The sequence below is a fragment of the Etheostoma spectabile genome, chromosome 12 (genome assembly GCF_008692095.1).
Source record: "Etheostoma spectabile isolate EspeVRDwgs_2016 chromosome 12, UIUC_Espe_1.0, whole genome shotgun sequence".
Classification (NCBI taxonomy): domain Eukaryota; kingdom Metazoa; phylum Chordata; class Actinopteri; order Perciformes; family Percidae; genus Etheostoma; species Etheostoma spectabile.
In genome coordinates this window covers 8,929,936-9,050,342 of record NC_045744.1, presented here as the reverse complement: position 1 = coordinate 9,050,342, position 120,407 = coordinate 8,929,936, and the positions used below count along the sequence as shown (strand labels likewise).

The following is a 120,407-nucleotide window of genomic DNA, read 5'->3' as shown; positions in this document are numbered from 1 at the left end:
ACAAATAGTTTAGTGTTTGATCTTGTGTACTATAAACAGACTACAACATGCATTATATTGTGCAACCTTGTGTTGTAGAATAACAATAAATGAACTTTGAACCTTTGAAATGGCAGACAATAGCATTGCTTGTGACTGATGATACGTTTTGATTACGATTTTAAAGGCATCGGTGGAAAAATTGCTATCACGCCAATGTATGAAGTTTGCATTTAAAAATTAAGCCTAGACTATTTTTGTCTACTTTTTAGCGGCAATTATTACATTGACATTTTTTTATAAAAACGCACAATATCTCAGAAAAGGTTGTACGAGATAGAAATTTCTAGTGCAGTTGCAAGAACACAAAGAACCACCTTGAGTGTATCCACTACAGGATGTCATGGCGTATGTGTAGACATGCCAACAGTTTTTTTAAGGTTTAACACCTAGATTCTTTGTCAGTGTGGGAAATTGTCAATATGCTTCAAAGATTTCAATTATTGGATTCTGGAGTCAGCACAGTGACGAGTGGGTCTCTTTTGATGTAATCCTTTTGTGTTTCTCAGAAGGTTTCTAAGCATCAGAGCATTCTGTTCTATCTTGCCAGTTGACAATGTGGCACAAAGCAGTGCAATCAGTAAGCCATGCTGTGTTCATGTGCTGTACAGTGTAAAATAGTACTTGAACAGAGTACTTGAAAGTATTTTAAAAACTCATGTCGTTACAACCTTTGACTGCTAAGCTGGAACTGTTGGAGGGCACAGTACAGTGTGGATGAATTGATAGAACAACATGTCCCAGCTGTCAACATTTCCAAAATGCCCATGGAGCATTGCTAGGAGACAAGAATAAACTAAACAGTGGCACATGTAATGAGCTTTAAACTGCTTGTAAAAGCCCTGGGATTAAAAACGTCCCAATTACATCAGGAGGGTGAATTTCCTTTGTTAAAGAATAATAAAATGTTTTGGTTTTTTACTCCAGATCAATATAAGCGTTAGTTTGGTAAAAAAGCAAAATAAAATGCAACGCATCACTGTTGCTTTCTAATGTGAAAAGTGGGCTTCTTCAACAGCTAATGTATTGTATTGCATAAGTAAACTGTAACAAAAAGTTACTAAAAACAAAGCATTACACTTTGATAGTGATACATACAACTTCCAAATGTTGTTTGTTGGTCTGTCTGATTCTGCCAGGTAAGTACTTTACATTTTGTTGCTCCCTGGTTTAATGTTTCACTGTGGCTAATCGGCAAATGTGAAAAGATGTGTTAGCAGATAGCAGAGAAGTTTGAAGTTGCTGTGTAACTCAGATCCTTTACAGCTCTGTCAATTATCCACTTGTGATGTCAGTTAATTTTAATCTCTGCATGCACCTTTCTTATTTTTGCCGTTTTGAGCGTCTGTTAAGAGCTCGGTACCTGTCACCTGCACTGTCCCATGTAGAGTGACACTTTAGGACATGGCAGGAAAAAAACCTACAGGTGTACTAGTTCTTCACATTGCATGGCTCTTGTGGGGTACTACCCTTTGCTTGGTGAGAATTTTTTTTTTTCAAGATGCTGTATGATAACTATATATTTGATTTCCATACTTTTGCAATCAATAACATTTACATTTTAATTATCTTTTGTTTAGCCCACAACAAGTGTATTAGGTACGTTTTTTTTTTTTCAAGCAAAACACAGACTACACTCACAATTTTCACTTTTGTGCAGTTTTCATTTGAATACTGTTCCACATTTATTTTTGACTCCATTTACACAGACTATGATGTGGACGGTGGACGGGACCTTGACATTTTTGACATCAATGAAGGTATGTGGTCATTTTTCATTCTTTTGTCCCCGGATTATTATTCAGTAACCATTGTAAACCAATTTTCCTTGTGCTCGATCTCTATAGAGGCAGGGTTAAATCTAGTAGAGGGGGACATTGTGCTAGATGAGGTATGTCAATTTTACTGCTTTTAATTTTCACTTGCACAATTGAATTTTGCGAAGTAAAACATAATCTTGACTCATGTCGTTCCTGTCTTTGTGATTGCTTTTATTGATTGCCACAGAGACAAACTCGAAATTCCATAATAGGAGAGGAGTACAGGTGGCCAAAAACGATCCCATACTACATGGAAGACGACTTAGGTAAGAGTGCCTGGTAGAGACTGGTTTTAGAAAAGGTTTCTGAGTTATGTTTTTTCAAGGAATAGGGATGGATTTATAGGCTACAATATATTCAACTAAATTAATATTATGGTAAGCCATGATAAAAAAGTGCAAGTATACTGGTATGAACTACCCAACGCTATATGTAGTTATAACCTCCACCTTGACCAACTGTAATATTTAAGTACTGCTAACATATTCATAACACCCGTAATCGGGTAGAATTTAACAGCATTGGCAGCCCAGATGACACTGTTTAATGCCGTTAGCCATGTAACGTAAGCTGCTATAGTTATAGTTATAGTTGATCCATATAGAATATAGCAGCACTTTCTACAGTAAAAAATTGCAGATTAACACTAGAAGTGCCGGGATTCCATTCTAGAATTGCCGTGAGCGGTCACTTATGTGTTAGGATATATTTAGAAAAACAAAATAACACCAAAATGTAGAATTTAATGAGTTAAATTATACACTTGAGTAGCCTCATAGGCGACACTCATATCTGAAAAATATGGTATGGAAATTCATTCAAGATACCTCATAACACCAGATACCAAGTATCTTATTTGAACATGTATAACCTAACCGAACCTGGCACTGCCTCTGTTTTGGTGTCTACTGTGGTGCCCCGCTGCCCTTTTTTTCTCTATAAACTCCACTCTCAGCTCCTCTGCCAGTTGTTGCATTAACTTCCCACAAACAACACATATCGGTCAAAATGACCGTCATGGCTGTTCTAGTGTTAAGGCTTTTAACCCTTGTATGGTATTTGGGTCAAATGGACCCATTTCAAATTTTTACAAGAAGAAAAAAGTTAATTTTTTCTACCTGAAAATCGATGGCCTTACCTTATTTTGTGCGATGAACATGTATTCCTGACTCAATTCAGAAAATTATTCTGGATATGACAACTTAGGTTTTTTCTAAGATAAGAATGATCACATAGTGGATTTTTAACATGAATAATGTTCTAGTAGATACTGATTGCATTCTCTAAACATATATGTTACCTCAGTTGTTTGAAAGAAAATATTTGTTAATAGATTATGAAGTAACATCTTATTTCAGAATTGTTTTTAAAACCCCATATAAGTCACGGGTCAGTTTGACCCCAAGGATACGAGAGGGTCCCGAAATAGAAGACAATACAAGGGTTAAACCAAATACCACATAGACAGAAAATGTGAGGTGATTAAGAATGGGGGGGGGGGGGGGGGGGGGGGGGGGAATTTAACAACACTGGCAGCCAAGATGACATTTGACTGCTGTTAGTATGTAATTAGCTACATGCAACAGCAGTGACTTAAAGAAATACTCCAGTCCTGCCTACCTGGAGCAGATAACCAATCATAGAAGGCCGGCTCAGAGCGTAACACTTAGGCCCTGTTTACACGTACATGGTTATTTTAAAACGGAGACATTTCCCTTCATTTGTGCCCTTCATTTACACGCAAACGGAGAATTTGCCTTTGAAAACAAGTCTTTCAACAAACTCCAGCCAGAGTGGAGATTTTGGAACTATTTGTTTGCACGTTTGCATGTAAACTGAGACAAACACAGGTTTAGGCAGCCGAGGAAGTGAGGAAGAGAAGAGAGAGGAAGACATCATGTCCTACTGGACATCGGGATGTAAATGTGATCAATGTCTCCCTGTTTATGTGCTTTAGCAATAATGTGTGTCAACATGGTCATGCTTATAAAGCCTCTTTGAATTTAAAAATTTGAAGTGATTTGTTGCTATTGTTGCTATTTTAGGGATTCTGATTGGCTAACGTGTAAACCTAGCCTTAGCCAGAATAGAAAAAAACAGTTCTGAAAATCTGAACATTTTAGCTCTGGGGGATTTCTTTATAAGACATATACCTAATTATTTAAAGTTTTTACACGTTAAACATGTAAATCCAACATTATAACATTTTAGATTTGACAGAAAATACGGGAAAGCACACTTAATAGAGGCCTTGAATTTGCACTGCATTGCAATCAATCTTAAAAGGGGCTTTGAAGTCAAATTTGATCATCTTTAACAGAATTGATTTATCATCTGCTCTGCAGAGATCAACGCAAAAGGTGTAATTCTGAAGGCCTTCGAACAGTACCGGCTCAAGACCTGCATCGACTTCAAGCCTTGGAGCGGAGAAGCGAACTACATTTCCATCTTCAAAGGGGACGGGTAAGGCAAAAATAACTTTTGTTCTTTGTGGCCTGTTTATATGGCAAGACAAGTTGTACATTCTTAAAGATCAGTGCATTACCTATGGTGTATTCTATAGTTGTACAACAAAAATCCTCAATGGGACGTTCATAAAAGCCTTGTTTTTTATTTCTTCCAAAAGCTGTTTCTCCTCCGTGGGAAACCGGCGAGTTGGGAAGCAGAGATTGTCAATAGGGAGCAACTGTGACCGTATTGCCACCATTGAACACGAGTTCCTTCATGCTCTGGGTTTCTGGCATGAACAGTCCAGAGCAGACCGCGATGATTATGTTAATATCATGTGGGACCGCATCTCAGAGGGTATGAATCTGTAACTGCTACACTGCCAATTTAATTATAATTAATATAAATTCTTCCCATCACCCCACATATCTATTATTCCTTCGTGACATGCCTAATTCATAGCTCATATTTTTTTGTGTGTAATTATACATCTTTAAGATGGAGAGGGAGTGTAAACTAGGTTTCATGTATGCTTTTTTTTACACAGTGTACATTCCAATCAAAAAAAAAAAATTACTACATTTCATGCAATGTTTGCTATGAGGTTTGTAATGTAGGACTTTATGCAGCAGTGGATTTATTGTTTGTTTGATAAACATTTGTTGTATTCCTGGCTGCATAATCTCAACAAGATAAGCAAAAAGATATTATCAGCACGTCAAGGCATCACAGTAAGATCTTGCTTTGACCTACGCTCTTCAAATTGTAATTTAATGTCTGTGGTTAAAGTACAGTTTACTCAAATCTTTTAACACGTGTTAGCTATTGATAAGCCACTTTGATTAATGATCCTACCAAACATCTCTGAAATCCAACCCCAAATCTTTTGGAATGGAATAAGACATTGTGAAATTAAAAAAGGTGTCAGTCTGCCCTGACTGACACCTTTATTTGGGTCTGATCTACAGGTAAAGAACACAACTTTAACACTTACAACGACAACACCTCCAGCTCTTTGGGTGTGCCCTACGACTATGGCTCCATGATGCACTACAGTAAAAATGCCTTCCGCAACGGCACTGAGCCCACCATTGTCACCAAGATCCCTGCTTTCAGTGATGTCATTGGCCAGCGTATGGAGTTCAGTGACAGTGATCTACTCAAGCTGCACCGCCTCTATAACTGCAGTAAGAGTCAACAAACAACACCCAAGTTGGGTTTTACTATGTGTAAAAGAAGTGTTGTGTCAGGTACAGCAGTTCAAAGTCCTACACTTGTTTAAGTGTGTTTATGAAACGTCTTCTAGCCCAGGGATCCACGTTCCTGGACTCATGTGACTTTGAACGTGAGAACATCTGTGGTATGATCCAGGGACAAGGGGATGAGGCAGACTGGGTCAGGGTTACCAAAGCTGATGGAGGGCCCAACACGGACTACTCCAACATGGGCAAATGCACTGGTGAGAAATCTCTTGCGGGAACATATTGTACATGACACATGGTGCAGATGTATAGCTCTGTGTTGCAAGACAAGTTCAAATTGTTTTCACATTTTCAAAAGGCAGTCTTAAAATGACGCTCACATGCGCATACATTGGAAAAAGTGTTTGGTCACTGTCTCCATACTGTCTCCATACTGGCCCTGGGGGAAAAAAAAACTTTCAAATACAATTCCAATGTAGATGGACACAAATTGTCCTTGTTCTGTCTTGAACGTTCTCCAAAGTTAAACCAAAGCTAATATGAGGCTTTAGCAGTCTGAGTTAGAAAAAGAAAGATACAGTCTTTAAAGTATGAAATTCCACCTTTTGTGTTATTATCCCTCCCCCACAACTCAGCAAGAAAACACAAAGAGGACATTTCAAACTAAAAGACCCTAATTTTGGAAGATATATCCACTTGATTTGGTTAACTTAAACAGATGAAGCCTCGTTGAACTTTACCACTGAACTGTAAAATACAAGGACTGGTTTTAGGCATGTGAGAGTTGTTTTCAAGATTGACTTAAAAAAATGTACACCTATCTTTTAATTGTTGCTATATGACAGATTGGCTGTTGTAACGGTCCCTCTTATCCACTGTGCAAAGTGAATTAAAGTAATGCTAAGGTATTGACATTATTGATTAAGTGAAATTCGGCTCTTTAGGCTCGGGATATTTCATGCACTTCAGCACTGGCACAGCCAACACAGGGGATATGGCTCTGCTGGAGAGCAGGCTCCTATACCCCAAAAGAGGATACCAGTGTCTGCAGTTCTTCTACTACAACAGCGCCGGCCCCAGCGACTCACTGAAGATCCATGTCAGGGAATATGACAATGCTAACCCTGATGGAAAACTGCGCTATATTAAGACCATAGATGGTGACTATTACTAAATTCTGCTTCTGCTTAACATGTTATGATTTTGCTTGTGCAATCTGGTCATCACGATCTTGCAATTCAATAAATTCCATTTCTTACCTCAACAGGCTCCCCTCAGGACCTGTGGCAACTGCATTACGTGAGTCTAGACGTCAAAACAAAATTCCGTGTTGTCTTTCAAGGGACCAAGGAGGGTTCTGGGGACTTGACAGGGGGACTGTCACTGGATGACATCAACCTTTCTGAGACTACATGCCCAGAGTTTATATGGCGTGTAAAAAACTTCAGTCACATTATGGAAAACACCCCATCAAACACATCTATTTTCAGTCCCCCATTCACCTCTAAGGAGGGTTACGCCTTCCAAATGGAGCTGTACCCCAGCGGTAAGGCAGGCTCCCCTGGTGAGTTGTCGGCTTATGCTCATCTAGTGGCCCGTGAAGGAGACACAGGACAGAAATGGCCATGCCCCTGGAAACAGATCACCATGATGCTGATGGACCAGCACCCACACATCCAAAAGCGCATGTCCAACCAGCGCAGTGTCACCACGGACCCCAACATGAAGGCAACAGGTGCAGTTACATTCACTGATAATAAGATTCAAATCGACTATTCTTTATGTAACAAACAAACCATTGAAATACTATATTCATAACAATGTCCTTTTAACCAGACTCTGACAGATTTTTCTGGGACGACCCTCGCGAGGTAGGCGTTGAGGTCACAGACACAGATGGGTCCAAGTATTTCAGAGGGCCAGGCTCCGGCACTGCAGTGTATCTCAGCCACCTCAGAGCCAAGAGCAGGGATTTTATAAAGGGAGGGGATGCCATCTTTCTCCTCACCATGGAGGGTAAGAGAACCAGAATACAGTATAAACTCAACACATTTTAACATAAAAAACACATGGTGTGTGCAAAGATATTTAAGATAAAAGGGAAGAAATGTATCGCCATTTATGTTATATTTTTTGTAAATCCTTTCACACATTACACCAATTAAGCTATTTATTCATTCGTGTGGTACACACTCATCCCTGGCACTCATGCAAAACAGCACATTTATGGGATGTTGTATACCAATGATGCAAGATTACATCTAACATCTCCAAGGTTAACATCTCCACTTGTCAGAAAAACACTACAACCATGAAAATCCAGTCTGTTCCTTCACTTGGATCCAATTAACCACTTTCTCCCTATTCAGATGTGTCTCATCTGACAGTGACCCAGCCTCTGCCTTCCACAACCCAGCAGCCTGTCACCACTGCTGTCACCACTGCTGTCACCACTGTACCCATTAATGTCTGCCTCAATGTGCAATGTCTGAATAATGGAGTCTGCGTGGTGGATGAGGGGAAGGCTGCTTGCAGGTGAGCGCCTTTTGACTGCACTCACTTAACTTTGAATAAACAATCAGAGAGCCTTAAAGCTGTCAGACTCTTTACAATCTAAATTGAGCAATCTACATTTTCCCTATCTTCTAGTGTTACCTTATCATTTAAATTATTTGTAAAGGAACAGTTCAACATTTTCGAAAATACTGTATGCTTATTCACTATCTTGCGGAGTTAGTTGAGAAGATTGATGCCACTCTCTTAACGTCCTTTCAGTATGAAGGAACAGCCAGCAGCACATTAGCTTAGCAAAGAAACAGGGGCCAAACAGCTAGCCCAGCTCTGTGCAAAGGGGGAAAAACCACATACCAGCACCTTCTAAAGCCAGTCTGATACAGTATTGCTTGCTTGCAGGGATTTCTTGTCCGTGCACAAGTTTTTGCTACCTTTGGACTAGGGCTGTGCAAATATGATATTTTTGACCAAATACCTAAATGTCAATATTGGTAAGGTTGACAATTGATGCTTTCACAAAATATATTCCACAATGAGATTTTAGTTAAATAACCATAAATAATGCTGATTAAATGACTAAGTGGTTACATACAAATAAGTCTGTTGAGTTCAGAAAATTACATTACCTTACTGTAATGCAGCCTTTAAAACCAGGGGGGAAAAAAACAACACTTACCATATTCCAATGTCCAAAATCTAAGAAGTTATACAGTCTCATATCACAATGTCGATCAAGATGGTTCGATCAGGTCTTCAGGTCTGATTTTTCTCTCGTCCTCTTTGGTTTTTAGGTGTGTGGTGGGTGATGACTGGTGGTACTACGGGGACAGCTGTCAACACAAAGGCTCCATCATGGATAAAACCACCCTTGCACTGGCTTCTTCTCTGTCTGTACTGGGAGTAATGCTGCTGGTTACAGTAGTCAGCGTCATCTGTCTGAAGAAGAAATATAAGAAACGTGCTAATAACAACAGTGTTGTCATGGCAAACATTAGTGCCATTCAGAAAGCGTAGTGGGAGACCCTGACGTTTCCAATGACAACTTGGTGAACAGAAGGAAACTGCAAAATAAAACAGACTTTAAGTAAAATAAATTGATCTTTTTCTGTTCAGTGTTTTTCGATAAATATCTTGTGGATCAGGCTTTGGATTTATAGATGCAAGGCTTTAAACTAGCTTAGTACACTATCCAAAAAAGGTATGAATAAAAGCTTTAGGCCTGCCTACACATTATTCCAGGCCCAGTTTATTATGCAACTTTATTTTATACAATGTATGTAGTAGGGGGTCCCTGCTCCATCTCTCTTTCAGTTAAGGGGTCCATGTCTTAAAAACGTTGCAGACCTCTGTTCCAGATCAAACCCACTGAGTCTATCATATCATTATGAGATTGCCCTCTTCTGGTCATTCAATGTTAAAACACTAGAGCAAAAAGAATGCTATTGTAAATAAATTCTGAATTCTTTCACATAAAAAAACCCAATAGAGCATGACTTATATTCACAAATTTAAAATTTATTATACCAAAGACAGGAACATCTGTGTTGTCTCTTTTCCACGTGGATATATTTGTTTGTATTACTGAATTTGACACAGTCATGCCGGTGATAACAGTTACTGTAGGAGGGAAGTGGGACTAATATTACGTGTGGGTGTCCATGTATGTGCATTTGTGTGTATGTATGTGCGTGCATGCGAGTATGCATGCAAAGATCTGCCTATAAGTGTTCATTAGATACAGTGATGACTACAGGACATCACACTCAAACAAAGTGGAGCAACCCATGGCAACTTTATGTAGTAATATTGCATGGAATGTTCGGTTTTCTGACCTGCAATTGCAGATATGTGTGTGTGTGTGTGTGTGTGTGTGTGGTGTGTGTGTGTGGTGTGTGTGTGTGTGTGTGTGTTTGTGTGTGTGTGTGTGTGTGTGTGTGTGTGTGTGTGTGTGTGTGTGTGTGTGTGTGTGTGTGTGTGTTTGTGCATGCGTGTGCATGTGCGTGTGCGTGTGCGTGTGTGTATGTATGTGTCAGATTTGTGGGACACCTCCATAACAGCAAACTCTTGGTGAACCTCACGTCCTCCCCACCACTAAAACCTTCACCGACATACAGGTACGTAGTTCCTTTAAAAGCATCAGTATACAACATTTCTTTTATTTACAATCATTGGAGAAAAAAAAATCACCATTTCTCTCAGAGAAGATTAGTAAAAGTGACTGAGTCACCATAAAGAGTATGCAACTCCTAGGAGTTAGTATTTAAAATTTCTACAAAAAATTTCTATGCCATTTTACAGGCCAAGAGCCATGATTTACTGAAGAAACACAGTATTTAAGTGCCCTATCTACAACAGTTAAGTGTGGTAGTACTGGTGTACCATTCAACATAGTTCACTGATAATAAAAACATTATACTTCTCTGTTTTAAAAAGTTCTGTCAGCAACTTCACTGCTTTCACATTAAAAGATATGGTAAGTTCTTACAAAACAAACAAACAAACCATGGAATCGTTATCCATATTACCAAGTGTTGTGGCAAGCTAATGCTATTGCAAAAAGACTAGTGTTAATTACATACTCAGCTGGTTGTCTAATGTAAAAACAATGTTCCATAGTCTGTGAGAAGGGCACAACCATGGACACCAGTAGCTGTGTCCACAGCCTATTCAAAGGGTTGAGTATCGTTAAAGGGCTCATTTGCTTGTTTCATCTCATGAGTTGCTGGGTTAAAATGGGTGGATCACATTACAGTGCATGATTCTTCAATGATGAGGCTGTGTTGAGCTAGGAAGGCTGTTTAGAAAAAGTATGATCCAACTTTTTCATGTGCATTTTACAGCCACATGTTTGTGTCCATACACGGAAAGTCAAACTGGTTAGGTCGATGGTACAGTAGGCTTCTGTGCATGCTGCAGCTGGGAGTGAGATGAGGCTGTAGTTGGTGGTGTTGTTGTTTAGAGAGGGGTATCATAATAGTCTGTGGGCTGATCGGTCCCTGGTGGTTTCTGCTGTTTCTGCTGATGCTGCTTCATGATTTCCTTCACCTCCTCCTCCAGCTCAGGCGGGATGATGAACTGGTCATCTGGGTCGGGCTGGGCTGGAGCTGTGAAGTACCCTCCGGACTTCTTGGAGGGAGCGTCAGCAGCCACCTCAATAAGATTGTGGCTCTTTTCCTGGCGTGCCACCGACCCATTAATCCTCCTCTTGCCTGCCGACTTCCCTCCATCCCCACCTCCAGCTCCGTGCCAAGGCTCATCTCTATCGAGCCCATTCTCAGCCTCACCGAGGCTCATGTCGGCCCCTTCCTCCAGGGGCTCTGGGGTGCATGGCGGTGGAGGAGGTGGCGGAAGAGTCAGCAGGGTTTGTTCCTGGCTGGAAGATGAGGGTAACAATGTATGGGGTGACGAGGAGGAGGAGCACTCTGCTTTGAGGCAGTGGACATCCGCCTCTACTTCTACACGGCTCCCATTAGAGAAAACACCAGCAATGGGTTCCTCATCCTCGCTGTCCAGCCCGTTGTCAGACAGGGCGCTGGAGAAGGTGGCACTAGACAGCTGCCTCTGGAAGGAGCCTGCTAAGCAGGCGGGATGAAGGGCACAGCAGCTGCGGGCAGAGGGCAGCTCTGAACCTGGGAACAGGTACTGGCAGGTCTGGGTGGTAGTGTGGGTCTGCTGGTTCTGTAGGGATAGCGGGTGGGCCTGATGGTGCAGGTGGAAGTGTGGATGGTGGGGCTGCTCGTGCAGCAGCACCAAGGAGCTCTGTGGTGGCTCATCAGATGAGGCTGTGGAGCCCACCTCGCTGCTCATCTCACTAGTACTAATCTCACTGCTGATTTCACTGCAGGAGGAAGGCGGCACAGGGAGGGAGCCATCTGAGGGCCGCTCCTTGATAGCAGAGGACGATGGGGGATAAGGGCCCAAGCTGGGACTAGGAGGTGGGTGGGGAGGCTCAGAACAGCAGCAGGAGCAGCAGTCTTCACTCACACTGAGCTGGACCACAACAGCGCAGAGGCTATCTGTGCAGCCGTAGCCCTGAGCCAGCGTGCACAGCTTCTTAGCAGCAGCCAGGGCATCAGGGACATTCCTAACAGCCTCCACAGCCTCGGTGGGAGACACGGCATCCCACAGGCCTCGGCTACCCAGAATGAAGAACTCATCCTGGGGGGTGAGAGTGACTGTCTGCACGTATGGACAAGGAATGACAGATGGGTATAGAAAGGAGTAGCCCATAATTCGTGTAGAATCTGTCACGCCATTCACCTTGTTGTCCTGTGGAATAGAGCACAAACATCAATACAGTGTTCACGCAGTGCACATCTAAAGTTACATTTACATTATCGTACTCCACATTGATTACAATGCATGCTTTTAGGGATGCTGGGATGCTTTCAGGGATATCTACCTCAGTGATGATAGCCCTGTGCTGCCTGATCCTGCGGTATTCCTCCTCAAGCCCCACATTTTGAAGCAGTGATAGTGCCAATGGCTTTCCATCGCGGCACAGGATGGCCTGGCACTTGCCCACATTAGCAGCTGTGAGGGTGAAGCAGCCACCGGGGTCGGTGGGGTCGTGGCGAATGTGACACAGAGCCGCTGAACCACCCAGTTTCTGCCCAGCAGTTCCCAGTTTTCTATGGTGGCAAAGAAAGAGGGGACAGAGTAAATATGTTAAATGTCTAGTCTCAATCAATCCTTTCTGCAGATTATAGTTTGTGCTAGCAACTAAAACGTATTATGAACGATTTGTAACAGAAGAGGACGGCTTATAGAAAGGCTTGTTGTCATGCACCTTTGCATGACGAGGAAGGTGTTGGTCATGTAATCTTCTTCGCTCTTGGTCTTGTGTAGTTCTTCCGCCAACACGTCATTCATCGTGCACTGCAACAAGTAGGGCACCTCCACATTCCTGTCCCCATCAAACACACCATACAGGGCCTCGAGACTCCCGCAGAAACGGTTTACTGAGAGAGCTGCAACACACAGTCTAGACAAGAAAACAGAAGAAGGCCAAAACGTCATTGAGGCGTGTGCTCAGTGAGGAAACAATGAGGGCTTCAAAACTCTTCTGTTCTCCAAATATACTCCAATTTACTCCACTCTCTTATAACCATGGAAACAATACCTTCTATGATTCCTTTGACTGTACAGCAGACTCTCAGACGTGCCCACTTATCACTTATATAGAAATATGGAAATAATATGTACAATCGCTTGAATATCTTTTTTTAGCGTTGAACTGGCAATTTAGCCCATATGAAGATGTTTTGACGTGTTAGTTTACATAAATCATATTTTCAATAAGCACTACTTCAATATTTCCTTGGCTCGAGTCATCTGGCTTTAACAATGTGCATTCTCATGAGGATTGGATTAGTGATGCTTCACTGGACAAATGTGATGCTGGTTGTTTTTTCTCATTGACTGAATGGAACTCACTTATTCTTGACGCCCGAGGCCTCTGTGTAACCATGACTCCACACAGCAGGCCCGCCTGACGCCTCATTCGATGAAAAGGTTGGAGGCGGATCAATACGGAAGCAGCGGATATTGCTGAAAAACATGAAATAGATGACATTTACTGTAAAGATACACAGTATTCTACTCAGCATTTCTATATCGTGGTTTTTATCATAAACAGGTTAGATTAGGTCAGATAAAAGTATTTATGGAGGAAACTGGACCATTAAAATAGCAAGTACTATTATACAAAGCAGTATCACAACACTTACATTAATACAGACTGGCAGAGAAATTTTAAGCATGAAAAAAGTAATAAAATACTCCCAGTGCAAACTATGTAGACACATTGTCAGAACTACTGTACATGCAGAATTGCACTGTAACTAAACTCAAAAAGACCTACAGAAAAAAACAATGACATACTTGAGCTGCTCAAGGGTCTTGTGGTCCAGGTTGAGACGAGGGTTTCCCGTCAGGTCCAGCTCCTGAAGCTTGGGAGGTAGATTCTCTGGTAGCGTGATCTCACTCAGCTCATTACAGCTCAAATCCACACACTGATAACAGAGGACAAGATACTCACGCACATGCAAATGCAGTTTGGGACTTGTACATACACTGCACATAAAGATCCGCAGAGATGTTATTACATAATACTACTGTCTTACTTTCATCTCCATCAGCTGCATGACCTCAGGGAAGACCTCGATGGCGTTGGAGTGGGCGATGAGTGTGTGCATTCGCCGGCAATTCATGATGGTTGTGGGCACAGTCTTCAGCATGTTTCCGCTCAGGTCCACCTCCTCCAGCTCCTCCAACTTGGCCATTTTACTGAAGAATGAGGGGACATTACTGGGTGAGTTGAGTACATAAAACGATGATTTGCATCCCAAATGTGCAGATTTGCACTTGCATTTGAATTGATTCTTTAAATCCTTGTAGATTTAACCTATTGGGGGTTTAGGACTGTTGGTCGAAAAATAGTTGAAGACCTGGACTCGTGAAAATTGTGTGGAACAATTTTATACTATTTTATAGTCTATTTTATGGTCTAAATCTGAGAGTTTTAACAGGGGGTCCACAGAGGGGCCACCAAATTATTGGTGATTTATTGAAAATGTTTTTCAAAAATAAAAATGTCCTAAGATGAATCCAACATATTATTAGAAAATATCAATCTGCCTATTTGTGATAAGCTTACCGGCCAATAGGTAAGATAGCCATCCACAGATACAGTTCATCCTAAGGATTCACTATACATGATTGAAAATCACAAACATTTTAAAACATGATTTATGAAATCATGACAACAATTAATATTTGAATAGCTTAGTATTCTATGATTATAGACTTTAGGCCGCCCTACACATTATTCTAGGCCCAGTTTAATATAAATCTTAATTTTATAAAATATATGTAGTAGGGGGTCCCTGCTATGTCTCTCTTTCAGTTAAGGGGTCCTTGGCTTAAAAAACATTGAAGACCCATGGTCAAAATGGATAAGAACTATATAAGTGTCGGCTGTAAATTCCTAATTTATTAGTATCTGTATTACATTTTAACTGTATAGTATATCAGTATCGGTTTCCAAAAGCCAGTATTGGTTGAGTTAAATACGCAAAAGATAAATCAATAACGAAAATAACCAAGAGGATCCGGGCGGGAGGATTCCTTTCTGGATGTCGTGCAAATGGAGCTCTCTACGGCTCGCGTGAATGGAGTGCCGGCAAGGACTTTAGACACTTGGCTCAGCATTAGTGGATTCTTGCTATAGAATACAGCCTTCACTACTGTTTTGATTGGTCCCCTGTCTTGTGTCTGTCTGTGTGTGTGTCTGTTTATGTATGTGTTTATGTATGTTTGTTTCTGTGTGTATTTTTTGTAAGCTGGGGAGGTCACTCTTTCTGTACTTTGTAATTGTTCTTAATATCTAAATAAAACAAAAATTGATCACAAAACCCCCCCTTGACATTAACTGTTAGTTCCAGCTCTATTGTAAAAAACACAGGCGAGGCTTAAGGGAAGAGCAAATGACAAAGTGAATGTAAGTTCTTTACCTGGCCGGGAAGGTCTGGAGATGGTTGTAGGCCATGTGCAGAACACGAAGATGTGTATGGCCCGTTAGCAGGGGTACACACTTATCCGTCAGCCGGTTATTGGTCAGGTAGAGTTCCTGCAGGATGCTGTTGCTCTCCTCTGATAAGCTGGATGGCGGCAGGTGCTCCAGTTTGTTGGCAGACGCATTTAAGCTTCGTAAGCTGACAGTAGAAATTAAAGTACAGACTCATTTTTGTGCTCCTTCAGACAAGGACATAAAACATAGCGCTGAGTCACTTTAATAACACACTTTTACATGGATACTTACTTCTATAACCCCCCCATTAAAACTTCCCTCCTCTACCATCTGTGTCCTGGTTGGATGTTTTTCATTTGCCTGTCATCCTTGCCCTTGGATTTCTTGTCCTTGATTAGAATCCTTTGCATAATTTCTAACCTTCATCTTTACATACCTGCATTTTTTTTCCTACACTTGATCTTCTCTGGTGCATTAGCTGATAAAAAAACAAATCACTTCCAGCTTATTATTAATGCTACCTGTCAGATTTGAGGAACAGGTTGCAGGGCAGCTCCACCAGTTGGTTGTGCTGTACGTCCAAAACCTCCAGCAGAGGGCGCTCCACTCTTTCAGGCAGCTTCTGCAACTGGTTATGTCCTGCACTCAGCTTCCTCAGACTGTTGCTGCATAACAACCTGCGACATAAAGAATATACAGATTGGGTCAGTACTACAACATTGAGCATACACATTTAGACTCTTATGAACCTACAGTGGGTATATATATGTATAGATATATGTATAGATAGATAGATAGATAGATTGATAGATAGATAGATAGATAGATAGATAGATGGTAACGGGGTTGCTGAGCAGGTGACAAAATGTTTTTTGGCTTGTGAGCGATTAGACTGTAACTGAATGAGGCTGATACCGTCATAGAAATGAGGATAGTGCACTAGGAGAATGAAGGTGAGGATGAGGATGTGAAAAAGGAAAATAGCAGCGCCTCTAGTGGAGCCCGCAGCTGAAATTCATCATCTTGACACTTATTGGGTCAAAAATAAATCTGCAGACAATAAAAGGACCAGAGGAAGAGAGAGAAGCAGAGGGATGAAGGTTGGCAGAGGCAATAGGAGGAAGAGAGAAGTTGAGGAAGCAAGCTGCATCTGACCTTCTAAAAGGCTATATAAAGAGGAAGAGAATGGACCGGGGCTGCAGAGGTTACAGGCTATCTGTGTGATTAATGAGGCTCTATGGGGGATAGATGACTGGCCGGCAAAGGGCAGGGAGAGTAACGCAGCACTGTACTCCATTTACAGACTACGACGGACACATTTGCTGAGAGAGAGACTCACCGCGCCGGGAGCTCAGTGATGAGGTTGTGGCTCATGTCCAAAACTTCCAGTTTCTTAGCTTCACACAGCCAATCTGGCAACGACTCCATATGGTTCCTACAGGAGGAGAGGGGGTGATTATGATGATAAATTCATGTAAAGCGAGACACCTTACATGGAATATAATGTACCGGGATACTGCATGTACTTCCCAACAGTGCTGCTCTAGAAAAAAACTTCAGTTCTGGTTAAACATTGGCTATTATATATAATATATATGTATTCTAAAATATGGAGAGATAATATTTTTGTAAGTATTTGAAGTCTCAGCTGTTTTGTGTTCGGTTGTGTTTCAGGCAAAAAAATGCAATAATAATTACTCTAAAAAAATCAATAATAAATACTGAATAATGTATCAATAATTTCAGATAAATTCCGCAATTCAAATTATAGTAGAGTTCTCTTTCTATGCCTTCCTTACTGACCATAAGGAGCCCACAGTATCTTTCAGTATCAGGGCAGACACAGATAAAAAGTGACAGCCATCTAATATCTTCTCACTTACACGGAACAATTACTGCTCTTCAATATTATTCACAATTAGAGCTGCATTCCTTTTGTGTGTGTTTGTTTGTGTGTACATCTGGGATTATTCTCACCTCGAGATGTCCATGTAAGTAAGATTGGAGGGCACAGGACTAACATCCAGGTGCCGTAGCTCTGTAGGGAGAAATCCAAACACATTAACCTCCAGCAAGGACAGACTATTACAAAAGCAGGTAGATTGAGCATTTGGGGGGGGGGTGATGACAAATTAGAAAAGGATGATGGAAAGAGACAATGAGACTTCAACACTAATAAGAAAAATGAATGCATGTAGAGAGAGGAGCATGGGGTGAAATACGGTCATAAAGGAGGAGAAAGCAGTGACATCTGTGAGGTGAGATTTGAGCTACTTTGATTTCAGTTAAGATGTGGTGGAGATGTGAGAGGAAAGGGGATCTGTCTTTTCTAACCACACATGAAGTCCTGCATGCCAAACCCACCGTTGTTGGAGGCGTAGATGCCTTTGAGCAAGCAACCCTTGGACTTGAGGCTGACGATGTGGTTCCTCTCGCAGTGAAGCACTTCCAGCCTGGGGAAGACCGATGCGTTCAGCTCCGTCAGCCTGTTATCCCTCACATCCAGCTGGGTCACGTGCCTCAGCAGGTCAGGCTCATCTGGCACCATGCTGGAGATCTTATTCAACCTGACAGAGAGAGCAGGCAGGAGGTAAAGGTTCAGCTCCAGTGGAATCGGGTTGAACTGCACAGGCTGTGGCCTTTCTTACAAGGCAGGGAACATGCCTCAGGTGTTGGCTGATATATTGTGCAGCAACTCTTTGACTTCTGTGTAGTACCCAGTTATTCTGTGTACAACACTGATGAAAATGTTTTTGTATTGTGTGTGTATGTGTGTGTGTGTGTGTGTGTGTTTATTTGTTGCACATCTGTTCTGTCACCTAGTGTTGATAGCTAACAGTGTTCAAGCATTCAATTATTATAAATAACTGATGGCAAAACTGATAGACATGAAAGACATAAAAATATTATTCCGATCCATAAATAATTACACATCATTTTGTTTTTCTATGTTCAGGCTAAAGCAGCAGCCAATCACACAATTGCCCTGTTTATCATGATTGACAGGCATGGGCTTTGTGATGAGAGGAAGTATTATGAGTTAAAATTTGAGTTAAAAAAAATGCTTACATTATCTTGACTGGAAATAAATCAACAGAAACAAACAGCAGCAGCACTCATCATCCTCATCAGAGATACCGAGTGATCTTTGCCCAAACAGGAATGCTGGAAAACGTATTTACTGACCTTGTCTAAGCAAAGTCAGATGAAGTGAAGTATTAACTGGAAAATAGTGCAAGTCACTCAAGCTCTGTGCTTTTGCAGACAATGGGAAGACACCTGATTGAGCCATTGAAGGCAAATGATTTCCTGATTCCGTGCGGTCTACTCATGCTTTGGCTTGTTTTTGTTTCCATCATTAGTGCACAACATGTATCATTGAGTACATTGCTCTGGAAAACGCATGACTGAGGACTTAAGTGATGCTTGTTCTTGAGAAAGTTGTCAAAGTTTATTCATAAAACCCTTTACATAATCTCCAAATAATGATTTCTTTAAAAAAATATATATTTGTAATAATCTGCCCAATTTGCCGTACCTTAAATCGATGTGTTTGACACGGAGCAGTCGGAAATTCTGCAAGGTGAGTGTTTCTAAGTTGTTTCCAGCCATGCACAGCTTCTCCATGGAGGCTAACTGCTCCAGCACCTGTGGCACATGGTTGAACTGGTTGAAGGAAAGGCCTAAGTAACTTAGCCTCTGGAGGGAACCCAGCTCATTGGGCAACTCATCGAGACTGTTGCCATCCAACAGGAATGTCTGCAAACTGAGAGGAACACAACGTTAGAATATTGATCTCAGTCATGAAAGAGGTGAAAGGCAGAACAGGAATTTAACAAAGAATTTTATTTAAAAATGATGAAGTTTAGGAACAATGACGCCACAATTTCAGTATTCAAAATCAATACACTTAATTTCCAGCAGATGGCAGTACTGGTCACTTCAGGAATTTACAGGCATACCCGAGCATTCCTGCAGATTAATTTCTAATCTAGCCCTGCTTCAATGAATGAGGTTTGAGTTTAAAGCACATGTACTATCCATGAGTCAGCACTAACCCCGCTACTAAATGAATACCATAGTCTATAGTATTCCCTTGTCATGGTGGGGTAAATTCGCCCTAATAATGTAGTAATTATCAAGTTTAAGAGCCTGAGTTAATTCATTTGAAATATTTTTTAAGTTTTCTGTCACTCCTTTAAATAGTGAGTTAAAGGGCTTTTCCACAGGCAAGGGGGCTGATAATGAAGCACAAGCAACAACTTCAAATGTTCAGCGCAAAAAAAACTGGTTTTCAGCAAGCGAAATCTGATTGGTTCCTTGCTCTTGAAAATGTCACCTTTGAACATACAAATTTGTGATTTTTGTTTTTAGGGACAGAGTGACAATGTCACAAAGCAAACCTATATAATGCCTTAGCCACCAGAACCAATTGACATAATCTATTTCAGAAATGTAAATCAGTGGTCCATCAATTAAAAGTCAATGTTTTACTGGCAATAGAGAAATGTGAGATAAATTGTCAAAGAAAAGTGAGGGTGTGCACCATAATGCAAAGGGACATGGTCAAAACTGGATTCTCCACAACAGATTGGCTTAATAACAAGTTTTAAAAACTTTTCAAATGGCAGAGACTATATAAGTAATGTTTAAAGAGCTGAGTAATTAGAAAGAACTAGAATGAATTGACTTGCATAGACTAGCCATTAATCAGTCCATGGGACAGGCTAGGGCTGGTCCAAAATGTCATGGATAAGCACCACAGATGATCTGTGAAAGTTGTGTTATTGTTTGCTCACATGTTGAAGCTAGCAAAGCACACCATGGTGGTTGGTATGTTGTGTACTTGTTGCTAGGTAACTCCCATATTTGGTTATGTGGTTGGTTTGTGAAAAGGTTTACTGATTTTCCACCCAGCCCTGTGGTGGCATCAGTGAAAGCAAGCACTGGCCACCACTCAGCCGTCGGGATGATCACCAATATCACAAGCCAATAGTAGGGAGAAGAAAGGTGAACACAAATAACAGAATCAATAAAACAATAATCTACAAAGGAATAACGACTATGTGTATTTAGATTAGGGCAGCAATATGCCTGAACTTTAGAGTCAGTTATATTTAGCTTCGGAGTTGAGAAAATATTTCAATCTTGTAGCACAAATACCGTTAACATCAGGTCTGTATTCCGAATAGCCTTCTTCTGCTACTCACTTGTTCATGGCACCCACAGAGCTGGGGACACAGGTCAGGTAGTTACAGCTGAGGTTGACCTCCGTCAGCATGGGGATGTCACAGATGGCCAGGGGGAACTGACCAAGGTGGTTGTTAGACAGGTTGAGGCTCCGCAGACGCGAAAATCTGAAAAACAGCGGATAAAAGTATTAACAACAAATTAGAGAAGAGAAGAGTATGAACAAGTGATTAGAGATGTACAGTAGTTGAATCTTGTCAACATGAATATTGCAAGAGAGTAGAAAACATTCATAAATACTGTATATTTATGAATATATTCATGGGAAATGTAGCAAAGTGTAGCTTACACAGAGTTTGTGTAAGTGAAAAACACACGGACAGATTCAACCCAGCCTTAACATTCACATTTGAATGTCGAGAAAAGAATTGAAGCATTGGCGTCTGTGTTGTTTATTCAAACACCGGTGAACAGTGGCATTTGGCGTGGTGTCCTATGGCAGAGCGGTGACCTTCAGAGGGGTTGGCTCTACGGGGGGGAGGAGCCGAGGGAACGGGGCAAAGCAGGGAAAATGACTCTGTCCTTATTTATCCATCTACACACATACAGACACACACATGGGACCTGTTATCACCTATCATGTGAGAGCAGCTATGGCAGTGCGCCACACTAGCATTGTCGGCAGGAGCAGCTGCTTAAACTGGCAATACTTGATTTACCCCCTTTGTGACAACCACAACACAACACACACCACACACACACACACCACACACACCACACACCACACACACAACACACACACACACACCCACACACACACACACACACACACACACACACACACACACACACACCCACACACACACGCCTTGAATCATGGGGATGGAGAAAAAGGCAGCAAATACATTACATCAGGGCTATTGATTATGGTGGCCAAGTAATTCCAGCTGAGGGTGACTCCTGCAGGATATTGCTAGGGGTGTGTGTGAAAATGTCATTCCACCATAAAATCAAGACCTGCAATGTGCTGAGTAATGCTCATACTGTGTCATACTCTGTTATTTTGTCCTATCATGCTACTCTATTTTCTCCTTACTACTTCCCTAGTGTACTTAAAGCTGACGTCATTATTCCTTATATTGTAACTGGATAAACTGATTTCTGTTTCAGTCACAACCCACAAAGCATTATCCCACAAATATGCAGTTCCCCTTAGCACTGGGATCGCGTTTAGCCTCTTTTAACTAACTTTATTTGGTTTTCCACCCCTCATATTCCACTTTTATTAACCTTATCTCTGGCTGCTTTTTTCCATTTAGCAAGACAGTTTGGATTAATCAACTGTACACTACCTGCCCAGCAATAAATGTCAGAAAGACAAAGTTAGCATCAACCAGGTAAACATAATAAGGTAAGATAAGCCTTCCCCAGAGGGTAAATGTGGTTGTGGCAGCAGTACAAGAACAGCAATAGTACATATAAACAGAGAAAGTATAATACATAAATAATAAGATGTACAGCATATAAAAAGAAAAATTAAATCAAAATAAGAATAAAAAAACATAAATAAAAAAAAAAGTAAAACAAGAGCCTACGGAGACCGAGAGCTTTATTATACTAGTTATACTTGTCAAGAAGACAGAAACATAAAAGGCTAATGATGGTGTAAATTAGCAACTGTCCTGCCATTCACCATAACAACTTTATACAGTGATGATGCGTCAATGCTGTGACCAAAGAAATCAGCTAAAGCCGCACCAAACAATTTTTTGTCATCTATCATCAACCTCATTTCTAGCTGTTGTAACAAAAAAAAGCCAGATATATTTCCCAGGATTTGGTAAAGAGCAATCAAGAGGTAAAGGGAGAGTGGAAATGGTAGGTGAGCAGAAACCCACCCTTAATGAATGTTAACGTTTCTCTGTCTCTAATGAAAGTGTAAATAATCAACATTTTCATCATATCAACTTCATAGGGTGTTTTTAGCTTTTTCTGCTACCCAAAAAGTGGCTACAAAAAAAGATCAATTAATGCAACCTTAATCCTTTCACTTGGCCTTAAATACCCCCTTTCATCTCAAATCATCATCTTTCTGCCGCTTTTCTGTCCAACATTACTCCCTCTCCCATTCCTTCTCCCTTCTTTTCCATGACTTTTATGTCCTTCATAACTTTCTAAACTATCGTACATATGTAAATAAACAGGCCATAGGTTCAATCATATGCATGGAGCGTCAGATAATTCCCCTCAATGAGTGATGACCTCTTTATCACAGAGGGATGCATGCTGGGAAGGTAGTCCCATGCCAGAAGAGAAAACTAGTATCCCAGACAACTGATTATGCATATCTGATTGGCAAATCACCCACCAGTTAGTATTTGGCCAGAGAGAAAAGAAAGAGAAGGGGAAAGGCATGTGGCAGGTTCACACATTCCATCCCTCTTGGAAAAATTCAAAGGCACTATGACCCCATGTTAAATGTCAGAGAAAGACAGTGTTTATACTGACACAAAAACTGACTCTCACACAACTGCCCACACCAAAATACATACACCCACATTCATGGAGGCTGCACACATAGTAATATTGTTGCTGACTCCAGCTCTTTTGACTTCAGGCTCTCAGGGGCAAAGCGAGCACTTAGTAGCTCTGCTACATGTTTCTGTTAAAGCAGCCCTATTTTCAGCTAACTATTCATCTCTTTCTCATACTGACCTCTTTTCTGTCATGCTGGGTCAAATGCGGATGAGCCTACTTAAGTTTGGCAAAGATAAATGGATGTTATCTCGCTTGACCAGCAGGGGAGCTGTGCATCACTCACCCAGATTTAAAAACGAGATATTTCCTTTGTATCGTCGTCTTTTTAACACCAGTCTTTATTCCGAGAGTTAAAAAAAGAAGAAGGAGATGATTCAGAAATACTCAAACTCATTTGAAATTCTTTCTCAGGAAGACACACAAGCATGCCCAATTATACATGCACAGCCACACACGGACAAATACACATTCCTATCAGTGCAGTCATCTTATAAAAAAAAAAGGAATGCCATACTGTATCAAGACTTTGTATGCACTGACCCAAAACTGTAGCCTGCAGCCACTTTTTTGTTGCTGAAAACAAGCAAGCAACTCTCTCTTCCTCTCACACATACAGGCAATGCATTCTGCAAACATTGTTAACACATACACAAGCTTCAGATTCACACAATTCTTATCTCATATGATAAAAATGTTCTGGCAATAATCTTCACAAAGAAAGCTGTGACATGTACCACTGTGTACATGCATGCTCATGCTCACACACACACACACACACACACACACACACACACACACACACACACACACACACACACACACACACACACACACACACACACACCACACACACACACACACACACACACACACACACACACACACACACACACACACACACACACACACGTCTTGGCTGTGGGCTTTAATCTGGGACCATGATAAGCATGCAGCAGATGGTGCCCACGGAGAGAGAGAGTGAGGGAGGCCAGGCACATTAAAAGCTTCCCTGCAGACTCATCTACCCTTCTGGGCTCTGGGCTCGTTTGGCCTAGCCTGGTAAAGCACAGCCCTGGCTAGCCTCTTTGGCCCCCGCATGCCAGTGGCCCCAGTCCTAGACTGTTCAGGTCGATGGCTTGCAAATTGCAGGCGAAAGCTAAAGCTGTCCAAACCAGCCAGTCATGACCTGCTGTGTCCAGTGAAACCTCTCTGCCCTCCTTGTACAACAGCCCAGCCAGCTCCTGTTGTGGACAAATTGTGCTGAGCGTTGCTAAACCAGTCTCAGCTTGCCCAAACCAGCCCATTCAAACCACCCTGAACTGTCTCCTTGACCTGTTAAAGGTTCACCCTCTCCTTCCTTATCTTCCACTTCTTCCTGCCTCTTCCCCTCCTATTAGTTTAGCCTCAGGTGTGTTTACTCTACATTTATGATGGCATTGTACCTCTGCAGTGGCTGTATACGCTGGTCTGCAGGCAGGAAATTGTGTTTGAGGTTGAGGTGGGTGAGGTCGTGGCTGTAGAAGAGATTGGGAGGAAGTTGCTCGAGGCTGCAGCAGGACAGATCTACCGAGTTGATCCTCTGGGACACCATCTAGAGGAGTGGGTTAGAAAGTGAGAAGAGTGGAAAGGTAACAGAGAGAAAGAGAAACGGGGAGTTAAACAGGATTATCACTACGACAAGACTTAAAGACTATATAGAAGACTTAACTGGTTACTCTGTGTGTGTGTGTGTGTGTGTGTGTGTGTGTGTGTGTGTGTGTGTGTGTGTGTGTGAGTGTGTGTGTATGAGCGTGTGTAGCCTTCTGCTAAGTGGTCAAATGTCATTCAGTGGCCAATCTTCTTAGGATTAGGGAGTCAGGAGAATTCAAGGGAAAGTCCAAAAGGTTAGTGACCTGCATTACATCATCGTGTAATCTAGTTAACTGCAGGTGCACAGAGCAGTTAACCTATGATCGTTTGTTAGTCATATTTACAGAAAACCCAAGCTGCCATCTAAAATGAAATGACTAAACGTCCACCATGTCTTGAAGGAGAAAATCTACACCCTGTGCACTCAAGCTTTCCAGAGCGGAGTTAGCTAGAGGCTCAGCAGTTGTCACCGGGGCACGTGCTGCTTCTATCAAGGCTTCTATTCTGAGTGGCCCTCTGGGTGCTAGTGACATGCATGTCCCTGTTAATATTTAGAAAAGAGGTTTTATGGCTGTGGCCTATTTGAGTATAAATGAGAGAAAATAGAGAGAGCCAAGATTGGTATTTGTGCGTGTGCGTGCACCCAGTGACACTTACTTATACTAAAGATCGGACAGCAGTGAACGTGCAGTTTTGAATCACACTCACAGCTCATATGGGCCGGCGGGATTGTGGTGGGTGCAGTGCCATATTTTCATACTTCTTGCTACAGACTACTCGCAGTCACGCATGTTCTGATACACAATGCAGCTGACCCGTAAGTTGCGCCTGGGAGCATATGCCTATGTTCTCCTTTCTTTTCTCCAACTCTCATGCACGTGCAAACACAGTACCTTGGCAGCGTGTCGGTGCCAGCGCAGGTGCTCCGTGAAGCTGTCAAAGCTGACGTAGTAGGTTTGACTCTGAGGCCCTGCTGAGCTGAAGGCCAAACAGTGATTGTGCTTCTTCACCTCCTCCACCTGCAGCACAACACACACACACACACACACACACGTGATATTACAGTCTAAATTACTGACATCTCTGAACCCCCTGTGAATATACATGATAAACCCCATGCCTAAAAAGTTAAGTGTCACACAATAAAAAGGATGCATAGAGGAAAATCTGATACGTGGAGGTCTCAATACATTAGTTCTTATTTGAAACAGCTTCTGGTGAAGGAATGACTGAATGAATGAATAATAAATATTGTTTTTATTATTATGTCATGCATACAATAAAATATGCCCAGCCCACACGGACTAACAAAACATCATTACCAAGGACCAGATGCCAAAGTAACCACATACCCTAAACAAATAAACCTTCTAGACTTTTTTTGCCAAGCTTTAGAAACAAAAGTCGCTAACTTTTAAATACAAAATTTAAACAAGCACTCCAATTGGTCATCATCCGTGCACCAGAACATTTCAGGATTTTGGACAGACACTTGATGTAAGATCGGTGTTCTTAACTCATCATAATATGGACAGTACAAAAGAAAATGTGATTCGTTCTCAACTTCTCCTAGTTCACATAGTCTGTACAATCTTTTATCTTCTTGGATGTTTTTAAATCTACCTACTTGAAGGAAATAAGATGCTTAATGGCTGCAGGGTTGACAAATTCAGCCAACCAGAAGGAGACATGACAATATATAGGGCACGCATGATCACATAACATCTGTGCGTGACCTGAGCAAGAATAAATGTGTGTGAAATTGCTTTTTAACCACGCAGTCACACATACTCAAACACATGGACACTGTAAATGAATGGCGGACTAGTTATGGGGCTTGAATAGAATACTGGCACGCATACAACAAATAGCATACACAGGCACATGCAGAGGCAAGTGTATGGATGAATGGGTGACTGGAGGACATGTGCTGTGTGTGAAATGTTTAAAAACTGGATGTGGCAACGTATGGAGTTTCCTTTGTGGGTAGGCAGGTGGGTAGAAAGGGCTTTTCAGGAGAGTCCTTGAAGCTTATTTAGTAGCCTTGGAGATAAACAGATCCATAAAGCAATAAACAGATAAAGGTCATTTTTGGCGAGGCACTTTAAAAAAGTAGAGCAAAATAAGGCTACCTGAATGGTATAGTGAGCCATTACACTGAACCTTATAGCATTCAGACTCCTTATTAATGGGCAAAAAATCCTTGCAGAATACTGAAAATATTTTGACTTTGTAATAAAGCTGGATTACACCATTTCTGTTGACCTTAAACTAAAATCAACAAAGCAGGAAGCATTACTGGGTTTCACAAAAGGACAGACAGTTGTTGAAGGTTTTATCAAGAACAAACTTCACTGCGCAGGGAGACAATTGCTTAAGAGATTAATTAGAGTGATTTTTATCAAGTCAATCTCTAGTGATATGACAGTATGAGTGTGTGATCCTAAGCATACATTTACATAACATCACCGTAAAAGAAAAGAAAAAAAATGGTTATGTGATGCCAGTTGTGCGCTGTTGTGGTGACTTAGACATACTTTTCCTCCAATTAGCGGCAGGATGTGCATCTTCCCCGTCTGGCTCTCCTTGACAGATGAGACGATGAGGCAGGTGCCGCACAAGATGACCTGCCGTCTGGTCCAGCGGTTGACTGGTAGCTGCAGCTTCCCTTTCCGAACGTTGTATGTCCCTGACAGCTGGATCCGCTCTGAGCTCTCGATGCTTTGGGGCTTCCCTGGAACAAAGGAAAAAGGGAGATTTTGTGTAGTTAGCACTGTAGACTTGACCTTAATACAGGTCTGTCAAATGATCAGGTAGAGTTTACGGAAAGAAATTAGCATACTACCAGTGAATAAAATCAATTTCAAAGTATAGTAATTTTACACAATGCCACTTAAAAATATTTAAAGCCAAGATTAAGAACCCTTTGAGCTAAATGCTAACATCAGCATAATAACATTCTAACAATAACAACGCTAACATGCTGGTGTTTAGCAGGTGTAATGTGTATTGTGTTCACCAGTTTAGTTTGACGTGTCAGCATGCTAACATTTGCTAACAAGTACAAAACACAAAGTACAGGAATGTCATTCGTATTAAGGGTATTTGGTGATACACATAAAAATGTTTCGCTGTGTACAATTTCACGACAATCCATCCAATAGTTGTTGAGATATGTCAGTCTGGACAGCTGATAAAAACGAATCTGTATAAACTAGCTAGCCACTTATTAATGCAACACAATGAGAAATATACCCACAATGGCTAGCAGGAGAGCCCCACCACAATGCCATTACAATGCTGGTTAACATGATCTCTAAATACATTCAGCACAACTCCCTGGGATGTCCTACTTTGCACATGGAATTCAATAGTCTTGGATTTGCATTCAGTGCTGCTCTACATTAATAGAGTCTCAAATTCAATACCAGGTGCACCTCTTCTAAATTATTCTCTCACAATTTCTCAGCTGCCTTTATTCAGTGCTTTTCCTCCATGCCCTGTTCTCTTGCTTCACTGCCAGCCTGCCAAACCTGACAGTCAGGCTGCTTATCAGGCGTTATGTCAGCCAGGCAGTCTTATCGTTCTGTCTAAACATCCTCCTGCTTTCTGTCTACTTCCACCTCCGCAAAAAACCTGCCGGGTTGACATGTGCTGTCCTCTTCCACCCCTCCCTTCCCTGACGTTTGTCTTCTATCTTTCCGGCGTTCGGTTTCTACTTTCTATGTATGGATTAGATTTTTTTGCCCGCAGCATGTTTAACGTCACTGTTTTCCCATTTGGCCAAGAGATCCATGCAAAGGTTTACAAAGTGTTCCTTTCCAAGCAACAGATGGCATTAGAAAATGTCTCACATCCCGTGGACTACTGTAGACTAGCTGCATCCATCCTGTACTGTTGCCCTACTGTAGACTAGCTGCATCCATCCTGTACTGTTACCCTACTGTAGACTAGCTGCATCCATCCTGTACTGTTACCCTACTGTAGACTAGCTGCATCCATCCTGTACTTGCCTACTGTAGACTAGCTGCATCCATCCTGTACTCTCGGCCTACTGTAGACTAGCTGCATCCATCCTGTACTGTCGGCCTACTGTAGACTAGCTGCATCCATCCTGTACTCTCGGCCTACTGTAGACTAGCTGCATCCATCCTGTACTCTCGGCCTACTGTAGACTAGCTGCATCCATCCTGTACTGTCGGCCTACTGTAGACTAGCTGCATCCATCCTGTACTGTCGGCCTACTGTAGACTAGCTGCATCCATCCTGTACTCTCGGCCTACTGTAGACTAGCTGCATCCATCCTGTACTGTCGGCCTACTGTAGACTAGCTGCATCCATCCTGTACTCTCGCCTACTGTAGACTAGCTGCATCCATCCTGTACTCTCGGCTACTGTAGACTAGCTGCATCCATCCTGTACTGTCGGCTATGTAGACTCTGCATCCATCCTGTACGGCTACTGAGCTTGCATCCATCCTGTACTCTCGGCCTACTGTAGACTAGCTGCATCCAACCTGTACTGTCTCTTTTTAAACATATTTCACCTCACTCTAAACACAGACTGAAGCACACAGACTTAAGGATAGGGGTTGTGGAGGTGAGTTCAAGAGAGGAAAAAAGAGTCAGTGGGGTAAAACAGCACACGCTCTCATGGCTTTAAATAATTCAGGTCTTTCACATACTGACTGTAAGGCTAGCGCAGTACAGTTCTGTAATGCACGCTGCTTTCATGCAACACACTCAGCAGAGTTTATTAACAGTCTGACCAGAGTTCTGCTTATTTCAGCTGATGTGGCTAAACATGAGGTCATGCCAAAACATAAATATCTTATTTTAATGAATTTCACTAAGAAATACACCACTGAATTCAATAAAATCAGCCGCCGAGCCCTGACTGTTACCTCTGTACCACGAGCTAATCTTGTGTTCACAGCAGAATCAATAGCCTAGTTTACAAAAGTTTAGTTTGCTTAGACTAAATGCTGAGTGTGTAATTCACACACTATTGTTAAATGTTGATCAGGAGACATGTGTTTGACTACGAGGGGGAGATGTCTTTGTATGCTTAAACAGTAAAGACTCTACAAAACTAGAGGGCATGCAGCATAGCACAAGGCTTTATACAACTACTATGTTCAAAGATGCAGTTGTCTTACTATTTATTATTACTTTTCGGAGAAAAAGTGTGAGGATGCAACACTGTTTGGCAGCTGATTACAAAGTCACACATGTTAGATACGCATTTCAGACTTTCCCAACAGCATGCATTACATAATACTGCAATCTAGCAGTCATTTTCATTTTTAAAATGGAATGGGCCGGAAAAAATATGAAGCAAAAGTAAAAATCAATTTGTGTTTAAACTGCTTTAACACAAGTGGGTGGTTCTAGGGGAAAAGATATGTGTCTTACTTCTTTAGGTGAAGGACTATTTATAAACCTGCCTTAAGGCAATGCCAACTCAAATATGCTCTATAATAGCAAATGCACACTGTGCACAAAGCTGTGTAGCTATGTATCTATAATATAATATCTTGAATATGATAATTAAAGTAGCATAACCCGTTTTTCATAATTTCCCTCTGTTGTCTGGCAGTCTGCCTTGACTTCACAGCAGTTATCAAAAGATACCGATCATAATCTACAGATAAATATGTTTTAATGAGCTATGAGGATATAAGACATCTGCAATATTCCAAATTTGTATAATATACTTAACCTTGCTTAACTGGGACAGAGAAATAGCAGTTAACACACTTCATTTTCATTTGTACCAAATCCCGAAAGAAAGTTACTTAATGATAATTCTAGCATCTCCCAATTATAACTTCCAAAAATAGTGAGTTTTAGGGGAAAATATCAAAACTGATGTTCAACACCTAAAGAGCCATAGACAATATGCTCAGTTTTTTTTTTAAAGGTATCTGGCTTTAGTTTGAGATGGTGGAAATTATACAAAGACATCATCTGTTGAATAGTCAAAGTTTCTGCTAGTGTATTAGGATTAAAAATGAGAAGCAATTTCTTTACTGGATGTTTTTTTTTTCTTATCAAGCACTCATGGATCGGTTCACAGATGAGTGTGAAGCGGCTGGGATGAAGATCAGCACCTCTAAATCTGAGGCCATGGTTCTCAGCAGGAAACCGATGGAGTGCTTTCTTCAGGTATGGAGTGAGTCCTTACCCCAAGTGAAGGAGTTTAAATACCTTGGGGTCTTGTTAGCGAGTGAGGGGACAATGGAGCAGGAGATTGGCGGGAGAATTGGAGAAGCGGGTGCGGTATTACATTTAATTTATCGCACCGTTGTGGCGAAAAGAGAGCTGAGCCAGAAGGCAAAGCTCTCCATTTACCAGTCAGTTTTCATTCCTACCCTCACCTATGGTCATGAAGGCTGGATCATGACTGAAAGAGAGAGATCCTGGGTACAAGCTGCCAAAATGGGTTTCCTCAGGAGGGTGGCTGGCGTCTCCCTTAGAGATAGGGTGAGAAGCTCAGTCATCAGAGAGGAGCTCGGAGTAGAGCTGCTGCTCCTTTGCGTTGAAAGGAGCCAGTTGAGGTGGTTCGGGCATCTCATAAGGATGCCTCCTGGGCGCCTCCCTAGGGAGGTGTTCCAGGCACCTGCAGCTGGGAGGAGGCCTCGGGTAAGACCCAAAACTAGGTGGAGAGATTATATCTCCAACCTGGCCTGGGAACGCCTCAGGATCCCCCAGTCGGAGCTGGTTGATGTAGCTCGGGAAAGGGAAGTTTGGGGTCCCTTGCTGCAGCTGCTGCCCCCGGGACCCGATACCGGACAAGCGGATGAAGATGGATGGATTATCTACACTGCATCCAAATCTTCACACCAGGGCTGCACAATATGACCTAAAATCAAAACCATGATTGATGGCACATTTCACCTCGATAACGATAAAGGAACGATAATTAAATTTTTGTGATTCGATTTTTTTTTTTTTTGCCCTCGTAGTTCATTCGCAAGGTTTGTAATGTAAATAGGCTTAAATATTAAAGGTAAGATGTTTTTTAAATTTTAAAGTGCTTATTTTTGGGATTTTAAAATAATTGAAGGAAACACACAAAGTGGGAACTATTATGGCTATTTTTTGACAATGTATAAAATTGAAATGTAAGCACACATTACTTGAAATGATGTCTTAACAGCTTCAGAATTTTGATGTCGACACACTTTTGATTAATCATCCAGCCACACTTCAAACTGTTACGTCTCTGTCCCGGTGCCCCATTCCCTCAACTGTTGATCTCCATACCCATTTAATACCACCTCGGAAACAAGTAGAGCGTGGAGCGAACAAAACTGCAGGTTTTTTTCTCATCAAAGGGTCATCATTACCGTCCACTCCACATGAAATGCAATAAGTGCTAATGAATGTATATGTATAATCGGGACTATGTGTACACTTATGAGTGGTACAGGTTGAGAGCAAAATGCTAAAAGTTTAAGTGGACGAAAAGGCCTAAAGAAAACCACACGATCACAGCATTTAAACACATCTTATACAGTTTAACCAAATCTGAATCATATAAACACATTCACTTCAGGTAAAATGTCCATTACATTTTGCGGGGCCACTTCCTGGTAGAAACGGTCACTAGTGCACCTGGCTGGACACACAAATAGTCTTACAAGGCAACGGACAGATATAACAGCTGTCCACTTTCGTATTCACTTTAAAAATAAGTAGTGTAGATAAGTAAGTTAAACTGGGGACTGAACTTTAAGAGGAAACATGGGGAAGGAAAGATAAAGAAAATGAGATAAGGAAGCAAACTGAAGCTATCACAAGAGGGAAGTATTTACCAGCATGTACTTAAAAAACATCACATACAACTTTATATTATATATTAATACTTTGATTTCATCAAGGCTATTTATTTTTCCTTTGAAAATAATGCTTATACTTAATGTTTTCTTTGTTTAAGTACATTATCTGAAACATAATGTATCTGCTGCAAATTTATATAAAATGAGAAAAAAAATGAATGCAGCATGATGGGTGGGCCTACACCCGAATCGTAATTTCCAGATTACCACCAAAATCTAATCAAGTATTCCCGGACTAACAGCTATTACTTCAAATTTCAAATTCATGTTACATCTTACTAACAGAAAGGAAAACCAACTGGTGACTGAACAGACGGGTTGCCCCCCTCCAACTTTGCTGGCTGGCGGAGGTAACCAGCAGGCACATATTTTCAAGTTTGAGCTTGGGAAGGGTGTGTGTGTGTGTGTGTGTGTGTGTGTGTGTGTGTGTGTTGTGTGTGGTGTGTGTGTGTGTGTGTGTGTGTGTGTGTGTTTGCGTTTGTCAAATTATTCACAAGCTTTTAGCCTCAATATGTCACATGGGCATATTACTACTATTTTAGGCCTTTTGTTGGAACGTGCTCTCCCACACATGCATATGCAAAAACACACACTACTCCTCCTACTCTTCCCCTTGCTAACACACACACACACACACACACCACACACACACACACACACACACACACACACACACACACACACACACACACACACACACACACACACACACACACACACACACACACACACACACACACACACACACACACACCAGTGACAGCGATTAACCATCTCCATGTGTGCATCCATCTAATTGCCCCCACTGAATTTTGATAGACCAAAAAAGCAAGAGATTTTGCAAAGGGAGAACAATGCAGACATCTTGAGTGGGCTGCTTTGGTGATAAGAGAAGTATAAAAGATTCTCCTGTACGGATGTTACCGTTACAACCATCTCGCAAGGATGTGGGATGACTGGATGGAGGCAAATGTATCAGTCTGGCAAAGGGAATGCAAGGTAGAGGAAGCAGGGAGGTGGGTGGGACACCCACGTGAGCATCCTGTTTACAGGGTAGGGCCAGAGAAAGGCAGGATCTCTTGGTGACCCTCCATTAGGGGAAAGAATTATAAGAGACAGTTGACCTTATTCTAAATGCAAGAACCATGGGCCACCTACACTAGAAGTATTCTGAGCAGCGATGATGTCAAGGCGCTGACACACCAACCCAATTATTGGCCGTCACACAGGTTTGGCGAGGTTAGTGACTCGAGTCTGTTCGGTGTGTTCGGTGTCGTCGTCAGTCAGAGGAGCCGACGGACGTCATTTGGGCCAATTGAGATGTTGACTCGGAAGGTGGTAGTCAAACTGAATTACCAATCTGATTGGCGGAATGCTAACCCAGAAATGATGAGGGTGATGAGGGTGACAAACGCTTCTCAAAATCTGACAAAAATCTTTTAAGATGACTATTGTTGATTTGAAATGAATTTAAGACAGATTCAGTCTTAAATCACAGTGGTCATCCCATAATCTATGGGGGATACATGAATTCAAAAACAATAGTCAGACCCAAGGTGGGTGTGTTCATGTTCAAAGTCATAATCTATTCCTAGACCTACTGTTTGTAGAAGCAGGAGTACTACAGAGAGTGTGTGTGTGTTAGTTACTGGAGATGGCCTCCTTCCTTTTCCCCAAGTTCAGAAACACACCCACACACACACCACACACACACACACACCACACACACACACACACAACACACACACACACACACACACACACACACACACACACACGCGTCACCACCACACACCACACAACAACACAAACACAAACAAGTCACAACACAGCCACACACACATCCTCTGTATAGAGCACACTTACTTTAGTTTCAAGCTACTATGCTTATTTCCGTGCAGTCTCCTACATGCTTTTGATCTATATTAAAAACACAACAGTAAGGCAACTAAACCACATCAAACAATAGTATTAGACACAGATGGCCGGTGAAGTGTACAAGTGTCCAGATTTCAGTTTATATTTGAAAGACTAGCTTGTTCCTGTGTCGACTTGTATTACTGATTCCATAGATAGTGGTACTAAAACAGCTACAGCTCTTTAACACAGCATATCTGACTGAAGACAAATTCAGTAGATGTGGATGTGGAACCTTTGATCATACTGCCAAATAACCTCAAAGTCTTAGCCTGCAAAGACAACTTATTTGAATTTGTGCTACCACAAGCTCTGCTTCCTACTAATAAACTATGATCATTTGCATTGCAAATTATATAATTATACATCCCAAAACAATGCTGCTATGACAATGTACAGTCTCTTACATGGTAGCACATTCCTGTAGGAATGGGGAACTGGCACTATACATTTTCAGTTTAATTCAGGACTTTAAGCCTGTAAAGCACACATTACAGATCCAGAAAAGCAAATGTTTAATAGCTGCTACTAGCAGTATGCGACTTTGAAAAGATATCTCTGAATATTGATACAGCATGTATTTCTAGTATACATTGTGTAATCTTCGCAAACCACATTCACAACCACGTCGACACGTAAAAGTAGCAGGCTAGAAAACTGCCTCCCAGATGTCTGCTGCACTCGTTATCCATCATTGTTAGTGATCAGTACCCACTGCCAACCTCTCTCCATCCATCTCCCAATTTAACAGATCAACGCTTTTATTCTTCTGGCTCTTCTGTGTAGTAACAGGGACACATCCCTGATTAATCATCCTGTCCTGCTAAATGCAACCTGACATCAGCACACCTCCACTACAGGACTGGGCATGCTGTACCGTAGGGCATCGATGACCCACATAAGTCACAGCGGAGCACGAGCATGCGTACAGACACATTTGCTTATTCTATAGGCGGTGACATCTACAATGTACCAGATAGCAAGACTCTGGGACTTATAAATGCTTCTAAGTCTACATTGGGCCCCTATATCTCTGAAATCAGTTTTTTTCTGTGTCTTTTAAAATGTATGTCAACTGCAGTATCTCATTAAATACCTTACTATTAAGAACCATCTATAAAAAAACTTGATAGGAGACACTCTATCAAACAAACATCATCATCATCTGTGCCGTGTTGGAGATAGTAACTCATAAAGAGCAAACTACGGTTGGAGGGAAGTTGGTGGTGAAGGGATGTAGAAATAGATGTAAGACAGAGCGGTGCCAGCTGTTGCTGAGACACAAATAGCTGCACTGTCCTTCTGTTACAAAACATACACACACACACACACACACACACACACACACCACACACACACACACACACACACACACACACACACACACACACACACACACACACACACCACACACGTACGTACGCACACACACACACACACAATGTCAAAATGTATCTACTTAAAAGGCGTGTGGTTGCAGGCAAGGGAAGGATGTGCTTCCCACATCTGATCAGCTATGGCTCTTTGCCCGAATCGCTGCCCTCCTTTATTCTTTTCTCTATCTTTCCCCTCTCTCTTTCTCATTCTCTGCAGATGACTTGTGGTGATTACTGATATCCAAATTGACAGGCTGTGTTAAGTCGACTGTCCACTTGAGCAGCGGTAGACTAGCCTTGCTGTAAGGTGGCAAAGGCCGTCACGGTTGATAGGCTGCTCATCGGACTCTCAGTGCTCCACATCTTTCTTCGCATTACACTTCACCTCTCTACACTTTTCACAACGATGCACACGTTGAACTGTGAATGTGCGTCAGCGGAAAAAACACATCACGCAGTGGAGATCTTCAGGAAGGCCTCCACAGTATCAGAGATTCTGGAATGAGTGATGTTTATGCCTCATTTCCTCTGCATGCTTTGGCTCAACTCTACTCCTCACTTTTGGTACCAAAGCTTTTCTTAATTTTATTTCTTGACGCTTTCATCAGCGACCAAACAGAGGAATGTCTGCACTCCGTCAGTTGACCACAGCGTGGTTATGCGCGCTGCCATTTTAAAAAATCTGGGTCAAGTGAATAAAAAATGACGGGCTGCTATTTATGGTAGCTTGGGTATTTCAAAATGGTGAGTTTCTGCAGTATGTCCTGCATTGGGTTAGTGACAATTCTCTAACCAATCAGAAGTCTGCAGTGTTTTAACTCCACCTTCTAGTATCATCGCAGCTCGCTTGAAACCTCGACTGAGGTGGTACAAAAAAACGTACCAGGTACTATCCAAAACTTTTGACGTTGGGAAGCAAGCAAATTGAGCCGAGCCATACCATGCAGTGGAAATAGTAGCTTGTTAATCCTACAAACATCCTCTTGTTCCCAGATGTTCTCAAACAAACAGGTCCATGGAGATAGCAAGGGCTGCCTCGCCTTCTGGGACTGAGGTGTTGATGTGTGAAATGTGTCAAGCTGTACTTTGTGTGAAGGTGATAAGACGATAAGGTACAGTTTTGCATGGGAAATGGATGGGATGTTCATGGCTTATCGCTGCGTGACACTGCATAGCCTACACGTGTCTGTGTGTCCTTACTTTGAATTGTGTTCAGCATGTATACGCTGAGTTTGCCATGTTGTCTTGGTTGTCCCAGGTGCAGCCTTTTATTGAGTGCTTTTAATATTTTGACTGCCATGGAAGCTGAGGCAAAAAAAAAAGATTCAGCAGTCAAAATATCAAACAAGGAAGAGCTGGAGAGTACGTGGATAATTTTTTGTTTTAATTAGGTTTGGTCCAACACTGGTACAGACTGAAATATCTTAACATCTATTGGATAGATTGCCATGAAACTTTGTAAATGTATGCTTCCCAGCGGACAAATCCTACTGACCCTACCAATGATTTTATTTCTTGGCCCGTTGTGATTCGATTTCCATTCAGAGACCAAAGATTCAATTATAAACCATCTGCACGCATATAGATGCAACAATTTTTGTATGTACATTTCCATGCGTGATTTTAAAATTTTTTGACGGATGTAATATTTGTCACACACAAGTTTGAATGAATTGTGTTGCCTACTGGGTTTTTTCTTGTGTAGTCATTCCATGCTTAAGCCTTAAACATGCTTGTGAAAGTCACCTTCTGTAACAGTAATCTTCCAAGTCAGAGGCTCAGTCATGTTTAAAGGTGGAGAATTGGCTTCTTAGAACATTACACATGAGGTGGTCAGATGTAATGTGATAAAGTAGATGAACATTCTATATGTGTTTTGCCTAATTATTTTATGTATGGCTTATTAGATCATGTGTATATATATTAAATTAAAAAAGTCCTTTTAGCCATGCACTCTTGCCTAAACTCTAAGCTGTTGTCTATTATCTTCTTTCAGTCACTCTGTTTTCTGATTTGTATATGTCTGGAGACAGTAACTTTTAAATAAAATTCAACACATTTAAAGGTGCCCTGGCACACAAAACCGTTTTTACTTGCATTTTTTTGAAATATGTTAGGTCCTAGTGTTACGTCGTGAATGTGTGAACTGCTACCTCCTTTGTCAGCTCTAGCCACTGACAAGAAATAGGCGGAGAAATCAGGCCAATTACAAAAGCTGGTTAGTCTGAAGTCATATTACCTGAGTTCATTACTAGTCATGAGCTTGCCCAGTTGCACTGGGTAAAGTATGCTGATTTCCAGGCTTTCATTCGCTAGCTGTTAGCCAATCAGAGTCAAGCAGCTTAGCTCGTTGAATACTAATGAGAACTGGAACAAATCGAGTGAAGTCTTCCTGCAGGCTTCCTATACCACACTAGAATGGCTTGAAACAAGGTAACCAAGGCATTTTTTTTCCACAAAAATTGTTAGAGAGTCTGTGGTTTGAACTTCAGACATTACCCCAAAGTAATCAAATACATGTGGCAGGGCACCTTTAAAAACAAATTGTTCTAGAGAGAATCGCAATGCATCTAAGAATCGATTATTTTCCCCACCCCTAGTAAAATGTCTCAACAATTATGAGTACAGATATTCATGTCCCCCTGGGCATGAATTATACTAACTTTGTTCATCTCTTGACTTTTCCTCAAGCACCACTATCACAATTTCAATTTGTCAAACACTTCAGTTCCAAATACCTGCAACATTCCCATGAGCCTCAATTGTACTTTGTGGTTAGTGCTAATTAGCAAAGTTTAACATAAAAATAAAAGGCTGAAAATAATTAGCATTGTCACAGTGAGCATGCTGCTGTTAGCATAGCGGCATTTAATGTTCTAGTTTTGTCCAAAGGTGCTTGATTGATAAATTGGAGGTAAGTAAATAAATTCATGTTTCTTGGTTTTAATTTGCAATTCTTGCAAATTCAGTGCAAATGCAGTGCAATTGCAGTGCAAATGCAGTTCTTTTGGTTATTAGTCATTTAAACTGGTGTTTAGTCTATAATATCTACAGCATATTAATGCAAAGTCAACTCAAAAGTGCAGTCTAGAGTCAAATTTATGATCAGCAACTTTAAGTGATTGAAAAGCGCCACAAGTAGTTGATTAGCTAGATGAGTATTTATTCATTCATCCATGTTGCAGCTTGTGTTCATTACCTCTTTTACTGATAAACAAGTACACACAATTTAATTGTTATGTATCACAGATGGGTTAGGCCATTTGTAAATTTGTGGAATTAAAAAACGAAAAAGGTGTATAATCTTTAGAAACTAGTATTTATCTTTTTCAATAATTCAATAATTCACACATAATGTGTGTGTGTGTGTGTGTGTGTGTGTGTGTGTGTGGTGTGTGTGTGTGTGTGTGTGTGTGTATACACATTTGTTTTTTGTGTTCCAGAATGCTGAGGAGTGCTTCCAATTCCTCTAGGAAAAGCCAACTGCTGGTGTTCTATGTCAGACACTGAACATCCTTCAGCTTAAACAGCTCAGTAGAGGTGATTATTCTACTTCTTCTCTTTCACCCCGTGTCTGCACTACTCTCAGGTGGTGATGTAGCATTAAGGGCCAGGGCCAGAGAGACTCAGGGGGGTGCTCAGGGAAAATATGTTGCTGTGGCCCAGGTGACCATGAGATGTCCCTCCATCTCCAGAAAGAGGGTGGAGTGGATGATAAATAGTTTGATGGACGCCCTAAAATTCTCAAACAACACCTCTCTTAAGCATGTCACTTGGAAGGACACACACACACACACAACCACACACACACACACACACACACACACACACACACACACACACACACACACACAACACACACACACACACACACACACACACACACACCACACACACACACACACACACACACCTCTCTCAGTCCAGTAAAATACATGCAGAATCCAAATGAGGTCACAGCCTGCAATATCTTCCCTATCAACCATTATTAGCCTTTGCCCCTAGGGTGAAGGGAACTAAACAGCTCTCTGCTATTAAAGGGCATTGTACAACTCCAGATATCAGGTCAATGCATTACCATCCACCTCCTGTAGGGGCTGTGTGGGAATGCATTATGGCAGAGACATTTATATAGAGAGTTTGGCCAACTTGGGAATCGAATGTTCTGAGCTATCCCGTTATGCGATTGGTTCTGAGGTGTTCACGTGTTTCGTGGACTCCATGTTGTATACCAACATTTATCTAATTCCCATTGACATAGTGCAGGGAATAGTGGAAAAATTTAATATAAATAAATTTAATATATAATATATATTATTTAAAAAATGACATAAATCACTGAAAAAATGCCGAACTGTTGCGCACTTAAAAAAGACAGGGAAGCGGCAAAAGATTTCACAAGTTCCCCCGTGAACCAAAAAGGCAAAAAGTATGGGAGCTGAATGTGAAAGAGCCAACTAGAGGGCAAGTGACTACGGATTATTGTGATATTACTTATGATAACAAATTACATAGGACAAACAAAGTAATACCATCGTTAATGTATACCATGCTGTCAAAAAAGTTCTAACACTGTTTTAGAAATGAATCAAGTTTGAAGTTAGCCATGCCTCATACTAGCATTAGCTTTTTTGCTAGCACTCCATGTACCTAAATGCTTGTGATCTTGCCATAGTCATATGGCTTTTGGTCTTGACCGAGTCCAGGTGTCTTTATTATGTTTTTAATAACATTGGAGGGAAAGTAAAATGCAGCTTGAATGGGGATGTTGTTTGGCTTTTCACAAGTTTAGACAGCCAGCTAACGCTATGCCGCAGTTTGCTAAGGTTAGAGCAACAGCGTTAGCCTAGCCTGTGAGGTAACTATTGCGACGGCCTTTGGAATTTCCTACATCTGCGTCCACGTTGTCAACATAAGATCTGTGGCGTTAGTGCTCCTTTTGGACCATAATTTTATTGAATGAAATATGAAACTTTGCTCCTACGAGATTGTAAAATCGCGATCTTGATTCACCCTATTCACAATTATAAATAAATATATTAAAAAAAAGAAATTAAACGCTATTACTTTCTTCTGGGAGTTTTTAACATAGACTGTATTAAATAGGTTTAAAATGCTCCCAAGCGCTGCAATGCTCTCCCTTCTCTTCAATGAAGCCTCTATTGTGCTGTAGGTGCCAACAAAGAATCAATGTTTGGTACTGCCAATTTGTTTTGTTTTGTCATGGTCAAAAAAAAAATCATGGCAGAGAATTGTGATATCAGTTCTAAGCAAAAGAAAATCATGATTTTATATGTTTCCCCGAATTGTGCAGGCCTAGCTGGAATGAGGACCTATAATGAGAAAGGCCCTATAAGATGTTGAATAATCATATTGTGCGGCAGTGAATTAAATAAATGACTCATGTGCCCTTAAGTGAAGGAAATAACCACATTTTCTATCAGCTGCACCGTTCTTCACACCACCCGCTGTGAACATGCTTCATCATGTAATTCAATCAATATCCACAAAAATTATACCCAGATGCAGCGGACACAGCAGAGAATTGCATTAGGGAAGCTTCGAATCGCAGGTGTTGGCATCAGTGTTTGAAAAAAGAAGATTTTCCCCAGTGATTCCCTCTGTCAGTGGAAAGGTTCGACACTGACGTACATAGATGTGTGCTCCGTCTCTACTCTCCCCCCCCCTTCCCAGCTCCACTCCTGCTGCAGTTATGTAATGAGTGTGTTACGAAACCTTACATTGGAACACACGAGCCCACTGATCAGAGCACACACACACACTCAGTCATAAACACTCACTCACAAACTCACACACACACATGAGAACTCTGGGATTTTAACCCCCTTGTTTGTGTGTGAGCGAATGCAAATGTTGTCACCGTAGATGACAAACGTTTGTTTTGTGTGAGCGTACTACAAATTCATTGAATATATGGGTGTAAATCTGAGCATGAGTGTGAGGCTGTGAAAGTGCACAGAGCTTGCAAATAAATTATTTAGTATGTTTGTGGGTACGCGTGTGTATAAAACATAAATAAAGGTACAGAAAGTAAATAATGAGGGTTCATAGTTGCGTGTTGCAGTACAACAAGCGGGAATACTGGGAGCTATGCTGGTCTAGAAAGGACTATGGCAAGAGAGAGGGGGATGGACACGAAGAGAGATGTAGGCTTTAGGATGGAAAGGAAAGAGAAAACAAGATAAGGCAAAGCATAGATGGCTAAGATGGAGGAAGGAAAAAATGCACTGATAGATAAATATGCTGATAAACAGGCAGAAAAAGAATTGGCTACAGGCATATCCTGTCACCTCAGGCAGAAAGACTCATGAGGGGAAAGAGCTGTAAGGTGAGGTGAGCTAATCAGTCAGCTGGAAATTTCACTATTTCACTAAAATTAAGACAAAACAGACTAAATACAAGACCTACGTTCTCTTGAGCTGACACAATTGTATAATTGTATAACCATGCATGACCAGACATAAGTGATAAATACAGTTTATTATAACCTCTGCCTTGTAGTTTTGGTTACCATCTTGATACCATTGCTATAATGTATGCAATCTGCATACATGCACAAGAACAATAGGTCAAAGACCAGCCAAGAATGCAGTCTGTGAACTGTGATGGATGATTACAATAGATAGTCTGGGTATTAATTTCACCTTTTGCCTTGTTAGTAGGGCTGTGCGATATGCAGAAAATAAAATATCACAACATATTTGAACAAAAACATCGATATCGATAACGCATCGATATATCAGTGTTGACTATTGGTGCTTTCACAAAATATTTACATAATGAGATATTGGATAAGTAATCATCAATTATGTGGATATAATGACTAAGTGGGAAAAGGAAAATAACATAACAGTTACAACAGTCTGGTAAGTTCAGTAAATGACATACATTTTACTGTAATGCAACCTTTAAAACCAGGAAAAGACACCACTTATGCCACATTACGATATCCAAAATCGAAGACAATATTTAGTCTTGTATCACAATGTCGATATAATATCGATATATTGCTAAGCTCTACTTGTCAGGTTAGTTTTCAGCATTGTCGCCTCATTCAGAAATCTCAGAAAATAACTTTTTATGTATAACATTGCAATGATAGAAATCGTGGCCAAAACTACCAAGATAAGACTGAAATAGTAAGATGTCGATATTATCCTTTGAAGAGCAAAGCCAGACACACAGCACTATAGTGGCAGATTCCTTTAAACAAAAGCATGTCTTTCTCAGCAGAGATGCATTAAGTTCTATAGGTCTATATAATGAGGACGAGGAAGCGAGCAAGCTGTCTGACAATACCTTGCATCACACAGTGCCAGCCTTATTTAAACGATGATAATGCTTATCGCTTTTTTAACAACTCAGAAAAGACTTTGATGTCTCTCTCACTTCCAGTAAGTGTCTAGTATCTTGCCAGCAAAAGGTCAGATGTTTTCCCCATTAAACCATCCATGTGCTTATGTAACACTGTTCCATGTAGATTGAGTTCAAATGGGTTATACACTTGTTTATCAGTGTGAAAGAGACGGCTATTCCATGTTGGGAAACAATAAATTATCAACAGGTCATGAATGCGTGAGAAACTACAAATGGGAGGCTGTGCTTTCACACACAAAATAAAGCAAGCCTGCACACGTGTGAACTGAGTTACTGTTGTGTGATAGTAAACTGGCAGGAGAGACAGGGTGCCCAGTTATGTAACGAGTTTCTGTCTTGCTTGTGCGTGCCCACCCACACGCACACGCACCTGTTTCAGAGGGCAAGGAGGATCTCAGCTGAACTGAAATTTTGCATTTTTCCAACTTATCTTCCTCCATTACCCATTCCCTAAAGTATATAATGTCAGGCTTCAATATTTGCAGCTGTCGTCCACACTCTCTAACTGTTCTCTCCCTACTTTCTCTTGCTCAGATTTAAAGTTTGAGTGGTTTAACGTGGCGGTCTTTGCAGAGAATCACGATTTCTAGCCCAGCTTACTCATGACCTGACCTCTCTTTCCTCACATTCTTACAAAGCCCTGGCCTTCTTTTGAAATCTCAGAACGGGGCCCATCTTGCTTAAGTGGCATTAGGTAGGTGGCTGAACTCCCCAAAGAGGAAGAGAAGCGAAAAGAGAACTTCCACAAAAGGGACAGATAGTATAGTACATTAATATTAGTGTCCTATTCAGCCCTCCTCTGTGTTCACTGCTTCCTCTCCAGCCCCCAGACTGGCAAGTCCATCCCCTAGCTCCACCCACAGCCCTCCACATGCCAGCGGTCCCTGCAGTGTGTCCTCAGCACAGCCTGTGCCATCACGCTCAAGGATACGCTGTTGACAGCTACGGGTCACTGCAGTCCAGGCACAGGGTGGCACACACCCATGAATGATGCAGTACTCGCCATCAATCCTACAGTAGAGCTCTCTCACTAACACATGAGGACTCATAATCAGGCTTGATCACGGGCAATGCATGCACAATTACACAAAGGCGGGCCAGCATGTAGTGAAGAAGCCATTAAGGCAAATTCCAGAAGCCAATAAAGAATGTAAGTCAACATTGGGATAGATTCTCTGCCTGGAGAGGCCTATGCTCCTTTATCCCTTGTGTTGTCTTCTCGTCGAAAATCAACGCTTTAATACAGCTTATTGTTTAAGGTTTTTGATAATTGATTTTGTATTCTACCTACATAGAGTTTGGGCACAACAAAAGGAAGATAAGAACGGTCTAAATTGATGCAGCAAAGGCTGAGGTGTCTTGACTTTTGGTTCCTCCCATGAATCAAGTTTAAATTTGCTGCATCCTACACAACCCATAATGCACTCGATAGCGTTAGACTTACCCTGCCTGGTAAATTCCCATATTAGGTATGGTCTTCATCAGACTATGGACAGTTCTCTCCAGAACTACAGCAGACCTTCTCTAACTGTATTCACAATGACTACTACTTTATGTGAATTTTGTTTTGTAAAATTGGTGGCATGTCCCTTTAGTTCCAGCCTCTCAAATAGGAGGATTAATATGGACCCAAATTATGTAAGAAGTTTCTCAAACGCACACATTATCTCAAAATTGAGGACACCGAGGGTTTCTCATCAACAGCGTCACTGTGTCACTTTAGCCTCCGCATTCTGTCACTCAGCAGTTGCTAACGGCCTGTATACAGCAGCAGCAGCCTGTCTCTGCAGCACTCTATACAGCCTTGATAAAGTGCGGCGCCTTAAACTGTATGGGGGGGCTTAAAGAGAGCAAGAAAAGAGAAGGGAGCAATGTATTGTCGTCTTAAGCACCAGTACAAAAAAACCTTCTAGACACAGAGGTTTAGGCTTACCCACCTAGCATTCAACCCCCCTGGGAAGTGCATCAGGGGAGGGAGAAATGTGAGAGCCATGGATGAAGGGAGAGAAGCGATAAAGAAGCCGGCTGACAGCACCTCCCTCTGATACCGAGGCTAAAGAGACGAGATGACAACAGTAATTGGTAAGCCAGTGGAGGTTTGATATCATGCAAAAGGTGAGAGCTGATTGTGGTGAAGTGCACATGCACGTAGGCACGTACACGAGTTTGTGTGTGTGTGTGTGTTTGTGTGTGTGTGTGTGTGTGTGTTTATGTGTATGTCAGTGATTAATTAGCTTGCAGGGACTCCCCCCTGTTTGTCGCCCCGGGTTTCCCTGTTCATTTGTACCACTGCATTAATAATGCCTGTCGCTGATAGAAATGAAGCGGGACGTCTTATTCTTAATACCAGCATCCTAAATTCTCTCATAGTAAATCTGACAGACTGCTGTCGTGGTACACCAAGCAACAATGTCCAAAATCAGTCCTTTCACATGCAGATTATGCTGATATAGGACAATGAACCTCACCTTTACAAAAACTCAACTTTCACAGTTGAACAATTATATGTCATAATCACAACTACAGGCCATTTGAATTGTTTTACTTGACGGGAATGTAAAAATCCTAAACTAAATTAGTTTCTGTATTTCTGGATTTCAGCAATCCCTCAAGCAATACCAATCTTGCCTAATTTTCTGTATGTGACACATTTAAGAGTTTAATCTTATTTTTACACTCAAAAATTGAGGCATTAATGGAGACTTTGCAACAACTCTACTTTCCCAGCCTGAAGGCCAGCATGAATGTCCATTATAGGAGGACATTTAAAAAGGTCACAAAAGCGCAAAACTGCAAAAGATAATCAGGTGGAATTGTTTGTGTCACAGCACTGGGTGAGATGTGATACAATGACATTTGGACATATGTGAGCATTGCATAAATAACTTCTTTCTAATTCATGACCTGTGTTAAGTGTGCATTAAACAGCTCTAAAGACCATGGTCTTATTTTGCAACACTGGAAACCCAGAGGAATTCAAGCATCAATTCTGAAGAGATTCACAGTGTCAGAAAGCTCAAATTAATAAAAAAATAAATAAAAAATAATACCAATTTGTATCAATGTGTCTGTGTGTGTGACCCTTAATCTTTTGGATTTGGGTCTGGATTTCCAGACTAGACTGCAACTACATCATATCCGCTTCCAGCAAAACAGACCGAGAGCAGAAAATGCTGTGTTATGTACTTCTTTACAAATGAAATAAATGCCAGGCTGATTAACATGTGATGGTGATTATTTTTTTGTTAGTTTTTAATTAGTTTTTAGAAGATCTCATGTAGCTCTAAATATATTGTGTCTAGACGTGTATTATTCAACTTTTGTTTTTGTTAGAGAAGAAAAAAGAAAATCGCAATACTCAATACTATTGGATCGCAATACTTCAAGAATCGTAATAAATAAAAATTGCAACAAAAATAAAATTGGCATCCATGTAACATCAAAAAATCAAATTGGAACATAAGCATACCATCTAGGGCTGCACAATCAATCGAATTTTAATCGCGATCACGATTTGGACTTCCCACGATCAAATTTGCGTGATTGAGCGATTATTTTTTTTAAAGCGTCATTTCATAGAACGCTCCGGGTTTTTTGCATAGCCCATCTACCTCTCGGTTAACCTGTCTGCTCATGTGCCAGTCAGTTGTTCCTTGCACCGCGCAGCTGTTTCTAGATACAGACAGTCCCAGAGGACAGAGTAACGGGAGGAAAACTCAACAGATAGCAGTCGTTTATATGTCGGTCTCAAGGTTTACCAGTTTGCCAGTAAACGCAACATTTGTCCCGTCTGTTGTTTTTCAGACAACAGCAGTGACCAGTGCTAGTCGGTGCTAGTAGCTAGCGTCTGTTAGCTGTTAGCTCCTCTAGGACGCACCGGTGCTAATCTCCTCACATCTGCTACAATGTTGTTATATGGATATGGTTTAATTTTGTGTTACATGACCCATTTCTTCTGTAAAGCCGTGCCTGTGTGGGATCTCTCCTCTACTTTCTCTCCTCTTACTCCGCGCCCGACCACACAGCGGCCCGGTCCACACTTCTGACATTTGTCCACAGTTTTAATTTTTTATTAACACAGCTGTATATTGTTAAGTATGAGGGGCAAACCAGTGTTTGTACCAGTGTTCACGCGGGTAACTCTGCTATTGCGGCCGCCACGGCAAAGAACACAGAAAAAGTTACTGAATGCAACTAACTTCAGTTGGTAGAGTAACAGCGTGAGACAGAGCCGCTGGACCTGGGCCTGGACCTGGGCCAGAGATGTGACCCATGGCCAGAATATCATAGTTCATAAAAATGCAGCGCAGTGAAGATACAGACGTTTCATACACAGGACGTGTTATCTGCCGTTCGACCCGTGCGGGACCCGTTCATAATGATCAGCCGTCTCTCTGTGAGTAGCGTCCATCACACTCCCTCTCGCAGTTATAAAGAGCCTACTTGACAATAAAATTTGTTTTGGATGAAATCAACAAATAATTGTGAGAATAATCACGATCAAAATTTTGATCAAAATAACCGTGATTATCATTTTGGCCATAATCGTGCAACCCTAATGCCATCCCATCCCTAATTAACATGGTAACACACAGCCTGCCATGCAAGTATACATTTACATGTTATAAAAGAGACATGCTCAGTTATAGTGTCTCGAAAAGATGGCATGTATGTCCTTGTATGTGATGGGACTTTATGTACTGTGTTCACACTGAGCATGTGCTACCAATCAACGAGTAGACAGATTCCTGAGTAGAGCAAAGCGGATTTAAGTAGGCGGCAGCAGCATTTTCATAGATACGTTACAAGAATAGCAGTGGGGTGAGCAAGAGACTGGGTGAATACCAGAGCAGTGTACTGTACTACAACATCATCAGGAGGGTGTGTGTGATTGGTGGGATGACTATTTTGCTGGGCGGATGGAAAACTGCAGCCCGCTTGAGGCTCCTGTCTGAACTTGTTTTGCTCATAAACAAGGATATGAAAGTCCATTTGATATCACGAACACACCAAAGCTGACACACTTTTTTTTTTTCAAACCTTTAACTGCTAGAGAAATCTGCAGTGAGCTTAATCAGTTGGCCCACTTAAACTTAATCTCTGTAAATAACTCTAAAATCTGTGACAATGCACTCTGTTGGTTGCAATTTGCCCACAAATTCGGCCCAGCTGATTCAAGTGTCTCATCCATTATAATGCATTATCCATGTCAGGAAACTTCTTTATATGAGCAGTGTGTGGTGACAATGACACGATTTGTATCGTTGATTGGAATTATTAACCGCTAATCCACAATGAAAGGCAGTCAAACCACTTCCAGTTTCCACTGAGGGTAGAGCACAGACACACCAATGAGCACATGGCTGTTATTGTTTGTACTTAACCTCTAATGCCATTCATTATCAGAAGCTATGAAGGACTTTCATAGCTTAGCTAAATCTGACAACGAGCCACTCGTTTGCAGGGATCCAAGTGGTTCTGGGAGATATATATATTAAAATGTTGCCATGTTAAGGCATTTCTTTGATGGTGAAAAAGAAGGAGCAATAAAGAGATTCAAACAAGGGAAGAGCACAAGCAATAATAAAAAGCAAACAGTGAGTGTTATTATTTCAATTCCAGCTATTCTCCCATTCCATAAAGTATTAAAAATGCATCTGATGGGCAGTAGTTGCCTCGGGGTAACTGAGAAGGAAGTTGTCCATGAAGACAGCAGCTACAGAGTCAGTTGTTCTTCAATCCCACAGTAGAACAGGCCATAAAGTAATCAGACCCCAGATCTGTGGTTAAAGCTACAAACAGTCTAGTTCAGAACAGAGAGAAAGGAGGGAGAGACAGAGAGGAAGCCTTTCACACAAGCAGAGTGAAGGGGGGGGAAGAGAGAGTAAGAATTAAAGGGCCGCTCTCCTCTCTCCAGATGATGCACAGAGACAGGACGAATGAATGAATGAGATTGAGATGTTGTTGCACATTCCCCGGGCCCCACATGCTCACTTTTCTCTTTCTTCTCCTTCTCCCCCTCTCTTCTTTCCTTTCCTTTTGTTTTGTTTAAAATTTAACAAGGTCTGAAACAGTGGAAGGCTGAAACGGGCATCCGGGGTGTTTTGGCTCAGCTTCATGTCACATGCAGGGGCCATGTGAACACAGTGGCACTGACAGGGAAAGAGGAGGAGGGGGGGGGGGGGGGGGGTGAGAGAGAGAGAGGGATAGTGAGAAAAAAAGAACTATAGAGGGGAAGTCTTTAGTCAGAGGGACGGAGAAGCAGTGAGAGCTGGAAGTTGAGTGAGAGTTAATAAAATGACTGTATTTATGGGAGACCCACCACAAATAAAACAGGAACCAGAAACAGAATAAGAATGACTGAGTGTGCAATAGAAAACAGAATAGCATGCTAAAAAGTACATAACTTCCTGGTACGGCAGGTGACAGCTCCACTTTTTTCCCAGGGCCTTGGTGATTATCACACTGCACAGATAAAAGCAGGAGACAGGCAAATTGCCATGTTAATGATTGAGATTGGCTGCACGTGCAATGATGTCTCCCTGGGCCGCTCTGGACTCTAAACTGGACATTTAGTTTCACTCAGCCCTTACTGGCATACCAATTTATTAGGTACATCTGTGTTTAATGCAATCCAATATAACAATCCTGTTATAAATCCTATGTTTGAAGCTTATAAAGTTTGAGGGCTTGCCTATTTTCTTTTTTTTTGAGAAATATGTTCAGTTTTTGATTTGAATGTTAGAAGCGCCTCTCTATTCAATGCATTCCAACACACCGTGGTCCATTAACTTAAGTTCTAGTTTTAGTACTACTTGATTATTTCCATTCTTTGCTACTTTATACACTACATATTACAGAGAAATGATGTACTGATAGCTGTAGTAACTAGTTACTTAGAAGATTAAGGCCTTGCATACAAGACATGTGATTGGATTTTAAAATATGATGTATTGTTATAGATCAAACCAGCCAACAGTATATGAAGTGGTTAAAATGAGCTCCAATCTGACCAGCTGCAGTCTGTCAGCTGTTTGTGTTAAGACGACAGCACACAGTGGGTTTTTAGAGAATATCTGCTGAACGCAAAGCATTACACTATGAATTATAGCAGCTTAAGAATATTTTTATGATAGTACTTTGTACTTGGAACTTGTGTAAATATTACTTGTGATTAGTATTTTTACATTTGGTGTTGCTACTTTTACTTAAGTAAATTATCTGAATACTTGCAATACAGCACCACCACTTACGGAAGACTAATTTGGTACACAAACCTACACAAAGATAGGATTTATTGCAGGTCTACTGTGCAACATTAGGCTGCAAATATGTATCTAATAAACACAGTGTAAGATGCTGAAAAGGTGGTAAACCCTTGGAATTGCATTATCCAGCCTGCAAGGCAAGGCAGCTTGAATGCATTAATGATGTGCTGTGGATATACCTTCAGGATCAAAGTATGGTACGTGTGCATTAGTGCAAAGCATGGACGTCTATGGGGTTGTGGCAGTATCCTTCTGTTTTCTTTCAAAGTCTCTCTCTAAAAAGACACATTTGCCAATGAGGAAGTATCATTCTTGTGCTTCAGCCATTTTGGAGGGAGATGTACTTTATACTAGGTCATTTCATATCAACAACTCTGCTGCTTTCTATTGGAGCAGAGTCCATAGAAACAAGCCCAGCTCCACCCAAACACACCTTATGTAGCTGTGTCCAGATGACACAAACAAAGATTCGGGACAGTGTGGCAACGCTTTGAATTCCTTTCACAAAATAGCCTGCTATTCGATAAACCCTTCATCTAGGCTACTTAGCCTTTTGTATCTGAAGTGTAAAAACAAAATCACAAATAAAAAAGTTGCCCCAAAACTGTTCCTTTTGTAGTTACTAAATGTGTGTTAAAAAATGAAATTCTAACACATTTGAATTATCAACACAATGCAAAATAAATTCTCTGGAGACTCGAGCTTTGTAAAACAAATCATTGTAGGCACCACTGGAGCGCTGGTATTTTAAAACCTCCCATCCAGGAATTGACACAGTTCTGTCCTGTACACAAGCAGGCCGTGTGTTCCCTAATCGGAATGTTTGGGCCTCTTTAATGCTGAGTTGCAGATGTTGTCTGGCATTAGGCTGTGCTGCTGCTGATCAAAGCTGCAGAGAGTGAGCCCCTGCTGGCCTGCCTCTGACCCCTCCCTCCCTCCCCCCTCATTCATACAGTATGGTGAGGACAGGGACTGGTACTCAACTCGGGTACAGTCGACCTACTCCATGACCCCACTGAAGGGGGAACCTTTTCACTGCCTTGGCTCGTGAACACCAGATACTGCAACCCTCCGAGGTTTCTGGGGAGCATTCGGCAAGGGCAGTTCGACAGACAGCTGAGAGGCCGGGCTGCCCGCATAAGAGAACAAGAAATCATTCCTACCACAGGCAATAAAACTTTTTAACACTTCATCACTGGGTGCTAGGTAAGACTCTGAGACATCACAATACTGCACTAAGTGCAACTTCCACAATAGGTTTATCTACATAATTATCATTACTAGTTAAGCAGTTGCATATTTTTGTATTCCTAACTTGAATATTTTCAAATATTTGTTCTTGTATTTTACCCTATTATTATTTCATGTATATTGTATCTCTGTATATTGTATCCTAGTATTTCATTTATATTTATATTCTGTACTGTGTGACTGATATTTTTCTGCTATAACACTATAATTTCCCATTTTGTTGGGATCAATATCTATCTATCTATCTATCTATCTATCTATGGCAGGCTGCTAACCTTCTCTATCCCCTCCCTCAATTCCCTATGTCAGAATGTGCTGCCAGCCAGACCCTAATGACATATCAGCATGACATTGTTCTGCTTAGATTTAGCTGCTAACCACAAAGAAATGAGAATTGCACATACCTCTGTTACCTATTTCCACAGGGGGCATGAACCCAACACAACTGTACACCAAAGCATGCACAGGGAAGACAGTGAGAAGAGTGCTAGACCTGTAGAAATAATAACCTGAGCTGTTAGTTTTTTGCCTTTTATTATTATCATTATTAATATTTTGTAGAGACAATTAGAGTGTCCAGTAATTCTTGGGAGTGAAACGCAATAAGCTAGGGAGAGATAAAGAGATATGGGAGGATAAATGGAAACTGTCAGATGGTGTGAGGGAGGAGGAGATGCGAGGAAAGACAGTGGGAGAAGGAGGGGGATCGATCATGAGAGAAATTGAGAGAGGGAGGAAGATTTGCCGCGAGAGCGCAGTGGGAGGATGTCAGCCAAGAAGGCAATCTATATTAGACAGAAAACAGTTCCCTGGCTTTAACTGCTACAAGCTGACACCACCATCCTCTCCATGTCCACCACGCGCGCGCGCGCGCGCGACCGCCACACACACACACACACAACACACACACACACACACAACACACACACACACACACACACACACCACACACACACACACACACACACACACCACACACACACACACCACACACACACACACACACACACACACACACACACACACACACACCCACGCTGAGGCTGTATGACCACATTTCATTAAGACCAGGTCTACACGTGTGGCTTGCACGTGGAGACATAAAATGCATAATCTATTCTTTGGTTGCACGCCTTTTTATCTTAGGACACATGCGGTACATTACTGTAGTGATGAACACAAAAAAAACTCAGCGCACACCGACAAATGCGTATTGGATTTGAGCTCTAGAACGTGTGAAATCTGATTACACAATTACATAATGACTCAGCAATAGGCCATTTAGAAAGACCATTAGCTGTCAGGCGAGGACATGTATGTGAGAAAGGATGAGGCAGCCTAGTGCTTCACTTCTGCAAAGTCCTCCCAGGAGAGTTTGCATACATGGAGAGATGCGGTAGTTTTGGGTAACTAAGCCACGTTTTACAGATTCAAGTCCAATTGACACTCAAATATTGCAATTCATGAATCCCTGGAGACTAGTAACACATCATTTGAATGGCAAACTTCATTCAAACTAAGCTACTAGGAAGGATCCCCATCAGGATAACCAGCGACCAACAATAACAAACCCAAAAAAAAAAAAAAAAACATTGACAAAATTTGCACAGACTGTTCTCCTTCTGCCTTTAAAATGTTTTCATAGAGATGCGAGTGTGGTAGCAATCTGGTGTGCTGACTTTATGAAGAAAGCAACGTGGCACAGACAAAACAGAGTCAGTGGTTTTCTGCTCAATAGCTGCAACAGCCTGCTGGAGAAAGTTGGGAGCTTCATTAAGCCTTTAAACCCTGCAGAGTGCTTTAAGTCATCACGTCACCAACCGCTGCCTCCTCAGAGAGGGCCCGAGGTACGAGTGGAAAGATCTGGCATTGATATTCCTCAAAGCTCTTAGAGTAATTGAACTATTAATTAGTAATCTAACTATTCCTTGTCTTCTTAAAATCTTAACATCTTGTGTCTACATGGAATTTAGACATCCTATCAGCAGGACTTGTAGTGTTTCCATTACTCATGCCTCTGTCGAGATTTTACTCTGGTTATAGATCGAGTGCTTTTATTTTATTGCTTCTAATATTGATTAAACCTTTATGTGCGTAACAATTTAAAGCCAAAAATGTATAAAAGCCATATGTGTATTGCGGTTTTTATATTTCTGTGATGTCATTTGACAATAAACAATACCGTGTTCATTTTATCTTTTTTATTCCCCTGATACTCCTGGGCCAGCCTCTGCAAAGCGTACCTACGATGGAGCCATTTTGTTGCTAACAAGCCATCGCCCGCTGTTAGCATTCCATTGACTGCCATTCATAACTTTACATATGAAGCGTTTAAAGACTTGATTGTTTATTTCTAAAGAAACACGACAACGTAATAAAAGGCTCCATTACCTTGTATCTCACGTTTTTATAAATAGGCTAACGATAGTACCGCATAGTCGACAAATCACTGTACAGTACAGGAGAAGATTGCAGGCAGTTTTACTTTAGCTGTTTATGTTTAATTACTAATATTAACTAGCATTTTAGTAAGCAATAATTAGCCTTTGCCTATGTTATCTCCTAACATATACCTACGCTCTCCATCTCTGCTGATTGGGAATGATTGAGATTTCTCTTGGCACAGCTACCTGAAGACTTATAACTTTCAGATACGTTACTCACGTCATATCTACGTCTTCAAGCTTCGTTGGAGGCTGCGCAGTGACACTCAGCACTCACCGGAAAAGTGCTTCTAATATCCTTCACTGGTCTCCGTGAAAATCTATGGCAACATATTGTCCATTTCTTTTACTGTCTATGCCTAAATGTGACCAAAAATTAAGTTTGAGAAGGAAACACCTCTTGTGAGAAACAAGAGACAATTTATAGAGAAACACAAGTAAGCAAGAATTGTAAAAAAGTATGAATACTCTACTGTAAGTACACATTTAAGAGATATTTCTTTTTCTTTTTCAAAGTCTCAATATGAACACATTGTTTTGGTTCTAAAAAAGATGATAATCTGTCATTTAAAGATGCTGTGGATTTAAACAGGTGATGACAATACATAATCTTTGCAATGTTAGCCTTAGATCTGTACGGCAGCTAGGCCCTAAATCAATTAAATAGTAAATTATTATTAGACTACTACGTCATTTAAAAAAATTAGAAACAAGAGTTCCCATTACTAATCATGATCACAACTTTTGTGAAAATCTAACTTTCACCAAAGTATTACCATGAATTTGCATAGCTATAAATCGTGTAAACAGGTACATTTAACCCTTTTGTTTTGTTAAAGCAGAGCTGTTATCTGTAACATTCCATTAGATATCTCTGCTTTTATTAGTTATGAATGAACAACTCCTCCTGCCAAGTTCACCTTGCTAGCAGATACTGAAAACAACATGGGAATTACCTGAAAATTGGGTGCAGCATGTTAAAGCCGTTTTCGCCCCAGACTTTGTTCCACAGAAGCTTGAGCTATAAACCTGAGTGGAGCTGAAAAGGGATTAATACCTTGACAGTTTCCAGGCCAGTATATGCCAGTGGTCATTATTTTTGCTCATAAAAACAAGGCCAAATCTTAACACTACTTCATATTAAAATGAAACTGCTTTTAAAAAGCGTGCATTTCAACTTTAATGGGCTAAGTAGAAAGCTCACAAAAAGCAGTGGGTATGCTGAAGTTCAGGGAAGCTGAGTAGCCTAATGAATCTAAATAATTAAATGTGCTGCTTTGGTTTGATAAGGAAATCTGGGTCCTCCGCCTCTCTAGGGAAGCCCTGTGCCACTCTATGTTAGGGTTCAGTATGCCAGTATGTATGTTGGGGGGGCATGTTCATTACTTGAAGGCGAAAAATCTGTCTGACGCCCCATTACTGAGCGACACTAACCTTTGCCCTACCCTTTTACCTGAATGGGCAATTAAATTAAGATTATGACTCAAGTGTACAGCTAGAACAATCTGTTAAACACTCTCTTGAGGAAGTGTACTTGTATTTACAGTGTTGGCATTTTGGGCCTCTCAGCAAGAATGTGAATGTATTGATTATATGAGAGTCTGTGTATGTTTTTATTTTTTTTACTCTTTTCCCTTGTACTCAAACTCTAATAAAGCTGGCTAGGCATTACAAGAGGCTCCTGTGTGGGCAGCTCTGAAAGGATCACTCGTCAGCCAGCCAAAGAGGACAGCGGCCCTTTGATCTAGGCAGCCTTCTGTACGTGTGTGTGTGTGTGTGTGTGGGGGGGGGGGGGGGGGGTGTCTTGCAGGGCAAAGTGAGTTCTCTCATCTGGCCACTGCAGAGTCTATGCACTCAAACCATGACCTGAACCCTTCAAAGTCAATGACCTCCGCATTGTCCAAAGGATCTGGCAAAATGCATCTTAGCAACTGTTCGACTTAACAGCCTCTTCCCATCATTCTCCTGCTTCCCAAATCCTGCTGAGTGCTGAGCACCTCTTCTGTCAATCTTTTTTAAGATACAGTGCATTTTACTGGCCGCTCATGTACTTAGTATCTAGGTTATATAGCATCAAAATTTCACAGTGCTCTTATTGAGCGACTGGGCAATATGACAGTTTAGATACTGGACTTCTTGTATTAAAGGCGTCTTTGCAAGCACAGGCACAAGGCTCATGGTGTGACTGAGGTCTACAGTTGTGGCAGCTGCGTCTCAGTCAGCCAGCAAGTCAGATGAGACTGGCCCTATCTCTACTATCTAGGCAGGACAACCATTCAAAGGCAGCACAACATGTGTCGCTGCGGTATCCCCTTGTACACTGCATCCCCCTAACCCCCTCGCTCCACTTCCTCCTCAGCAAACGTGACTGACATTCTAGACGAGGCAGCGTACATTCCTCACATGCTTCCATCGTGTAAGGAAGAGAGGAAGAGTAGGCCAGACATGTCATCAGACAGCGCTGCTTTCTCTTTACAGTACATGCATCTGTGAGTGCTCTTCTGTGTCCTTCTCTGTGTGACTGAATGAGAATTAGGCCTTTTCAGCAGAGTGCAGCCTGAGTGCTGCGTAGTGTTATTGGCTGTGTGTGTGGGGTGGGGGGCCTGGAGAGAGCTCAGCTGACCACAGTTAAGCTGTCTCACATGGGATGTGGAGGCGTCGCCCTTGGAGGGGCGTCAGGGATACTTTTGCCCGCCTTTAGCGGCGGCTGCTACTGCTGGTTGAGCTCAGCTGACTGCACAGACTCGTGTACGATTCATTTGTTTTTGCCCCCTAAATGCATATCCACCCACAAGAGTCCCAGTGTGCATGCTCATACAGCCTGTCATATGATGCTATCGTAATGAAATAATTCAACCTCAAGCAAACCAGTATTCAAGAGCACAAAAGGTCATGAAGCACATGCGACTGTAAATGTGAATAGGAGCGCATGTGGCCATTTTCAGTTTCATATTGAGTGACCTCTGGTTCAACAGCCTCTTGTTGGACAGGAAGAATGTTAGTGCCTCTCTGTTCCATACTTCAGACCCAACGAACTGTTTCTCCTCAACTGTCCCCCCCCCCCAAAAAAAGTAAACAGCAATAGCAGCTATGGTGCAGGCGGTGGCGTGGTGAAGAAAAAGGCTCTCTGAGCTTTGGAGGAGCATGTTAACCCAGCTTAGCAGGCAGTTAGTTAGTTAGTTAGTTAATTAGTTAGTTAGTGTGACAGTAGCCACGCTGGATGCCAATAGGACATGCACTGTGCAGCATCTCAATGAACAGAATTCACTGGGCACACCAAGAGGGTTTATGGTCCTCCCACAGCTACTCTCCATCCAACCACAAAGGCATTCAGCCTTTTCATTAGGATGATAATGGGGCAAAAGCCGGAAAGGGCCCCAAGTCCGAGCACCATAAGTTGTGGTGATGGCTTTGTGGCGATGTCATGCGTGTCCATGGGAGCACAGTGTGCTGCTACGGACCCACAAAGACAGTCCAGGACAGAAGAAAGAAAAAAAGAAAAAAATACCTGAAATTTTAAAGGACATCCCTGAGGCAAGGTTGATCTGGCAAAGTAGCAGCCTTTAAAACATTACCTCCCTCTGACCCATTCATTTACCACCCGGTTAAACCTGAACATGGTAAACCATCACTGGAAAACACACTCAGGCTGAAAGACTTTTAATAATAACCCTCGAAATTGCTGGCGCAGTTATCAGCAAAGGTCTTGAGCTGCACTCACCTTGCCTGACAGCATTCACAATGCGGACAGCGGACAACAATAGCAGGGACATGTGGGCCTGTTCTTTTCAGTCCAAGAATTTACATTAAGACTGAGCTCATGCTGTGTGCTTCCACCGCTCAACCCGCTTGTGAGATGGATATTCTGTCTCAGCAAAAAAATAGAAAATAAACTGTTGCTTTGCTCTATTAGTACAATGTCACAATGCACACCTGTACTGCATGTTTGTACCTGCCTCATTGTGTGATGGGCTACAGGTTGTCAACCTGTTACAAACACTAAACTAAGGATCTGCAGTCCAAATTTTGTCATTTGCAACAGAGAAGGCCTCAACAAGTCCCAGAATGAGCAGAAACCTGATCATGAGAGAATGTGATTCTATCTGAGTGAGTCATTTTACTTACCTGCATAGAAACGTAACAAGGAGCCAATTTCCGTGTTAAGCCCTTCCTCTTGAACTCTCCACGGGTCCTTAAATCCAAGCTTAAAAAGAAAGTCATTCTGGATCTGCAGAGGACTCTCATCTGGGCTAAGCCTCCTGACAGCCTCACCATGCAGCTGAACATACAGTGTGGGACTGGAATCACAGGACTCTCCATTGTGTTCTGCTGTCAGCCCTGATTTTACAGCACCATGGCCACAGTCTGGATCTTGGATATCAGGTGTAGTACCTGTAGAACACTCTCTTGACAATGAGCCGGCACTACTGCTGGGTGGCAGGCTGCCCAGACTGTGTGGGTTGAGTCTGCTGTCTGGTCCCATATTGTTTGCCATGTCGTCTAAATGTCCTATGTTGCACAGTTTGTAGTTGGCAGTAGCAGCATTGATTCCATTGGGGTGATGTTGCGAGATGGGGTCCATGCTTGTGCTCGACGCAGGAAAGTCGAGGTCCAATTCATCCGAGGAGCTGCCATACATGTCGTGGCCCTCTGTAGCACTGTCAAATGAGGGGCTGAGGATGGATGCCTCTGTGCCCAGGACCATGTCATCGCTGAGGGAGTCCCTGTGCTCGCTGAGCCTGGCCCCAGAGCTCAGGTCATCAAATGCACTGCTCTCCACATCTGAGCCAGAATTTAATCCATAGCTGTCCAAACAGTTCCTGTGCTCCGAGTCATCATCATTGAGGGTCTCCATGTTAGAGTTAGAATTTAAATCTGACAGTGAACAGGCTATGTTGTCTTGTGACTCTGATTCTGGGGTGAAAAGTTTCCCATCAACGTCCTGTTGCTTTTGCCTCTCATCTGCATTCTCCATGAGCAGCAGCCTCAACCTGCCACTTGGATGGACCCTTAGTTCTGTGGATTCCAGGGGAGTCAGGTGGTTGCATTGTATACTCGAGTCTTGATTCACCTTACACGGGTTATCATTATATTCATACTTCACATTGCAGTTGCCATTTTGGTCAGTCTTGGGGTTATCTTTACACAAAATGCGCATAACAGAGCTCGACTTACTGCAGAGTTTACTCAGACGAAGAGCCACCTCGCCGGCTGTGGTGTCCATAGTGCAAAGAACCGGCCTGGGATATGAGGGCGTCAGTCTGTCGTGGACATGTATGGAGCCCCGGTGAAGATCGGCTCTCACCCACTCGCGATCTGCGGGCTGCAGCTGCATGTTCTGTCGGTGCTTCAGCAGAGTCTTCCTATCCAGACTCCGAGTATGTAAAGACGCAGAGGACAGGGCTGAGTTCATCTTGGCGGTGACAGCTGAGGTGGCGGCGGTGGCTGCAGCTGCGGCGGAGAGGTTTCTCTTCAAGCGCCTCCGTCTCAACAGGAGAGCGCTGGAGTTGCTAGATGAGCCCCGGCCATTAGACGCCACAGTTCGGTTTGACGCACTTACATTAGATCCCACTGAAGAAGCGGAATGAGAAATGCTATTCCCATTATTTGCGTCTACGCGGGAGGGTTCCAAATGTCCACCGCCATCATCCGCTGGAGTCCCCCGGGCGACAGACAGTCCGCTGGGCTTCTTCATTAACTTGGTCGCGCCTCCATCCGACACACCAACCTCAGCGACAGCCTGCACATTCTCCATCTCTGCCAATAAAAAGTCCCCCACTTTAAATAAATAACGGTGCGCACTTAGTTACACAGGTACAACCGCTACATTTAAAAGCCTTAAAAGCGTGCCCACCGTGGTAAATATCCGCCAACTGGGCGGTGTTGCTGACTTATTCCACCAGTAGTCATTCACTTCTTGCCTTCCTTTCCCTGTCGGAGTCTCCTCCGCTGCTCCTAAAAAACATCTTACCGATTAAATTTGCTGCGACAGGCTGGGCGCGCGGAGACGTGACTGTGCGTCCCATTTGGACCGAAATACGGTGCTAGAATATGAAATGAACGTCGGCCGACCTCCTACGCAAATACTGACTGATATATATTCATGAGGACACAAGATGGGGTCGTTAACAACAACGCAGTGGATTGTGGGAAGTGGATTGCGCCCGAAATTGTCCTGCTCTCTCCGCTAGAGGGACGAAATTATGTCATGAATACATTTCCCAAGAAGCTTTTCTTCACTTTCAGTAAAGTGAGGCGGTGAGCAGACGAGAGGCGTAAACATAGCTCGTATAAAACGTTTGGTGTACAGCTAGAGAAGTGTTCTTATCTGCGGTAGTGTAGCATGTTATCTCTGTATGCTAACAGTGGAAAAACTCCCATATCACTCAAGGTAGTTAAGTTACTGCTTACACAGACAAAACTTATCAGCTATATACAATATGAGAGAAACTTTGAACTCGTATAGGCTATCACGGTTCCACTTCATTAAATTCGGCATGAAACTCCGCTGTATGTCGATTTATTTTAGACTAGTGGTGACGAGGCAAATAACTTCAGCACCATCTCATCAGGACGCCATTTCACAAGGCCACTGCCGGCTCTTATTCTATTGTGTTTCTCGCCATCTAGTGGCGCCAACCGCAAAGCTCGTGACCTAAAATGTTTCGCCTGTTGAGGACACAGCGACCCTGACCAAGGGGAAAGCTGGGATTTTTTTCAGGTCACCTTCTTTTAAACTTGGTTTAAGCTAAACGGAGTTGTACTATTATTAGGCGTGCAAGTCCAAATGTAGGCTGTATTGTCAAATGCATATTAAGGTTTGCATATAACGCTAAAGCCAGAACGTTCGCAAAATAACTTTTGTAAAAATGGTGCTAACAGCTAAATACACAAAACTGCTTTGCTAGCTCGTGTTGTAAACAAGACATCTACTGAAAAAAATATCGTATTCATTAGCATAATTACAGTACTGTTTAGTTGGAAAAACATCCAAAACACCTAAATTCAAAAACATAGCGGACCAGACGTGAGCTTTTATTTTGAAAAGTCGAAGCTCGGTCGGGATGGCATGCGATGGGAGGGTCTCCAGGCTGGGCAATTCCCACGATGCAAGGGTGTAAATAGAGTTGTGTTAATTTTTGCTGATAAGTTTGCCGTTTGTTAGATATACAAATTTAACTTCATGCATTTAGTTTTTTAATGTGTCTGCTTGGAATATAGTGTTTTGTTGCCTGGTATTTTGATCATTGTTGTGCTGGTTTACCATTGCAAAAATGAAGTAATTGACTGTTATGTTTGATAAGAGAATTATGTTTGATACGATTGCATGGTAGGCTAACTTGCTAATTCCAGCTGTAAAGTTTGCAAGGTTGCACTTGTATTAACAGTGTTGTCCACTCATAATAAATCTGAAAATCCCGTACACAAGTACGGTTATATGTAATATGTCTTAATGAAAGACGCGATGACATATTTACGTCAAAGACGTCAGCACGTCTTGTTTGACTTTTTAAGACAAATTTACTGTTAATATCATATGCTTTTAACATGCTGAGAAATTCTTTAATGCAAATTAATCGATTCGAGGATTTATGAAATTGAAATTTATAAATCAAAAAAGTGGATTTCCAGAGTAGGCTAGTGTAAAACGACCATATGATGTCCAGCGATATTTTCTTGTTTTCTGTTTATTCTATTTTGTACTTATATTAACTGTGTATATGTGTGAATTTTGACCGTTGATTTTGACCTATGAATATATAGAACATACTTGATTTATACAGAGATAACTGTTTTGATTTTTTTTATATATATATATAGTTGTTTTAAGTAGTTTTATAACTTGGCTATAGTATCAGAGGATCCATATGGTAATAGTTGAAGTCTGAAACACCTCCAAAAGGGGTGATGAAGCATGAACTTTATATTACAATACTATGGTATATATACTATACTTGTTGAGGCTGCGTAGTTTACTTCCTAATATTGCAGCAAATCATTAAAAGAAAAGACTATCTCACCTTTTCTCCTTTATTTTATTGATTTCCTGGTACACACAACAAAGGTTGTATCACAGATTACATTCAGTCATTTCGTCAAACAATAGGTTTGCTTCCATCATTAAGTCTACTGTAGCAAGGCTCGACACAAAAGGGTTACAAATATGTTCATCAACTATACAAATGTGACACATTAGATTTCCAGGCAGCAAAAAAGTGTAAATGATTTCTGATTGTATAGTTGTAATACAACCTAACTAACAGTTTTTGCACACATGGGTCTATGGAAATAAGTTGTAAAAATTCAGATCATCATCCATCCTCACGTGGTAATGATTTGTGTAACCAATGTCCCACTGATGGTCTGTGTCTTCTAAAACAGACGGACACATTGATGTTTGGTTACCACAGAGGGAATCTGGTCAGCCCCCCCCCCCTTTCCAGCTGCGAGAATCTGCCACCTGCAACAGAGCGGGGCAAAGTGCAAACATGAAAATAATGACATGCAGTAAGATGCACAAAGACTGCAGAAACAATGGAGAGACTTAAAGAATACATGAACACATTTCTTGGAAGTGTTTCTGAGACTGTTGCAGCCAAAAACATTTTTTTAATGTCAATTAGATTGAGGTACGTCTTTTATGTTTTTTATGATTAACTAATTTTAACACAACACACAAAACATACCATTTGCAACATGAACATATCCCACCCTTTATGATCACCCACCCAGACAAAAATCCCAAAAAATATGACACAGCAACCACCTTATTCAAAACCATACAACACAAATAATAACTAAATAGACACAACTATGAACCAAATAGTATAAATGACAACACGCCCATCATACACGTACAGTATGTTTATGTATCAAACTCACTTAGATCTTGAGTGATGCTTAATGGATTATAACCCTTTATCAATACTACATCAACATTTGCATGCTGATGATTTAGTCTGTTTTTTTTCAACCATTTATTAGAAAATGAGAAACTCATAACCCTGTATTTGATTCTTTTTATCTGCAGACTTGAGCATTTATTGTTGACTTGACTCACCCGCCAGAGATTTCACGTGACAACCTAATGTTCTTATATTAACATTTTACTATAAGCTTTAATACATTATTTATGAAAAAAATTGTATCATCTTACATTAGTTCATCTTCAAAATACCTGTGAAAAGGATTTTAAAAACTGTCTTTGTTAATAATAAAATAAAACAAACCTTTAGACATTACATTAGAGAAGGCACAGACATTGTCCTGCTCAGCGGGTTACGTTTAACTATTTCCATTTTTTCGTGTTAAATTTAAATTTCTAGAGTCATGCATTTTTAACATCTCAATACCTGAGCAGATTATAATGTGTTACTTATTGTCAGACCTCTCTGGCTAGAAATACCATTGCATCCATGAATTCACTTACAGTCTGAGCCTGACTATGTTTCACCTGAATTACCTAACACCTGTCATTATTTAAATACACATTTGTTATGAAGTACAGTATACTACAAGGCTTAATACAGGCCTTTCAGAAGAATGGAGTAAAATGGGGCGCCCGGATAGCTCAGTTGGTGGAGCGGGTGCCCATGTATGGGTGTTTACTCCTACACACAGCGGGCCCGGGGTTCGACTCTGACTTGCGGCCCTTGCTGCATGTCATTCCCCCCTCTCATTTCTTCAGCTGTCCTGTCAATAAAGGCCTAAAAATTGCCAAAAAAATTAACTTAGTAAAAGTAAATTGTAAAATGGGGAATAAAGTACTAAATCTACAGGGAAAAACATCTGTGAAGCAAGCTTAAATGGAAATACCTGAAATTTAAAACCTTGGCAAAAGCATGGATGCAGCCGAGTGTGAAAGTACTCTGAGCACCTCTATGGCACCTAGAGACACAGGCAGGACTAAGGGTGACTTTTAATCTAAAATAAATGATGAATCAAACAATTCAAATGCATTCAGAAATGGAATTTAATTGGCATGACGTATCCTTTACATGGTATTCTGTATTTAAAAAATGAAAAAAAAGGAACACTTTCAAATTCGTTCAGATGCTCTACCAACATGTAAAAGGAAACAGATTATTGCTGAATTCATGTTCCTTGATTCCAGCTTAAAGGAAAACCGCATGCTCAGCCCAGTGGCTCAGGTTTGTTTCTTAGAGCTGAAATGAGAACTGGAGCGTATTTGTGTGAAGTCTTTCCTAATTATGCTCTATTGTACTGAACCTATGGATGGACATTTCCAAATAATGGCTTGATGCTGGAATCATAAAGAAGCTGGTTCTAACACAAGAAGTACCTCATATTTCAAAGTCTCTGAGATTAGATGACCCAATGAAATTTTAAAAAAAAAGAAACATTGTGATATGAAAATGACCTGTGTACAGATTCTGAGGATAAACCGCTCTAAACTACCAAAAAAAACTTTTATTTCACATAAAATCCATAAAGTGCAAAACAAATTTTCTATGTGCCCAGGTTTTATTGGGTCATCTATCCATCACTGAGCGAGACCTTGAAAAAAAAAAAAGGGTGAACTTTGCAGACAGAGGTATTTTAGTAGGCGGCCAACATCCAGTTACCTCTACTACTTTACTTTATCTGACAAACAAGAATTTCATATTGCAACTTTAAAAGTAATACAGTAAAAAAAAATACAAATATTTTGTGTACATAAAGCTTATGAGCATTGGAATACTGGTGTGGGATCAGTGATCAGGTAACAAGACCATTAAAGTGAAAAGACAAAATGGTCACCAATCAGATATCAAACAAATGTTAACACATTTGGGCCCTGACCTTAAAACAGGGACCATTGTAAAGCCAAACTCTTAACAGTGCAAATAACTTTAGCAATAAACATTTTAAATTCCTGACTCAATGAATTCACTTATACCTGTACTCGTGTTTCAAAATCGAGAGTGCATCATTGTGTTCAGTTGTAGATTTGAGACTGTGTTGGTAAGCTGTTAAAAGAGGCAGATGTTTTTGGTGGCTCAGTCAAGAAAAATGCAGAAAAGTCCTCCTGAATTAAGCCTTCCTAAAGTAAAGTATAAAAGAAAATGAAAACCCTGAAGTGAGCCGTAATGTGTAAGCACAGTAAAAAAAAACGTGGGAGTTACACCTGTAGTTTAACCTTTCTCTACAAACAACGGATATTGCTTAGTCAAAAGCTTCTAATGACATAAGTAGAAAAGTAAAGTGTATAATACAATGCACACGTTATGAGCAAAGATTTTAAAACACACCGCTCCAAACAGAACAAAAATGACGTGGTGAGGCAGCTCTTGGTATTCCGTTTCAGAGCCGGGACATGTAAAAACATGTACATGAATCATTCATGATCTAAGTGCCTCTATCAAAAACAAGTAAAAACTAACAAAACATTATAAAATAGATAATCGTTGCACATACTGGAACCAGAATATATCTGCCAGCTGCATTTTTTTTACATTACATTTCTAAGATTGTGACATGAATGAAACTTGGTCAAGCATGGTTCTTCTTTAAATGTAACTTTCGTGTTTCATTATGAACAAAATGTACATTTGGGGAGAGTGTGGGCATTGCCCAAACTCTCAAATTCACAGTTAGCAATTAGATGTCAACATGGCCGGTACAGTAAGAATTGCACGTAAGAGGGAAGAACAAAAGACAGGACAACAAAGTAATGACACAGAAGAGACTCTAGGGGGTGCTATAGCCTAGGAGAAGCAGAAGAAAAAAAATATTGCACATGATTCTAATGTTGCACCCTTCCCTCCCCCCTGTTTGTCTTTCTAAGCCGTTTCCAAAGCCCCAGAAGGTGCAGTAAAGATTGATCTCCTGCTGATGTGGGGAGCTCAAAACAAGCAACTCGGCATCTTCACACAGAGTTGTCCATGAGGGCTTGACGGAGTCCAGAGTGACACTGTACTAATGAAGAAGGAGAAAAACATGTCCACTCAGACAAGTCCACTGGTGTTATTGAGGAACCAAGGTACGGTTGCCCTCAGATGTTGAAAGTGTCAATCAATTGCAAAAAAACACACAAAATATAACCCGCCTGAGAGCTCAGCAGGGAGGTTGAAGAGACAGTCAAGCAAATTCCATAGAGGGGCGAAGTAAATCAACTGGAGTCCTTATGTGCTACTACAGTGGATGGAGTAGTGGGGGTCTGCGTCTTGAAGCGTAGTACCGACTCAGTTGTGTGGGTCTTGAAAAGGCATTTCAGAAGACATGGCCTTATTGTATAAACTGGCACCATTTTACTGTCCAGCACTTAAGGTTCTCAGTGGAGGAGAGCGCCGGTCCGGCACTGCTCAAGACAGTGGTGGTCTACTATGGTCTGTGAAACCTAAAAGATGAGCACATAAAGTGGTGTTTCAAACATTTCACTCACTGCAGTATACAAGCTAATACCTTCAGTATGTGAATAGCTCCAGCTACATATGAACCAATGTTAAATTAGTGGATTTTGCACGTTACCTGGTTAAATGGCGACTTGACTCATGCACTTCCATCTCATTGCTCTTGAAATCATTGAGTTCCTTCCGTATAGCTGCCTGCAGAGGACAAAAAAGAACGAAATTTGGGAAAAGCTGCTGAGGCTTAGTACACAAACGGCAGCCTCTAAGTCCTGGCTTTATCTCCTTTTAGCATGCTTCATGCATCATTTACACCTATCTTAAGGCCATAGATGATTCTGGTGAATTCTCTTCTTACATCACAAGACCCCTCATATTCCTCCACTTCAGACATCTAAGAGCATGAACAACAATGATGTACAATCTGTTCCTGGTCTACTTGGGCAGTCAGCTTGTGTTTTTATAATATGCAGTATGAAGTGGTGATACCATGGATTTACATATGTAGACTTAAGTACACATAGAAAAACACATTGAAATAGCGACCAATACAGTTTTTATTTTTATTTTTAGAAAGTCAAAGCTGCACAATGTATTTAGGTGTTACAGGATGTCAGTCCTTGGATGAAAAGCTTAAATATTATCCCAGGTTGCTAAAGATCAGATTTTCTTTTTGCCTGGTTTGTTACGAAAATAAACCAAAGTCATCTTCCATTCATGTAGTTATGCACATTCACATTTGGGACAATACTCAGTGAATCATGGCCTCTAAGTAGCACCACTGGAGCAGTGGAGGGCTGAGTGCCTTGCCCAAGGGTAGGATGACTACCTTTTTTTAATAAGCTTACGTCCTGTTTTAAATTGTATGTGTGACAGCAACTAAGGCGGGTGACGTCATTGCTTTTGCCATTCAGCATGACTCAAGAGAACGTCTCCAGCCTTGGAGAGTATGCTTCCGCGACAGGCAAACAAACAATAAATATTCAAATTTGCGCTAGATGGAGGACAAAAAAAATTGGAGGAAAACATATCTCATCAGCAGAGCCTCCCTGTGACGGAGGGGTCCTGAGGCACTGCTTGTCCAGTTACCGTACTCGCTTGCGTAAGGGGAGTTGTTGCATGATCAAAACGCAGAATTTTCCCACAATTTGTCCTGAGGTGTGACCTCAGAACTCATTAAAAAAAAAAAAAAGTCAGATGCACGGACCACTTGGCAGTGAGCAGCAGCACGGCTCCAGGTTGTTTACTCACAACTGGGAACCAAACAGCTTAGGTGGAACTTGCCGTAACAAGCGAGGAGGAACACATCCTACTACCATTACTTTCTTGGGTTGCGGTTTGCGTCAAATTTGAAATGATCTTGTGATTTTTAAAAGATTAGCTCAGTTTGACTAAGTGTAGGAGAAACTCGCCTTGTCAGCTGCTGTGAGCCGGGTCCAGGGCTTATCAGCCCGCCTGTCGTAGTCTTGGGCATCTGACACCTCCACGTAGTCACTGAATCGGATGAGAATTTTGGCCTGTCTCAGCTCCTCTACAGTGGGTCTCTGGCTCAGCTGGAAAGAGAGGAGAAATAAAGAGAGTTGGAGAACAGAAAACTAGGTAAAGTGTTCATAGCTGCTGTCACAGTTAGCAGCTTCTCAGAATTTGCATATGTTCAATTCCTTGTAGAAAGATTACAAAAAAAACCTTGCACATCCAGTATGTCTTATGCAGGTGCGTCTGAAAGGAGTCCACAATCACATTGATTTGACATGCAGGACTTTTATTGGATCAGTGGGCTAATAAATCTATCCTAAAAGAATATGCAAAAAAAACAACAACATATAAATTGATTATTCAAGCTAAGGGGATGAAAATAACCATCATCTGGCCGAATCAGCCAGGGCGCAATATCGACCAATATTAGCTTATCTCAGTTATCTGTAACGGCTTTAATCACAGTCAAACAAAAACTACAAAAAAAAAAAAAAAAATGCCAGCGGTCATTTGTCTAAAATGGGTTAAAACATGAATCAAATGTAAGGGATGCTTACCTACAGTGCATGTGCAATGTTCTATGAATGCATAGTTAGTGTGATATATAGTCTGGGTGAGAAGGTTTGTTAAAAACTGACTAAGCTTTTACACTGTGATGCATAAAACACATTCCCTCCAACAACTGTGAGATTTCTTTTTAAGCAGCATGTCTGCAGGTGATCAGAACGTGCTATAATCTAATTGAAAGTGAAGGGAACACGCTCAACACCTCCATATGGGGCCAAAAAATTTGGCATCCAACATGTCCAAGGGCCAAGGGTAACAAGGACGTCAGCGTGTCCCGGGGAGGCCTGAGAACTACATTACCAGACCTGTAACAAACTAGATTTTTACTTCTCGCTACAGATGAGTCACTGTCACAGTGTTTGCTTATCCCGGCCATTACCCCCTCCAAATTTAGTGTGGGTTTGCACCTTTGGAGCTATTTTGGACTCACCTTTCGTGACAGCCTTCGTTTTATCTCCCTCTTCTCCTCAATCTCCTCTTGCTCATTGCGAGCTGCAGGGAATGAGAGGATGAGTGTTATTCTGCGAGTGTAAACAGTGCATTGAACATGAAATGTTTAGAAAGTACTGAAAGGGGAACAAACACTATTTGCATTATGTGGCTCATTAGTGTCACACTAAACTGGATAAGTTCCTTACAGCCTAAAATAGATTTAATGCTATTAGGCATGAGTATCAGGGGAGAATGATTGCTTTGTTCCTTTTAAGTTGTCCCAGCCCTTTTTGCTCCATGTTTCTGATCAGGTGATTAACCTATTTAAGAATAATCATTTCTTTCTTTTACAAGAAAAAAAAAAACTGTGATCGTGTTAAGTTCTTACATCTCACTAAAATTCATCCATGTGTCGTATATTCAGTGAATTACAGAGATAATAAGCTCCAGCTCAGAGGAGGAAGTTATGTAAACAAGAAGCACACAGGGACACTGCTCCCATTTGCAAAAGCTCAGCAGTCAAATGTGTGCATACTGCATCTGTAGTACTACTCACAGTTTTGAATTCCACTCCAGAAAATCAACTCCTGTTTATTTAACCTTGCATGTGTGAGTGTGATAACGAGGACATGACTCGTGAATTCTTTGACTTTGTATTTTCCTCCTGCACCCTGCCAATCATGCAAGAGCCTTTAGGAAAGCAGGAACTGCTGGTAAATCAGTCTTTGATGTGAGGGACGCAGAGTACCAGGCAACAGAATGGCTTCTCGCTCTTCTCGTGCATGCGTTTGAGTAAAAAAAAAAACTCCCTGGACATGACCCCTTAGGGAGCCCTGCCGCCTGTCTGCCTCCGATGAAAAGGCAGACCAAGGGGGAATAAAAAGAGAGATGTACTGTGTGCCATCAGCTTTCACATAACAAGGTTTCTCAAAAAAAATAAAAATAAACAGGTTGCACCATGAAGACTTCATGCACAAAAAGGCTGCAACAAATACAGACTCGTATTTCGCTACAGTGTGTCTAACGAATGGTTGGAGAGGGCAATTTTGGAACTGATGTTAGTAGCTTAGAGATTATATTAAATATATTAAGACACTCACGTTTGAGGATGTTTCTCTGTTCCAGCTCCTCCGCTGTGGGTCTCTGACTCAAGCGCCTGGACAGAAACATACATCCATGATCAACACATAATACCAGGCCAGAGGTCAGCAGGGAAACACTAAATCAATACAGTTCTAGATGCAAATCAACCTACTTTACATATAATATGTCAAAATCAGAATCCGCTTTATTGGCCAGGTTTGTGCAAATAAACAAGGAATTTTTCTCGGGTTAATTTTAGATCTTTAAGTAAACACTCACTTAACATATGAATGAAAACAGAAAGGACAGTAAGTATATATAAAAAATATTGTTAAGTTTGCAGTAAAGCAATACAGTAGTTATTCTTGAAATTTACAAAAAAATATACCGTAACAATTAAAGAGAGGAAAGGAATAGCGCAATATCAGCATGGTCTGACATTTAAAATGTATATGTATATTACAAGGCAGTTTAGTGCAAAGGTAAAATATTAATAGAGAGATTGGACATATACATGGGGTAGATGGGCCGAACACTGTTGAGTGACTTTGTTTAGTGTATGTGATCATCAACCGTCATTGTTGAAGTAAATCTTCGCAAACATGTTGCTGGTTCTTCTGTGATATGTAGTTCAGAGAAAGTTCCTTTTTTTTCTTCCCTCCATTTTGCCCAGTATTCACTTCCCTGCTTTGACAGCAGCCCCCAGTGAGGTTATCTTATTCTCATTTCGCAGCACAGAACAAGTGCTTTTACAACTGACAAACCTTATAAGAAACCCTGGAAGTGACAATCCTTGGCTTTAGAGTAAGATGCAATGTGTCAGTCCCAAACTGAAAAAAATAAACATCAACTCAATGTTCCCTTACTTCCGGTACAACTTCAATGTTGCGACATGGTTCTATGTTTTCTCATAGTTGAAAGGTTGGCATCGTTTTTAAGCTCTTGTCTCACGACAGCTTGACATGTGCACTTCCCAAAAAATTAAATCAGCCATCATCAACAATGGCTCTTTTTTATGGAATGACTGCATAATACTGTACACTGGTGCAATGCAGGGAAGAAGGCCAGTAAAAGACAGATATTCCTGAAGACTCAGCTCTCATCTGATGCTGAATAAGGCAATATTAGACGGCCAAATGCCAAGTGAAAGGTTTTATCACTCAAGACAGATAAAATAAACCCACACACACACACACACACACACACACACACACACACACACACACACACACACACACACACACACACACACACACACACACACACACACACACACACACACACACACACACACAACACACACACACACACACCACACACACACACACACACCACACACCACACACACACACACACACACACACACACCACACACACACACACAACACACACACACACACACACACACACACACACACACACACTTTTCTGCAACATGTGAAGAGATACATTTTGCACAGAATATCTCCAGTTTCCTCATCTTGAAAGTGGCTGAAATGACTAAGATACCGAAAGGCAATCACTGTGAGGTCACTCAAAGTGATTTCAACTGGGGACTCTTAATATAGCACTGTGTCAGGACCCTGCGGGAGTAGACCTAACAGTAGGCAATGGATCAATGATTGTCTCCATCTCGTTTAGATGTGACTGCCATCTTGAACTGCGCTGCCCTGTAAGCTATCACCATGCCACTTGAGGTTATCGTTCGGAAAAAGTCAAAACACTGAATCTCAGACTGGAGCTCTCCGCCTCTCAGTACTGAGCATCATATTGGCATTGCGCCAGCAAAAATGCAGCTCCTGTTTATAAACATGCACAGACTGACAGACATCCATATAGAGGCTCCTTTCCAAATGATTTATATTACACCCGATTTATGTAAGGCACTGACATTATCTGCTAGGAGAACTGTCTGCTTGTTCTCTGCAATATGAAGAATAGAGACATGAGCATAATGACATTATATAAGGAGTTACAAGGTTTCACGATGTGGCCAACATAAAGAACAATTGTTTAATGCTGTACTAATTGATTTTTTACTATTATGTATTAGCAATGAATAAAATGATAAAAAGTTGTCACTCATAATGAAAAACCTACAAAGAATGATTGTCAAATTCTGCAGTTCCCACAGCAGTGTTGTGCTACTCGAATCTGGACTTTTTGAAGATCTCATCTCGAAATTAACCACATCTGTACTCGGTCTTGTCTCGGTGTCATTTTATTTCAAGACCGCAACTGCCTTTTGATTATTTTATCAAGGCATTTTTCATACATTTATGGCAATAACAGAGGTAAATTAAGAACAATCTTAATTTGTTTCCTGTGGGTGTTTTAGATCACTTTGAGTGGTGCCTATGGTTAGCATTTTGCACATTTTATGTGTGGTGTCGTAATCACACTGGTTTCTTCAAGTCTTTAAACTAAGCTAAACTAACCCTCTCCTGGCTGTAGCTTCACAATTATCTGATCGATTGTCAGAATTAATCTTCTCATCTAACTCTCAGCAAGAAAGCAAATACGCCTATTTTCCAAAATGTGAAACTATTTCTTTAAGAGACACATACACTCCATATTTTATGAAATATATTAAAGAGAGTGAGATTCACAAACAAGTGGCTAAAGACACAGCGCTTTCACAAGGGTAAAAGCCCAAACTCTTCCGTTGAGCTTTCTCCCTTGAGATAAGTGTCTTCAGGGTTTTCCCAGTGAATCAGGTCAATAGAAGTAAGTAGGGGACAGTGTGTCCTAGAATAGCATTATCATAATCAATTCTGAGTGGCCTCACACAAGCAACAACATTACAGGACACAATGCTGCAGGCAAAAAGCATGAAATTAGGTATTGTGCATCAGATGACACTGTGCAAAGGACACTGTGACAGAGCTTTTTGGGAACGTGACAACTAAGCAGGCAGGCCTTCTGGGAACACGCACTGTGTTCCAATCACAGTGGGAAATAGTGATTTGAGTGCCAATTTCTCTAGATTATACTCCATCCCTCCCTTGCAACCATATTTCCCACATCTCATATCTTATTATACTATTCGGCTTTCATTTTCACCCATACGCTTGGCAGTCTTCTCCTCTCTCAACACATTACATCCCCTTTATTTAGACAGGCAAGACGTGTTCAAAGAGCGCAGTAAAATCAACTGAGGCTTGTGATCCGTTGGAGAAAAACATTATGTTGTTGGATGTGTTGTTGAATTACTAGAATTCACATTTATGATCTCAACATATGTATACAAATCCTTGTGATTTGTACGCACTGCACCATTGTAGAGCGTGTGTGTGTAAACTGCTGGTATGAAGTGGCTTGCGTGGTGCTGCTGTGTGGAGGAGTCGGGTGGAGATAGTTTGGCACATGCATCACCGTGGTGATTCAGTCAGCGAGGGAGGAAGTCAGGCAGGAGGAAGAAAGAGGAGAAAGAGAGTGAGAGCGAGCTAGAGAGAAGACAAGAAAAAAGAGGGGGGGGGGGGGGGGGGAGTGATACATCGCTGAAATTAGGTCAGCTCCATTTTCAGAGTCTCTTTTTAACGAGATAAAACGTTTATCCTTATAGGATGTTGAGAAGGAAAAAAAAAATAAAAAATGAAAAGGATATAAAAAGTGTTTCAATAGAAAGAAAGCTCACATTTGCAACGTTTAGTCAGAGCTCTATCAGCCGGGACGTTGGGCCATCGCCCGCCCAAAGTATGATAAAAAAAACAAAAAAACGCTTGGTTTGGTTGAGAAGGGTCAGTGCTGTTTTCCAGCAACAATTGTTGCTACAGCAACATCAACCAGGTTTACTAAAAATATTGACGTTTAAAGAGGCATGTGTGTATGTGCACTCACCTTGTGAGTTTGGTGCCTATCTGCTGCCTAGACTCCAGTCTCTCCTCGTCTGTCTGCATGGGCAGGATGTTTTTCTCCTCCAGCTCTCTTTTGGATGGACGGTTACTCAGCTTGATGGCCAGAGAGTCTTTCCTCAGCACCTTCTGAGCCAGAGAACCTAAACCCAAACACCATGGTCAAACATGAGAGGGCTGCGGGCATAAAGCCAAGATGTCGGGCCTCATTTACCAAAATGTGCTTTGACTCCACCCCATCATTCTACTGTATCTCTCAATTGTTGATCATTTTTATTTTGTGGTTTTGATTAGATTTCAGTAGTTGCAAAATGTTTGAAAAATGTCCAAATATGAAATACTGCTTTCTGCACGACGACTTTTATTTAGTTATATGTTATAGTTTTGTGTAACTTCCGATGCTTTGCTCAATACCTGAAATGTTTGCCTATACATAGATTTGGAAAAAACAAGATTCTAAATCAAGTGTCCTGTACCTTTAAGTATTACTCGTACTTTTAAGTCACGATGTGGCGTATCGAATGTTTACGCCACACATGGCCGATGACAACCTTTAAAAACTCCAACATGCTTCCATGTGAAATCCGGACACAGTTTTGCTCAGCTCAGCATTTTTGCTGATAGGTTGAGCGTTTCCATGGGTAACAGCATAACACTGGACCTATTTTTTGCCATGCTTTATTAAGGTCAAACTAAAACTGAGTTCCAGGAGCCTTCAGGTGAAGCTAACAGTACGGTTGATCAGGCAGATGTGTCATCATATCTGTAAATATGAGCTATTCTTATATAACAAAAGAGAGGCAAAGACAGTTTTTCTGTCAAGGCACACTGTTTTTTTTTTTGTCATTTCATGCCTTTGATAACACATAGATGAGAAAAATCCTAAATAGACAGGAGTGTGTGTGTGTTTCTATCTATCTATCTATCTATCTATCTATAGTGGTGTGAAAAAGTGTTTGCCCCCTTCCTCATTACCTGTTCCTTTGCATGTTTGTCACACTTAAGTGTTTCGGAACATCAAACCAATTTAAACAATAGTTAAGGACAACACAAGTAAACACAAAATGCAATTTGTAAATGAAGGTGTTTATTATTAAAGGTGAAAAAAAATCCAAACCATCATGGCCCTGTGTGAAAAAATGATTGCCCCCCTTGTTAAAACATACTATAACTGTGGTTGTCCTGTGGCCTGATTATTGCCACACCTGTTCACAATCAAGGCATCACTTAAATGACCTTACTGCTTGACACAGTAAGGTCCACCAGAAGATCCTTAAAAGCTACACATCATGCCGAGACCCAAAGAAATTCAGGAACAATTGAGAAAGAAAGTAATTGAGATCTATCAGTCTGGAAAGGGTTATAAAGCCATTTCCAAAGCTTTGGGAATCCAGCGAACCACAGTGAGAGCCATTATCCACAAATGGCGAAGACATGGAACAGTGGTGAACCTTCCCAGGAGTGGCCGGCCGCCCAAAATTACCCCAAGAGCGCAGCGACGACTCATCCAAGAGGTCACAAAAGACCCCACAACAACATCCAAAGAACTGCAGGCCTCACTTGCCTCAGTTAAGGTCAGCGTTCATGCCTCCACCATCAGGAAAAGACTGGGCAAAAATGGCCTGCATGGCAGAGTTCCAAGGAGAAAACCACTGCTGAGCAAAAAGAACATCAAAGCTTGTCTCAATTTCTCCACAACACATCTTGATGATCCCCAAGACTTTTGGGACAACATTCTGTGGACCGATGAGACAAAAGTGGAACTCTTTGGAAGGTGTGTGTCCAAGTATATCTGGCGTGGAAGGAACACTGCATTTCATAAAAAGAACATTATACCAACAGTAAAATATGGTGGTGGTGGTAGTGTGATGGTCTGGGGCTGTTTTGCTGCTTCAGGACCTGGAAGACTTGCCGTGATGAAAGGAACTATGAATTCTGCTGTCTACCAAGATTTCCTGAAGGAGAATGTCCGACCATCTGTTCGTGTACTCAAGCTGAAACGAACTTGGGTTCTGCAGCAGGACAATGATCCTAAACACACCAGCAAGTCCACCACCGAATGGCTGAAGAAAAACAAAATGAAGACTTTGGAGTGGCCTGGCCAAAGTCCTGACCTGAATCCTATTGAGATGTTGTGATAGGACCTTAAAAAGGCCGTTCATGCTCGAAAACCCTCTAATGTAACTGAATTAGGACAATTCTGCAAAGATGAGTGGGCCAAAATTCCTCCAGGACGCTGTGAAAGCCTCATTGCACGTTATCGCAAACGCTTGGTTGCAGTTGTTGCTGCTAAGGGTGGCCCAACCAGTTATTAGGTTTAGGGGGCAATCACTTTTTCACACAGGGCCATGATGGTTTAGATTTTTTTTCACCTTTAATAATAAACACCTTCATTTACAAATTGCATTTTGTGTTTACTTGTGTTGTCCTTGACTATTGTTTAAATTGGTTTGATGTTCCGAAACACTTAAGTGTGACAAACATGCAAAGGAACAGGAAATGAGGAAGAGGGCAAACACTTTTTCACACCACTCTATCTATCTATCTATCTATCTATCTATCTATTCTATATCTGTTGAAAGAAAACCAATGTAAGCCATTGACTTAGCAATCAACGTTCTCTTCATTTGTTCAGTTTAAAAATGAAAGACACCTCAGGTCACTAGAACGTCTGCTGCTTACTTGTTAATATGTCATCTTCATCGTCGTCCTCGTCATCATCCACATCATCGTCCTCGTCCTTATACATACTGGGCAGATCTTCATAGTCGGACTCGTTGGGCATGTTCTCCTTTTCATCCTCGTAGTCGATGATCACAGATGGCACTTCTCTCCTGTCCAGGGGGACACACTGACCGATGCCATGCAATGCAGAGCTAGTGGAGAGAAATGGAGATATGGAGATGTGTTTCTGGCCATTAACCAAAGGGGTCATGCTTATGACCATACCATTTGGCCTTGTTTAGAAGATGACCATGCCCAACAGCCAAAACAGAAATCCAGTTTACATGGGAAACCTCACATATTCAAGCTTAGCTCTATTTCATCTTTTTACAGTCAGCAAACTGTTTATTAGATGTAGCATTACTCAAACTATAACCCTCGCAAACTTTCTCAATCCAGAAAAAAAGGGATTTAAAAGACAATAACGGAGCTTCAGATACATAGTCTACTGATAACTTAGTGGGTTTTTAATCCAAGTATAGAGGGAGAGGAGATGCATAACTCCAGCTGAATGAAACTGCAGTACAAAATGCCTGAGTACAGACCAAGTACAATTCTGTGCAGTCCTATGCAATAACATGCAATCCTCTGAACTACACAAGAGTAAAAAAGTAACTGACTATACAACTTGTATAATACAAAACAAGGTGTCAGAAACAAACTTTCAGGAGCCATCATTTGCATGCAAGTGCTAACCTGTCACATATTTGACAAATTTGATTAATCACAGTGTAGTTGGAGCTTCTTATGATGAGCCACTGTTGCATAACCATTTTTTTCCCAGACTAATTGTGAGCAATGTCAGGACCATAACTTCCTTTTCCCTGTCCAAATGGCTTTGGAGAAAAAGAGATCCTAATGCACGAGGTTACATAATGTCCAATCCGCTACCCTGTCCCTTCTCTCCAAACACGAAGAAACGCAGCTCTTGTAAAGAGCAGCTGGTCATGTTATGTCAGGACAACTGCTGGAGGGACGCCTACTTCATGAGCCTGTGCCCACACATACACACATTTACTTTAAAATTAGGCCATGCTGCCCTGTGAGGCAGGGTGCTGAAATAGACCTGTACACCAGCACTACATGGCAGGATGCGACCTCAATAACACCAGGATATACATATATTTGTATTTGGAGTAGTGGACAAGACGTCACAAAATTAAACCTAAAAACAGAACCTTCTATGCTTATTATAATGCTTTTTATCAGTAACTATTCTGTTTAGAGCTAGATTTGCAACAGATTTTACTAACAAGAGTTGACTTAACCACAGACTCATTAAATCAAATTAAGGAAAATAATTCTTAAAAAAGTATTTAGTAGTAGTAATTAAAAAAGTAAACATGGCACCGTCAACCCTTTGGGCCAATCAGTATCAAGTTATAACTTCCATACAGACAGACAAATAGAGGCCAATCCATAATCCCTCCCTGCCTTCACTGAAGGACAATCAGATTTAATGACCTGGGCACTGATGGCTACTAACCTTTCAAACCTTTGCATGGAGAGCGCCAGGGTTTTATTGAGCTCCTCAATGATGCGGCTGGGCGCATGCAAGCTGCCGTACTGAAGTTGAAACGGGTGACCGTGGCTCTGGTGAAGACTGGATAGAGCGGCGAGGTGGGAGGGCAGCAACGTGCCGTGATATGGGGGCATGCCCTGGGGAGGGCCGCATTTTTGGGAGAGGGAGCAGAGGGAATTGGGGGATGGAGAAGGGGAGTCCAGCCCCCCTGGAGGCACACAAATCATCACTTTCTTGGGAGGCAGAGGTGGAGAGTGCTTCCCCCCAGGCATACAGGGCAACTTCATCGGCTGGCAAGAATCTAGGAAAAAAAAAACAAGTATAACAGGACAGAAAGAAGGATTTATGGGTTAACTTGAGCTGTATTACATCAATGAAGACATAAACAGAGCTCGTGGATGATCAGACATGGCTCAGACGTAAGCGCAGGCCAGTGGGAATTAGGTCAGGGTAATGCCACTTCCTTCTGACAGACAGATTGACAATGACAGAGAGAGCCCAGCTGACCTAACAGCGGAATTTAAGTCACGGCTCGTTTTTGAAAACAAGTACCGTGCATAGTAAAGAATAGAGCACAACACAGTCTGTATATTGGTGTAGGAAAAGGGAAACGAAGCATTTACTAAGACCACTAACCTGTGCTATGGTTTGGGATCCTAGAGAAAGGTTTTGGAGGGAGAGCAGGAGGCTGTTTGTGGTAATGCGGCGGCTTGGCGGGGATATCCTGATGGTCCCCTGAGTAGGTGACAGATTTCTTGATGGGCAGGACCATAGATGACTTAATAGAAGGCTCCTGAGTACAGACTCCACCATCCATCGAGGATCGGAACTCAAAGGTTGCTAAACACAAAAAAGTAAAAATCTGAAAATGTGTTTGACTGCATATATGTATATATATATAAAAAAAAAAAAAAAAAAAGAGACTTCACCAGAAGACTTTTTCGGACAAAGTTGAAAATGAACTCTTGGTGCTGTGTTTTGAAACAATTCAGAAATGTAAAATTGTTTAACGGCCCAAGAGCCTTTTTATCAGCACAAAGCAGACCATGGAAATGTGTCAGCCAAACAGTTTGACAAAACTTTTGCTTTTTTAATTCTTCTACAGCGCTGAGCCATTTGATGGTTTTTGCATGATCACATTTTAAGGCTGACAGTGCAATTCACAACGCTGCTCACATATTCTGACAAACAGTGTGTGGGAGCTTTCCCCCATTCCTACATTTCATATTGACTGCCATTTTAAAAAGACAACCACAAGAATGCTTATCCCTGTATAATTTGGAAAGTTTTTTTGTTTTTAGGCTTTAACATTCAAGCTGTCATACAGAAATACCTTTAAAAAGCCCACATTGGCACATTAAATCCAGGAACTCAAGAGTGCCAGTCAAAGATGGCGAACAGTTAAAGCCGATTACAATCCAACAGCCAATCAGATGAAAGTTGATCACATTTTTGTCAACATGGGAATTTATATATATATATATATATATATATATATATATATTTTTTTTTTTTTTTTTTTAATTTAGTTCTATTTTTGGATCTAATTCTATTTTGAGCACAACAAAGTGAATTGTGTGGTATATCTATACATCAATTGATGTCAGTGCTAATAAAATATTACAGCTTTAATAGAAACTGTTTGCTTAGCATGGATAAAAATAACCACTGCTGATCTATCAAGCTGTGATTTTTATTATTATGGAAACTAGGTTGTCACTGGGCAGGAGAATTGAGCACACCTGGCCTAATTAATATTCATTCTAAGGAGTTGCACAGTTATTGTTTAAAAACAAAAGGAGGTAGATTTATCAGTTCATCAGAATTTGACTAATTAAGTGAGCTGGACAGCATCTGTCAGCTTAAGGTGCACATGGTAATTTCATGTTAGTGGCTAGCATTCTATAAATGCAATATAACATTTATAATTGTACTTGATTTAGGCATGTTTGTAAGAGATCTGAGACAGCTGTCTTCTTATTTTTGAACAATGTCCCAAAAGCTATAACAACAAAATATATGAAAAAGGCCACACATTGTCCTCATTTGCTCTGTTCACATCATGGCAATAGTTAACGGACTTTCTTAGCTTCACCAACTTTGTTGTTAATGTCCCGAGGCATGCAGCACTCTGCTGTCAGACTTAAATATACTCTCCAGCTTTGAATATGGGGCGTCTAACGCACATCAAATAAAGATCAAAGAGTTTATAAAAGCCTACTAAATTTCAATAATGAACGATTATACCACTAGATGCACCGTGCCAAATCTTCAGGAATGCACTTCAAAGACTGATTAATGAAGATATGAATAACTTTATAATTTTCCAGCTCTGTTAATTCAAAATGTGACTTTATAACATAGCTCACCTTTTTCAAAGATCTCTTTAAGCACTCCTCTCTTGATCAGCTCATCTCTGCTCTGTCGCATCGACATCTTCCTTTCCAAAGCTGAGGGGGTAAAGGAGAATAATGTTAAGTCATTGTCATTTTCATATTTGTCAAACCATTCAATAACCAAGCAAAACTGAAATAATCTCCAGATCCCCAGGCAAAATAGTTTGCAATCACTAGCTATGGTTTTTAGTAGATTTTGGGTGATACAGGCAATACCTAGCAGTCTATGAGGGACTTTAAAGATAGCAGTGCATGGCCGTTAAAACCTCCATATCCTTTATTTTTCAGCTGTTCTGGAACTTTAAGAGGATCTTTCAAAGAGTTATGTTGTTGAAAACATGTGATAGGGCAGACATTTTTCTATATTTTTCTTATTGTCAACAAATCCCATAAAAAGACCAAAACTAATCATGCAATAGTCTATTATTTCTGTGGCACTCAGCCCCAAACCCATTTGTTCCAACTGAATATGTAAACCTTTTAAACCAGTTCAAAAACCGTCTTATATTACCTTATATATTGTTAAAACTACTGAGCACTGTAGTTTTTGGCAACGGTTATTTAGACAAAAGTAAGTAGGGCACTTGTTGGGGACTATTTTCAGCTGTGGATTAATACACATTTGGTAAACTATTGAGTATTTCTAGCAGCAGGACAGTGTGTTTGACACTAAATGAACTACAGTGTCCATGTTCAATGTAATCAGGTCATATGTTACCCAGTGCAACAGTATGGCTCATTGAGTTTCTAATAGTTTTTGGACAACAATAAAAGTATATAGAATGTAAATGTATCAGGCTTTAGCTACACAGACGTAGTTAGGATCAATTCATTGTTGGGTTGTCTTTTTATGACTATCACCAAACTTATTAAGTAAATGCATTTTTTTTTTTTTACTTATTTACCTGAACACAACTGTATCACCAGTATATTATTGGTCTCTCTGTACATGTATGTGTAATTGTACATCTGAATTCTAAGCAATGTCAGTTAAGACAACTGTAGTATTAAAAATCCTGCATTTTGTTGTGAAGATAATCTGTAACTGTGACTTCTCTTCTGACCACCTAAAGCTAGAACATGAGACCTTTACTAACAAAACAGATGGAGGATGGAGAGGAAGGATGTATTCCAAACACACCTCTCATTGTAATGCACACGTTAACATGTCCCATTGCACCTGCTTCTATTTTAAGGCTTCAAAAGTTAAGGATCTTAACATCTTCTGTAGGCTGAACAAAAGCAGTTCAAAAATCATGTTAGTAATTTTAAAATCTACCCCTGCATAGAAACAAAATAAGAATGTAAAATGAGGCTCAGCAACACACTGCACAATCCTCTCCCTGCAGGGCTCTGTAGCTCCTGCTTAAGAGGGAGATCACAGATTGTGCCATGTGCGCTTTACATATGACCCAGGAGTCCTGTCCCAGCTCTATCAGGGGCGGTGTGTTCAATGCTAATACATCCTCAGTGTGGATTCATGGAAAAACTGACAGCTTGACCTCTCTTTGTCTTGCCCTTAGTCACAGTGGATTTAAAAGCAACTGCTGAGAGTCCAAAATTAAAAAACACAAATGAGAGCCATACAAATGTCAGACGACAGGCATCCGGGGCCGAAATTTGGATCCTATGTGCTTTAGTGTTTAAAAGATTCCCAGCAAAGTGAGCTATCATCAAACAGTATGCTCCATTATGAGATACCATATGTTTAATATCACTCAATACATCAAAAGTTTTTGTTTTTAGATTTTTGGGGGGGCATTTTAGGCCTTTATTTATTTTGGATAGCTGAAGACATAAAAGGTGAGAGAGGGAGAAAGGCTTTTTTCAATAAAAGCCTGTTTAAGATCAGCTTCAAGCCAGGATTTAGTTAAGCAGCAAAACATTTGTTTGGGAAAAATGTGTGTCCAATCATCTTCACTGGTGAAGAGTGTGAAATGAAAGGAAATTGTGCCATTCGTAGATGCTACTTTGGATGCTAATGAAAGCAGTTCCATCAAAATGGGAATTTAACATTAGGTCTAGTCAAGGGGACAGTAAATAGACATATCAAACACTTGACCCAGAATCAATGTAGAGGAATGTTTCCAACAGAGAGAATAGATTGTTTCCCATAAAGCAAAACAGGCATCACACGTTTCCCTTCATTCTACCTGCGCATTCACACAACAGAAAATGGAGAGGTTTCTATTATTGTCTGCCACATGAGCGAGTCAACCTTGTAGTACTCTGAAATTTTAATCAATACTATGGATCTCTGCACCTTGGCAGCCAATTTTTATGAAACTCCCACAAGCTTCTATTAATGAGATGCAACAACGTCTGTTAGTGGTTTTAACTACGGTCAATATCTGAAAGTTTTCTTTAACCTTTTTCAGGATGTAAATCATTAGAACCCATACAAAAACAAAAAAACACTATTTCAGCCTCTCTACCATTTCTTTTCATTAAATACAATTCCTTCCATAACGCTTAATTCCGGCACCTTGCGTGAGTCAGCTAAAGCAGACGTTAAAATCCATGTTATGAGTTAATTGAAAAAATAAAATAAAAAGTTGGGTGACAGATACAAGTTCATTAACATGACAAATCTCTTTAAAAATTTCAGCACCAACTCTATGCCAGAGTAGGTAAACCCAGGGCAAATAGGTCGACACATGGCTGGCGGTGCTGTAATAGGTTCAGGGATTATACTGCCGTTTCATCCAAAATGAAGAGTAATTACTCAAAGCTTTATGACATAACTGCTTTGCCATGGATGTGCACAGTTACGTAATACCATTAACTCAAAAGCCTTTGTGAGGATATGCTTTCAGATTGACAGATATTGTGTGCTCATAAAACAAAAGAAGAAGAAATAGTTTAAACGGACACCGCAGATGGTAAAGAATTGAGTCAGGAGTGAAAACACTGGCTAGTCTCGCAAAAAAAAAACGTTTTGTTTAATATTTAGTAAATACATTAATATTGTGGAATTTCATGGTCATTTCATCAGAAAGGTCCTGGGAGAACCATACAGAAAAACACATTCAGTGTTGATAAAAGAACCATCTACTCGCATAAAATATTTAACTTTGATCTGGAGTATGAATGACTGGATCACCAGAATGACAAATCATAAGCTGTGAGTTTGAAATAAGGTCTATTACTTCCATATATTAAGTACATAAAGTGTACAGCTGAGATACACTAATAGAACCATGCTTTATTAAAAGGCCTATCAATACCAAAGAACATAATGCAATCTTTCATATCATTGTACAAAAAGCACAAACTGTCCTCTAAATCCCCTCGAATATCAACCAAGTTTTATTTTGGACGGTCCACCATGGGCCCAAGTGGTGTCCAACGCTGCAGCAACACAAGCTGTACCAAGATGAGGAGATTAGACGCCTATCGGGGAGACTCAGCTGAGAGCACATTAAATGAAAGTGGCATATCTTAGTACAGCCAGTATTGATCTGGGAACACAACACTTAGTTTTTCAAAGAAAATATATTCCACTGCGAAGTGACCCAGATAGTCGGAAACATCCTACCAACCCCGAGGCTCAGTAGCTCAAAGTGGAGGCTTTTACCGAAGCGGTTCTCTCAGCCGGAGCCTCACAAAAACTGTATTAAAACTTTCATGGAGTCTTTTTTTCTCTCTCAATGAAAAGCTCAAGCATTAAGGCTGACAAGTCAGAAGTTTGGATGTGGCTAAACCAGACCTTGATACATGCATACAAATGATACAGCAGGTTTTTAATGTGACATTGGCTCCTCCTCTCCATGCCGCATATGATCAATGGACAGGCAGGAAATCTGGGATGATTTTTATTTTTTTTTAATATACCAGTAAACAGCAGGAATATTGCATTTAGTCAACTACTGTCTAAATGCAATAAGGCAATAAGGAAATCTCAACTAATTGCATTGCAAATTTAAATAAAGATAACATCAGACTACTACGTGCATGTTCATTTGATGAACCTTTGCCTAGTGAGATCTCTTTGTGATACAAGCTCACTGTGAGAATGTACTGAGCACGATAAGACAGCATGATAAGACGTCCCAACTGTCAGGCCCTCCCGCCTTCCTTCCTTCCTGAGGTGAAGAGTACAGTATCCAGAGCCAGCCTTCATCTGCTTAATATCACAACACATTCATAATCCACTACTGTGCTCAGTGTCCAATTATCTACGACAACATCTGCATGCCCAGTGAGTGGTCTGCTCCCCGCTGGCACAGGAAACATAATCAACAGTGAGGCATCACAGACAACTGCAGGGAAACGAAGACAAAACGTAGGAGATCGGATCACAGCAGTACAGCAGGAATGGCGACATTGTCTCTAATGAGATGTGACAATATTGTAGAGTTGACAATTGGTGCTTTAACAAAATAGCTTCACAATTAGATTTGAGATAAATAATCATCAATAATGTGGATATAATGATTAAGTGGTTAAAGGCAAATAACAGCTAGAACCGTCTGGGGAGTTCAGAAAATGACATTGCTTATTGTACTGTAATGCAGCCTGTAAAACCAGGAAAAGACAACATTTACCATACAAGAATACAGAATCCAAAATCTAAGCCGATATCTAGTCTCCTATCACGATATCGATATATTACCCAGCCCTAAATGTACAGCACATTTTCCTAGTCCAAGTAATGTTCCTAATAATGTGGCAGCAGTTTTCTTATAGTTGTTTAAATGAGGTCATCCCATTCCAGGCTTTAAAGCGAGTAAATAACTCGGCTGCCATTGTAGCGTTGACAAATTAAATGCACAGCAGCATGTGTAATTGTCCATTTTAAAAACACAAACCAATAGTGGGGCTACAGGTCAACCAAAGTCAAAACTGTTTCCTGGATGTTGTTCCTCTAAAACACAGCTTTCAACTAAATGCGTGTTACAAAAGGACTAAAAATATGTAAAAAAAAAAAAAAAAAAAAAAAAAAAAAAAAGACAGCTATCTTTCTTGGAATAGGTCTGATAATAAACTTAAAAAAAAAACATCAAAAAATAAATCTTTATCCAAATAATCAGACTATTATTTCATACTACCCCGTTAATTGGACATTGGAGCAGGTGAATTTCTTATATTAAATCAAAAAACAACAGACACCCAAATATATCGAAGAAGTTTTGTACTTGTCAAGTTTTCCTTTAATGGATTGTGGGTGCACAATTGGATTAAAGGAATGTAATCTTCAAAAAGGAGCTCTGTCGGTTCTTGTCTGTCTCACTTGTAGCGACCCCTTTCATATTACATGTGTAGTCATTTGAGCTATTGTTTATATGAAAGTATTTATCAGTGCAGCTTTCAATCCCCATTTAAGTGCAATGGTCAATAGGTTGTCTGCAACAGTTCAAAAAACCCCTGAGCCACCGGCTGTCATTTGAATTTACTGCACACTTGTTTGACTTCTACTCTTCCACTGCCGGCTGCACGAGTGCAGGCCACATTCCTCGTTTGGGGCTTTAAAAGTCACGTTCACGCTTCTTGCTGAAACTGACGTGACTGTGTGTGCTCTGTTGTAGTGGCGTCACTGTGGCTGAAGAACCTGCCTGAGCATCGGAGTTACTTGCAAGACTGCACACCGCCTACAGCTTGAAACGATGCAGAAATGACCAATTAGAGGCCGCTCCATTGAGATATGCTGGTGGGCCAAAACTGAGCACCCACGTGTGCCAGACTGCCAGTAGGCTACATTCATTTAAAATGAAACATTGCAGTTGGTGCTAAGTGGAGCGCCTGTCATAATGTGATTGGTTATGTCGCTGTCAGTCCCCTGCTCCATCGGTTCTTAATTTCCCACGAACCTGATCACGCATCTCCAATCCTATCAGTGTTTGTGAGAAGTGGTGCTGTCCTGATTTGAAAGATAGCCTATACCTTATGGCTTTATTGTCAAGTAAAGGGCATAACTCGGCGCCTATGGATCAAAATGCACCAGAATGCTGCTATCAAAAAGGATTGAACACAACAATGGTAGCAAAAAAATTATTTGGAGCAGCATTATGCACACAAAACAAGCGGATAACAAAAGCGTTGAAGAGAGCTTTTCTTCATTCAACTCCACTGTGCATTAACACCATTGTAACGGAAAACAAATACTTTTGTAGAGCTCAGCTTTTCCTTGTTGTCCTTCGCCACAACAAGGGAGGCTGTTGTCATAGAGCAACCGGGATTGCACCAATGAACAGAAAACATCTATATGATTGTTTCATCAAGTACACACTCGCTATTAAAATACAGCAAAACGTCAAAAAGTCAAGCATCTAAAGCTAAAAAACAGATTTCATAAGTAGAAGTGCCAGGGGGACCATGTTAGGGCATAAATGCAAACTACGGCCAAACAGCACCCTGGGAAGAAAAACAGGCAAATCCTAGCTGAATATCAACCAAAAATCCAAATGAATGTTTTGTGCTAGTGGGAAGTGACGGAGATGACAAGATATCACATTAGTGATCACATAAGAGACTGACATAATCGGCGGTAAGAGAGCAATGAGGCAGCCACAGCGATGATGATCAAATCCGCCCGAGGACTGATTCATTCACAACTGGAAGATAAAACTGAATCAGAACATCCTGTCCTGTTCAGATCGGATTCACGTCTCTGTGCAACAGCTTCTCTTCCACACAAGCAAGAATTCTGCTTCCAACCCTGCAAGATGCGGTCTGACAAAGTGTCTCCTCCTGTCCACCAGGCTGACGGTAGAATTCAGGATGCGTCAGCCAAGGAAAATAAATATAGCCACATCTGAGGAGAGCATGTCCTTCACTCGCCCCTGACAACGTCTGGCCTGCAAGATCAAAGGAATTCTAAATAGACCTCAAAATGCTGCACTTTTACAGTACCAAATTTGCCGTGTTTTCAATAACCCTGGAAACTGAAACGTAGTTTTGACCAAATGATATACAATAACTTTCTGCACAACCAGACAGGGTATAACATAGCATTGTTGATGCAACAATGTGCCGTGATGTGATGCACTTACATGTGTTTTCTATGCTTAGATTAACATACTGTAGAATTAAGAAAATAATGTCTAGTACCAGCTGAGGTCTGCTTGAACTTCTCACTCTTCTTCTTCCTCCATTTCCATGGCTTGAGGAGGCGTCCCAGAGTGGCAAATTTGCTCCGGTGACGAATGGGGGGAGTGTGAGTGCCGGAGAGCAGGGACTCAGAACGCATAGCGGCCAGCCTCTCTCCTTCCTCAGCTGCAAAGGAATACAAAAAGGGAAAAGAAAAATCAGGGTCTAGTTTAGGTGAGGAGGCAGAAAAGGCAATATTTCGGAAATCATGCAGGAGAGCAGTGATTGCAGCCGACAGGTTTGCTTACAAAGATCCAAGGAGTAAGAATCTGTGCCAAGTGGCCTCCTGAATTCCCTTCTAACTGAATGAGGTTGGGAGAGGATGAACAAGATAGCATTATGCACATGATGCTCTGAGTCCTAACAGTTTGACGCTGCATCACACTGAGCAGTTGGCATTAGCTTGCCAAAACACAGTAAACAGACTGATAAGCACCTCATTAAGGGGAAATCTTTCTACTCCTCATCAAATATTCACAAGACCCAGCCCGTTAAGACTTTTACATACCGTTGAATATCAAAAGCCAGGAATGTTAAGCATTTTATTCTAACACGAAATATTAAATGAAAAGTGATGTTGTGTTTTAAAAGATGCCGCGATCCGAGACTACAAACAACCCCACTTACAAAACACAAAGTACCAGGGCACACACAAATGTGGCAAAGGAATGGAAGACCAAATGGTTGGTCATCCAAAAACAGAAACACAGACGAGGTCACGTTTTCATGACTGGGTCAGGATGGTTGAGGTGACTTCTAGCGCAGCGTGTTGTGTCAGTGTCTCCACAGTGCGTCAGATCATCACCCATGATGTGCTGTCAGAGAATGTGCTGGTGGCTTCTTTTCTGAAATAATTACATCACATTCACGATGTTTGCCAACACAGACATATTACTTTGCAGGCCAAGTCACCTCCCCAGGGAAATGGGACAGCAGGATAATTAATGAGACAGTAATGCAGTCGCAATCAGTCCCACGGACCATCAATTGAATGCTCTGGTGCCTCAGAGCCAACCATCTTAGAATTCCTGCCACCAAACTACTCTACTACTCTATTAATAGCTTTACAGTCGATGCAAATTAATTAGGAGGTCTGAAAGCTAGATAAAGGCAAGAAAAAAAGAACCAAACCGCTGAGTAACATCCAGCAGCTTCTCACAGTAGCATAGAGAGGACGATGACTCTTTCATAAACTGCAACTTCAATAAATTCTAACAAACATCAGTTCACAACATCAAACACTTCACAGGCCTCTAGACATCCCTGAAATATATATTATGTTGACAAATGAAGCAAGCTTTTGATTTTGGGATTCTGTGAAGTGAATGCCTCGTTAATCCTCCAAGACTGTGTGCTTGTGTCTGTTTTGGTGCTGGTTTAATGACCAATTTATTAGGGGTTAATTGTTTATTAAGAACTATTTTAGAGACAATAAAGAGCCAGAATATCTACATTAGGCTGTGAATAATGAAGACAATCTTCTCAACTAAGTAGGCAATATAAAAAAAGTTAGAAATCCTCTTCCAAGTTCTAGGGTCCTGAAATATGGTTCTTCTTCTGATCTTTTTGTTTTTTTGTTTAAAGGCAATTTCATGATACCCTTGTTCCTACACAGCAATGCACGGACATTCAAGTTATGAGTTTACATGGTAGTATGAGATCTCGCTCCTATGGTCCCCTTGATTAGAATCTGTGATTAGTTAAACAGTTGGGTTCGCCATGCACTTTGAGAACATGAATAGCTGGTGCAATGAGAAATCTTACCCATTATGAGGTCATAAGGGGAAAACCCCTTTGATTTGCCACTCCAATGATAGAGGGATAATAGTGTTCTAATAGCAATATTTGGTCAGTTTGGCACAAGCCACTCCTACTCATCCTCAAGGTACGAACAAAGGGCACTCCTAGGAAAGTTATTGTGGACTGACTATTGTGGTTCTAGCTTGGTGAATTGGTCCCAGGACCTCAGACATATTGGGACACACTGGTCTATACCTTAAACCAAAAGCTCCAGTATGGGTTTACTTAAAAGGGGCTTGGTTGATACCTTTTTTTTTGGGATTGTTTGACTACCAATGGAGGAGGAATAATGGCTTTGCAAATCGCTAAACTGGAAATGGCTTTGTGGAAACAGCCTGCACAGTTCCATGCCGTTTTAATAGATCCATATGTTAAATTAGGGTATCTTTACAGATATACTTTAGCTTCCCCATACTAACACTAATTTAAACATTTGTATGTGTATTGTGATGAAAACCAACAAGTTGCAATTCAAGTTTGACCCTAACCCTTTAACAAGTTCTGATCCAGGTACTTTCCACGACAGCAACAGTCGCTTTGTGTTAAAAGGTAGCCACTGACCCACTTCAAATTGTACAAAATATTATCACACATGCAGACACATCATGGAAACGCAAAAGCACATTCACTGAGCGTCTGATCTGGTTGAAAAACACTAAGCAGCCCAGAAGCATGGCCCCAGGTAAGGCTCGAGCCTGTAGGTAGCCTACTCACCGTCCTGTGTATCGTTCCCGCGACTGCAATTGCTGCAGATGTGCTTGATCTCTTTCCCGATGTGACAGTGGATCGTAAAGGGCATGTTATTGTTGTGGTGCGGATGGTGGTCGTGCCCTTTCTTGTTGCTGAGAGACATGATTTTGACCAGGCTGAACGCCTTTTTCTTCGGTTTCTCCACCGCTACGGGCGTTTCTCGGCACCCCGTGGTAAACCAAGTGCCGTGCATGATGGTGGGCGCAGGATCCACCGTCGGGTAATTGGCCGTCCTGAACATCGGGGACGCGAAAACGGAGCACGGTGTGGATTTAAATTAAAAGGGCCATCCACCCTGTCCTCCCTGACCTAACGGTAGCAGCTTTGTATCGATCCCAAATCAGCCGCGTCTCTCTGCTGTGTTCCCACACATTTACCTGAGATCCCAATAATGTGCAACTATTTGGTTACGCAATGCAACAACAAAAAAAGAGCGGCTGCTGCTGAGAAACACAGCCCTGCTGCCAGATTTAAGTAAGCTAATAATAAAACAGAGGGTGAGCAGAGAATAGCAGTGACTACCTCTCCCTCCCAGAGCTGTAGACTGCAGTCGGTTGTAGCTCATCCACCGCTAGTGGAGCTGAGCAATGAACGCCTGTGATTGGCTGCACGGTGCGCTCCTCTAATAGGCCAGTGTGGACGGAGGAAAAGTTGCGCGTCTGAAAATTATTATTAATTGATTATTGGGGTTTTTTAGGAAGTTGAGTTATGGTGTGTTTTTGGTCTAATCAACAAATCTATAATTTACTTAGAAGAGCGCAAAAATTAATGCAATCTAATATGGAAAACTTACTCTAAGTTTATTAAAAACAAAATAAATTAAGAAAAGACCTAGTAGACCTAGAGACCTAGTAATATATACATTTAGAGTTTTCAACAATAATAGATTATTTTCTGTCCAAAAGGAAGGAAGTGAGCTGTGTATGTTACCATGTCAGCGATGCCAGTCAGGTGCTCAAAACACTTGATAAAAATTAGATGGTCTACTGTGATACAAAAAAAAAAAAACATACTGAGGTCAAATGTTGTATCTACGGTTAAAAATGGGTTTACACTAAAATGAAATCCCATTATTTACTACACTAATGGATCACAAATTAAGAGTATGTCCTCCACATTTATCCACGCCTCTGACAGATGCCAAAAAAGAAAGTCAATTTTAGATGCACGAGGGCAACGGTGAATGCAAAAATGACAAAATATGTTTAATTTGGGCGTAACAACAGACAGAAACTCAGTGAATTTAAAATCAAAGAACATAAACACAGCAAAGGGACCATACTCAGTTATCAGACAGCCCAATACTTCAAATGAAAGAGCTTAGCCTCGAGTAACAGCAAAGCATTAAATATTAACATCACAAATTCCAAACAGCAACTCGGTTGATCCCTGAAGTTACTGAGCACATTTTCGGGGTAATTGATAACATTAATGGCCAGTTAATGAGGCGTTAATCATGGAAACGATGAGGAACCCCACGGTATTTCCAATGACGTCTCCTACAAAGCAGTGAATGGCTGTGGGCTGGGGAGTGTCTTTGATGTTCTTTCAATGAGTTGCAGCTTATTCCGATGGCATCAAAGCCCTCTCTCAAATTAGGGGCACAGGCACTGGATTTACTCCCACAACGGTGCAACGCAGCAGCTGGCCTCAGTTGCCTCTTTTTCGGTGCAAAGTTTCACACTGTTACATTCATGTGTGTTAAAGTTAGGAGAAAGGCAAGAACGAGCTTTTTGTTGTCTCTGAAAACCATTTTGCAGCAAAGAGTCTGAGGTTAACGGATAAAGGAGCGAATGTCTTTGCCATGCACAGTAGATAATACTGCAGCAAAGTGTGACTCTGCAAAGTATGTGTGTGTTTGTGAGAAAAAGAATAAGAGGCTTTAAACACTCAAGACGTGTATATTGCTGTCTTACTGCACTACTACTCGGTCTGTACGAGGTTTCTGCCTAAAAGGGAGTTTTTCTTCGCCACTGTCGCACTGTTGCTTGCTCTGGAGGGAACTACTAGAACTGTTGGGTCCTTGTAAATTATAGAGTGTGGTCTAGACCTACTCTATCTGTAAAGTGTCTCGAGATAACTCTTGTTATGAATTGATACTATAAATAAAATTGAATTGAAATTGAATTACTAATTTCATAAAGAAGGAGAGTGATAACCTTTCTCTGTTTACTCCCATTAGTGCACAATATTCTGCCTAAAGACCTTGAATTATCTTTAAAATGTTAAGGCTGTAATGTTAAGATTTATAATGTTAGGCTTATTATATTGCACTTAATTCCCTATTACTGTACTTATATATTTGTTTATATCAAACTGCAATGTGCAAATAGCTTTCTCTCCCGTCCTGACCACAGAAATCCTTATTTGCTTTTACTTCCTCAGTAAAAAACATTGTATGGTCAGATGAATTGGAGCTTGTGTGTGTTGCAGTGGTTTGACGTTTCTTTCAGAGGTGCTTCCAACAGGTTTTGTGTGAACCTTTAACTAATTCAGTGTTAAATTCTTGGATCAGTGCTAATCTTCAAAAACTAAGTCTACTTCATGTGGTTGACAACATACCTGACACTTGTCACAATAAAGCTAAACTGGCACGGTAACTCCCCAAAGCTGCTAAGAAGTATTTGTCAATCCTTTGTGACTCACCTTGGATGGACATGTTGGCTCATTATGTTGTTTACATGAAGCCGTATTAATGTTATGTCTTTTACACTGAAAAGCAGCGAAAGTGTGGTTTCTTATACACATTTTAGAAATGTAAAATGGGTGACGTTTTACTTGAAAGAGACTTAACAATGCCATTTTTTTCCTATTTTGGATCCTGGTTCAAACTGGTTTCCATGGATGTTGTGCGGGTTTTAGGTCGAACAATTGTTCAACTTCTGACTGAGCAGCCTGTCACTACACATTTTCTGTTCCTGTTCTCCCTGCCATTCTCTGTCTCTTCCCATCTGTCATTCTCTTCCTGCCTTATCTGTCGTACTCCCTCGTGTACACACAGTACCAGATTTCCTTGACACAATTTGAAAGACAATTAATAAAATGGTATAAGTGCAGTGCCTTGTTTTTTTATACTTTTTATGTAGGGAAATGTGAATGATAGTTACGTAATCATAATCTGTAAGGAGAATGACTCCACACATTTTCTTTAAACAGTTCTTGGCTCCACCTTCAGCATTAAGCTCAATCTTGGCCCGGACAGGCAGCAGAGTAATGTCACATGATTATGTGAAGTCAACAGACTGCAGTACGTTCAGGAGTGAAACGTTGATGTATTCATTTTGAAAATAAATTAAACCCGGACACAGAGCAAGACACTGACATGTCATACTGAGATAGAAGTGTATCTTGCTATTTTAGAAACAGGTGTGCACGTCGACAACTTTCCCTCTTAACATTAACAATCAGTGTGAATATAATTCTGCTCAGCCACAGAATCCAACAGAAATGTTCATAGCACTGTCATAGACTGTCAGGGACTGTTGTAAAATGCTTGCAACTACGGTTTCAGAAAACTGTAAACAGATGACTGCACACTTTTGATCTCTGTTATAATTCATTCTGCCTGTCTTTTCCTCTCCTGCCATGTCTCAGTAGGTTTTCAGGCGATAACACAACACATCAAGTGGTAAGAAACAGCTATCAATAATGTAACAATAAAACTTAAAGAAGCTGTTGAAGTTTTTTGATTTCCTAATAATAAGTGAGATAGATATATATAAAACAAAGTGCCAATACAATCCTAATGTAATCACTAACATGTAAGAATATCATTTAAAAAGTTGTCAGTAAAGGCTTAAAATTAACCTTTATTAAATAGCATGCAGCTATCATTTATTGTGGTTTTCATGTTAAAAATTGCTGCAAAAAAAAAGCACTGTTGCGTTGCCATTTAAATGAGGCCAGTTCAAGTTAGTCCCATGTTACAATGCTGCCATCTAGTGGGGTATTTTTGTAACGTGGTGACAAATTATTTCATGGCACCCTAAACAAATTATAAACAGAGACTACATTCTAAATGTTTGGCTGCTTGTGTGCCTCTTTCATCACAATACCGATTGTTTATCATTAACAATTGCTTTTGTGCTACCTAAATGTCAGAATACCATTATTTAACAGTCTTTGCTACTAAAATAACCGAAACGTGCATCTGCCTTTCACGTTTGAACGTAGCGACGTAATGCGTATAGTTCCCAAAGAAAAGTCGGAAGTGGCTTCCATATTCCACAGTCAGACGTTTTCCTACTCTGCGACGTAAAATGGTTATGTCCTTAATGCCAAAATGAGCAATATATTACCAAGGTGAGGGTGAGTGTTTAGCACTAAACCTTACCACAGTCCCTAACGTTAAATAGAAATATAACGTTAGAAAGTGATGGTTTTTGGGCAACTTCACGGCTAATGTTAACGGAAACAGTAGCTATTAGTAACGTTACTGCAATAAACATGTGGTTTTTGTTCACTCTAGTGATGAAAGCAGTTGTCTCTGTTATCACATAGTTTTACCATTGGTTTTCTCAGGTTCCCTTCCTCTTTCCTCTCTCCGTCTTATCGTGCAGCTCGTGTCTGCAGCTCTGTGGGAGATAGTGGAGCAGGGAGCTGTGGTGTACTATGGTCTGCTGGAGGAGTTCGTTACTACAATGTTGGAAACGGTCCCTGAACCGCTCACATACACAGATAGTCCAACTAGCTATGGGCCTACGTGCAAACGTAAGAATTTAAGCATACTTAAGTGCAGTTCCTATTGTAACGCGAGGGTTCGATATTTGGTGGTGTATCACTCTTTATGGGAGTAACAGCGAGATGGAGACGGATAACGTTCTCAGTACAGTAATTACTGAACACACATCATAACAACAACACTTCCTTGTTCCCCCGTCTTCCACGTGACTGCATTAACCAATCAGAAGCGAGAATTTAAACCGAGGTAACCGTGAGAGAGGCAGATTTAACAGAATATTCTGACTGTTAAATATTTTAAACATGTAAATATGTGACTAATAATTGTGTAACATTATGTAAATGATTAACTGACTAAAACATTGCAAATACATTCTAGTAAATAAACTCAAATATAAGTTACATTTCATTCTGAGCCTTACAACTTTCCAAATATAAATTAACTCTACTTTTAAACCTTACATTATGTTCAATGTTGAGGTACTTTCCATTTTATGCTACGTTTTACTTCTACTCCACTACATTTTAGAGGGGAATATTACTTCACTACATTCATTTGGCAACTCTATTTCAGATTTAGATTATTAATAAAAAATATAAATACATGTACAGTATGTATTATGAAATATTGTAGCAGCATGCATCATAATCAAAATCAGCTCCACCTTTACCAGCTGCAACAGGAAAGTTATGAACACATTAAGGCATCACTAATTATAATCCAGTAATATAATAGCCTAAACATTATTGGTACTCTAAGTAGGCCTATATTCTGATGCAAATACTTTTGTACATGAGTACAATTTTGAATGCAGGACTTTTACTTGTAACAGAGTATGTTTACACTGTGGTATTACTACTTTTACTTAAGTAAAAAACCTGCATTCATACTTATACTCTACTAAATTTTAAACGGAATTGTACTTTATTACATTTATTTGAAAGATAATAAACATGAAATCTGTAATGCTTTAATGAAATATGGGGATTGTTTTTGATGAAACAACCAACAGTATCAACATATTTAAAGATTAATAAAATACTGTGAATGACATTTTAAGACATATGCATTTTGATCTTAGGGTCAACTACAAAATAGCACCTCTGGATCTGGTAGAGAATCTGTACTTTGCTTTTACTACAGCTTAAATATGCTATGAGCATGTGCAATGTTATTATGCACATTTAGTATGTGGGAAGTATGAGTAAATCAAACTGTATCATTAAGCACCTAACGCTTGACTTCCAATGCACATGCTGTTTTCTGTTCATACATTGCATTGCTATATATGGTACTATTGGTGATAGCTCTCAGATGATGGGCCATGCTACTCAGGGCCACACCTCTCACATGTGACTGAGATGAAAAAATAAAGGCTTCACTCAATTGTTTAGTCTCTTTGTATGCCAACAGGTGGTGCTAGAGTTGTGCAGCAACAGTGATTTTGCCAGCCCACAGGCCATCCAGCCTCATCTGAGCAGAATTAACACCTACATTACAAACCAGGATAAAGAGGTGGGAGCTTTTGTTTAATCTCCATAACTATTTGTGTCATGCACATTTACTCATGTGCACTTTTATTTGCTTTTTCAAAGACTTCCAGCTCTGAGGTAAAAGCATCAGTGGCAAACTTCCTGAAGCTTGTTCAAACTCGTGGATGATCAATGTCAGAGAAATACATGTTATCAGGTGAGTGGGTTGGTACTATATCTTTTAATTATTAAGATTATGTCATATGACAAAAATGAATTTAAAAAGTCAATTTCTAAGTTCCTATCATTATATACCATTAAATGTCTTGATGATTGCCTTAACGTAAATCTCAAGATCCGTAGTGGTATCAAAAAGGTTTTTGCCTTGTTCGATAACATTTAATGAATACTTTTCTCTTTATTCTTTAGAAAATATTTCCAACAGTTTTTGGCCCTAAATATGACTCAGCCCTACTGACTCTAATGAGAAAATTCCTCTTCAATCTGCAGAAGCTTTTACCTGTTCCAAACCTTGAACAAGTAGGTACCTGACAAACAGTAATCCTGGGACAAATAAAGCTAAAAAAAAACTATAGATATTTAATAGTTATACTGAACCTATTACCAGAGTACTATTTGTTAGCAGTATGTTTGTATGTTATCACAGAACCAATTAATGGTGTATATTGCTTTTCCTTCCGACTTGTTGACAACTGAAACTTTGTAGTCCTTTGATGTGCTTTATCATCAAGTAGAAAGTAGAAAATTCAGTAATTTAGTAGTGTGCTGGAGAGTTGCAATTAGAATGTAACCTACATGTGAAACATGTGATGTCTAAATCCATGCATATATTTGTGAGTACTGTAAGAGGAAGAACAGTTTCACTAGCTTATCCTTCTCTGGGAGATGTTGAGATGAGAGGGAAATGTAGAAAAGTATTAACTGATTTGAGGCATATGAAGGGTGTTGTTACAATAACAAGAATACTAACATAGGCTATATAAACACAACTGAAATGCAAGGATGGATTTTGAATATAATAATATCTGAAATTGATTGTGACTGTTCTGTTACATTTCAAGACTTCCCTTTGGCTCAGTCTCCTTCTATCTTAAAAGAGTGTTTAGACGTCCTGAATCAACCTGAGCCCCTGAATGCACTTATTCAGCATCACAAACATCATGGCCACAAAGTTTGACATGGTAGTATTTTCACACGACTTCCAGTTGTCTGTCATATTATTGTTTTCTGTTTTAGTTACTGAAAATAATTACTATATATATAAATAATTTTTTTTCTAGCTTTTTCTTCCTCTGGTGATGATTTCATTCTTTCCAGCCTGTCCTATCACCTACCATATGTGGATAATGACAAAGGAGACACACTTGGTGAGTTGAAACAGAAGAAAGAAGAAAATTCCAAGGTGATAAATTCAGAAATGTTGCGGAATAACAATAGAAATGGACAGAAGCATGTTATTGATCTGACTGAAGACCAAGGAGCTTCTGTTAAAGTAATACTTCAACCTTTTGATAAAAGTGAGTCTAATGACATGGACAAAGAAGGGTTCCACCATTTGAAAACTGGCAGTATGACATCCTCAAAAACCTTCATGTGTCTTGTCTGTGGCAAAGATTCTGGTTTCCCAAGGAAACTAAAGGAACACAAGAGTGCCCATAATGGTTGCTGTACAAACCCAACGAGTCAGTCAAATTCTGTGGGCCAAAGTAGCTTTTTTGAGAAAATAAATGTACATGTTAAAGCAAAGACTTTTGAGAATAATGCTTCTAGAAGGAGAATAGGCTTTCATCATGTGCCACAACAAATAACCCATCAAATATATACAGACTTCAACATTTTGAGCAGTCTAATGATGACACTGGTCTTGTTTGTCATATCTGTGGCAGGGCTTGCACTTACCCAAAGAATTTTGACAAACACCAGAGGACTTGTGTGGTTTTTTGTAAACGACAAGCAGAGACAGACCCAGAGTGTTCTACAAGCTTAGCTCTTCACTCCAAACCAAACCCTGTTGATAAGACCAAAGAATCCTTCTCTACTGAAACTGGGCTTTCAAATGTTCTACCCCTTTCTTTTTGATGCTGCCTTTCTTTAAATTAATGCTCATTTCTTTCTTATGCTGCACTGTAACTTTTATTCTTGTGTTTTATGTGTCCTAATGTTTCTATTTTGTTTTTAACTGTCTATTCATGTGTCTTATTGATTTTTAATGCTTATGACTTTTAACTGTTTGTACTTGTGTTTTATCTGTTTTAATGATTTTGTATAAAGCACTTTGAATTGCCCTGTTGCTGAAATGTGCTATACAAATAAAGCTGCCTTGCCTTGCCTTGCCCGGGAATTAATATCTCTGGACTTACCACAAGAGCAGATGTTCAAAAGAAGCAGTCGTGTCAAACAATGTTCCGCATGCGGGAATGCATTTAGTTCTGTTGACTTGATGAGGCACATGAGATGCCACACTAAACACAGTCCTTTCCTTTGTTCTTATTGTGGGAAACACTTTGACAACTAGCAAGACTGCGAGACACACCAGGAAGGTAAATGCAGAGCTTTACACCAGCATTCACAAGACAATTCGTTAGGAAATGCAAAAAAAAAGAGATTAAGAGAATACCGTTGTTTCAAGTGGTATAACTCAGGTGCCAACAATCCAAGACGCATCTGTCAACTCACAGGCTACGTCACCTTTGACATGTCGAGCATGTGGCCAGGCTCTCACCTACTTCAAAAGTTTTGAGAAGCACCAGAGCAGATGTTCCAAAAGAGCTCCTCGAATGAAAAAGCCAACGAATGAAAACCATTTCGTTATCAATGCTTGTAATTTCCGATCAGCTGACAATTCCGATGGGAGACATGATGAGGCAAGTTCTGAAACGAAGGAAAATGAAATGGCAAAAACTCTGACCTCAGCAGAACATGCACATGACTCCCAGACTGAGAGAGAGAGAAGAAGCTCTCAGAAATGGTCCTCATGAAAAGACATTATTCCAAATACCACAAAGTTAGAGGCTCATACCCCTGTCCTTTGTGTAAGAGATCTTTTGTGAGGTTGTGCGAGTTGGTTTGACATCAGCAAAACAAAAGATTGTACCAGTGTGCCGCCTGCAAGAAATGTTATACAAAGCCAGGACTACTAAATGATCATGAAAAAGTCCATAGCGCAAGTGTGACACCACGCATCTGTGAAATGTGTGGGAAAAGCTTTAAATCTCTCGCTCATCTGATTCTGCATAGACAACGGCAACCTAGTGTTTGTTCCTACTGTGGGAAGCAGTTCAGTACGAAAGACTGCCTAAGAGCTCATATGGTGAGGCACACAGGTGGTTACCCGTGCCCTGTCTGAGGGAGGAAATTCTACCAAAAAACCTACCTTAAATGGCATCTGTATAAACACACGGGGCAAGAGCCATACCTTTGTGACACATGTGGGAAAGGCTGGCCAAGTGCAGCGCAGCTCAAGCTTCACATGATTGAACATACGGAGGAAAGGCCGTTCAAGTGCGAGGACTGCTGTGCGTGTTAGAAGAGGGGATCCCATTTGATGGCTCACCGCAGAGCCAAACATATCAGGTTGCGGCCATTGGTGTGCAAGGTTTGCAGCAAAGCCTTTAGATTAAACGGCGAGATAAAAAAACACATGATGGTTCACACAGGAACGGCCATTCACGTGTCCAAGGTGTGACAAAAGATTCACGCCTTAGGGAACACAGAGAAAAAGCATGTCTTTAACTTCATACTACATACAGTACATGTACTATAAGTTCTATCAACTATGTCTTAATGCTGTATATCTATGATGGCTTTAATAACAAAGCTACAGATGTTTGAATAAACTACATCATTTTGTCTGATTTTGTAATTGGTTTGGTGATGTGGACAAATCAAGGATTTTGTAAAATGTCTAGAAGGTTTCTTCAAGGGCTACAGGAAGCTCAAGGCTGTGTGATAGAATTTGGAGAAGGCAGATTGAAAATCCAAATCCAATATCCAAATAAATTGCACAAGGCCTACCTTTGCATACACTGGAGTAAAGCTGAAACAATTTGTCAACAAAAACATTAACGGGTAACCATTTAGCTAATTAATCATTTTAAGTTTGGCTTTTTTTCTTCAAACCAAAAATGCCATACATTGTGTCACACCAGCTTCTAACATGTGAGGATTTGGTTCTCTTTATTGTTTCACATCAAAACATTTGAATACCTTTAGGTTTAAGCTGTTGGTCGGACAAAACAAGCACTCTGATGACATTACCTTGGGCCCTGAGATATTTTTCTGAAGTTATACACCAAACCGGTTATTTGAGAAAATATTTGTCATACTATTTGAAAATGGAAATATAATGGCAGTTATTGGAAGTTGTGTAGTAAAATTTCCCAGAACTGTAGATATCATCTTGACAGTGCTTGTGTTGGGATGTCAATTTATAATGATAGGAATGCCATTTTTGCTTTGTAAATTATTATTATTGGTTAAATAATTGTAGTTTTAGCACTAACGTATGCATTGATATTCAGTAAACATTGTGCAGTAGCCGACTGTTGCAGAAAAAACATTGCTCCACCAGAGAGCAGTGGTGCTCCAGGGACTGCCTCAGTTTCATCAGCCAGAGGCAAACTGTATTTTATGTACAGTATCGAGAAGCTGATTATTTCTTAAGTGTACTTCAACAGACCACATCCTGTGCCCCACATACTTCTATGTCAAACTGAAAATAACTTGGACTGCATAACATTTTGATTTTGGAAGTTGTTACATATGACTGTAATCTTCTTTAAGTTTGCGAGGATAAAAGTGCAACTATGCTACTGTAAATCTTTCATTAGATCTGTTGTCTCCAACATCAGACCTCTTTTGTCTCCGTCCCTTTCATTTGTTCTATGCGGAGGCCTGTCTCTGCAGAGCAAGGAGGAACCCTCAGTTTGGGATTTTCCACTTTGTCTGCTAATTAGGAAACAGTGTTGCAGGCAAGGTGATGGAGGGTGACAGACAGCAGCCTTTTTTTGGTAGGGGAAATTAACATCTCTATAATCACCACACAATAGGGAGGGATGCAATGGCTTTTGTGTTAGTCCTGTTTAATGAAATGAATGCAATAAGGGGAAAAGAACACTGTACTGTTTTCTATTTCGAGCCTCTATGGACAGGATGTTCTATACAAAAGTGCATTTTGCGGTTCGGTTATATGCCCACAAAGTCACACTTCTGTACTTGACAGCAAAGTGAGTGAAAATTGAAACAGAAGAAATCCCACCAAATGAAAGCAATCTTCAGTGGGCTGTGCATCACTAACTGGTTGGCAGACTGCGCCACTCCTCTGGGACATTCTGGCTGTCTCTGTCTGCAGAGACACCCTGAGATTTTTTTCTGAATGAAATCTCCATCTGTCCTGTTCATTTTTGATGAACACTGCAGCATGGAGTGGAGTGGACTATCAACTAAAGAGCTTAGGTCCCCTCTGGCCTCTTATGCCTTGGCTGAAGTTAGGACTAATATCTCAGGCACAGGTAACACTCTATCATTATATAACATGTCACATCAAAGAATTTTCCTAGTTACTAATGAGCCAGGATTGCCATCATAATTGCAGGTGTTAGTACAGATAGATTTCCCGTGGACCATTATACAATGATTCATACGGCATCTGAGTTATTTTAAATCTTCTGGTATTGACACAGTCATAGTTCTAGATGTGATCCCATTCACTTATTGACCCCAACCACCAGAATCAAGGCAAACATCTTTCTCTTAGAATATGAACAGAAACCCCAGTATCATGTTTAACCTCTTTAAGGTTAGTGGAATCTTTTCACTCATCATTGTTTCTGTTTTGGAGCACCCTGGTGGTCTAGCGGGCCAAGCTAACCATGAACAGTGTCAACATGCAAACTGCTGTTTGTGTGCAGCCAGGGACCTTAGTTGCATTCATTCCCCATATCTCTCTTCACTCATCTCATAAAAGTTGAAATAAAATTACAAATATTTTAGATTTTTTGGGGAATTTTTTTTAAACATTGCATGTCTGTCAATGTGTGCTTTTTAATACTACCACTGTGATTTTTCAAAGCTAAATATTTTCACAACCTGCACACAGTGCATTCAAGTATTATTTAGAACATTTTATCGCTGCAGTTATGATGTGATGTGAAATATAAATTCTACATTGAAGCTGTAAGATTTGCTAGAGAAAGGATAGCAGCAAAATGTCCTCTGGGTTTAATTTCACATAATTGTCCTGCCTGTCCAGATCAGTCATTCTTCAGTCATTTATCCTGTAGGCTAGTAGTCTGTTTTTACACAGAGTTATGTAATTGCCTTAATTTCAGGCATACTATAGTATAATGTTCTATGTAGAGCACACACTGTGCATCTGTGTTTGATTTGACGGGCTTTCCTGCAAATTAAGTCCAACTTTACTTTATACTTTAACAAAAAATAATTATATCTACTTTGATTTAAAGCATAACTGATATGAGATATGATATGTCAATATGATAACTAATACAGAAATATTTATGTTCAAAAAAATACCAAATAGCAATGCTATTATAGCATTTGGGAATGTTATTAATTTGTGGTTTATATTGACAGAACATTTGAGAATGACTCATGGCCTGAGGATGAACAAAAATCAAGTGGTTAGGCTTATCCAATAAATTATGATAATACACAGCTGTTAATGTAAAGCCCCCCCCCCCCTCCCTCATTTAAATAATCTAAATATTAGAATAATTTGAAATTGCATGAGCCAAAATGTATAATGACTTTCTCATTAGAAATAGGATGCACTTTTGAAGGACTGCTGAGTGGTGCAATGCAGCTTTGATTGAATTGACTCCCAGGTTTGCAGCAGTGTTGAAAGGGATTCTGACTCTGTAAAATCTCTTACTCAGCAGAAGTGTCCTCAAGAGCTGGTGCACTATGGGAGTTGCATTTTTGATGCCAGCAACCAATGCCATTCTGTAGACGTTGATCATATCCACATAATGGATGCCCATCTTTATCCCCCACCTGCCTGACATTATCTTGCTGAGAATATGCATGTTGTTGTCATTGAAGGTATTAGGGATATGACCTACCCATCCTGTAGGCAACAGACTGGATACAGTGTGCTGTCTCTTTTGTCTTGTTTCCCCGGGCCCCACAGGATTCATTGCATGTTGCTTTAAATTCAGTAAAACCATCATTAGAGAGTAATAGTGATTCAGGCGGAGCTCTCTCCTCCAGCGTAATTGGTCCTTGGCAATGCTGCTTTTCAGATTGCAGTCATATCTTTTCCCACTGTGCTGCCACACTTATTGTAAATATGACCCATAAGCACATCGCCATGCCGCTTTCTCCAGCTTGGGAGGCTTTTGAAAAAGGCGTTATTTCTCAGCTGGCGTGTGGAAAGCACATCACAGCCAAGAGCATTTCTTACACTTCTAAGTGTGGCAGAGAGAGAAAGCAGAGAGAGAGAGAGAGAGAGAGAGAGAGAAAGATCCTGAGAGGATGAAGCTTCCTGCAGGCTTTTATAGAAGCCACCTGGCCGGCGTTTTCTTTAAACCATCTTGGCCAGGTGACACTGATGGTTGATTGAACTTTAAAGCAGCAGATGCTTCCAGTAAGGGTCCTGGATATAGCAATGCTATTTTTTGCTCCGATTTTCTGATACTGATGTTTTATTCAGACACAGGATGCTTCTGCACAAGAAGGCTTATGTGCAGCCAAGAAGGGAAGATGGATGCCAGGTTGTTTTTTGAGATGCAGGGCTGTGAGTCTATCGTATGATGGTCTGTAAATGCCAGCTATGTGCTGTGTGTGCGCACGTTTGTTAGATGGGGGTTGGGGGTATAAAAGAGAGGGATAGATTGGAAGCGACAGAAACATAGAACTCATGCTGAAATCTCTTGCCACTAATTATCACCAATTTTGCTGATAGCCTCAAGTTTGCCACAAACTGCTAAAAACATCACAAATTCATCAGCCTCTGCACTGGCGCCAGCCCAGCTAGTTAATCTGAAATTCACTTTCCCTTTGAAAAAAAAGGCTGACGGTTCAAACTGGTGATTGCAAATTCTGCTCGTTCTTGACCTTGTAGTCACATTTAGCTGCTTTTTGGATTCCAAAAAAAAGTGGATCATCTGACCAGATCTACTTCTGTCACAGTGAACATCTGCTAATCATTTTTAAATGAAAAACAGTGAAACAGTGAGTAGTGAAACAACAGTACTGAACAGTGAGTAGTGAAACAACACAAAATATCTGCACACATGTCCTGTGTCTCTTACACACTGTGAATCCTCTGGTAAACCCTGCACACACACAGAGCTCTGCAGCAGAAATTTGTCCCATCCCACCATGCATCTGGTATGTATTGATTTTACTCTTTTGGTCAGCGGTGCTTACTATACACAGGGATTGCAACAAAGAGAGATAGAGAGAGAGAGAGAGAGAGAAAGGGAGGGAGGTGTGGGTGGTGAATGAGTTGAGTTTAGAGTTTTTTTTAGCTTAATGTGGCTGCAACACAGAGCCAGGTTTGAACATTGAATTGTGAGACAGTGCTTGTACATATCCAAATAGTGTGTTCAAACTTGTGTGCTTACATCTAAAATTGTAAACATGTTTGAATTTTAATACAGTATGCATGTTTTTTATGTGCGATGATGAGAATACATACCCAATATTATCTATCCTCCATCAACTGTAATGCAGCCAAGTCTGTATTTCAGCCTTGTCTATTTGCATTCAGGCCAGGTATAATGACGGGAGACCCAGCCATCAGCGTCCCCACACTTCTACACTTCACACATCACCCAGCTGTTCAGCACAATTAACATCTGTACAGTAGGTCTGCTGTGATTAATGTTCCATATGCCAGACCAGACCTGAGACGACCCTAAGCCTGTAAGGACAAGCTGACCTGTGTGTCCAGGCTGCAAGGCACATAAAAAACAACGGAATGATTATCAAAACGTATTAGTGGCATTCTAGATCACAATATGCTACATGACTCTTATTAAACATAGTATTTATGAGCTTTGCCTAAATTCTGGCATGGCAAGTTCTAGTGTATATACAGAAATTTTTGATTTCATTAATAGTAAACAAAGCTTACCTAGATTAACCCTTCATTTACCAACTTTGTAGTACAATTTAAAATCCTCTGCCATGTGGCTATAATCACAATACAAAAGCATTCATTTGCAGCCTACATAACACACTTACACTGTAAAACACAACTAACCCTAACCCTTACTGAATTGCACCAGGAAGTCTGGTTTCTTTGGTAGGAGTGTGTTAGAGTAATATCCAAAAGAGCCTTTTGTAATTGGGTGAGTTTCTTTTGCGTATCATGAGCGTGCCGACAGAAAGCAGATGGGGCTGTAGCTGAGCTGCTGATTGATGGGCAAATAAAAAACAGGCAGACAACCTCTTCCAGTGAGACGGATGCTGTGTCAGCAGGCAACACATGCATGTCACACTAACAAGGGACCAATATGAATGCACGCTTGGCGGTCACAAACACACATACAACAAATACACATGTTACCTTTTGGCTTAAAATCCATAGACAAGATCGTTACTTAAATAATAAAATCATTGTAGTTCAACAAACACTGTTGGTCCAGATGATGATGATGCTGATGGTGTGTGTGTGTGTGTTTGTTTCATAACAGGCAGTAAGGATTGAAATTAAATCTGTGAAGTAGGTCAACCATACGTCTACACTTTCACCCTTACATGTTTTATGACAGGTGACACAATTGATAGCTACACAGTAACTGACGCCATTATATTGTTATGTCTTTGTAACTGTGTGCAGGGCCATTTAACTGTGGGGCAAATTAGATTAGTGCAGTCACTTAACAGGTCAATGCAATAAAGCAATGTTTCATATGTGCTCGCTGATTCCATTAAAAGCCCATAGAGTATCTGCCATTTGTATGCTACGGCCTTGTTTCTGCAAAAGTCAAACTGAATCCCCATAGACACCACTGACGCATGCATTGGGCTAAGTACTCTAGGTTTCAGCATCAGAGAATAAGGCAAAATATCAGCTGTTTAAACACTAGACAGTCGAGTTGGCTGTGAACCTCCGACTCATCTCCAAACCATGACGTACACAAACTCACCACAAATCCAAAACAAATTACACAACTCTGTTTCATTGATGCTGGCAGACACTGGCAGTGTCTTGATTATAACGTGACTGTGTGAGATATTAAAGGGCATTTTCTGCTCACTGTGAGCAGTTCATTGATGAAAACATAGATACAGTGATAAATAGAATATAAGGCATTACCATTACAATGACACTGAAAAGCATAAAGAGAAACCAAAGCCATTGCCTTGTCCAGAACTAAACAGAGATAATGGCTTAGTTCTTGTTTCACATCTTTGGAAGCACTGGTCATTTATAATTATTAAGGACCTAGGCACACACAACCACAATGCTTTTGGTTTCCTTGGCAATAAGCAAGCTAAAGCCTGCTCCACTTCTTCAGGTGGAAGTGAGTCAACAGTGCTGTTGTACAAATCGCCCCCGTGCCATCCTCATGCTTTGTATAGTGTAGAGTAGGAACACATAAAAAAGGAAGAAAAGAGACAAATTACAGTGTCCTGTCATTGACAACACGCTTATCTCCACAGGCCAAACACTCAATTTGCATGAGCAGCCAGAACTACATAGGCTTATCTGAGATAAGCATGCCGGGGGCCTTTTTTTTATTCAACATTCATTCATCCAGGAAAACACAACTGAGCACCAAATGCTCTTTTCCAGCAGCACCCTGGTTCACGTTGGACACCTGAGAGCTAACACAACAGCTACACCGTGTGCCACTGAGCAGCTGCACCGGAAAAAGGTGCAGTCATTTTATCTATACTCTAATGACCCTGAACCAATACCCATGAAAACACAATCACCTCCATAACCAGAGTCTAGACTTGAGAAAACACAAAAATCTGCTTAGTGACCTCCCACTTATAAAAACATGATGCTGAAATGATTAGTTGATTAATTGATGTGCTATCAGCTTTTCAAGTGTGAAGAAGGTTTTTCTCAGATTATATCTTTGTATAGCTTCAGGATTTGGGACTGTTGGTGGGACAAAACGAGCATTTTAAAGATGTAACTTTGGTGTCTGTTGAATTGTGATGGGTGTGACTAATAAGTGAAAAGCACATTTTGATTATGACTGCTGCAAACACTCACATATCCTTTAGAGATGATTAAATGCTTAACATGACTATCATTAGATCTGTAAAACGGACAGCTGGATGCAGAGTGTATCTGAATAAAGTGCAAAAGATCTGAATCCGGTTGACTCAGTCAGCATAAAATGCCAAGTCACCATGGTAACAGGGAATGCAACACGCTTTGTAACTGGATAATGTGGACAGTAGACTATTTACAATTAACTAGCATAGTCACGGGATCTATTTAAACTATTTTTACTGCGGTGATTAAAGTCTACAAAAAAACACTGAACCAACCATATGCCATTTGATTTTGTGCTCCACAACCACAGCCAAAGCTTAGACTAATATACGGGTCACGTTGAAGCTTCTTCATATTATGTAACTGCGTTAAGGTTAAATTACAGCGGTAGAAATTACCAAGCGCTGACGAAATCAACATTCACACATGAACGGTATTTAAAGCTATACAATTGCTGCTTTAATATATGGACTCCCTCACTATGTTTTTTTTTGCGCCAAACACGTCAATATAACCGCCAGCGTTAGCCTACAAAGTTGCATAACATTTTAGTCACATTTCCCCTGCCTTACAAGAATATTTAGAGCTATACATTGATAAATTATAGAGGGATGAACACATTAAACTAACGCCAGCCTACAAGAACAATGTGGGACGTCATTTTTCATGCGCGTAAACCAGAAGCGTCTTTGGGCGATAATTCCACCCACAAACCACCCCCAAAAGACATCTGGCAAAACATTTAACAAAAAGATTTGGGGACGGGATATATGGATGGATGCGCGTCTACCTGTCCGCAGGTTGAAGGAGAGTCTGGCTTCAACCAGATACGGGATATCGCTCTTGGAGCGGAGTCTCCTTATCGGTCTGCGGTCTGTGCTGCTGTCTGGAGTGGTCGCCATCAATTTGAACCAGTGTCCAGGGATGACTGCCGGCCGACTTGGGCAGACGCAGAACCACGGCCACTCACACCGAGGTAGCTAGTGATGGGGAGGAGGGAGTTCACACACTCACACAAAGAGAGAGAGAGGGAGAGAGAGAGAGAGAGAGAGAGAGAGAGAGAGGCGTTGGTGGCGGATGGCAATTTTACGAAAAAAAAAAAAATCAAAATTGGCCCTGACCATAATGTAGCCTAGCCTAAAGTATTGTTGTACAATGTTTAGTTAAATTATTTATAGACTACCCCACTAACACAGAAGGTTTAGGGAACGTTAGGGAACGTTAGTTTTTGGTTCTCTAAAGGTTAGTATTTGTATATTGTGTATATGTATATTATATATGTATTATATTCTTGATGTGTAGATATAATCTACACATCAAGAATATGAATTATGATCATAGCTAATTTATAGCTTATTTAACATAGCCACACTTTAACTTTAATAGGCCTGTTAAAGATGACCAAACAGTAGGCTATTAAAAAAGGTAAAATAATATAGTAAGAGGACACTTTTATTTAACACGTAGGCTACATGTATGCAATGGCGAGAACCACAGAAAGAAAATTGCAGATTTTGAGAGGATCAGTGCAGTTTTTTTTAATGTGAGAATCTGTCCAGATCTTTGTTGCCCCACAAAAATAAAATCGTTTTGCAGGAAGGCAGCATTAAAACATAAATAGAAACAAGAAGACTTTAATGGTGTAGCAGCTCTAATTTGGGGAAATTAATGAATGAATCATACACGGCAGTCTACCACCAGATGGCTCTCCTAAACCTCAAACTTTTCAGAGCGTGGTTTACGACAGTGTGGCACTTTACGGCTTCTCATGATAATTGAAGTGAGGTAAACAAGCAAACTCGGCGTGACTTTCGACTCGGAAAAGTAGGAATATTATTAAGCGAGGTAAGCACGATACAGTTTCTATGACAAGGTTATTTAAATGCGCATGTATCGGTCCTGTTTTCATCGGATATTACCTGTAAATACACGTTGGAGTAACACGTTCGCTCCTGTTTATTGTGACAGGCAGCAAAGCAATAGCCTATTAACGCTAATGCATGGCTAAGTTAACGTTAGCTAGCTAGTTCACGATGCTACATGCGACGTTATGTTTCCGTAGTGCATTTTAGAAGTTTGTAAAGGACTTAACCTGTTATGCTAACGTCAACTACGTGTCCTCTAAATATATAGTAATGTGGCTGTTAGAAAATGGCTAGTATGAACCTGAGCCTAAAACCTGTTTCGGTACATGTGGCTTACGTTCAGACTTGTAGCGCTCTCAATTTTCTGTTTTTATAGGCCGTTTAAAACCACACTCTAACTTTAACTTCCAACCTATTCGTTTTGAAATGTGCACATACCTTGTCTTATCAGTGCCAGTAGCCAGACCTTTCCAGGTTTGTTGCAATCGTTGGCTACACGAAAAGAGTTGCATTGCCTTGATTGCACAACCACTTCAACTACATGCATTCCATCATATCTTGTATTTGTTATTGATATATTGAAGCAATGTTAGATAAAGTGGGACAGGTATACGTATACACAGGCTCCCTTCTATTGCATTTCCCACTAAAGAGAACCTTTAACATAAGAGCACATAAGCATCACAATGTGCTTACTCTTCATTGCAGCTATATACTGTATAAACTCAACAAGACTGCATGTTCATTATGCACTATTACATCAAATGCATACACAGTATATATATACTGTGTGTGTGTGTGTGTGTGTGTGTGTGTGTGTATATGTATTTTATGTAATAGAATGGAAAGAAAACAACACAGGAACAAGAAATTCAAGATGGAAAACTAACAGCTAAATGTATCATGAGTGTGTGTGTGTGTGTGTGTGTGTGTGTGTGGTGTGTGTGTGTGTGTATATATATATATATATATATATATATTATATATATATATATATATATATATATATATATATATTCTAGCTCACTTTAGCATACTGTTGTAAACATATGCCCCAAATATAACTAGACATATTCGGAAACGTAAAGTAACGTTTTGTGGGTTTGAACAATGCTTGACTGCACATTATGACTTTGTAAAGAAGAATTAATGTTAAAGGATGATTTGTCATCTTTATATTAATTACAGAAAAGTAAGAATGCATGTAAAAATACGAGAGAAAATCTGCACTTAAAGTATGTTCATCTCCATACTGTAAATTAAAACAACTCGGTGAGAATAATACAAACAAATATTTTCATTTTGTGATCTCTTTAATGTTTTTCCTGTGTTCCTCTAGGATTTTGTAATAGTGACAATGCTTCTCCAAAATCGAGCTGTGTTTGCACTTGGTCTGCGCATGTGCTCCACTCATGTGATGAAAGGACCTTTGATGGATAAAGCAAATTCCAACTCAGGTAAAATGAAAGGTTTAGGTTTATATACTGTTGGTTTGCTGCTGTGTCAGGTTAATACTGGCCTTTCATTAAAAATTGTTTATCAGCCCATCAGGGGTCATGCTTCCTGACAGGCACTGTGCATAATTGTAAAGAATTTTATTTTTTGACATTATGTGTTTTTAGTAGCATTTTGCAAAAGGGCAGAGAAATGTCCTAGGGTCTATGAAATGAGTGAAAAATCAATCAAGTAGTAACTAAATTAATGAAAACAAACATAAGTAAACAAAGAAATATTCAGATAATGATAAGTTACTATCAAACAGACTAGATCCTATGTTAAAGGTCCCATGTCATGAAATTTCACTTTATGAGGTTTTTTAACATTACTATGTATGTATGTATGCCTTTTGAGAAAATGAACGCTCAGATGGGCTGATCTGGAATCTTGCCAGTTATGAGGTCATAAGGAGCAAGGTTACCCCCCCTTTCTCTGCTTTGCCTGCCCAGAGAATTTAGCCCACCCATAAGAGAGAGAAATCATGGCTTTCAAATGAGCAAAGTGGCAGTTAGTCAAGGCCACAGCCCCAGCCTCCACCTTACAAAGTCTGTGGTAGGGACACTATAAATTATAACTCAAATATTGTGATAATACCAAATGGAATATTTGCTGATATTTTCCTGCATCCATAGTGCCCCTCTCCAGGCTTTAGTGGTCAAATTGTTGGGTGGACTGATTAAAAAAAAAAGACGAAGCTAAAACCAGTTGTTGAAAATGATCAGCTTAAAGGTGCACTATGATTACTTGCATGGTTTCAGCGCGATTTGTCTCAAATTGTAGGCATCTCTCCCAGGATTTGTCCCTGAATTCACGGTGAAGGAGCCCAGTCTCGGGAGACAACACAGGGGTTGTAAACCTCAAACAAACACTAGGGGCACAGGATAGGCACCAAAAACACAACAAACCACTCCAACCAATCACCGACAAGATTGCTGGGGGAGGGGGTGAGAATTAATAGGCTCGTTCGAGATGAACTGCGACTAGCCTGTAAAGTAGACGAGAGCAGGTGGCAGCAGCAGGGGGCGGTGACAAAAAGCTGCGGTAAAGTCGGACAGTTTCCAGCCGATTCCAGCCGCCTTCAGGCTGAACAGGAAGTGACAAAAACACTGTGGTGCAATTCAGATTTAATAAAATATAATCGACCCACATATCAGCTTGTACACAGTCTCCAGTTGTTTTAATTATGACAGAGTAGCTGGCAAAGTGCTCTACATGCAATCTGTTACTGATTTTAATTAACAACACACTGTAGATGATCCATGATCTGATCAGATTTAGTCTCTCTGACTTCTAAACGTAACTATCAACCACACAACATGTGTTCTGTACAGAATAGGTCTTTAAATAAGACAAATAGCAACTAAAATCCCTCCGATTCAAAAACAATAACAAGTTTATATTAAACGTCATCATGTTGTAAACCAATCAGGTGTTAAATCAGCTGAGAAGCCGGCGTTTCCCAGCATGCTCTGGGTCCGCCTGGCTCTTGCAGTCGGTGAAAAGCAACTGCGCCGCCTGCGTCTCAGAACTGCGGCCGCCTTGCTCTCGTGAGATATCCGTTGCCCACGTGTGCATGACGTCAGAGCAAGTTGGGATCAAGTCGGACACGCATCTAACCGGCATGCAACGGGCGCCGATTGCCGGTGATCGATTCTGCGCAGACCTGGCTCATCTCGAACGAGCCTAATGACAGCTGGTCAGTTAGTCATGACAGTTAGGGAAACATGGGGGGAGCTTGCTCTGTTTGGAATTTACTTGGAACGTCAACAGAAGTGACCATGCAGGAACTCATAGGGCACCACGAAGAACCAAATAATCTCTCAAACTGATATCTGCTTGTGACTTGGCTTTCATAGTTTGATAGAAAGAAATAAGTCATAGAATGGGTTTAAAACATATGAAGAAACTTTATACTATATATTAAAAAAATATATATATATACTATATACTATATAACACACAAAAGCACTTTATTAAACAGTATGTTGCTTTGTCTTTTATTTTTCTAGAACTGTCTGATTTCCGCAAGGTCTTTTCCAAAGCCAAGCACATAGCAATCATCACAGGAGCAGGTGTGAGTGCAGAGAGTGGAGTACTAACCTTCAGGGGAAAAAATGAGAAGTGGAGGAAGTGGCAATCTCAGGTAATTTCTTAAAAACACACACAATTTTGTGTGGCTGTATCTTCTTTTTTTGTCTTTTTATTTAGGTCAAAGTTTTGTGTTTGGTCTAATATCCACCTGTGGTTCAGAGTTTTGGAGTGGGTGTATTTAATGTTTACATAATACATCTTCACAGCTTGGTGGATTTATCTCAGTGGCAACAGCCAGTAAAGAGAGACATTGTTTTTGTTGCATAATCCTGATGCTTGTTGTGGGCTGCAGCAAGATTTACCTCCAGGAAAAAAATCAAAAATAGTCTTTCATACCAAAAATGATAATCTCCTTCCCTGATTGAGGTTTTTAAAGGTAATCTAAGCTGCCTTTCATTATCTGTCTAATTATTGCCTCTGATTACTACACTTTTGCCTCTGTTGATGCATCCACAGGACCTGTCGACCCCAGAAGCCTTCTCTCGCACCCCGTCTCGGGTCTGGGAGTTCTACCATTACAGAAGGGAGCTGGCTTTCAACAAGACACCCACTGCTGCCCATCTGGCTATAGCAGAGTGTGAGGCCCGGCTGAGGAAGCAGGGGCGCTCTGTAGTTGTCATCACCCAGTGCACAGACGACCTCCACCAACAGGCCGGGTCCAAACATGTGCTCAAAGTTCATGGTGAGGAACGACAAACCAACATGCATTACACTGAAATGGTGAAATTTCACAGGACAGAGCAGACATAATCATTTTGGAATCATTTGTTTGAGATTGGTTTGCTGTTGCAAGAAATACTAATTTTACCGGAAAAATCTAGCCTTAAAGGTCCCATGGCATGAAAAAAAAAACATTATTATGAGTTCCCCCTGCGTGCCTATGGTCCCCCAGTGGCTAGAAATGGTGATTGGTGTAAACCAAGCCCTGGGTATCCTGCTCTGCCTTTTGAGAAAATGAAAGCTCAGATGGGCCAACCTGGAATCTTCTCCTTATGAGGTCATAAGGGGAAAGGTTACCTCCCCTTTCTCTGTTTTGCCCGCCCAGAGAATTTGGCCCGCCCATGAAAAAGAGAGAGACATCATGGCTTGCAAACCACCAAAGCATGTCAGTTGGTCAAGACCACACCCCAACCCTTCACCTTGCCCCCCCCTCTCTTCTCCTCAATAGCATTTAAAGGTTCAGACACAGAAATGGCACATGCTAAGGAAAGATCATTTTGAGACCGACTCTAGTGGCTGTAATTCTTCACCAAGGCTGAATTTCGGGAAAGAGACTTTAGATACAGTATTAGGGGACCACTAAGGTCTATATAAAAGCATCCAAAAAGCACCATGTCATGGGACCTTTAAACAGAAGTGACGTGTATTTTTATTTCAATGTTTTGAATTTCTTTCCATCAAGAGGTTAATGAAGGTAAAATGCAGCAGATTCATTTCTTTATCTAAGTAAATATAGTAATTTATAACCGGAACTTGAAGTTGCTCCATAGTCAGTGATTACTGGAAACTATGGCAGCACCATAGCATATTCCACGGTTTTACTGGTGGAAACATTGGAAACATTTAGTAAATCATAGTTGTTGGTCTTTCAAACCAACGTTCCATGGACACAGAGAGTTAGCCACTAATTTAATGTCAGTACACCAACTCCAAAAGGTGTCTCGTAATGACATAATTTCAAATGTTGATTCTCATCTTGTTTGACTTGTTTTCACCCGGTTTTTACATTGGATTGTGGCAAAAATGGCGCTAAAGCATTTTACTGATTACCTTGCTAAAATCTTGCTTAAATTTTACTGGTTAGATGCTTTTTGTAAATGGACTGTTCTTATATAGTGCTTTTCTAGTCTCAACGACTTCTCAAAGCGCTTTACACACATGCACACACTCTGGCCGAGGCTGCCGTACAAGGTGCCACCTGCTCATCAGATAGACACTCACACATTTACACTCCAATTGCGCAGAATCTCGGGCTTCAGTGTCTTAGCCACAGACCTTTTGACATGGGACTGCAGGGCTAGGGATCGAATCACCAACCTTCCAGTGGGCAGGCAACCACTCTACCACTGAGCCACAGCCGTCTCAATCCACAACTCAACTTCTGTGACACCTTCATGATAAACAGCTGTATTTCCCGTGTGTAAATGCAGGCAGTCTGATGGAAACGCGCTGTGTGAGTTGTGGATCTGTCACCGTGAACAAGCGAAGCCCCATATGTGATGCACTTAAGGACAAAGGGTAAAAGGCAGCACCTCTGGAGTATACACACACACACACACCACACACACACACACACACACACACACACACTCTGATAAACATGCAGGATTTGTAGACTGATTTCTTGGGGTAAAATGACATTAACCCACATTAACCCACTGTTTGTTCTCCTAATGTACAGTGCACCTGACCCAGATGTTGCTGATGCCCAGATTCCTGTGGATAAACTGCCAAGGTGGGATTACTTTCACTTCATATTAATAACACTGAGGTCAGATTTGCCCTAGCCTTTTGTATTGCTTTTTGCATACTGCGCCTGGAGTTTTCCTTTATTAAACCAGTGCACCCGCCTGAAAACACAATTTGCCTGTGATCTTAGGTGCGTTTAATCTGCATGGCAGCAGTGAAGTGTGTTTCTCTCTTCTATTTGTATATGCATTTGAGGTAGGAAGAGATTTGAATTTGCTTACAATTTTCACAAGAAAACAGAAATGAACCTGTCTTGCACAGAAACCTCTTTGGAAGCAGACAAGTGATATAATAACAAACAAAATATCTAAAGATTTTATGACATTGAAAGCGAAAGATGACAGTTTGTGCTCATTGAACATTAATTTAATTTTCAACTAAAGGGGAGTCTCTGTATACTACCAATTGCACTCATCAGATAAGATGAAGTGCAATTGATTTGGCATGCTCGCGAGACCATCTCCAGCCTCCACCTGCTCTGCATTAAGCTTCTGCTGCTCCTTCCTGCTCCTTCCTGCTCTGAGCTCTCTCTCTGTCCCAGCTCTCTCACCACCTGTTGCAGTTGCTTGCATATCTATTTATTATATAGTGTATCTTATTAAGTTGCCCCTATTCTTTTGTGTATTTACTTAGAATTCCATTGAATGACTATTGCGTTAATAATACATATACAATATAAGATCATTTTTGTTTGGTGAATTTAAAGTGGGATAACCGCATCGTTCTTATTTTTGAGGTGCCCACTAACTCTTTTACTCACAGAATGCACCTTGCATTGGTGTGCTGCCTGAGTCAATCAATGTGAGAGCAAATAAAATGAAGAACACAATGCAATGTTCTCTCTGTAACTCTGGCCCCCAGGACTTGGTATTAAGGGTTACACTCAATTCCCATGTCACTGATAGTGGAGTCAGGGCTTCCACATGTGGGCAGTGGTGTGCTATGAAATGTTAACTTTCCTCCTCAACAAATTGAGTTTAACTTCAAATAAACACACATACAAGGAACATGGGTCATACCGTTATAACCATCAAAAACTACAGTAAAGTGATGCTTTAAGTAGTCTCTTTCTGACCCTACAACCTCATCAATGGGGCTAAAAGCTGCCACTTTGTTCTTTATGGGTTTAAACTATCATGCATGTTGCACCTCTGGCCACACGATCAGTGTAACTGTAGTATGTCTGAATGGAATTTTGTGTAATGGCCGGGTATTCTGTGATAAATGCAGAATGACACAATCAATTGTCTAAGGTCTGTTTGGTTCTGCCGTATCAAGGTGTGGCGAAAGTGACTGCAACGGTCTGCTGAGGCCCAATGTGGTGTTTTTTGGAGAAACTCTTGACTCTCATATCCTGACCAAGGTGGAAAAAGAGATGGAAACCTGTGATCTCTGTCTGGTGGTGAGTCATTCTCATTTTTACGTGTATGTCAAATTCTCTCTCTCTTTTGTAATATTATTACATAAAGCAATATTTGTTCAGAATCTCTCAGGGACTTGACCTGTAATACAATTCTGTACACGCTGACACTGGTGTCATTGCCCCGTGTTGTTAACCTTTAGGTGGGCACGTCTTCAATCGTTTACCCAGCAGCCATGTTTGGCCCCCAGATTGCATCCAGGGGTGTCCCAGTGGCAGAGTTTAACACACAAACAACACCAAAAACGGAGTACTTCACGTAAGTCAGTCGAGAATGAAAAAAGTGATGAAAATATATTGATGAAAAGTGAAACCAGGCCAGTGGGTAATGATACATGTTTATGTTGATATTTAGTGCCATCCACTGGCAGCATAAGCAACACCCAGGCTCCTCCCCAGTGTTTGTTACCTTAACTCTATGAGCAACCTTCCTCTTGTTATTATTAACTGTGTGTGTGTCTGTGTGTCTCAGGTATCACTTCCAGGGTCCATGTGGAACTACACTGCCTCCAGCTTTAGCACAACATGAGTCAGAGGTTATTTAAGAGCCACAGGAATGACTTAACAAAGCAATCACTGCCTTCTTCCTACTAATGCAATCCAAGCCTGGGGGGTTCATAGCACATTTTATTCCAAAGGTAGAGGAAGAGTAAAGCTCAGAATTAAGCTTTTTAAGAGAGGGACCTTGTAATATACTTGAATATCGTGCATAGTCCGCTAAACTGGAAATGGGTTATTGTAACTTTTGCATATGTGCTTCTTTAAAATATGCTAGAACTTGGTATACGAAAGGGAATGCACTATGTATGTAGTTATTTGCATAGGATAATATCTGCTCCGATATCAGAGGGTATTTCTATTCTTCACATAGCTTATGTATTAGATGCTGGTGAGGGATTGTCATATTTTGCTGTAGATTACAACACAACACTCCTGATGCCTCTTTGCACCAAATAAACAGATGCAGACAGAGCGTAACATAATCTTGTGCCTTTCAAAACTGTTTGCACAACCTTGACCAAACGCTTGCTTTAAACCTCAATTGCAAATCAATCAATGTTACAGAGTTTTAGTCAAGTGTACAGAGTTCGCTTTTGACCAAGGACAGAGGGTAGAGAGAGGGAAAATGTCCCTTTTTTAATGATTCAGCCTGATTCAGCATTATTTCCTTCTCATGCAGTTTGAATGTGTTTGTTATGACATCAGTATAGTTACACATCATGGGAAATTCATGATGCATTTGTACACATTTTAGTATCTGTTTTCAAAAAATGTTTTTCAACTGTAGATGGAAATTGTCTAAAATTAAATATTGTGCACATTTGCCAATGCAATTATACAGAACATAACTATTAAAACACTAGATGTAAATTTGCTGTTTTTGTGTCTTATTTTGGATTGAAAAGTCATCCGTGGCTTTTTCTTGAGAGAGTGGAGTGTACTGTGTGTGCCCAAAATGAACAGTAGATGCCAGCATGTAGCTTTCTGTCTTAACCAGATTATACAGTAACAAATAACTCTGCTTTGAAAGTGGCACAGAAAACAACATTGCATCCACAGATTCTTCTCTTAAGTATGCATGAGTGAGTAGAAATGCAGGCTTAAGAACCCCGAGGCCATCAATGAGCTCAGATTTGTTACGGCTGAACCGAGGAAACCACATCAGCCTCAATCATAATGCTGCTGAGAACGGAAACCGTTTGAAGTGAAAAGCAGTCTATGCCACTATAAGGCATCTGTTGTCCCACCTGATCTCTTACAGGAATCTCAATACATTTTATATCTTATAAAAAAAAAACATGCAACCATTGGCCACCGGTTACATATGTCTACTGGCTGTGACCAGTATAACCAATGAGTAACTTTTTTCCATTTTTTTTTTTTTTTTAGTAGAATATTGTTGTGAATAATGTTGTATTCCATTCTGTGAGAAGTTTGAAGAAAGTCATTCACATCCATTTTATTTGTAGTCTAGAGTGCAACACTGTTTTCCTATCTATGTGAACAGTCCTTGAGACAATCTTCCTGTCCTGACTCTTATCTTACTACACCTCAACTAATTGAAGGAAGCGATTGTTAGAGAATATGTATTTCCCAGTGTGTCTCAACCTTTAGAACATTGGGATATGAACCATGCTTCATGTTGCTTTTTTCTCTAAGATGTCATCACTGCTATCAAAATCAACTCACAGTTGTCCAGCCAGTAGATGATAGGATTTGAACAACGAATGTAGTCCTTAAAGGGAGATTTTCCTCCTACCTGTAGTGCTATATATATATATAATTTTGGGGGCTTTTCCTTTTTTTGATAGTGACAGTGAATAGACAGGAAAGGGGGAGAGAAATAGAGGGGATGACACGCAGCAAAGGGCCGCAGGTCAGATTTGAACCCGGACGCTGCAACTGACCGCCTAGACGAGGCACACGCTCTCACTGGGTAAGCCAGAGGCCGCCCCGTGCTGGTTTGTTTTGTTGTGAGTTTCCTAGTGTTGGACTTACTGTATCAGCCATGAAGATGTCTGCCTTCTCTCAAATATAACTAAACTAGATGGTACTCGGCTTGTGGTGCCAAAAGTGCCAAAAATACTTTGGAAAAACTTGTGGGCCTAGTGCATCTGTTATTTGTCATTATGCATAGTCCTTGTACATAATATCCACAATTCAACAGGCCTAACTTTGTGTTGTCATACTATCTGTTGACGGCTGTCATGCTATTGTTGATTCTGTGTGTCGGAAGAATAGGCTCTGTTTGTATCTGCATTTTGTTCCCACTGCTTTTATCGTTGATTGTATTTTCAATCAACGATATATTTTTAACGTCTGTGCTTTTAACTATAACCTGCTGGGGGAGTATAGATGGACAGACAGTAACTCACATGCTGTATTAGCATATCAATATAGATTAGTGACAGTACCCCCAGGGGGGCTCTGTAAGAAGGTAAGAATAATGCAAACAGAAAAAAGTATAAAAGTATTTGTCTTCATTGACTGACTTGACTAACATGTTTAAGTCACCCAGTGCATATGAGAGAGACAGAGGGCTGGGAGTCATTCAAATTAGCCATGGAAGGTCATGTTCATTAAACAGTGTTATGATAATGTAATGATTGTCATAAAGGAATTATCTCAAGAGAGCTAGGGAGAGTATGTGTTTGAGAGGTATGAATCCATCTTCAGTATCTCAGGGAATTCACTCAGGGTTAGCTCATTTAATGCCCACTGTAGTCTCATTAC

General features: G+C 40.7%; 4 protein-coding genes and 1 long non-coding RNA gene across 9 annotated transcripts; 3 read left to right on the top strand and 2 right to left on the bottom strand.

The window, feature by feature from the left end:
* The first annotated feature begins 1,368 nt into the window (after positions 1 to 1,368).
* On the top strand, positions 1,369 to 9,192 carry mep1bb (meprin A subunit beta b). Its single transcript, XM_032530929.1, has 14 exons — positions 1,369 to 1,518; positions 1,620 to 1,638; positions 1,749 to 1,799; positions 1,887 to 1,930; positions 2,047 to 2,125; positions 4,205 to 4,322; positions 4,486 to 4,664; positions 5,276 to 5,494; positions 5,614 to 5,766; positions 6,454 to 6,669; positions 6,777 to 7,244; positions 7,346 to 7,525; positions 7,879 to 8,044; positions 8,815 to 9,192. The coding sequence occupies exons 1-14, from the start codon at positions 1,444 to 1,446 to the stop codon at positions 9,035 to 9,037; spliced, it is 2,190 nt and encodes a 729-aa protein (XP_032386820.1). The 5' UTR covers positions 1,369 to 1,443; the 3' UTR covers positions 9,038 to 9,192.
* Positions 9,193 to 10,197: 1,005 nt separating this feature from the next.
* Positions 10,198 to 60,503, bottom strand: phlpp1 (PH domain and leucine rich repeat protein phosphatase 1). Its single transcript, XM_032530928.1, has 17 exons — positions 58,534 to 60,503; positions 27,449 to 27,645; positions 25,805 to 25,930; positions 24,725 to 24,873; positions 20,765 to 20,911; positions 19,093 to 19,320; positions 17,919 to 18,121; positions 17,532 to 17,592; positions 16,894 to 16,989; positions 16,076 to 16,231; positions 15,538 to 15,738; positions 14,149 to 14,311; positions 13,907 to 14,037; positions 13,460 to 13,573; positions 12,813 to 13,007; positions 12,426 to 12,654; positions 10,198 to 12,292 (listed from the first exon to the last, which is right to left on the bottom strand). Exons 1-17 carry the CDS (start codon positions 60,161 to 60,163, stop codon positions 10,979 to 10,981), a joined length of 5,340 nt encoding a protein of 1,779 aa, XP_032386819.1. The 5' UTR covers positions 60,164 to 60,503; the 3' UTR covers positions 10,198 to 10,978.
* A 3,860-nt stretch (positions 60,504 to 64,363) lies between these two features.
* Positions 64,364 to 108,855, bottom strand: LOC116698996 (phosphatase and actin regulator 1). 2 transcript variants are annotated; one of them, XM_032531340.1, is made up of 12 exons: positions 108,622 to 108,855; positions 87,863 to 88,027; positions 80,786 to 80,866; positions 79,053 to 79,256; positions 78,381 to 78,717; positions 76,853 to 77,046; positions 74,157 to 74,313; positions 70,334 to 70,389; positions 69,232 to 69,293; positions 68,171 to 68,311; positions 66,880 to 66,956; positions 64,364 to 66,748 (listed from the first exon to the last, which is right to left on the bottom strand). In XM_032531340.1, the coding sequence occupies exons 1-12, from the start codon at positions 108,731 to 108,733 to the stop codon at positions 66,733 to 66,735; spliced, it is 1,602 nt and encodes a 533-aa protein (XP_032387231.1). In that variant the 5' UTR covers positions 108,734 to 108,855; the 3' UTR covers positions 64,364 to 66,732. The 2 variants fall into 2 exon arrangements, with proteins under 2 accessions (XP_032387231.1, XP_032387230.1); XM_032531339.1 differs by lacking the exon at positions 108,622 to 108,855 and adding an exon at positions 90,416 to 91,008.
* LOC116698997 (uncharacterized) lies at positions 94,561 to 98,552 on the top strand. Of its 2 annotated transcripts, none has more exons than XR_004334340.1 (7): positions 94,561 to 94,753; positions 94,973 to 95,161; positions 96,527 to 96,647; positions 96,728 to 96,821; positions 97,034 to 97,144; positions 97,687 to 97,806; positions 97,906 to 98,552. It is a non-coding gene; the product is annotated as an uncharacterized LOC116698997 (long non-coding RNA). The 2 variants fall into 2 exon arrangements; XR_004334339.1 differs by having other exon boundaries at positions 94,625 to 94,753; positions 96,546 to 96,647.
* Positions 108,856 to 109,550: 695 nt separating the features above from the next.
* On the top strand, positions 109,551 to 118,269 carry LOC116699497 (NAD-dependent protein deacylase sirtuin-5, mitochondrial). 3 transcript variants are annotated; one of them, XM_032532120.1, is made up of 9 exons: positions 109,551 to 109,676; positions 111,049 to 111,153; positions 113,203 to 113,336; positions 113,741 to 113,966; positions 115,435 to 115,522; positions 115,686 to 115,739; positions 117,032 to 117,155; positions 117,317 to 117,432; positions 117,646 to 118,269. In XM_032532120.1, the coding sequence occupies exons 2-9, from the start codon at positions 111,054 to 111,056 to the stop codon at positions 117,716 to 117,718; spliced, it is 915 nt and encodes a 304-aa protein (XP_032388011.1). In that variant the 5' UTR covers positions 109,551 to 109,676; positions 111,049 to 111,053; the 3' UTR covers positions 117,719 to 118,269. The 3 variants fall into 3 exon arrangements, with proteins under 3 accessions (XP_032388011.1, XP_032388009.1, XP_032388012.1); XM_032532118.1 differs by having other exon boundaries at positions 109,566 to 109,676; positions 111,036 to 111,153; XM_032532121.1 differs by having other exon boundaries at positions 109,579 to 109,676; positions 111,046 to 111,153.
* The last annotated feature ends 2,138 nt before the right edge of the window (positions 118,270 to 120,407 follow it).

What these genes read in the sequence shown, in the direction of transcription:
- phlpp1 (XM_032530928.1), bottom strand. Translation starts at nt 60,163, where the DNA reads ATGGAGAATGTGCAGGCTGTCGCTGAGGTTGGTGTGTCGGATGGAGGC. An exon ending in CTGTTCCTCAAATCTGACAG is followed by an intron (nt 15,739 to 16,075) that starts GTAGCATTAATA and finishes TTCTACTGTCAG; the next exon opens with CTTACGAAGCTTAAATGCGT. An exon ending in ACAGGGCTATCATCACTGAG is followed by an intron (nt 12,293 to 12,425) that starts GTAGATATCCCT and finishes TCTATTCCACAG; the next exon opens with GACAACAAGGTGAATGGCGT.
- mep1bb (XM_032530929.1), top strand. Translation starts at nt 1,444, where the DNA reads ATGGCAGGAAAAAAACCTACAGGTGTACTAGTTCTTCACATTGCATGG. An exon ending in TCCATCTTCAAAGGGGACGG is followed by an intron (nt 4,323 to 4,485) that starts GTAAGGCAAAAA and finishes TTCTTCCAAAAG; the next exon opens with CTGTTTCTCCTCCGTGGGAA. An exon ending in CTTTCTCCTCACCATGGAGG is followed by an intron (nt 7,526 to 7,878) that starts GTAAGAGAACCA and finishes CTCCCTATTCAG; the next exon opens with ATGTGTCTCATCTGACAGTG.
- LOC116698996 (XM_032531339.1), bottom strand. Translation starts at nt 90,692, where the DNA reads ATGTTCAGGACGGCCAATTACCCGACGGTGGATCCTGCGCCCACCATC. An exon ending in TGAAGATGACATATTAACAA is followed by an intron (nt 74,314 to 76,852) that starts GTAAGCAGCAGA and finishes GTTTGGGTTTAG; the next exon opens with GTTCTCTGGCTCAGAAGGTG. An exon ending in GGCTCACAGCAGCTGACAAG is followed by an intron (nt 66,957 to 68,170) that starts GCGAGTTTCTCC and finishes TGTCCTCTGCAG; the next exon opens with GCAGCTATACGGAAGGAACT.
- LOC116699497 (XM_032532120.1), top strand. Translation starts at nt 111,054, where the DNA reads ATGCTTCTCCAAAATCGAGCTGTGTTTGCACTTGGTCTGCGCATGTGC. An exon ending in GGAGGAAGTGGCAATCTCAG is followed by an intron (nt 113,337 to 113,740) that starts GTAATTTCTTAA and finishes ATGCATCCACAG; the next exon opens with GACCTGTCGACCCCAGAAGC. An exon ending in CCTGTGATCTCTGTCTGGTG is followed by an intron (nt 117,156 to 117,316) that starts GTGAGTCATTCT and finishes GTTAACCTTTAG; the next exon opens with GTGGGCACGTCTTCAATCGT.